At 40.1% G+C, this 108359-nt stretch overlaps 3 protein-coding genes and 1 long non-coding RNA gene across 6 annotated transcripts; 2 read left to right on the forward strand and 2 right to left on the reverse strand.

The window, feature by feature from the left end:
* Positions 1-11631: 11631 nt before the first annotated feature.
* On the forward strand, positions 11632-41201 carry itpkb (inositol-trisphosphate 3-kinase B). Its single transcript, XM_031755141.2, has 12 exons — positions 11632-12315; positions 16330-16501; positions 16853-17003; positions 17320-17604; positions 18650-19573; positions 32492-32591; positions 33611-33648; positions 33795-33970; positions 34678-34882; positions 37234-37335; positions 37905-37976; positions 38547-41201. Exons 2-12 carry the CDS (start codon positions 16461-16463, stop codon positions 38748-38750), a joined length of 2298 nt encoding a protein of 765 aa, XP_031611001.1. The 5' UTR covers positions 11632-12315; positions 16330-16460; the 3' UTR covers positions 38751-41201.
* A 2381-nt stretch (positions 41202-43582) lies between these two features.
* Positions 43583-65670, forward strand: coq8aa (coenzyme Q8A, genome duplicate a). Of its 2 annotated transcripts, none has more exons than XM_031755084.2 (17): positions 43583-43746; positions 47106-47205; positions 49300-49379; positions 49465-49712; positions 49795-49987; positions 50106-50172; positions 54211-54285; positions 56336-56464; positions 58609-58694; positions 58844-58984; positions 59257-59338; positions 59516-59609; positions 60659-60800; positions 60988-61095; positions 61209-61274; positions 63627-63713; positions 63896-65670. In XM_031755084.2, exons 1-17 carry the CDS (start codon positions 43705-43707, stop codon positions 64190-64192), a joined length of 2037 nt encoding a protein of 678 aa, XP_031610944.1. In that variant the 5' UTR covers positions 43583-43704; the 3' UTR covers positions 64193-65670. The 2 variants fall into 2 exon arrangements, with proteins under 2 accessions (XP_031610944.1, XP_031610945.1); XM_031755085.2 differs by lacking the exon at positions 43583-43746 and adding an exon at positions 43757-44134.
* A 3359-nt stretch (positions 65671-69029) lies between these two features.
* On the reverse strand, positions 69030-89625 carry stum (stum, mechanosensory transduction mediator homolog). 2 transcript variants are annotated; one of them, XM_031755048.2, is made up of 4 exons: positions 88716-89625; positions 77827-78009; positions 74707-74715; positions 69030-73105 (listed from the first exon to the last, which is right to left on the reverse strand). In XM_031755048.2, exons 1-4 carry the CDS (start codon positions 88924-88926, stop codon positions 73071-73073), a joined length of 438 nt encoding a protein of 145 aa, XP_031610908.1. In that variant the 5' UTR covers positions 88927-89625; the 3' UTR covers positions 69030-73070. The 2 variants fall into 2 exon arrangements, with proteins under 2 accessions (XP_031610908.1, XP_039455453.1); XM_039599519.1 differs by lacking the exon at positions 74707-74715.
* A 6145-nt stretch (positions 89626-95770) lies between these two features.
* On the reverse strand, positions 95771-96856 carry LOC116332284. The gene is made up of 3 exons (XR_005608519.1): positions 96690-96856; positions 96188-96297; positions 95771-96075 (listed from the first exon to the last, which is right to left on the reverse strand). It is a non-coding gene; the product is annotated as an uncharacterized LOC116332284 (long non-coding RNA).
* Between the last annotated feature and the right edge of the window lie 11503 nt (positions 96857-108359).

Here is a 108359-nt window from a genome sequence, read left to right on the forward strand (position 1 = left end):
CATTGAAGAATTTTAGCTCAATATGTGAAAATAAATCAGTTTTAAACACTGAATAAAATTTAAATAAATATTTGGTCAGCCAATAATTTTTAACTGTTTTTGTTATTGTGGTTTAATTTATTCGAGTTGAAAATACAATTTGTTTTTTGCCAAATGGCATAAAGTAACAGGAAAATGACCTTTCCCACGCGTGGGACTAATAAAGGTTATCTTATCTTATCTTAAAGTTGCATATTTTTGACTTAACTACATGTGGAGCACATATGAGTAGTCACACCTCAAGGACACAGGAAAAACCTGCAGATGCAAGTAGTAGTGGTAGTGAAGGCAGATGAGTTTAAAGACCGTCTACCATGCAAAGCAACAAGACAGTGCATGAGAGGGGAGAAAGAGAGTGGAGTGGGTGGAGATCAGTCTCAGGTGTGATTTATGACAAAAGGATAGCAGCAAGAGTAAAAGAGAAAGTTTACAAAGGAATAGTGAGACCTTCTATGATGTATAGTTTGGTGATGGTGGTATATGTTGGACAAAACATATTGAAGATGGAGCTGGAGAAAAAGAAGAAAACCTCAGAGTAGGTTCATAGAAGTAGTGATGGAGGACATGCAGAGGGTTAGTGTGACAGAAGAGGATGCTAGAGAGAGAGTATGATGGAGGGAGACTATCCACTTCGGCAACCCCTGAAGGGAGCAGCCAAAAGAATAAGATGATGCAATACAGGTTCAATATTGTTTCTAAAATCTTGCATGTGAGTTGGTCAAGACATGTTTTTCTGTGGCAAACTATTTATACAGACTATATTTTTAATTTATGCATTTATTATTAACATGCTTAGCCTTGGGGTTTGCTTAATTTTTTTCTAATTGTAGTTCCTCATGATTTCTAACCCATCCTACAGAAGTGACATCAAGCGCATTAGTTTTTAGCTTCCATTTCACTTTCATAAGCAGTTTATTCCCAAATCATGGGGGGGAGGTGTCATTGCATAACATGAAGCACGGCTGCTGCTAAACACACCCGTAAATAAACACCAATGTGCACACCCAGATTAACAAAGCTCAAGTAATTGGCTTATAGAGTAAGGCAGCATGCAGATTTGACATCTACAAAAAGAGGAGTACACAGAAAGGCAGCAGTAATTTATAGCAGATTGTAAACAACTAAAAGATAAAGCTGAATGAGTGAAATATTAGTAACTGGTGAAAATAGCGTGACAAAAACTGTCTCAACAGGAAAAGGTGACTGGATTTCCCAGTTAGGTAACTAAGAGGCGGGTGGAGTGTGTGCTTCAGTGGACTCACCATTAGCAAAGCAGCATTGATCCAGCAGCAAAGCAGTCCAGAGGAGCATGCACGATGAAACACAGAGAAGTTCAGTGCAACAGAAACTGCTTTAAAGCCCATGCATTATTTCACATCATAGCCACATGTTTATTGTATGAGCTACATCCACTACATCTGCACATGGATGCACTTAAAAAAAAAAAGTAAAGGAAATGAGCTCATGCTTTTATATGCATAGGTAAACTAGGTTTTTACACAACCCTGTTTCATTGAGTCTGCTCATCATGAAGGTGACACAGCTGATTCCTTTGCACCTATGAGTCATCCAGACCAGCCACGGGGAAAAAAGACAATACACAGCCCAACCCCTCACAGCATCGACAACGCAACAATTACTCACACTCTGTTAAAGTCACCTTCATTTGTGCCTAAAGTCAGCCTTTTTTATTTCACGACCCTGTAACAGACTACTAAAAGGCTGTTTTTGCCTCTGTGTAGTTTAATGTCAAAGTTTTTCTTGCTTCTAAGACATTTAAATTTGTGTGGCTCACCATTAAGACTAAGATCACAATAAGAAAAACTACAGTAAACAGCCTAAAGCCATATTAAAAGCTTGAAAAGTGTACCTGATTGTCAAAGGTCCCATGTTGCAGAAATAGATCCAGTATTGAGATTAAGACAATCTTATGACTTGAATCTGCACCTAATCAGCCTGACTCAATCTATGGTGCCTGTATCTCTCTCTCTCTCTCCTAGCACTCTCTCTTCTGTTGATTATCTTATCCCTTCCTGTTCTGTCCTACAGAAACCTCTCAGTGTATGGTGAGCACCCAACAAAGCTGTGGACTCTTTGCTTTCTGCTCATGAGAAAGGCTCACAGTGTGGATAGCTGTGTCCTCCCAGTAAACCTATAACTTGTCCTATAATTTCCACAATACAACAGTCTACAATGAGAACTTAAGCATTTTCACAGCCAGGGAGCTACAATAGGCTAGCTGTTTGGTTTCACATGCAAACACGAGATCAAGCCAGTGCAGATTCTCTGGAGGATTAGTGGCGAGCCCTTCTAAGGAGAATTACTCTGACACAGCCATCTGGATAGTAAAACATTGCCCACTAGATCAACTATTGCCCTGCCGGTCTGTACCCTCATCTGAGGACGAGTCAGCTATGAGCCTGTCATCCTCAAATCCTAAACTGAGAAACATTTATCTCTGTAACCTTTAGAAACAAATCAGCCCCCTATCTTTATTGGGGGGGAAGCTTGCTAAGTATTATTTAATGATTGGTGCATCCTTTCAGACTAATGATGTCCATGTAATTATCATCAGCAACAACTGTAAAGACAAAAAAGCTTGATTTTTCTTTTAATCCACCCCCGCCCCCATGAAATTCAGTCCAAGATTTTTTTAATACAAGACGTTAAATTATGATCTAATATGAGGTTACACTAGCTAAAACATCCTGAGCCACATCTCATTTCTTTATTTTTTGCTCGAAATTTTGCTACAATTTATGGAAAAGTGCAAAAATAAATGGAAATACAGTATACAAATCAAAAACAGCTTATACAATCCTGAAATGTCCAAAGTCCATATTTTGTATCACCAGCTTTATTCTTCATAACAGCCTGAAGTCTTAGACAAGCTTTTTTCTCATCTCTTTAAGTAGTTTTATGGAATAGTTTTCAACAGGAAATTCAAAGCTCTTCTTTGGATGTTGACTGCTGTTTGTTCTGTTCACCATCAAGATGATTTCAGACTGCTTCAATAACGCTGATGTCCGGGTGCTGGGTAGGCCAATCCATAACTGATAGTGCTGCAATGTTTGTTTTTCTATCCAGGTATGCTTTTACTGCATTAGCAGTGTGTTTGAGACCCAGCTGTCCTGCTGAAAAATGAAGCTGTGGACAGACGTTGTACAGATGGGTTTGTATGGCACATCAAAATCTAAAAGTACCTCTCTGTGTTTATAGTTCCATCAATTTTGACAAGATCCCCAACACTACTGACTAAAATGCACTCCAAACTACAATATAGACTCCACCAGATTCTACAGTTGGCTAGGGACACTCATTGCTATACCTCTCTCCTAACCTCCTCTACATATGAAAAACAGTTTGAACTAAAAATGTGAAATTTAGATTCATCACTCTATCAGAACTTTCAGACCAGTTCTTGTTTAATTTGGCATACCAGCTTTTTCTCTCTGTTGCCTTCCGTAGGAATGGGTTCTTGAAAGCCACCCTTCCACTGGGACCATTTCAGGTTTCAGTGAACAGTCGATGGATCATTTAAGGGGCCAGCTGCATCACTCAGGTTCTGTGTCAGGGCTTTGCTCTATTTCTTTCCTATTTCCTAAGGAAAGGACTTTCAGATAGTTTTTAGGCCTGCCAATTTCCTCTGATTTTTTAAGGACACAATGCACACCATGCATAGATATACCAAGATTTGAGTAATGGCTCTTTGGAAACCACATTGTTGATACAAAAATACTATTCTAAGCCTGTAACACTGAGTTATATTTGACATTTGTTTTTGTGGCAGGCTGCAAGTAACAAAGCGCCTAAAGTTACAATTTATAAATGGTTCATTAGTGACTTGTTTGTTATGTTGCAACACTGTTTGATCCCCTAAGTTAGTTTTTTTTTTTTTATGCTTGAATGATTCACAGGCCAGAGTTAAGTGGCTTAACAAACAAAATAACAAAGAAAAAAATTAATCCTCTGATAATGGTAAGGTACAAGGACCGGACAGAAAATTTAAAAAAGTTTTAGTAAAGCAACTAAAGAAAACCTTTGAAAGACCATCAGAAAGCCTGGAGAACTATTACCGGCTCCTTGGAAGCAAAATATAAAGAAACGAGGGGTGGCTCAAGACTATTGCATGATACTGTTGCTGAATGTGATGGCATATATTTTAACCATTACAAAAATCCTTCTCAATCATCAGTTGAAGAGTAGGAACAACACTTAGTTTATGATACTATGATATGTAAATATTATAAAAGGTGTCGAATGTGTCTTTTGTTCTATGAAAACTTCTCAGGCGTGATTTTTAGAATTTTAAAAGGTTTCATCCATGGCAACACAAATGACAAATAAAACATGCACAAGGGGAATATAATACCTGTATTAGTCCTGAAGATTACCAAGCATAGGAGGGGAAACACAATCGCATTTAACAGAAATACACTAAAACACCCCCCTACAATACCCCTGATTTAGTGCAAACCATTTCTCGTTTTTACAGTCAGTGAACCTTCTCTAAGCTAAATGGCATGCTGTCTGTGGACCTCTGTTGCCTGCAGTCTACAAGCTGAAGAGATGTACAGCTTCTATGCTAAACACATGCTAAGACAGCACAGTACACCCACATTAGGCAAAAACACTGAGGTGGATTTTACCTGACAAGCAGCTGATAGGCGAGGATTGAGTGGACTGCAGACTTCCCTGAATAGGTCTACTTCTCTTGCTCTATCTTCAGCAAATACCTTAACACTGAACAAATACTTCTTTATCCATTCACACCTATTTGCTGTTATGTGAAGTCAGCCTTTAACTCCCTCACTCCCTCACCCTGCCTCTTATTGTGTTTGTGTGTGGTAACTCTAAACTCCAGGATCAGGTGTCAGTCGAGGAAAGAGGAGAGAGAAAAAAAACCTTCAAAAAGACAAACAACTTCATCTACAGATCAATAAAGAGCGGGAAGCCATAAACAGAAAGTTATGTTAAAATATATATGTATATTGATGGGAAGTAGTATGCATGAAACATATGGAGAGAGCTTTCTCTGCAGAGTCGCCCATCATTAGCTTATCAGCAGCAATAAAACACTTGTTTATTTAGGAACTTGTTCTTCAAGTGTCACCAAGCTACAGTCTGTATTTTCAGCTCTGTGTTTGCACTTTAATCACATAGAGGTAACATACCTCACATCTGGGCACAGGTGTGCCACAGCACAGCAGCGAATTATATATGTTTTCACTTTGTACTCTGCTTTATTTATCTTAAAGCTGTAGCAACTAATCATTTTGCATAAGTTCAATTCAATTCAATTCAATTTTATTTATATAGCGCCAAATCACAACAAAAGTCGCCTCAAGGTAAAGTAAAATCAAAGTAAATGGTAATATAAAATATGGATCTATCAGTAAATTATGATTTAGTATTATATATAAAGCTACCCAGAAGAATATCAGCTACTTAAAATTATCTACAAATGATCGTTAAAGTGATATTTTGCTTTTTCGGGTGAGGGCTAACCAGCTTGTTATCAATGGACGTGCTGAATTTTTAAAAAAGCCTGCTGCTATTTTGGTATTTATTTTTAACCCCACTCTCAAGTGACTCTCAAGTCACTGTTGTAAATAATGAAGTGTTCTTAATGACTTAAAGATACAGTCATTTTTTGAGTTTATTTAATAGAAAATGGTAAATGGCCTGTATAGGACCCCAAAACACTTTACACTACATTCAGTCATCCACCCATTGGTGATGGCAAGCTACATTGTAGCCACAGCCGCCCTGGGGCGCACTGACAGAGGCGAGGCTGACAGACACTGGCGCCACCGGGCCCTCTGACCACCACCAGTAGGCAACGGGTGAAGTGTCTTGCCCAAGGACACAACTACCGAGACTGTCGGAGCCAGGGCTCGAACCGGCAACCTTCCGATTACAAGACAAACTCCCAACTCTTGAGCCACGATCACCTAGAATATTGTACTCATAAATTTGTTTGTTTGTACTCATAAATATACAAACAAACAAATATACAGCTTGTATTTATGTCTCCCAACAAACTCATGCGTTCTTCCTCCTCACCTCAAGCCTAATTTCCTGAAGTGAAGTCAAGGCTCTAAAACATGAAAACATGATAACTATTTCCCCTATTGTCATCTTTACTTACTGTCAGCAGATCAGACATGCGACCTAAACAACAATACTTGGCTATAAGCTAACATCTTGTCAGCTAATGTTAGGCTCAAGTGTCCTAAAACTCAAACTTTCCCTCACATCGTATAAGAGGTAATACACCAAGTCCAACAATGTTAGGAAAGTTTAGCTAACGCCAGCTAATGGCAGCTAGCAACAGCGCTTAACGAAAGAAAAGTTCAAGATATCCTTAATTACTCTCCTCAGTATCGCTCTCATTAGACAGAAGTGAGCTTCACTGACTTCATTTGCCTTGTCCATTTTATTGTACAGTAATTTGGTCAACACCTGTTGTTGAGTGCTATATAAATAACTTTGAACTTGAACTTGACTCATCAACTCGTGCTGGACTCATTTCACAAAGTTTTAAAGCCTCCTAAACAGAAAGATATGGACACTCGCTGAGGTAAACAGAAGACGGACAGCCTACACTCACTACAGATGGACAGCGGTGAAGTTTTTTGTCCTACAGCAGTGAGAGGTTAAAAAAAAATAAATGAAAGAGTTTACTGCAAGGCAAGATTTTACACAATTTACATTTAATAAAGTTTACATTTACAATTTACATTTAAAGCCATCTTGTGATACAAAGTGGTATTACACAAAAGTACAGCCTAGTCCTAGTTATGCTTCAGCTGTTATCTCTTCAACAAAATATAGACATTTTGAACATAAAGTCATAATGGTTGTTTCACATTTTGCTGACAGCTTTACTTGATTTTTGAAATGTCCTAAACTTTTTCAAAGAAAGAAATTTACAAGACTGAACAATTATACAAAGCAATTGTCAGACTCTTGTGAAGTGCCATGTTCCTCGTGGGTCTATTTTCCATGTCATATCACCTGCATTATCACAATTTTAAAGTTGTTACAACCCCAATCATTAAAAAGCTGTGGCACTGTGTAAAATGTAAATAAATACAGAATGCATTGATTTGTAAATCTCATAAACCCATATTTTATCCACGAGAGAACACAGAAAACACAATATCTGGACTCATCCTGGCCCTGTTCAGCTCTCCTAGAGTAACTGCCTGTCTCCTAGAACCTCCTCCATGCTCTTAAGAATATCTTGGGGGACACAGCAAACCTTCTGGAAATGGCACGTATTGACGTATTGATTTGGCATCCTGGAGGAGTTAGACTAACTGTGGAAGCTCTATAGGGTTCAGGTATCAACTTATGCTACCAGTAGTGACACTGGTCACCAGCAGTGACACTAGCCAAATGCAAAACTAGTGATTAAAAAAAACAGTCAGGGAAAAAATGTCAGTGGGTTGTCTCATTGTTGCCACTCTAGTGCACCTGTTGTAAATTTCATTTTTACCAAAGCATCTGGAACTGATTAACAATCCCTTTGTTACTTAACTGACCAGATCAATATCTCAGAGGTTTAACTGACCTGATGCTATACTCTGATTAAAAAGTGTTCCTTTCATTTTTTATTTGTTATTTTTTGAGCAGTGTATGTACTCTTTACACCTCAAGTCTGCTCCCATTTTGCAGATTACTTACACACCACAAGAGGGCAGCACCTACTCTTTTATGACTAGTGTCACCTCTGACTTCATGTGGGACAAGAGAAGCTCTTTTACTATTGCTAGCCAAGTGTGAAAACAAAGCAGACCTAAAAGCTTGAAAAACATAGCCATGTTTTGGAAAGATGACTATTGTCCTTAAATAAATGCATTTATCTAAGATGACACATTGTTTCCTCAAATGGAAACACGTTGGACTTGTTTGGGTTTTTCATTCTTCTGCACTCTACACAAAGTCCCACTTAAGCCTTCCTGGAAAAAATGTGAAATATTTCAAGCATTTCATACCAGGACAAGACTAGGACTAGGACAAGAAACCTGCCTAACCACAGTTTGATACTGTAACCAATTATCTCCATATGACAACCTGACCGGCATTGATGTTTTCATACTACGCCTGAAGAAGCTTCTCGGATGAGAGGTGAAAACGTCTTCAAGCAACTTAAAGAAGTCCAGACGCTTTTCTTTGCAAACTCCTTTGACCCCTGTGATAAGAAAAAATGTTTAAAATTCTTGTACCTGACATCTGATTGTACTGATTGAAATCTATGTGTTGATGAACATCTTAGGAAGTTAATATGGAGCTTTGTTTTCACTTGGTTCAAGCTCAAGGCCAAATTATTGCAAAGAAGATAAAAACACAGAACAGCATTTTTCCACCTCACCCTGCATATTCCAACTAAGGCAACGTTAAACTGTAACTGGAAAAACTGGCAACAAACTAATGAGCTATTGAAATACTACAGCTACTGAGCCTTTATACTGATAGCTATCTACAGTACATAGTTTTGAAGAGGTGTGTCAGTACTGATGAAATTCACAATCAGAGCAGGACTCCCGATTAAACTGCCAAACTGCTTGTTATCAGGATCTCAACGCAGCCCTGATTAAAAACAACAACAATAAAACAATCTGGACAAAGCAACATCTACTGCTGAAGGCCCATCCACATGTGACTTGTTGTTTAAAGTACAGATACTGCTGATCCTCCTTCTACGGCATGGCAACATTAACTTTGGTATCAACAGTGTTGGGAAGGTTACTTTTAAAATGTATTCCACTACAGAATACTGAATACATGCCCCAAAATGTATTCTGTAACGTATTCCGTTACGTTACTCAATGAGAGTAACGTATTCTGAATACTTTGGAATACTTAATATATTATCATGCTGTTTACAACTACATGAATGTCCTATTGCTGTGATTTATTACTGTTACTGAAGGTCCGCGGCTCCGAAACGTAGTAAAGGGACCTCTGGCTAATACGTCGGGTTCGTGTTGGGCTGGTAGCCGAAAACTAGCTTTACTTTGTTGTCTGGGTCAACTTTGCTTGCGGGAGACAGAGAGAGGCGTTGAAAGACTGCTCCAACGGAACTTATTTTTTCCGGAGGAAAACACGAACACAGTGTACAGTTGAGTCTTAATAGCTTACTTACAAATGGGCTCCTCAGGCACTCTTCTTGGCTGCTGTGGTTATTATTATATTTACATGCTTCCAGCTCTCGTTTTTGCTCCGTGACAGCTCGGACTTTTCCTTTCTCTCCCTCCCTCGCTCACAGACACATAACGGGTATGGTAGTCCATTCTCCCTGCAGCACGGACTACACTGCCCATCAGGCTACATGCTTTAGAGCTATGCCTGTAGCATTCTGCCTTTAGCTTAGCACAACAACAACAACAACAAAAAGCGCTCTCTCACCCAGGAAACACGCAGAGAGAGCGTCACCCTGTAACCATGGCAACCGTAACGCTGCCGCCTGGAACAACAGAACGTAGCTGTCAAACAAACCCAAACAATCCTGACCCGCGACAATATGAAACAGGGAAGTACCGCTGTGTATTCCATTTATTTCAACAAAGTAACTGTATTCTGAATACCACCTTTTTAAACGGTAACTGTAACGGAATACAGTTACTCATATTTTGTATTCTGAATACGTAACGGCGGTACATGTATTCCGTTACTCCCCAACACTGGGTATCAAACATAATGAGATATTTCCTAATTAACTGATTTTTTAATGTCTTGGTGAACTAAACTCTCGTGCTACTTCGGTCACTCACGGCGCTGCTGTATTGTCCTCTGTGGTTGGAGAATTCATTTTACTGCTCTTGCATCACCGGCCACATTCAAATCAACAATTTCCAGCACGACTCTTTATCCTGGCATCCAAACAGAGAGTAAACAGATTCACAACAGGCAAAGAAACAACCCCGTACATCCAAACAACTTCATCATCCCGTTTTTAACTTTTGCTACATTTCTAATAATGTAGCATGTGAGCACAACGAGTACAATGTTCATTAGATGAGACGGACTGATGAAGGGTCAGCTTGAGCTGCATAGGTGTTTCTCACTTACGTTGCGTGATTACACCTCTTCTCATGGTGTATTCCCGCTTGTGCTCAATTGACAGTTTCCTGCTTCTCCTGCTGGCTATTTTTCACCTGTTTGGGTGGGACAATTTACATAACTATAGCTATATATCATCACATAACTAGGCTTTTTAAGTTCCAGGCAGTTCCAGGTAACTAATGATTCAATTATTACTGAACATTACACATGTGGATGTGCAGGGCCTTTTGTTTTTAAATTTGTATTAATACATTTCAAAGAGGCTGCAAAAATGTTAGCACGCCCTACACAGTTTTCATTTACACCCATTCTGTGTGCCGGCTTTGATCGTGCTTGTAATTCAATTACGTACTTTGGCAGTTTCATTTGTATTGTGTACAGCCTGTGGGGAAGGCGCAAATAATTACTCTTGATTACCTGGGAGTTATTTTGAAACAAGTCTGATTCATCAGAGTATAATGTTCAGTTTAGTTTATACTCCACTGCTATACAAGTGCGCATCTAACAGACAAGATTAACATTGCCCTTCCTGATCACATACATATACATTCACTGACTACTTATTAGGTACACCTGTTAAACTGTTTGGTAATGCAAATATTTAGTCAGCCAATCCCACAGCAGCGACTCAATGCATTTAGGCACGTTGACACGGGGCAGACGAGCTGCTGAAGTTCAAACTGAACATCACAGTGGGGATAACAGATGATTTAAATGGCTTTGATTGTGTCGGATGAGTTAGTATGAGTATTTCATGATGAAAATGCCTCACTGATACCAGAGAGATCAAAAGGGAAAGGTCAGGCTGCTTCAAATAACCAGTGGTTACAATCAAGGTATGCAGAAGAGCATCTCTGAACACACAACATTTTGAACCTTGAAACAGATGGACAACAGCAGCAGAAGACCACACCGGGTGCCTCTCCTGTTCGATGAGTCTTGAAATCTGCAGCAACAATCAGATAGTTGGGTCAGAATTTGGCATAAACAACATTAAAGCATGGATCCATCCTGGCTTGTATCACCGCTTCAGTGTGCTGCTGGTGGTGTAACAGTGTGGGAGATATTTTCTTGACACACTTAGTACCAACTGAGCATCATTTAAACACCACAGCCTGCCTGAACACTGTTGCATCTTTGCTATGAAGAAATGAGGCAGTTCTGAAGGCAGTTCTAAGCATTACAACCCGGTGTACCTAATAAAGTGCCCAGCTTTAAAAGTATCATTACCATAGTTTCGTAGAAAACGGGTAGTAACATTAAAGGCCATATTAAAATAATAGTACACTCAGGGTAATTCTGTCTGTGAATTGCAGCTAATATTAGCTAGCCTACTCATTTCACTAACAATACTGCCTGCTTTAATAACCATAAAACACTGGATTCCTAAATACTGCAGGCTACCTGCTTTGCTTGCGCAGTCATGCATGTCCTTAATCACTGTCAAGCCAAATAAAGCTAATTTGAATTAGATGGAAGAACGTACAAGATAACGACGACAGCCGCGGTGTCAGCAGTATCTCACTTTTAACTCGAACCCACCGCTACTGCTACTTTTAATTAACTTTCAGCACGCGCGCGTGTGCGTGTTTATAGGAGGGTTTCCCCTCAGTAGTGCACGTGCGTCCACAAAGCGAGAGAACACGGCTCGCGCTCGGCTTCTCAGTTTTTAGCCCTGCAGTGAACCGAGAGAGAGAGAGAAAGACAGAGAGAGAAGGGAGAGAGAGATACTCCGTGGTTGCTTCCGGCTTCAAGCACTCAGACAAACAGCGCTTTACTACGAGCAGCGAGGTGTCGAGCAACACATGACAACAGAAACCTCACCAGAAAGTGCTTATCCTGAGAGCAAAGCCGTGACGGGAATTCAACTGGACCGACTCTGAAATGCTTTAAAGTCTTCTTCACCAACAACCAGATGCTCACAGAAGAAAGGGACATTTAAAGTTTTTTTCTCCTGTTGAAGAGGGTTTTTTAATTGGTTTTTTGGTGAAAAGGCGTTTGCGTCGAAGTTGGTTCATGGAAAAAAGTCAAACCGCACGAGACAGGAGTAGAGACTAGTGTTGCCTTTGTGCGTTTGCTGTTGCGAGTGTCACACTCAGAGACAGCGAAGACTCATCATCGAGATATTGCTGCTGGTGATGACCGTAATATCACAGACTGATTAAAGTGTCCCGCAGCAGCTTTGGAGAGGACGGGGCTGAGGTAAGATAACACCGGCATGACCTCCATCACAACAGCACTGTGACTGGATGTTGCTTTATTACAGTTTAATACCAGCACCTCGGTATGGAGAGGTAGCATCCTCTTTGGTGGGCTGAGAGGCCAAGCCAACGTGGGGAAGCTTTCTTCTTTCTTTGCCCTTATTTTGAGTTTTATGCAGCGTCGTGCAGGCTAAAGTTGAGTTTTCAAACCTGGAGTTTTAGAACATTTTGTAGGAGCTGAGTCCAAAAATGAACCCACTTTTCAAAGCTGAATTATTGCAAATACCTTATCTAATCGCTTTGGACTAGCCTCCAATGACTGCAAGAGGTAACCATTCATGGAAAACTGAAACACAGCCACTGACTTTAAAAGTGGTTAAAGTCATTTTTTTTTTAATAGATAAATTTCTACAGTTTTTATAAACACATTTCTGTGCCTTACATAGGCCAACCTTTAAATTTCATTAAGTTTTGCTTCTAAAATAAATCTAGAGCAGATTTTTTTTTTTACAAAGTATTTCCCTGATATAAATAATTTTATCAACTTGTACGCTGATCGATTATTTGAGCGGCAATATAACCCAATAGCTTGTATAATAGTAGATATTACGAGATAAATAATAGCATTAGATTAAACAGTTTATTTCATTACTGATTAATCTGTCTGCCTTCCCTTGAATATTTGCTTGGTGTAAATAATGTCAGATTGTTTTGTCCCACCCAAGAGTCCAAAATCCCACATATTCACTTATCTTTGATGTGTAACAGTCAAATAGCAAATCAGCATACTGGAGAAGCTGGCAGCAAAATTTAAATTTTAAGAAATACATCATTTTTAGAATAATTGCTGATCACTGGAGCTCTGTTTATTTATAATTTTTCCGACCCAAGCTCTTTGAAAATGAGAATCTGAGCTCTGCGTGTTCCATCTGCTAGGAGTGTGTGGTATGGACACGCTCATCTATCGTTATATGTGCAGTTTTATTTAGAAAGCCCATCTATCTGCTGATGTATTGTAAAGAGAAGCTGCTTATGTACTACTTAATCCTTTTAAACTAGTCACATAAACATTCAGAGTCACTATAAACTGTAGAACTGTAACATTGCCCAGAATATCCTAATACACAAAGAGAGGTTTTAAAAGGGTAAACACTGCAAAGCTCACAAAGAAACAGATGTCACTGTAATATATCATCTTTTTACCTTTGTTAACCCCGTCCTTATAATATCTGCTTGTAAATTCCAAGGAGCGTTCATCGTCATCATCATCATCATGTTCCACACTTTTTTTCCCCATCATCTGCCTTTTTATTAGTGTACTGCATGTAGGTTTATTGCCCACTTGTGTAGGCAAGCGGACAGTTTGAATGCTCGCACAGTCCCACTCAGTGTGTGTGTGAGACATTAGGCTGTGCTAAAGCACTGACAACACTCTGAAGTGTTTTAAGTGCAGTAATGCGAGTGTATTGACAACAGAGTTTGTTTAAAGAAATAAAGTATGTTGTAGTATAGCTGTCAAATTCATTTCTCTTCTGTTGAATGTTGTCTTTCAGGAAATGCCCTGCCCCTTTATTTAGGCCATCGTGGCACAATAGATGAATTTTGCTTTATATGTGATCCGACTGATCTCATTTGAAGCACCTTGATCCACTTTATGAAGCGGTCAGTCAGTTGTTTAAGACTTTTTAAGCTCTCTCTTAGTAACAGTCTAAATTTAGATGGTCCAAGCGGGGCAACAAACCCCACGAAGCTAAATATTCAAATCATTTTGAGCTGTCCTGAGATGGAGATAGGTTTTTGGATTTCAGCTACACATCTGCAAGTGTGAAAATGGTTTCTGGTGCCCAGTGCCTTTTCATTACTCACTCCGAGCTGTTTCACGGAAAGTAAATCCACTACTTCTGCATGAGAGGTTCAGAAAAGGCAACCAAAATAGCCCGTGAGCACCTCTCCTTTCCCCCCTTTCTCTTCCTTCTTTTATCCATGCCTGCACTGTCTCCGTGTCTCCCTCTCAGACTTCCCTCATCCCCTGTGGGCCTTTGTGTTGCGTCCACTAAGACTAGAGCAAAGACAAGTGATTAAACAGTGTGAAAAAGTAGGAGTGGTGGTTTTGTGAAGTACTCGAGAGGCGAGACATTCAGATTGTTTTCTGCCTCTATCTAACTGCGTCACAACCCAACGAGGAAATCCCATCTTTACCCCCTGGGTCATAAACTGCTGTCTAACTTATCAGGAATCAAAACTCATGCCAAGGGAGTTTTTGGCAAGGTGGCAAGAACAGGAATCCTGTTATGCTTGGGAGAAGCCAACTTGACTGAAAAGATTTGAAAAGCTCTAGATTGTTAGAGATACAGGCTTCAGCTGGGTGTTCTTACCTGCAAACTAGTTGTTTGGTGTGAAAAATATACAGTGTGTTTCTGTCTCTTTTAAGCTATAAGATAAGATAAGATGACCTTTATTAGTCCCACAGGTGGGAAATTTGTTTTGTTACAGCAAAAGTGCAAAGTTATGTAGCAAGTGCAAAGTTATGTAGCAGTGCAAAGCTATGTTATCTGGGCTGCACACATTCCATTTCACTGTTGCTAAAATATCTTGCTCAGCTGCAGAAGGAAAAACACTTAATATCTACACTCATTCATCAGTCTCGCTTGAAGCTGAGCATTTGAAATTTAAAGTATAATGTTGAATCGAATTGAAACAAAGTAGGAGCCACTGAGAAATTAGACGTTTTTGAAAGCGCTGCGCAGTTGACCACTCCAAATCAAACACTTCTGTTGCACAGTATTTGCATGGCTTTTTTCACTGCGGGACATGGAACTACGAGCTGTTATGCAGCTTAACTGCATGCATTGTATGTGAATGAAACAATAGATTATATAATAGAAAGCTTATTCTGTTCTTGAGTTCAAGTGAGTTAATATATACCAAGTCAGTATACTTAGTTGGCTTTGTCAGATGATTTTTATTAGAAATAAAATAAAGAATTTGTATACAAATCTTCCATTTATTTTTTCTGCAAAAAATAAATCAAAATAAAGAAGAACATACACAGTTTCTGCAATATTATGATGTTTTTATTATTTTTCGAATTTGGCCAATCAGAGTGCAGGACCAAAAACACATGTCAGTGGGTGTGTTGTCTGCAAAAAGAGAAGTACTAATGGGTGACTGCACATTTCTGTGTGTCACATCATGATAATGGGATTCCAGAGATTTAAATAGACTGAGCAGAATCAGCAGTAGAATATTGTGTTATTTAGACGAGCATGTTTCTAACAGTTAGTTTAAAATGATATTATTCTTTATAAATCATTTTAAAAAGAAGAGGAACTGAACTCTGTGGAACACCTTTAATTAATTACTGTCAGGTAATAAGGGGACTATGCACAAGTGTTTTGGATTGTAACACTGACACCATCATTTTAACTGTAATTTCTCACTCTCTCACTTTGGCTCGTTTATATATCTCCTCAGTTCAGCATTTTTTCCTGCAGGCCTCTCCCCTGAAGGAATGTCATGTCATGTTTAGACTGCAGCTAATTTCTCAAATAAGCAGTGTAGTGCCGCAGCACCGAGAAGAGCAAAACAATAGTGAGAGATTGATTGGGAGGAATTTTGGCAGGTGTGGCGCCGGTGCTTTTATAACAAAGTTGTATACGGTAGCATACAAACCTGGTGTAAAAAAGATCAGTTCCCTGAAAGATGAGCTGTGGGCTCTGGAATAAATTGCAAATTTTATCCAGTGACTGAAATGTTTTACGTTGCAGCATTTATCCTTCATTTATCTGCTTCACTTTCTCTCTGTTTTTATTTTCCAGTGATGTTTTAAGTTTTGGTTTAACAATATTAGTCCTTTTTGTCCATCACACAGTTACTGATGGAAAATCGGAGGCCCAGTGTTTGTCCTTTTTGGAAAGGGACTTTTATGTACAAAAGATTATGTTAAAGACTGTTTGTTATTTAGATTTTTAGTCATAACAGGGCTTTGACATAACTTCCCTTGACTTTTTTTTAGCGCTGGGTACAGATTTTCTGTGACTATATGCAGAGGAACCGCTGAAAGCTGATCTCCAGACCTCCCTGCAGCTTCAGGGGAGCTTGTCAGATGTGTACCCAGCACTCAAAGCCCCTGGCTTGGCCGCGGGGATGGCAGCCTCTGCCCTGAACCTAAACGGAGTCATGAACAGGTATGGGATTTCTCAAAAGTCTCATTTGCCTTTAACTGTTGAGAGAATACACAGATTTCCTGGAAAGTTTTCGCATGGGAATTGTATACTTTAAACATATTTGGCTGCTGATGTAGCCGTTAGACCAGACAAACAGGATTTCTTTTTTTGTTTGTACTACATTAGAGAGCAATTAAAAACTTTAAGGGACACATACTTTATGGGCATGCTGTCAATGAATGTGCTCTTTATTTCAAGTCTAGGTTTCGCTGATGCTTCCTATTTAGTTACTAATATAATTACAACCTATTGAAGCACGTTAACCTAAAAATAAACCCTCTCCTATTGTCTCTCCACATCACATCTCCACAGTGGTAATCAGTTTCACACCCAGCCAGGCTCCTCTAGTGCCAGCTCTCGAGCCCGAATCACACCAGCTGCCCGACCTGTGCTGCCAGTTCCAGATCGGAGCACCTACTGCCAGTTACTGGGAGGAGGTCTCTACAGCCCAACAAGTCCACAGGTAGCCTGTTCATCATATCCTCCAAAATCTGAAGAGACTGTTCATGTATTTTCCAACTTTTTCTTGTAGATTATTGTCTACACAAAAGCACTAGAGCAATAGTAAAACACCTTGAAAGCTAATGCCTGGATGCTACAATTTCCACTTGTTGTAGTTCAGTATGGGGGTATATTAAAAGAAATGTGAAAAAAAATGGCAAAGCGAAACACGTTAACTGCTTAGATTATTTAATTTGTATATATTGTACAGCTCATATTGTTTTACATCTCCTGTTAGTAAATCCCATTATGTTTTATTTTGTATTTTTTCCTTTTAGACAAGCCCTCGTGGCTTGGGTCAAACCTTTATCTTCCCTTCTTCACCCTTGCGCTCACCTAGCCCCACACCTCGCGCTCGCTCCCCCTCGCCGCGAAGCCCGGAGCTCCTAGGAGTCAATGTGGGCCAGCGAGTCCGACGCCTGAGCTCGCCTGGCGGTGAAGATAGAGGGGACGAAGACGGCCACGAGGAGAGGGGAGGAGAGACAGGAGGAGGAGAGAAGCGAGAGGAGAGGAGACGCCAAGCGCAGCTGCTGCAGATCCACAGAGAGCTGCAGAACGTTGAGGTGATCAGACATGTGCTTTTCAAAAGTGTCCATCCTCATTCTCAGCATGTTTTATCAGCTTTTTTTATACTTGCTACATCTACCACCATTTCTGTCTGCATCCAAAAAAGGCAGTTATGCGACAAAGCAATGAAATAAAAAATAGAAGGATTTCCTGGTTTAATTTGATTTGTTGGGGCAGTCATGTCCATGCTACCATAGCTACTCTTACACAGCTGTAGGTGATGACGGTGAAAAGTAAAAGGAAAACCACATGCATTTTCAGCTGTTTCTTTCTTGTGTTTGTATGTATATAGAAAAGCTGTCTGCATGTCATTCAGTAAAACAGTTACAGGATTTTCATCAGGTCTTCCTGAAAACAGAAGTTGCAAAACTTAGTGGGATTTACTAAAACAAATACAGCTTTTAATGTACTATAATCCACTTCCATTTAAGACTTTTATTGGATTTCATCATGCATAAACTATTAAAGAAAATAGGCACTCTATAATATGATGAAGCTTGTGAGTTAACTCAACTTGGCTTCTTTAGAGGTTGCTGTGCACTGAATAAACAAAAGAGGGACCAGAATTAGATTTCTTTCAGTTCGATTTCAATACAGATTTAACAAAAGTACTTTTGTTAGTTTAAATTCATCTTGACATTTATGCTCCCTTACCCTCATTCTCCTTATTCTTACTGAGGGGAATGCCAACATACTTCAGAACTGACAGTGAAACTGCAGACAGTCACACACTGAAGTTGTAGCGTGCCAGCGGCCCATTTTTCAAGTACTCTGTTTAATGCCAGGCAATGGAAAATTTTAGCGCCGTGGGTCATTCCTGCTGTGTTTTCTTAATATTGGTGGTTTTTGTTATGGTATTTTTTTCAATTACTTCTTCTCTGTTTATTTTTCTGACATTGTCTAAAGCTTTGCTACACCTGTGAAAATCCTAAACTATTTAAACCAAATATTGAAAACACAAATATGCATCAAAGCATACGTCTCTGCAGTAAGACCAAGAAAATCAAACCGTAGTTTCAATGTTCCCTCTGTGTCTTGCAGGTGAGGGGAAAAGTTGGCATTTTCGAGGCCCACATTTCCGGGATCCGTGCCCAGGTACTTAATAGTGAGCTCCAGCGCAGCCCTCGGTCTCCCAGACGAGTGACTCAACAAACTCCTTCTGATCCTGGTAAAGGAAACACAGCTCTGGATCACCTAATGACCCACCCACAAGAAATTAAAGCCCCCTCTGTTGTCCAAAATGGGAGAGAAAGGGATGAAGAAACAAAGGAAGGAGAAAGAAGAGAAGGAGGAAAGAGTGATGGTGAGAGGGACAGCAGCGGCACTAAATCAAATACAGACAACAAGACACTGATTAAACAAAATGACTGCCTTTCAGAAACAACAAAGCAAACTCCCTCTTTAGACGGACTGTTTGATAAAGGTTTTCTTGAGACATTTGATAAAGATCGAATGACAGACACAGAGAAAAAAGAGGGAGAAGTACTGAGGGACATGGAAGCAGAGAGCAAGCAAATGTTGGGAGATGGAAGAGATCTGATGGATCAGAAAGAGGACCTGTTGTGTACTAAAATGCTGCTCCAGCCAGAAGGACACACGTTGGAGGTTAACCCTGAAATGTCCCAGGCACAAAGCAGCGAGAGCACCCCTTGTTTGCTCGACATGATCGAGCACACCTCAAACCACTCTTCCATCCCTGCCGTCATAGTAACTGACCATGGTTTGGAAAACCAGCCTCAAACTTCTGAAGGCTCCTGCTCAGACCAGGGGCGAAGCTGCTCGCCTAGCCCCAGTTCTAGCCCCGTGCCAAACTCCACTCGTTCTCTCAGGAAGCTGTCATCGTCCTCTGCCTCCTCAGCCGGTTTCTCCTCTTCGTGGGAGGAGTCGGAGGAGGATATTTCCAGTGATACAGAGAAAGGAGAACAGCTTCTCAACCCTGCATTCCTCAGTTCTCAACAGAAAGCAGTAAGTTGATTCAAAATCTGAGATTTGAGCTTGTTTGTCACTTTATCTACAACCTGCTGGCTATTCAGTGGATTTAATTGGAAACTTCCAATAAGATTGTCGCATGAAATGCACACAGGAAATGTCAGGGATGAGTTCTCCTTGAAAGCTAGGGGACAGATAATAATGTTCTTCCTCTTAAGAACCAACTTACTTACAGCCATATCACACTTAATACAAGCAATCATTTTAATGACTTTCCAACCATTCAGAGGCTCGCTGGTTTTGGTTATTTGAAGCATGCTTCAAAGAGCTTGAGTTTCCTAGCTAATGCATCATAATGGAACAAACATCTTGAGTGCTAAAATTGAAGTGTGATCTGTGAACTGAAGGTCTGACCACAGAGATTGTCCATTCATGTAGTGCTGCATACAGAAGCTGTGTTATTATAAAGCGCAAAAGGAAACCAAAAGACTTGCCTGGCATGTTGTAAGATGGTGTTGTAAGTTTATGGAAGTTATGTTGTTGACCTCACAGTGGAGTATGTTCTTAACTAGCTCATAACCACAGCATTCTTTCATGTCAGGGTCTCACAACCATTCCCGTTGGATGAGCTAAGCTGGAAAGTCTGCACTTTTCTCAAGCAGCTATATATAGCTATATCAGTAAGTGATGATGACAAAAAATGAAAAACTGACTGATGAGGAGGAAAGGATACTGTAGGGTGTAGGATTATGAACTGTGGACTGACAAACAGCAGCTGGCGGTGTAGTTGTAGCATGCCAAACTTTGTTGCGAAAATGTAGGAAAAATGTAGTATCCCCCCGCCCTCAGTTTCTCACTTTTGTTGAGAGTAAATGGTTTGCAATGGCGCTAACTCTGCACTCCTTTCTTTTAAAAGAAATGTGGTCTCATAGCGCAGATTGTCTTTGAACTTTGTTTCTGAAATGAAGTTGCTGTTAAAGCGTCATGTGTGGTCAGCTTCACTCCCATCAGACTTACAGACATTTGGGGTTGGCGCCGCTTTGGCTTTGGGCTAATTAGAACTTGTTCAGCAACAATTATTGTGGTCAGAGTCGACAATTTCTGATTAGCTCCATTGTTGCTTTCTTCTCTTCACCCTGTGTCTGCTTGCCCCCTCACACACACATGACACACACACACTGTAATAGATGAGAAACTATGAAAGAAACTGGCACAGACATTAAGGATTGCAGAATGAGAACAAAGACTCGTACTTTGCTGACAAGTTCAAACAAATTAGGTAAATAACTATAAATAAAAGAAATAACTATTTTGTCCCTTTTTGGCTTCTTGCAGGGGAGCAGAGGTTTTTTTTTAATCAGGTTAAGCACTGAATTTTAAGTTGTGTGAATAACATGAACATTTCATTAAAAAAATTAGACAATATTGGAAAAGCTAAAGTTTTTGTAACATTTTTGATAAATGACTGGCACTAATAAAATAATGAGACTGTATCAACAAAGAAAATCTCAAAATATTTTTAAGCCATGCCAGGAGTAGCATTGTGGTAATGCTGGGTGTATCTATTGGTCTGCTTTTTTTGTTTTTGTTTTTTTCAAGCATCAAGCTGGTTATTGTGAATTTTTTTGCTTAGTAAAATAAATACAGTCCTTTGTATGAATGGGATGCTTATGTGTCAAAGTAAACACTGTAAGCATACTACTTTTTAATATTAGCTTAGTATTAGTTTCCTTTTCCTTTTTTTCACTGGAAGTCCAACAGGTTACGAAACACTAAACCTGCTGATGTGATGTTGTAACTTATCTTTTCCTGGAAGGAGTTTGTCTGTGCGAGACTCTGCTACCATCTGTCCTGAAAAATGATGCTTATCAGTGTGCTTTTTCCCCAAATCTTTTTACAAGCCTGTAGTAAACAATCACTGCGTACACCGATCACCATTGGCTCCCACCGAATGATGCAATCACTACATTCACAATACAGTAACAGAAAAAAAGGCACATTGGATCAGTGTTAGTCATCAAAAGAAGGAAACATCATCACTGCTGACTGTGCATTTGGCTTCACACAAAGGCAACTTTATAACTCGGGTGTTGCAGTGCAATTAAAATATGCCTATATGAAAGCAAAGGGGCCCACGTGTGCGACCTTAAACCAGAAGCCTCTTATTGTATAGCTCATTTTGTGCACCTCAATGTGCCTGTGCATGTTGCTCTGTGCTCCTGTATCAATTGGCCTGTGCTCGCTGCCTGAGTAATTTTTTGACATTCATGGTAACAAAGCTACTTCTGTGCCCCAACCTGTGTGTGTGTGGGGGGGGGGGGGGGGGGGATGAGTGTGTTTGTGTGAGACAGTGTGATAGATAGAACGAGGGAAAGCAGGAGAAGTTGCTAGTCACACACACTTAGGCTTTTCCTGCTCTTGGATGCAGTTCAGAGAGGAGGCTGAGGCCTGTTTGGGTATGTAGTGTGTGTGTAGGTGGGTGGGCGGATGTGTTTTTATTTGTAGCCAGCAAAGGTTCACAAGGCCATCTCACTTCTGCTTTGAAACACAACTTAACGAAGGATTGTATAACTGATTTTAATGTTTCTTACGCAGTGCCAGTCCCAGAGCTGGCTCTTGTTTAGCACTTAATAAGTGCTAAAAAATCAGTTTCTGGCTTTCAAAAAGAAGTGCTTATAATAAGAAAGAAACAGCAACAGAAAAACTACTGAAATATTCAGTGTATAGCCATATAACCGCATGAAATCGATGAGATGGTAGATTGACCAAAGATTTTTCACTTGCAAATGCCTTCATTTTTCTTGCATATTTAACGAATGACCCCACCCGAAACCAATATCCTAGCTCTCACCAGCCTACTCGCATTACAAACGATTTGTTTAAGTGATCTTGGCTTATGGATTTGAATATTGTTTGTATTGCTCTTTGCATATTTCCGGTCATTGTTTTTGGTTTTATCCAGACAGAGAAAGAGACAGGAGCTCTTCATGGCGCAGATATGTCAAACGTGTGGGTTATTCATGTTTTTGTCACAGTTCCTGATCCGTACAGTTTTAAGGAAACCTGGTGAGTGTGTGCAGGAGGCAAACGTGCAGAAACACATAAAGCATGCTCGCTTGTGTGGGAGGTATGTAGGAGAGAGGAGAGGGAGAGAGAGAAGAGGAGTGATACTGTGAGAATAAGAAAGAGCGAAAAACAAAGTGAGCTCGACAGTAAAACTGGCAGAGAGACAGAGCAGAAAAAAAGGGCACGAGAGGAAAAGTTGTACAAAGTGTACCGCATATTAGCCATGTTGTTTTCAGCTGGCTTTACAGGGAAATTAGTTTTTAGCCTTCTTCTTCTAATGGCAGCTTGGCGCAGGGATACACATTGTGTGGCATTTTCCAAAGGAAACGACACTGCACGGATATTGTTTGGGGATATTATTAATAAAGGATTTGAAACCCTAATAGGAAATTCATAGATTCAGAGTTAAATGTAGCACCAGCACTGCTATATCTACACAAAGAGATTTTTTTAAATGATAAAATTTCATGCGAGCTTTTTAAAAATGAAAGTTTGTGTGAGACACAAATGTGCTCCCCTTTAATAGATTTACCCCAGATAAAGTTTATGCTCTATATTCAAATGTAGCATTTATTGTTTCACCACTGAATTCACCTTTGTTTTCACTAATACGTGCTTCTGCTGTTAGCTTTAGGATTATATGAAGTCAGTTCACGCTTAACTGGTAGGGGTTGGAATCTGAACAGAGCCATATATAGACACTGTTTGGCTGATCTTTTCACTGGTGGGCATCTCTCCAAGGTTAGAAGACACACACTGCAGGCGCTGCCAGCGTTGCCATAGCTTTACTTAACTTCTAACAAAAGGACACCTGCCATAGATTGGCATCAGCACCTTTTTTCTTTCTGTAAGATTTCAGTTGAGCTCTGTGGAATAAAAAATTAAGCCAGCAGTGACTTCAGGTGACAGTCAGTTGTTTGCTTCCCTTTAAACATCCACATTAGAGTAGTTTAAACCTAAACAGATCTTGATAGACTTGCATGTAAGTGAAAACTAACTACTTTGGTTAAATAGTGTTAAACTGAAATTGTGTGCATCAGTAAGAATCATGGCATCGATTTAGACACCGTTTCAAATGATCCTAATGATCGATTTAATGAAAATATGAACTTGATATTACAACAGCTATAGAAAAGTAAAACCCTGCTATTTTGGTCAGGGTAAAAGTTAAATATTTACATTGTTTATTAATCATTAAACATTTGGAATGTTCCTGCTTCTAAAAGTTAACATTTTCAGCCATCCTTGATATCGAAACAAAATAAAAAAAAATACTGTTTGGTTGCTTGGAGTGTAATTTCACTCTTTTGTTTTTCTTTTCTTAAATGGAAAGCAGCTTCATTGTTAGTGGCAGGCCTAAAAACATTTACCAGTCCACAACTTTAAATTGCCGGTTATTCTGAGAGTAAGATGGCAGATAAACTATGGAGCATGTTGCCGTGTTTACTGTTACTGTGAAGTTTCAAAGTTTGGCCTTTTTTTGTTTTTCACAGCTGTATTTAAATGTGCAAAATTACCTTTGACACACACAAATGTTTTCATTTTTTTCCCCATTTTTTAATAAAATATGAGCTTCAGTTTTGTTAAAGCTGTAGAGAACACTCCAGCCTCAGCTTCTGTAAAGCCTGATGTAAGACACTAAAGTTAAGTGGAGCAGAAGCTACAGTGGAACGGAAGTGGGGCAGGACTTATGAAAGTCACACTTTAAATGATGCAGACACTGTGTTGTCACTCATGGTGCGTATTTACTCTCTGTAAAGCTCTGACTGCATCATATTTTTTTACCACGGTTCTCAATTGCTGAAAGGGAGTAGCAATTAAATAAACAGATCAATTATGTAAATAAACATGTCTTTTTGAATGAAGACTACGCCCATGCTGTTGTATCTGTAAACTGTTAAACACACACACAGATACAGCTACACACACACACACATGTACATGCACTGATGCTATAATCGACACACCCTCTGTACACACTGCTCTGCTAATTCTTCTGGCTCATACTAGCTGTACATACTTTTCATGCAACACTGTGCACTCTTTTTTTTTCTTCACAAGCCTACCTTAAATTAACTTTAACTTGATGCTTTAAAGTGCTGTCACACTCTGACCCAAACATAAATTTTTCCCATGCCTGGTTAATCCAACCTTGAATCTAAACTCACTCCCAATACCAAAAAACAAAAACCCTAAACTTTTGTTTTTATGTGTTGGACTGCACTGAAAGAAAATTCATTTCTGTGTCCACAACTGTAACTCAATTTGATTGGCACGCACACATACTAAGCCACACACACACACACACACACACAGTGTTTGTACTGCAGTGGAAAATCTTCACTACCACGGCGGCAAGTTTCCTAGCAACCCTGTGACGTCAAACCGAGTTTCCCTCTCACAGCTGTACAGTGTGTGTGTGTGTGTGTGTGTGTGTGTGTGTGTGTGTGTGTTTGGCAGAGACTGTAAGTTTGGTGTGTGCTGCAGAATGCCTGCTTGGTTAAGTCTGAGAGGGGAAACACCGGTCAATTCTTTATTTGGAGCTTTTTGTGCGAGTGAAAGAGCATGCATGTGCAGAGTTGATTTGCTTCAGGCGTAGGGGAGAGGTCAGACTCCTCTTACCGATGCTGACATTTGGGCTCAGAGCGTGATCATCAGCTTTGGATACCAGCACACTGGGGAACCCCTGCTGGTTGTGACACATGATTAGAAAAGGGATGTAGAGCACACCTCATAAAGGAGTACTTGTAGACTGGATACTTGCATACAAACCATGTTTTCATAAGCAAACTGAGAACCCCCCCTCCCAAAAGAAAAAAAAACATTTTGAGGTGTATCGCAGTGAAGCCTAGATCTAGAGTCAGATATGCTTTTTAATGTTCCATACTGACCTCAATTTGGAAATAAGTCTCCTTATCTGACTGCAGCATTCAGTTACAACACAGCTGAACACCATCAAGCCTTTCTTTTTTCTTTTAGGTGTCCCTTTTTCTCGCCTTTGTCTCACTGTCAGTTTTGCAAAGCTGTTGTTCCACTGGCCAGCCTCAGTTGCTAAGATATTTATCATGCTCTCTCCAAGCATGTTGTTTTGCCTGCATCACACTCTGTGCAGTTTAATTTTGTGAGTGTGATTGTGGTGTGTGTGTGTGTCTTTGTGTGCCTCTAAAGTTTGCAGACTCAGACAGCTAGAGTGTTTGTATCTGCAGGGGACCTTGTGGTGAGCGATATCAGGCTTGTTATTTCCTCAGTGCCTCTCCGTTGAAAACATCAGCATGCATCAGTGTTTCCCCTGCTTCTTCACGTTACACATTTGTAACCCAGAGTCACCCTTTGCCCCCAAGGCTTTTTTTAAAATCATTCTCCACCCTTCTTTCTGTAGTCCCTTCATGCAAATGAGTGATATCTGGTTGCCTTATATAACCTTGGGCCTCCTGATCGAGACAAAAATATCAAATTTCCACGTCATCTATGCGTATGGTTTGCGACTACAATCGTTTTAATACTGTGTGTAATAATTTTCCAGCTGTAGAATCTACAGGAGTCACTCGCCTAATGCAAATTTTGCACAAGAGCATATCTGCACGCATGTGCTGAGGAACGTGATGCACATTTTGTAGGCATGATAATCAAGAGGCCAATAAAACGTCCGTGCTCTTTCTGGTGTTTACAGAGGGCAAGGCCATTTTTTTCTGTCTCTTTTTGTTTGTAGTCAGCGGCGGATGTGGAAAATACTGTCGCTGAGGCAAGCGGCAACCCCCCCACTTCCTGTCTGCAAGAAGTTCCTTCGCTTACCATTTCCCCTCTCTCTCTCTCTCTCTCTCTCTCTCTCTCTCTCTCTCTCTCTCTCTTTCTGTCTCTCTCAATGGAAACTTCACTAGTTCTCCCTCTCTCCCCTTGTCATCCAGCTGGTCTGGTGACAGGAGATAGGAGAGTGAGCGAGAGTGTTGACTCTCAGGGAGGTTTTTGAGCAGAGAGGGCAGCATTTGGCAAGCAGCACGCATCTTCATTTTCCTTATTTTTTTTAAAATGCAAACTTAAACAAATTAAGTGCAAACATAAGTACTTTTTCAAACAGCCAGAGGCAGGCATGGGAACACTTGGGAACTTGTAGCAAACCCATAGGTTCTGTTTAATAACACGGGTGTGACAATGGTTTATTGCACCTCATGCTTTGGTGTAATACATAGCCAAATTTAGCATCTATAGCTAAATTCATTATTTAACATCAACAAACAGCTTATAAAACATGAGTGGAGATTTGGGTGGAATGTAGTAGGAGATGTTTTCTTTGTACCGGTAATCTTTAATCATTTTAAGAACGCAATTAAGCTGTTGTGATGACTCAAGAGATCAGCTCAAGTTTCCCCTTACAGCTCCTGGTTTTATTTAAATTTGGGCAGGAGCTTTGCCTTTATGGTCGTGTATGTCCACAGAATCCATCATTTCCAGCCTTCCCATCGACAGTTACTTTGCCGAGCCAGCCGTGCAATGCATCCTGGTTAAGCGGCAAAGCGTTCAATCGCTGTAGTCCCCATTCCCACAAAGTTAAGATCTCTGGAAACTGCCGAGCAGCATTTGAACTGGCTGACGTTCATTTAAAGCAAAGAGCTGCAGCTGTTTAAAACTCATTTTGCTGAAGTATTTTCATAAAATAGGAGAGCAGTCGGCTCATGCAAGGCATTCATCCAATCAGGTTGAAGAAGACAGAGAGTACTTGATAATTATCTTGCCCAACAAGCATCCAGTTCTCAGTAGCATAGCATAGCATAGCATCTTTATTTATAACGCACTTTACATCCAACAATGTTGACCAAAGTGCTACAAATATAAAACAGAGAGAAAACAATTTAAATTACATATAAAATATCTTAAAATTAAAAATAATATAATTAATAAGAAAACAACAGTAATGGGTGATCGTCCCCATGAAAACACATGCCTGTGAATGCTTATGTTTAGACAGCGAATTTGAAATGTAGGAAGGGAGAGCAAAGGGGAGCAACATGCAGTAACATGTTGCACGGGGATGGTCATCAACATCTACTGACTGCAGTCATGGTGCCAGAACTTTCAAGACAGTTCAGGATGGAGGTTGGTGGTTTGATCTTTGGCTGTTCCAATCTGCATGCTAAAGTGTCGTTGGGCCGAGTTGCTCCGCTTTGCATTCATCGACGTGTGAATGTTACATAGAAAGCACTTAGACGTAGATAAAAGCGTGAGTGTGAGTGAGACATGCTGTATAAGTGCTTTGATTGTTTGAGTAGAAAAGAGCTATATAAGTGCCAGTGCATACTTAAGTAAAGCCATTTTATTAACCAATAGTGATAATTAAACCATACTAAATATATTATGTCAAATGCAGGTTGCAGTTAGTGCCTTTCCTGGAGGATTATGCATTTCTTCCAGTAGATATCTGGTGACTGGCAATTTGCATATAAGCATGAAACAATGTGTGGAAAACCACACACATACAAAACAGAACAAAAAAACAGAGACACCGACACTACCAGATGAATGCTTCATGTATTAATAGATCACATACAGTCATCAGAGGAGTTTCAAAGTCTGTCAAAAGTGGTCGTCATAGTGTTTAAACAATGAAGCTGTTAAGTAGGTAGGACAGTTTGCAGGCTAAGCCGGGTTTGCTATAAAGGGACGACAGTGTAAATAAGTGCTGTAGCAATTAGGAAGATACAAATTAATCAACTATGTAAGTTAGGGATGTCAAACTCATTTACGGGCCACATACAGCTCACTTTCATCTTAAGTGGGCCGAACTAGTGAAACTTCCCTTCTTATCAGAAGTTTAACTGCACATTTAATTAAATTTAAATTTAATTCACTCATTAATTTAATTAAACTGCATGGTTTTACAACATGATAGAGAATTGATTCTTTTGGATAAAAGTGTAAACTTACAGAAAAGGTTCAAGTAGCTCATTGCCCAGACTGTCCTGTAATTATAAAGCAGAAAGTTCTAGTTCATTCACAAAAATTGTTCTATTTTTGTTTATTTATTTATTTTACAGTGGACACATTTTAAAAAACAGACATTTCTGTAGTAGATAGTGGATAACGGGAACTTTTTTGCCATTTAATTGTTAATTTATTACTTTGGTGTGATATAAATGGCTGTGGGGGAGGTCTTTATTAGCAGGAAAGCTGTAAAATTCATGAAAATACGGTTGACAGTCTATACCATTCTGGCTTCTGTGCCTTATGTTTGACACCCCTGGTGTAAATGATCTGCCCTGAAAAAATGATAAAGAAAAAGACAAACATTTGGGAGGTTAATCTGTATCCGTTGTGTTTTAATTGGTTGTAATTTTTATTGTTTTACTGTCAGTGAGACAGTTTGACTATTTCAGGAAACAGTTAACTTATTAATTAAAAATATAATAGTTTTGTAAAGTAACTCTTTTTTTTATAGCTTATAAAAAGTGATATTCATCTGCCAGCTGGTAAATTATTGTTTCAGAAGATAATCACAGACAGCGAACGTCCTGATTTATTTACATGCTTGTGTCTTCTTTTTACTAGCCATGTAAAATTCAAATGTGATACTCTGCTGCACCCAATAGTGCTGAGTTACAGGATGAAGGTGCATTGCAGTAGCTTCAGCAGCTCGGCGCACAGTGTGTGGGAGCTGCTGTTTAGGATGTTTCCTTTAGTTTATTTTAGCCCTTGTTGCACCTTCTGTCACAATCTTTCTTTGTGTCATCCTCAAGACAAGCGTAGAGGTTTACGCAATGACGCGTTCAGACACATGTAACAACTAAAAGCAGAGAAACACCAACGCGCAGGTTTATTTTGTATTTCCACGAAACCTCTCCGCATTTCCAGGACTTTGCCCTCGGACTCTCTTCCAATCACGCACACTCTGTCTGTGCCTTTGCAACCTTTGTGGGTATTTGCATGTCCAGATTATGTTTGTCCTCTGTTTTGCCAAACAAATGATCTACAAGTGTTTATCCCCACACACACACACAGACTCAGACATATATGTGTACATCTTGTGGGGGCACGAGTAGAACGAGGAGTATGCAAGCCTGAGGTGCTCGGTTTTTCGGCACAGAGAGCTCAGGTTTGGGCGTGTTGCGGGAGAGCCGGACGGATAATCGTTCTCGAGGGTTTTTCCAGCTGAGTGGCACATGATTGGTCATGATGTGGTCTACATGGCTGTATTCGGTATGGAGTGTTATTGTGTCAGTTGGAGCCATCTGTGTTATTGCCATCATCCACCGCCGCCACAAACGGCAGCAGGTACTCTCACCTATACAGCCTCTTTTTGAGTCAAGGCTTTCTGCAGAATGCTCTCATAGCTGGACTTAGTCCATGTTTTGTGATGCTTGACAGCTCTACTCCACTTTTAAACTTTATTGTGCAATAATATACCTGCACTATCACTGTGATAGCTGCAGGCTGAAGTTCGTTTTTAGTCTTACAGACCTCCCTTCTCCCTCTCCTCTCCTCTGATGAAATTTAAATGTCTGTAGCTCGTAAATCTGCACACGGTAACCATGTCTGTTATTACTCACAGTTGAGTTGCTCCAGACTTTCTCCTTCTCGCTCGCTCTCTCTTGCCCTCTACAGCACAAAGCTGTCAGTGGGCAACGTGTTGGAAAGATGTCACGGAGAAAAATGCAGATCTTTGCTACTTACTGAGCTGGAGCCCAACACCGCAGCTCCCTCGCTAACTGGCTAAAAGTGGTGTGGGAAAAAAGGAGATGGGGACTATCATTCTGTTTGGCGTTTGCTGGTGGTCTACAAAGTGCAGGCCACCAAGTTTGTTCCTGATTATTAATGTTCTTTTACCCATTTTTCTGAAGTTGACAGTCTAGTCATACTTACATATCCTGACACATGGAGAGTTCTGTTCGATGTCACCTTTAGTCTGCTTTGAATCATACTGAGGCTTTTCCATTTTTCTTTAAATTGCACAGAAAACTGAGTCACAACACACTCGTTTTTTTTTTTTCGACCAGTAAACCGGTTCGGTTTGCTTCTAAAATGGCTAAACCTCGCTACTAAACTTTCTGCTGCAAAAAGTCTCATCGTGCCGATGATGACTCAAGCCTTGCGGCTCTCTTCAGAGTCATTTCGGCTGACCTACACACATGTGAATGTGTGAGAGTTGTACTTTTAGTGGGAGTGAAGTTATTTCTTTTTCTTGATCCTCCACTGGTGCAGAGCAAAAACCCCTCATGTGACTCGTCGCTACCTCGGACAGTAAGGCCGAGAGAGAGGGAGAAAGTGTGTGCGCCTGAAGTTGTGTGTGTCCGTGCATCTAACCATAGATAGTCATGCTATCAGCTGATGAATTTTCATCGGGTCGAGATTATGTGACATGGGGTTATATATCTCCTTCTATGGTCTTCTTCTCTCTTATCTTACCCTTCTCCCTACTTCTCTCGCCTTTCTCTTCTTCTCCTCTCCAGTTATTTGTTGACACAAGATTATTTCCCCCCCTTCCCAGACCAGTGTGAACTCTCTTGTGTGAGAGAGGACACATCTTTAACAGTGGAACGTTTTCAATTTTTTTTGTGTTATTGCTTAAAACTAAGCATCTTATCGGAGAAGGTTATTTATTTGAGAATAGGCTGTTTCTACTGCGTTTGAAAAGATGCCATAAAAACCTTTGGATTTTTTTTGCCGCGTCTCTCTGTTACCCTCTCAGTGTGGTACAGCCAAGCATTGTTCAAACCCACAGAACAAGACGTGGAATTTTTCCATCTGATGTAATGCTGCAAGCATAAAAGACTGTACTCAGCCAGAGTTTGTCATTTCAGTGAGGTGCAACAGGCTGCAAGTTTAGCACATCTACTTGAGTATAAGAGGACAAGAAATGAAGAGTATTTTAGTCGAATCCATGCTCAAATGGGTTTGAGAGGTTTAGTTAAGAGTGCCGTTTAAAGTGACAATAACCTGTGGTTCATTTACTCTTAAAGTATTTTTTGTAATTTCCCTTGTTTGGCCTAAACGCTGCTCTTTGACATGTTTCTACATGGCTACTTCTGTTGAAATATGAATATAGCTGTTGAAAGGAAGGCATTTTTTAATCACAAAGGTCAAGAGCTAGAGAAAGGAACGATGGATATGAATCAGATCAGAGAAAACATATTTATGTTGAGAAAGCTTTGTGTGTGGGTGTGCATGTGTGTGTGTGTCAGAGACAGAAGGCCTCATTTTGTGAATGAGTGTGTGTGTGTGTGTGTTTCTATGTATGGCAGGAGTCCCGCAGTTCAATGTGTCCTTGCCAAGGACAGGGAGAGCCTTTGGAGAAGCACTGTGTGTGTGTGTGTGTGCGCGTGTGTGTGTGTGTGTGTGTGTTACTAGGGGAAACCCCGGCCCGATCCTCCAGAGTTTAGATAAAATGTTCTAAAACACTGCAGTAAAAAAAAAAAAAAAAAAAATGACAGCGAGTGTGGGAGAACCAAGCAGCTCCCCCAGGGTCGGGGATACCCGCCTGTGTGTGTGTGTGTGCGCGTGTGGTATGTGTGCACATATGTGTGATTTAAAGTCTTGTTTTTCTCACGGTCATTAAACACTGGATCACCCGAAAGGTTCAGATGAGAACTTGCAGTACAGTCCCTCCGAGACTGAAGTAGACTGAAGTTGATGTTTTACAAAAGTTGCATAAGCAGAAGAGTAAATATTAATATTGCACTCACTCATTTTACAAACAGTGGAGTTCGGTTTAAACGGGTTGAGGTCGGAGAGCCTTGAGCTAGTGATCATGAGTAGCTTAATTAAAATAAAGAACTTAGGCAGGCAGCTTTATGGTACACGAGTCATTTGTGGCAGAGCTTATGGCTGAATTCCTCCTGAATGTGACAGCAACACATCCAAGTGAGTAATAACCAACAATGTACATGTTTGTGTTTGCAGCACAAGTCTTGGAAGAAGATTAAAAACATGGTCCACTGGTCGCCGTTTGTCATGTCCTTCAAGAAGAAATATCCGTGGATTCAACTGGCAGGGCACGCAGGTAGGACACACACACACACAGAGGTTTCTCTGAATAAATACAGAGCTAAAACAGCAAACTCATCAGGGGCTTGTCCATTTAAGCGTATGAAATCAGCACTTCTAGAATACAACTTTCATCAGGCATACTATTTGTTTCTATTCGGAGATTGCAGTGTAGCAACCGCAATCGGAGTACTGTAGAAATTTTTTTATAAAATTTGGCTTCATATTGTTTTAATTTTGGGGATTTTCTTTCACACGCTGTCATACGTACAGGGTTGTTGGTGGTCAGCTGGCCAGAGGATTTTTTGTCTCTGTGGTGGGCTCAGACGCAGTTTTTCTTAGAAAATATGTAGACAGGCAGGTCTGTCTTTGTTGGAGCCAGCTCTTTGTGGTCAGGGCCCTCAGGGGACAAGTCTGTGGGAATACTTGGGAATAGAGATCGTGCACAACGTGCCATTCCTAAAACTAGGCTAGCGGAGGGGAAAACGTGGGCACGCAGTAAACATCTGAAGGCTAAAATGGTAACAAAATACATGTAGCTGGCTATATTTTTGCTGATTGAGTTACAAAAATATGCCAGCCTAAAACTGACATTTGGCAAAATCATTACCACAACAGTAGGAAACAGCATTCTCATTCTCAGGCTTTCTCATCTCAGTTTTTTCTCATTAAAGGTTAAAGATTTTGATTTGGTAATTTATAAAAATTTGGTCTGGGTTGTCTGGGTTTCCTATTGCTCTTGCATCCCTGTAAACTGCAGCTTTTAGGGATTGTTCCTTTTTTTTTTTTCTTTGCTATTTGACAGAAGAGGCAACTTCACAAAGCCAATAATTGTTTTCTCCTCCAGTGTGAGTGGGACTTAATTGCACTCTGTTTCTACTGGAAACATCTGTAAACATCTTTTTTGAACTGCTGTCTTGCCCATTCACTTGTAAAAAGAGTCACAGCTTCTACTCTTACTTACTCCCGATGACCTACAGCAAGTTACTCGGGACCTTTTCTGCACATTTACAGTGAATTTCTGTCTTTTCACAGGGAGTTTCAAGGCGGGAGCAAATGGACGCATATTAAAAGTAAGCAACCATTTAGCGGCCCCTTAAGCAGCTCTGTGTCACTGCGCAGAAATCTGCTTAAAATCCACTCTGACTTTAAAAATCTTCATACTGAATGATCTGCAGTTGAGAGCATAAAACGCTGATTTCTTAATGGTATCTTTTAGAAACACTGTGAATGTGAGCAGCGCTGCTTGTCCCTCCTGATGAAGGACGTGCTTCGCCCCTACGTCCCTGGTTACCATGGAGACGTAGAGAAAGACGGCCAGAAATACAACCAGATGGAGGATCTGCTGGCGGAGTTTGACTACCCATGTGTGATGGACTGTAAGATGGGAGTAAGGTGAGAGAACACATTAATGCATGGTGACACAGTCATCCTTACACAACACGGCGACTGAGAGGATAAAGCGATGAATTATATTTCATGTACATAAGTAACTGTGATGGCTTTAACTCTGTGGCCAGTTTGTGGGGGTTGTTTGAACCTTATATATGTATCCATCCGAAACAGTTTAGAGATACAGTTATAAATGGTTAATGTTGTAGCAGGTTATTATAACCTTTATGCTTACAAAATAACAACTGTATTAGGTTGTAAAACCATCAGAAATATCTGTAATGCTCCCTTTTTGCACACAAAGCCTGATCAGTTGTTTTAATTTGACTATTTCTCTTCCTTTTTTATTCCCAATAGATTTGGCTAACCATGGTTGTTTTTTTATATAAATGAGATCAATTAAAGAGCTCCTGCGTCTTTACAAAAAGGGCTAACGTGTCAATGATTCTTGCACATTTCAAGTGTTTATAACTCTTGGAAAGTGAAATTAGAGATAAGGCTGATGAAAATAAGACATCAGCTGTAAATTTTGCAGCAAATATCTCTGAGGAAAACTCCTTCCAAACAGCTGTGTCATGCTATTTGGAAAGAGACCATCATCCTCCTCTCTTTTTTTTGCCGCCTACCTCTCATATCTCTCACCTACCTATCTCCTCCTCTTCGTTTCACCACTCATCACCTGTGTGGTGTTTTTTTTTTTTGTGCTTCAGGACCTACCTTGAGGAAGAGCTGACCAAAGCTCGCAAGAAACCCTCTCCAAGACCTGACATGTATCAGAAAATGATTGAAGTCGATCCTGCTGCGCCTACAATTGAGGAAAATGACAAGAAGGCAGTGACCAAACCCAGATACATGCAGTGGAGAGAGACTATTAGCTCAACAGCAACCCTGGGATTTAGGATAGAAGGGGTCAAGGTAATACTGTGTGTGCATATGTGTGTGTGTGTGTGTGTGTGTGTGTGTGTGTGTGTGTGTGTGTGTGTGTGTGTGAGATTGGATGGGGGGCTTCCTTCCCTCTTTTCTTCCAGTTCTCTGTGTGTTTCTATTTTAGGATCTTGTGTGCGTCTATCTCCCAGGGTCATGATCTAACTTCCTGTTTGACCAGAAACTTCCTCTCAAGTATATGTTTGTGCATGAATGCCTTTGTTGCACATACGGCCTGTCTGTGACAGCTGTATAGGCCTCGGCATCTGGAAGTGACATTGTATGAGCTCAGACACACACACCCGCGCACACAAACACACACACACACACACCCGACACAAATCTTTGTCTCCTTGAGGGATGTGGCTATATAAGGACATTCACAGCCTCCCGGTGGTCTGTTACCATGAGACTAAGGGTTATCCCCCAGAAACAGAAATGTGTGCGTGTGTGTGTGTGTGTGTGTGTGTGTGTGTGTGTGTGTGTGTGTGTGTGTGTGTGTGTGTGTGTGCTAGAAGTACTGCATGTGACTGCACTTCACAGTCTCTCTTTGCAAATGGAAATGTGTCCGTGTCAACTTGTCTCTATTAAATATGTGAAAATGGGATAATTAGGTATAATGTATGTGTGCGTGTGTGTGTGTGTGTGTGTGTGTGTGTGTGTGTGTGTGTGTGTGTGTGTGTGTGTGTGTGTGTGTGTGTGTGTGTGGGTTCTGTGCTCAGACTTGAACAGTAAAGGGAAAAGTAGTTTTGTCTCTAAATAGTATCTTGTTGCCTGGCAGCAAGCAAAATAAGAAAAAGCTAATTTATTCCTAACTTAACAAACTGGTTGATCTACTTCTACAGACTTTACTACTCTTGCTGCAGTAGCTGTACTGCTGCTACTACACCTACAACGCAATTATATCTACTATCACTGCCAAATATGGCACGATTTTACTTGTGCTGTTACACCTACGACTGCATCCACATTGCTGTTATTAGAGTAAATTCAGGATGCTTTGCTTTCCTACTTTGAATATTTTCCCCTTGTGCATTGAGCCTACATACTTGTTCTGAGCTGAAACTATAACACTGCTGTATCCTAGCCTTAAAGGGCCCTTATTACATATTAGTGTACATTTAAATCATACACAGTTCTTATCATGCTGTGATACAGCAGTGCAGAATGAGACCTAGTCTATAAACAAATGCAAAAAGGGCAAATATCAGTATAAACCATCATCTTTGGAACAAAATCTGAACAAAAATGTTTGATGTGTGCGTTTCTCCTTTGCGGCTCTTGGTTCATGTGCAGAATTCTTAAACTGGCAGTCAGAACTGCGGCTTGTATGTGACTACATAAAGCTAAAGGGTGTAACAGCTGACACAATTATTTAATCGGTCGACCAACAGAAAATTAGTCCGTGGCAGTTTTTTAGATGTCATTTTTTTTAGCTTGCAACAAACCACATCGCCACCTACCACTCCCCCCAGCGCTGCTGCCCCCAAAAAAGACTATTTTTAAATAGAAGCTTGTGTTTTAGCCTATGACTTTCAAAACTTTCAAAAACCCGCAACTGGCAGTTAAAAAGCGACTTAAATGGAAAGAGCACAAATTATCTAAGTAGTTGGTTTACCCATCAGGTTTCATATGCAGTGACATAAAAGTACATACTGAAAGTGAAGCTTACCCTCAAAAAATATTCACACACAAAATGTTGACTTTAAGTAACTAGATTACATGTAAATTTTCCATGTAACTTTGTTACATCGGTACAGTGTAAAATCAAATCAATTAAAATCAAATTAATTTTACTTAATTGGTATACATTGAATTTACACTTTGATTTTATATATTTTTGTGACTTTTATTCAAAATTGTTGCTTTTAGTTTCATGAGAGCAAACTGGATGACTGTTACAGGTCATTTTTCGCATGTTCATGAGAGTGTGTGGATTTAGAAGAATTGTTAAATTAACTGAAACATTATTTGTTGCTGTATTGTTTGTCAAACAGCTCCAGAAATGACGCTAAGAGGGTTTTTGCTACTTTAAGACATTTTGCTACTTTAAGGTTAAGCCTCTATAAATATCCCACTGCTTCCTTTCCTCCACAGATTGTTTGCTCTGCTTTTCTTGTCCATCCTTTCCTCTGTCCCCCCCTTCATCCCTTTCTTTCATCTCCTGTGCGCCTTTCTTCCCTTCAGTACGTGTAGAAGTTCAGTATTGGATAGAAAAGTCAGCTTAAACAGTTTATGCTGTATTTTCCCAAAAAGTTATTGTCATATGCTATTAATGCTAATAAAACTGATGTCGAACTTTCTCATTAAGCCAGCTTTCATGCTAACTCTCTCCTCTGCAGAAGGAGGACGGGACGGTGAACAGAGATTTTAAGAAGACAAAGACGAGAGAACAAGTTACCGCGGCCTTCCACGACTTTGTAAAAGGAAACAAGGATATACTGGTGAGTGTGTCTGGTTTACTGAATGTGCGTCAGTGGCCTTGAATTACTGTTTAATTACCCATGGGTAATACTCACACACTCACGCATCACTGCAGAGGGCATAACATTGACTTACATTCATTTCCTGGAATCTTACCATAACCATAACCACAATGTAAACCTAACCTTAAACCAAGCAGTAAAACACATAACCAGCCCGAGCATTTTTTAATTCAAGACTAGAGGTTACATAGAAATTTGCGCACAATACACACAACAGCTTACTAAACAAGGAAAAGCAGGTATTAGACTGTACATCGCTCCATATTCTGCACTTCTTCCCACTTTGTTTCGATATGTAACTGAATCGGAATAGCTGAAGCGATATTGAAGTGTATTTTGCTTTATTTTGTATTGCACTTCTTTTTTCTTTTCTTTCCTAAATGTACTTATGTATATTGTTTGTATATTGTTTACATCATTGAAATAAACTGAACACATACAAACACAGCTCAGATCTGCCAGATAAAAAACGGTTTGTTGGAACGTGCCATAAAAGCTTGTTTTTTTTTCTTTGTTCTGTTTTTCAGAATATTTATCTGTCCCGGCTGCAGGAAATAAGAGCCACTCTGGAGATCTCCCCATTCTTCAAAACTCATGAGGTAAGGGCACACTGGTTAGTTTATTTTTACACACTTTTTCACATAAAAATATGTGAGTTCTGAGTGCATATACATTTATTTCTGGTGTTTTCTATTGCCTGCACCGTGTATTTGTTAATTCTGTAAGGAATTTTATGATCAAAAAGCAAGAAATTCAGAACAAAATGTACTAACATGTACTAACTAACTAACATAATAAAGCTGTAAGCAGGTCGGGTGTGTCACACTCAATTTGTGTAAATGTCCAAGTTCAGACATGTTCAGATGTCACGTAGCTCATACTTTCAGATTGGCTACTCCAGTCCTGTATTTGATTTCACGTTCAATCTTAGCTTGAATTGAATTATTAAGGAAACATGACTGCTCACTCTCTCACACACATACACACCCAAATTCAAATATAAATACTAGCTGACATGAAGGACGCTGATGTCACAAAACAGGAAGTGAGATTTCTAAAAGACGTAAACAAACACGTAGGGTGTTAAGAAAAGAAGAAACTTGTTTACATTTATTTATTTCCTGTATTCTCATCTCATTCATCTCTGTGCCTCTCTGTGTGTTTGCCAGGTGATCGGCAGTTCCTTGTTATTCGTTCATGACCGTAACGGACGGGCCAAAGTCTGGATGATTGACTTTGGGAAAACCACACCTCTCCCCGAGGGGAAGGAACTGACCCACCGAGCTTCCTGGGTGGAGGGGAACAGAGAAGACGGCTACCTTTTTGGACTCGATAGTTTGCTGGATATCATTTCATCCATGGTGAACTCATAAAGCTTGGGAGATTTCCTTTAGTCAAGATCGGACACACAACCGCTTCAACTCATTCGTCAGTCCTCTGGGGAACACTTCTGGGGACCTCCTCAAGAACTCTTTCACAGACACTTGTTCTCATGTTGGAAACACAATTATTAAAAAACCAAAACATGGCCGGATCCATACATAACCTTCGGAACGTCGAAAGTTTAGTCCTCTATTTTGTTGTCCTCACCTTCTTAAGAGGTCTTAATAGTGCATTTGACAGAAAAAGCACAAGTGGAACTCATGACATTAAAAACGTCTCAGTTCCTCATAAACCAGAAAACACAGTATCATTAACGTTCTCTGTTACACCTGAGGTTTTCTGCTAAACGTTACCATGTAAAAGATCGAATTTTATAGCTACAAAGGCCCCTAAAACATTTTTAACTAAATGAATTCTCAGTTTTTAAAGAATTAAGGATCTATCTATCAATTTAATTTTTTTAAAGGTGATTTTCCATATCTCTGTGCTCTGAATGAATTCCCCTTAAAGGCCGGCATTAGTTACATGCTACTTTCTCTTTCAGTACTTCCAGACTGGACAAGAGCACAGAGAAAATTCTTATGCCCTAAATCTTTCTGGCTTTGTTCCTTTAAATTGTGGTTATTGCTACAAGAATTTACATAAATATATGATAAAGAGGGTTTTCCTTTTGTGTGAGGAATGTGAGGAATTTAAAAATGTCTGACGTTGGCGCCCCCTGGTGAAGGTTTTAATTTTTTTTCCCAGTTGTTTGAAAGATGCTGTAATCACATAATAACTGTAGTGGCTTTAAAAATGCCCACATTTCACCTTTAAAGCATGATTTGGCTGTAGTTTAAGATAAATTGCTTTTCTTCTTAACACAGTTAAGGTCAGTTTCAAAGGATTTTCTTTTTACACGTTTGACCACAACTTCATCACATTGCCATTCCTTTCAAAATATTTCCTTGATTACACTTTCAAGTAGTAGGAATTACACAGTTAAGAGTGTTTTTACTCATCAGATCACAGTTTTAAGATGTGTGGAAAGAATAAAAGTAGTAGTTTTAGCTGCTTCACTCTTCAGAATGATCCATCACACACAAAGCCTTAGAGAGGATTTGGATCATGCTCACATTAGTTTCAGTGGCAGCCTTGCCAGTTATTGCTGGATTATCCACAATAATCCGGCAATAACTGGCAATCAGGTCGAGCTAAACAATTCATCTCACAGCAGAGACAGTAATGTGACAGAGGACATTGTTTCATATGTAACATAACTTTAGTTCATTTTACTTCAGTGGCCAAACACTTAGCACCCTTCTCACTCTGTACAGTAAGATTTATTTTGTTTGATGTAGTTTTAACTTTTTTCAATTTTTTTTTATTGTAACATTATTTTAGTTGACTCCTGTTGAACACTTAACAGCCATGAACAATCTTATTTAAGCTAAACAGTGCCTTAACATTACAAATCCAAGTCAGACGAGTGAAAATCTGTTCTTTCTTTTTAAGCGTCGGTTTGCTCTTAGTCTTAAATGTGGGCTTCTGTGCTTTAGTCTCTCACGGGTGCATGTTTATTATCCCCTTGAAAGGTTTGTTCTTAAGTTGTAGCTTGTTCTGTTTCTATTTAAATCTTTGTTTTAAATCACTGGATACTATGACATTTTGAATTTTATGACTGTTTTGGGGTTTTGTCCTCAAGCTTGTGTTACATTATGAGTGAAAATCAAACTAGGCAGACTGCTGACATTGTGGACAACCTGAGGATATTTTAGAGAAAAGGTTTATAGTATTTGACTAAGTGAACCATGTACTCCTGAGGGGGAATACCATCATACCAGATAAGGACAAAAGAGAAAAAATGTCTCATAATGTAACACATTCATGATGAAAAGTAAAACTTAAACAGTTTGTGGGTTTTTACTGTACCATGAATTTAAAATGCCATGGTTTTCGGTTCAAGTTTGCAGTGAACGTAGATGAGGAAAGAGACTACAATCCTAATGCAGTGCCTTCTTAAAGAAATAGTTGGGCATGTGGGGAAATGCTGTTATGTAGTTGAGGAAGAGATGGACACCACTCTCTGTCTGTGTGCTAAATGTGAAAATATCTACCAGCAGTTGGCTAGTGTAGCTTAGCAAAAAAACTGGAAATAGGGGAAAATGTTCATTGGTTAAACAAACAAGATTAAGATATAACTTGTGTGTTTGTAAGCTTTAGATGTTGCCGTTTTTGCACAGGGATGAGACGAGCTGTTCTTTTTCCTTTTGCTAAGCTAAGCTAACTAGCTGCCAAAAGGGCCAGCAACTATTCCTTTAAGACCATCTAAACTATTGCTTTTGCTCCCCTATGTGCACCTAAAGTCATTTGTAAGTAGGCATCCTATTGTTCTGGCTTTGCCGGCTTCTGTATTTATTTGGGTTGTTCCTTTAAAAAATGAATTTTTGGTGAAAGAAAAATGTGTCTATGTGTGATTTCTATGAATCTTTGTAAGTCTATCTGCCTACTTATCTATCTATCTATCTATCTATCTATCTATCTATCTATCTATCTGCTGCGACTGATTGGGGGTGAGGGGAGGGAGACAGGTCAAAAGACACTCTATCTATCTGTCTATCTATGGCAAGTATGCTATGGGTTGGTATGTAAGCTGACAGCACAAGGATACAAGGATAGTTTTTCCTGTGGCCCAGACCTGAGGAAGCCAACAGCGACCTCAAGCTGCTGCTTCTCTTTGACCACATTAATTGTTGTGTTTGCATGAGGGTAATTTGCCATTCAAATCACACCTGTCCACAACAGCAGCCACGTCCGGAGCTGGTGGGAAAGAAAGGCAATGATTCATGGGACCTTCTGAATAGAGAGAGGTTGATGTGGGGGTGTCCCCTCTCCCACTTTTATTAAGGTTAGGGGTGAAAGGGTAAGCCTCTGTGAGTCTTCTTTTTTCAATTCTTTCAAAACTTCTGGGACATCAAATTCTTTCCTTGCATTTCTTGTGTATCTGTGTCATAAAATCTGGCTTGAGTTTCACAGCAAGCTTATTTCCCATATTCCGCACTGGAATGCAAGCTGGAAAATTTAATTTGTCTACATCTTGGTCTCATATATCATATGTTCACTATAGGGATGCACCGATCCCGATACTGGTATCGGGTATCGGGGCCGATACTGTAAAATGTGTGCGTACTCGTACTCGTAAAAGTTAACCGATACCATGAACCGATCCTTATGTAGCCCGGATGGGAATTTGGGAGTAGATAATCATAATTCCCATGGACTTGAACGCCACATAAGGTGTTCACAGTTCACAGAAGAGAACGGCATGGAGAGATGCACGAGGTTAGCTGAACCAAAGTGAGAGACTCGGCTAGTTTTACTGAGGTTAACTTGCACAAAAGAGTGTGTGACTAGAAAGCTAACCGTGTGAGAGGTTCGCAACAGAGTGTGGGTGAAGTGACTTTTTGTTTCAACGGTCGCACCACCATCCGTGGAAAACTGTGTTTCCAGCCATGACCGCCGAGGCTAAAGGCTAGCCCGGACTGCTTGGCTGCGCCACGGAGGCAGCTGCTATGGACTGTCGGAGAGCTGGACAGTGACTGGCTAATGCGCTGTAGCAGAGACAGCATCGGGTCCGCAGGGAGTGGATTTAGTGTGGGACTGGTGAACGGCGACCTACCGAGCAACGGAACTGTAAGTCAGACTTTTGTGCTCTTACTGGGGAGAAGAGGATTTTTCTCCATCGTCCGGCGTGAGCAGCAAACAGGCCTGCAACAAGTGTGAATGTGAGTGTGTGTGGGGCCCATGTGTGAATATTGTATGTTTAGTGGATTTATATAACGTGTTTTGGAGTGTATATTAGTGAGTCACTTACCAAAAGGTGATAACATAAGTTGGGTTGTTTAATATAATTTGAAAGGGAATTATGTCATTTATACAGTGTATTTCATTTGGTTAAGGAATTGGAATATCATTTGAGTTTAAAAAAGGGATGTGTTGTACAGTATTTGTCTCTGCCCTTACGTTCAGTAAACGTTTCGTTTGTGTTAAAGAGTTGTGTGGGGTCGTTTCTTTACTACCGGTTAAGTTTAACTTGTGTGTGGTAGAAGTATCGGTTTTTGTACTCGGTATCGGCAAGTACTCAGATCCAAGTATCGGTATCGGATCGGTTTGAAAAAATTGGTATCGTTGCATCCCTAGTTCACTATAGAGGACAAGTGAATTTATTGAGTCTAGGAAAGCGGTTAAAACTTATAAAACCTTTACACAATGTCACACGAGCTGTGTAGCTCTGCGGTGCCCTCTGCTGTCCCAATATCGAAAATGCAGGAGAAACAATAACATCCCTGTAATTGAAAAAGAAACATGCGTGTACATGTTTTTGTTTGGGTTTTTGTTGTTTTGAGTAAAGACGGCTTCGAAGTTATTTTCTTCTGCTAGACATTTCAATGTAATGGTCCAATCAAAACATTTTTAATTTAATTAAACATGGCCGCTCCAGTAAGGTACCGTCCTCTTACAAACAGTAGAGGGAAGCATAGCCCCATTTCACCATCGAGGGCTGTATTTTTGTTTATATAGCTGACACCTTTGTGGAATTAGTCTTTTATCCACACCGTTTACGATTTTATTGTGTCAATTATCGCCACCCTGCCTTGTAAAAGTTAAACTTGTTATCAGTAAACTCAGCTACAAATCAGGCCGTGGTCACATCTAACCGTCACTTTGTTTTTCTCCGTGACAAACCAATCAGCACTCGCGTTTAAACTCCGCCTCCCTTCAAGCAAACCGTTGCTTGTGTTGTCAACAGACGACGGAGGACCAATAGGAGCAGAGAGCGGGACGGAGGGAGGGAGGAGAAATACCAGAGTCTTGTAAAGCTAAAGTTATGTCAATTTAGCTTTAGTACATAGCTGTTGATAATAAAGCAGGAGGACCCCCGAAAAACAAACATGGTGGTTGTACATGCCCCGCCCCTCCAGGCCCCCAAAGTCTAGAAGGACTCTGGTACGTCCTTCTTGTATGTGGTAAATTTCGACTTAGTGTTTGCGTTCCTCATTATCGCTGCACGACACACGAGCAGGTTACGTCAACGCGCCGTTCTTGCTGTTGAGAAGTTGGTAAATATGGTTTGACCTCATGGTGGAGAGAGAGCGTGAGTGGAGACAAACTGGATTAAACGCTACCAGCAGTAGCAGCAGGAGGAGGAGGAGGGCGGCTAGTAAATAACCTTTAGCTCCTGCTGTTAGCATACCGTTTTCCCAGATAAAGAGTATCCTCGGGAAAGTGCTGCTGCAGCTCAAATAAACATCGGCTGCTTTGACTCTCCTCAGGCGGGCCACCTTATCTGATAAGACTTGGCGAAACCAGCAGAAAGCCCACACGACAGCTGCTGGTGAGTACCTATCGTGCATTAGCTGCTAATTATTATGTACGCAGTCAAGTATATTTTTGGTTGGCCTCGTCCGCTTCTCGTCGCTTCAGCCTCAAACCAGCTGAACGTGAAAAATCCTGCGCAGCGGCGTGCTGACGTGCCTGACATGACCATGGCTGCCCCGTACTTGTACAAACTTTGTCAAGCTGCAGACCGAGCGTTACTTTATTCGGGACATTTGGAAATCCGCTCAGGCTATTCGCAGCAGCCGTAATGCTAGTTTTAACTCCTTAACGTGGCACGAGTTTGTTGTTATGAAGTCTCGTGCACGGTCACCTACGAGGAAGTGAGTTAGGAGTTTTAAAAGGACAACTGTCGTTTGTTGTGCCCTTGCATTGAAAGAAGAGAGGCCGTAGTGTCTCGTTACGCTGTTAAAACGTGTGTTAAAGCTTAATTCCAAATTTATACGTTTCTGGAAGAGCGTGCACCTTAGTGACTAGCATATGTTTATTTCAGGTACTGCAGGAAAAATAAAATTTCGCTTATTTGGCATAAACGGAAGTCAATTGTTGGCACTCCTGTACGTGTTTTCTTTTCAGTTAACCTTTAACTGAAACTATTGTTAATAGTTTCCTGTAGTAATTGTACCACTTTCATATCTGCACAACATTTTAGAGCAATCATTTCAAGAATCAAACACTCTAAAAACATATAACACATCTATTACTATAGATGATTATAATTTTTGAGAAGTTTCTTTATTTCTTTTTTTAATGTCAGTCCCAGTACCCATCATCACCTCGATGTTATATTATTGTTAAAAGTTTTATCTGTTATATATTATAATGTGTGTCATGGTCTGTTGTGATGTAAGTAATAGCATTAATCTGGCCAAAAATCTAATAAAATAGAGAAGTATGCTTTTCCATTTTACCATGTCAGATTATGTATACATAAAAGTGAGGTAGGTCAGTCTAAGCCTCTATGAAGTGCTAACAGGTAACGGTGTAACAGCTGTCTGTGATTGCATTATTTTTATTACAGGAATTGCCTGTGATTGTGGAGTATATTAAAATGGGAGAGACTCTCCTTTTCCAGGAGTCTTGCAGGGCGACGTGAGTTTATTCACGTTTCGTTCATAAACGGTGGTGACGCCACTGCAAAGTTAACGGGAAACATTTCCCACTCTTGGCTCAGGAACGCTTGTCATGGGCAAGTGATGGTAGACTGTCAGGAAGCCATGAGGTGGACTGAGCAGGATTCAGACGCTGACTAACACTGCTTGGGCTATTTCCATAGCGGTGAGACAACAGCTTGAGCAGCAGACAACAGCTGCGGCTTAGGTGTGCATATTTGCCACACAGTCAGAGCGCTGTTACCAAAATCATACCTTTCGGTTTCCCTCCTCTGGAGAAGAGGGCTTGGGGCCCACACACACAGGCCACACACCGACTCTGGCAAATGGGAAGTTGCTCAGCCGATTAGATTTGGCAATAAAATGAAATCTTAGTCGCAGCCAGAGAAAAATCAATGGCACTGTAATGAATGTGGACCAGGGGACATTCTAACTGAAGTGTTTCTGAATCTTGATTTTATAGCTGTGGAATCTAAGTACAGTAGGAGTTTTGTCTTTTACAGATTTAGGTCTAAATAAACAAGAGATCTTGGAAGAGGCACACTGTGGGAAGTTCAGTATAAGATGGCACAGCTTTGTAATTGGAAAGAGAGTGTTGTATTTTTATGAAATCAAAGACTGAAATGACCTTAAAAACAAGATGAATTAGCTGTACCATTTATAGTTTTTTTTTAACTTTCCATTTATTTGCCTTTAAAAAAAACAAACAAACAAAAAAAACAAAACAAAAAACTTAATCTTAAGCATTGTGAAGGAAAATGTGCATCCATATTTCTCAAGCATGATTATTCCAGTGCAAATTTTAGCAATTCTAAAGAAAAAAGAAAAAAAGATACAAGCTTCCGATCACATCTTTCCACAAACTCTTCATTTTTTCCCCCTTCCTCTTGGTTTATTGTGTCACAAAGTATCCACCATCTGAAAACAGAGCAGCCCTGAAGGAGGATGGATGACCCACTTCTGACTCAGGCGGTGTATGTGCACTGCTTCACATACACGCTTATTCATATATTGCGTAGTTTCCTTCAGCCACAGCCCCAGCAGCTTTCTCCACTGGCCCAAATCCTCACTGAGCTGTTTTGCAGCCTGTTGTCACGCCCACAAAGCAGCACCTGTAATATTGTAACAAAAACAGGCAGCAAACTGTAAGAGGCAGGAATGCAGCTTGCTGTTTAGATAAGCCTGAAACAAACTCAAGTTTTATTTGTGTCTTAACTCAATCTTGAGATTTGCTCTCAAGCGTTGCCATTGCATTTTAATAGCAACAGCTGTAACAGCCTGTAAAAATAACCAGGTTGTTTCCTGAAAGAAGGCGCGACATTTTTAGATTCATAGAAAACCAGCCTCGTCGTCCCGTCATTTGGCATAAAATATGACGGTGAGCCTCCAGCATGAGCTCAACACGTGCTCCCACGCTCACTCGTGCACAGAAATAGCTGAAAGATTTATCCCTTGCTCTCCTCCCGTTTTGTTTCCAGTGACATTTTCAGATGCAGTCCTGGACCACATGCACGCATATTCACAGCTTACAAGCATTCGCTTTCCCTTTCTTGTGCCTCCATGTGCCCAAACAGGGATCGGAGGTCATGGGTATTTTTAGACCCAGTATTAAAGTCCTCTCAAGATGTGACAGCTGTGTATGTTTGTGAGTGTTTCTGTTGGCAGTGACTCGACAACGGGTTTAATTTCTTTCCATTTGCCTTCTTTGTTTCTATGGTCTTTTTATCTTCCCTGAAGAGGTGAACTGACACATTTAAATCTCCGACTGCTTCGTATCGGAGCTTCCAGGGGAATCGAAGGATGACATTCACCCTGCATTTTTCTCTGTTTTGTTGTCTTTCTGTCTTCTGTTTGTAGTCCATCATGGCAGGTGATATGATGTTGCTAATGCGAGGCCTGGCTAAGCTGAGCCAGGCAGTCGTAGAGATTCAGACCAACACCCTCCGCAGTGGGACAGGTATGTTTCTGAACAATATTCTCTGTGCTTTTATCTTTCTGTTTCTCTGATAGTCATGTTCTCACTTTACCGAACCAGACATTTCAGTGTGGGACTTGCAGCGACCCCGAACTGACTTTCATTCAAATGATATGAGGCAGAACCCAGTTAAATCCCCTCCCCTCTGGGAGGAAAACCAATTCATTTGCTTTGTATTGACTCTGTTTTGTGTGAAGGTGACTCCTTCTCAAGTCTGCTGATAGGATAAGGAGCCTAGAGCTCAGCGTTTATCAGGAGCTAAAGGAAGAGAAAAAAATGGCTTTGAGGAGGCAAAAGTAGACACAGATGTTGGACACCAGCAGGGTTCAGAATGAGAACACTGAGATCCTGACAGTCAACATCCCTGCATATGTAGCAAGCGTTTTGTCACTGATAAATGAAATATTCAAATTGTGTTAGTTTTATAGCCAAAACATGTTGACCGGAAGTTCATTTGTACTGTAGTGTAATGCTCACAAAGTTATGAGTAAATGTTTGTAAGTGCTTGAACTGACTTCTATCTACAACTTGATAACAAATAGCAAGTGTTCTTTAACATGGCATGTCTAATTTTCAGCCAGCTGAAGAATTTTTGTTAGTGTTTCAGTACTTGTTTGTTTTGGAGCCCAACTTGTACAGGATTTTTAAGACTGATATCCTTATTTGGTGATATAAAAATCCCAAAGTGATGATGTTAAGACTTTCATTGGGAGTGACCAGGATGGACATGATTAGAAATGAGCACATCAGAGGGACAGCTCAAGATGAGCGGTTTAGACACAAAGTTAAAAAGGCAAGGCTTGGACATGTGCAGATGATGATCAAGGGTGTTTAATATGGAGCTGCCAGGCAGGAGGAAAAGAGGGAGACCTCAGAGGAGATTCATGGATGTAGTGAAGGAGGACACACAGAGGGTTGGTGTGGCAGAGGAGGATGCTAGGGATCGGGTGAGATGGGTGAAGATAATCCTACGGTGGCCCTGAGAGACCAAACGCACCGCAACTTAAGAAAACAAGAAAAAGCATTTTTGGGGAAACAATAACATGACAGAAGAGCTGTGGAAGTGATAAGTGACAAGCTAAGAGCAAACATGTATGTATTATATGAATCATGCCATGAAAACGCACATTACCTGCATCTTTTTCTCGATCACAGCACTCTTCTTTTAAGTGTGTTCATATGTTTTGGTTTCTGTCACTTCCTCAGCTGTTCTGTCACATTATTAGGTCCTCAAACACTTCTGTTTTGTTTTGTGTACTTGTTTTTGTTTTTCTATTTGCTGTTGCTGTTTTTTTGGTTTGTTTGTTTTTTTTAAATTGCAGTGTATTTGACCCTGTCAGGGTCATCGAATGATCCATATGAAGACGGCACATGAAACATTAACAGATTTCCCTAAGCGTGTAGTTATTTACTTACATTTATGCTCCGCCCATCTCTGCTTAGACTAGTTGGTTGTTATTTGGCTGTTGAAGGACATTGCAGAGAGCCCTCTGGTGGGCAAACTGTGTAATGCCAACACTCATTACATGGTTGATGGCTGTTGCTCCATTTCTTCTTTACTTTTATTTCAATTTAGTAATATAAATGCCGCCACTGATAAATCAGCAAATAGCCAGTATCATACAATAAAATCAACCCACCGATAAATCGACTGGGCTGTAGTCTTCCCACCAGTGGATCTCAGATTGTGACACACTGGGGTGTGTCTGCACTAAGCTGTCCACTGAGGGCAAACAGAAATTGTTCACAGCTCGTTTTTAAGATAGAAGACTTTGTTATTTAGAAAATGATTCCAGCACAGTAGCCTTGCGTAAAAGGACATCCTATAGCTGTTTTGTAACTGTTGCTCAAGTTTGAAAGAAATGAAAGTTTTACAGTTAATAAAGAAAAAGGAGGAATTGGTCCAGGAAACTGGATGGCCACAGGAACAAAGGGCCTTTTGCAATATTCAGTTGACTATTTTTAACCAGAACACTAAGATACATTGTTCTTAATGGAGTTTATAAAATATTAACACAATAGTTGCTTTATTAATAGCAGAACACAACTTGACCTTTCCTGTATTTGTATAACCAGCCCCAGGATTAGGCGCTGCTGTCCAAAGTGTCCAATCAGCTGCGGAGCAAGGCATCTCTGCAGCCATGGCAAAAATCCAGGTTTGTGCAGATAATACTGTGCATTTTAATAAATGTCATAAGAGTACTTTGACTTTGTTTTAAATGTATGCATTTGTCTCTAAAGGAAATGTCCGGCCAGCAGCAAAGCTATTCCTCAGAGTCCGACTTTGACTTTCCTCCAGATGAAAGCACATTCAACACTTCAGAGTTCAGGGATGAAGGTGCAGACTTCACAGTGGATCACTCAGGAAGCAGCGATGACGCAGCAACAGGGGCGAAGCATGCCAGTGGGAAACACTCAGTATTTGAAGGATACAAAGACCCCAGCAAACAGTTCAGTGGGCACACCAGATCCTACCACCAAGATGTGAGGTAAGAATGGTTGTGCCATAAACGAGTCGCTGCTGCCAGTTATGGGGGATTAAGGTAATTCTCTTTGCTTTCTCTGTGGCAGACTTCTTAGTGGACGTCAGCTCTACAACCACAGAATGAACAAACATGTGTGGAGGCAGCTTTACTTTCAGCATCCTGTCAGTCAGTTCAGGAGCTACCATCAGGACCCATCCACGGTGGGGGGATTGACAGCTGAAGACATCGAGAAAGCCCGAGAGAGCAAGGGTACTGATGGAAAACCACATAAACAGATGGTAATTCCTCTTTCTCATTTCCTGTTCCTTGAACACAAAGATACTCGTGTAAACGCTTAATTTCTGTTATTGGTTTCAAATTTTAATGGAAAGTCACATTGCGTTGTGTCTTCTTCAGCTGAGTGAGCGAGCCAGAGAGCGGAAAGTGCCCGTGACCCGGATCAGCAGATTGGCCAACTTTGGAGGTATAGCATTACACTGTGTCTGAGTCACGGAGGATTCAGTGGATGTTAATATCTGCCTGTATCTGTAGTCTTACGAGTCTGCATATACATCAGCAGCAAAGTAAAGCTTTGTGTGGACAGACCTCAGCTTTTAATGGTCCAGATGACATTTATTGGATCATACGTTCAAACTAATATTTGAAAACAGAGTGAATTTTTTGGGGGGGTTCTTTCTGATTACACAGAAGTCAAAGTGAGTCTCTATTAATTGAAAGATCTAGCTGTGTTGGTGAAATGTTGTGTAATTGTTGAGCTTTCTTTGTGCTTAATATAAAAACTGAGTTGGTAAAATTCTAGTCACCTAATCTTGTAATCTTTTAACCTCCCACTTACCTTTTTAGATGAGGTCACTGGGTTTAGGACAGCTGGTGTTAAGACAGTACTAATAAATTCACGTGGACTACATAAGGCCATATGTAAATGGCAGCGAATACAAAAACAAAGCCCCTAAAGGAACCGAAGGAAACAAGACATTGAGAAATGTGTGTAACATGCTTGTCAGACCTTGGAGCCGCACTCAAAACAAAAACCTCTAGAAATGAGGTCAAGCTTCCGCAGCCTTTTCTTTAACTAATCTGCTCCTGTTGAGATAAAAACATGCCCTGTTAGGCAGCTACAAGCTGGCACAGCGAGACACCAGCAGCCTGAAAGGGAGTTCTGCAATCGTGCAGCCATAAAAGGAATGAAATGTGTTTGACTTTGTAGTGCACACGGCTGTTGTTAATCTGCTATTTCACCACATTCACAGTTTTCCATTTATTGTCTGTGACACATTTAATGAATACATTAATGCAGTTCAGTTATATACATTAAAGAAAAAAATCTAAAATTGATTTTTAAAATTTAACATTCTCCGTCTGGTTTACAATATAAATAAAATAAATAAATAACATTTTATTTATATAGCACCTTTCTAGACAGAATCACAAAGTGCTGCACATAAGATAACAAATAATAAAAGGGTAAAAACAGACAATATAAAACTGGCAGAAATTTAACCAAAAACTCACTTGCCACTTTTTTAGGCACACCAGTATGAGGTTGGACCTGTTTTTATTTTTTAGAACTGTTTCAATTATTTGCGGCATAGATGCAACAAGGTGATGGAGACATTTATTAGACATTCTGGTTAGAATTAGACGATTGAATTGCACAGTTGCTCCAGGTTTGCACATCCATGATGCGAATGATCCCTTTCCACCCCATTCCAAAAGTGGGTTGTGGTATTTAATGATGCATGGAAGCACAGATCCAAGAATGGATCCGTGTTTTCATGTTGTTTACGCTAAATTCTGACCCTGCCATCAGAGTGCTGCAGCAGAAATCGAGACTCATCAGACCAAACAACGTTTTTCCAGTCTTCTTCTGGTCAATTTTTGGTGAGCCCACGTAAATTGCAACTCAGTTTTCTGTTTGTAGCTGCAAGACTGGCACCTGGTGTGATCTAAGACTGCTGTAGCTTAGCTGCTTTAAGATTCAGTGTGGTTTGCGTTCAGAGATGCTTTTCTGCATACCTTGGTGGCAGCAAGTGCTTATTTGAGTTATTGTTGCCTTCCTGTCAGCTCAAAGCGGCCTGGCTCTTCTCTGACCTCTGACATCAACAAGGCATTTTCAGCCAGAGAACTTCAGCTCTCTGCATACTTTCTTTTTTTTTCTCACCATTCTCTGTAAACTCTAGAGATGTTTGTGTGGGAAAACCCCAGTTTTTCCAGTGTTAACTCACCATTCTTCCCGATTCTGATACTCGGTTTGAGCTTAAGCAGGTCATCTTGATTGCTGTCGTTGACTTTATTGGCTGATTAGACATTTGTGTTAGTAATCAGTTGAACGCGTCTAATAAAGTGGCTGGTGAGTTGACCATTAGCCAAAGGTTCTGTGTGTATCTTCCAGAAAAGCCTTAATAAATGACTGCAGTCATCAGCCTGCTACTTGTTGACGTTGGATGACTTTCTTGCTAACCTAGTTGCTAGCAACATTTGTGTTTTATTTTGTTTCTTTGTTTTTTGTTGTTGTTTTTTATTTCGAGTTTGTGTTGCAGTGTGAGGTTACCCTTTTTGTTGATGTTGGTGATTTCTAATTTCTAAGCTAAAATTAGCTAATGTTGCTAGTGTTGAACATTGAGAGCAGAGGCAAGGACCTGAAAAAGACCTCAGCAGCAAGCATAAACACTTCAGAGGCAACAGAGAGTGCTGTGGGAGATCAGCTTTTATATGTTGGATTACATTCTGTTCACACATTAATAGTAAGAGACATTTAATACATAAAAAAAAATACTTCACATTTTTCAGTCAGTAACTTTAAACATATCAAATGTCTCTTCTAATCCTCCAAATTGTGCCACGACAGGATGTTTTTCCAGTGCTAATCTTACTCAAAGCTCTAATGTTCACACAAGCACAGCGAAGAGCTCGCAGCTAGCCTCAGAAGTAGTTTAAGAGAACTGATCGGCCGCTTTTGTGTTAGGAATTTCTCCTCAGACAGATGATGGATCTGTCAGCAGGAGGCACAGAGTCAAACCGAAGCCAGAAATGTGAACGAGAATATAAAGCGGACAGAAGTGAAACATGAACAGCCTCACATAAGTCAGCGTGGACCGTCGACACTGCAGAATTTAGCCACAGCTCATTCCAAACAAGTTGGAATTGCAGTGAGCCGCGACAGGTAGAGAGCTGAGATGATTCAGCATGTTGACAGCGGTAACATTTAGAAGGTGTTGAAAAGAGGAGGCGATGCATGAGCCTGGCCTCGACCCCGTCCTTCACTCCCCTACAACATTTGGCAACAAAGTCAGACAAGGCAAAAAGCGCCAAACCGTTTCACTGCGTGGCATCGGCCTCCTCTCGCCGTCGCCCTTCAAGTCACCATTTTCAAAGGTTTTGCTGACAGTGCAGTTTGGTTCTGAATACCAAATAAACTGACGAGAATAAGCACCGCAGTCATTTTTGCAAACACGTTGCTTTTCTTAAGATCGAATGATGGACAGACACTTGTGCGTGGTCTGGAAAAGTGTCACTCAGAGATGCTGCTGGAAATGCTGATCTCTCTTTGGCTTGACAGTTGCACATGCTGACATCATACAGTTATATAGGTACAGTCACGTGACCGGCTGCCTCATATTCAGTGTTTAAATCTGTGCATTGCAAATCCTCTCTAAACCAGGAAACAAAACACAGGCAGATGACATTACTGTGAAAGGAAAAGTTACAGGTTAAGTTACACACACACACACACGAAGCAATGAACAGCTTGTTTCCAGCATTGGTGACACTTGTTGCATGTTTTTGAGTGATGAATAAGTGCTCAGTTGACTTGTATACATGACACTGAAGCACACCGCGTCCCCATTTGTCCATCCACCGCTGCATCTCTGCTTCAGAGAGGCCGCTGACTAACTGATTATGTAACGTTGAGTTATGTAAGTTAGAAGCAAGCTCAGAGGAACTTCACAAACAGCCGCCCACTTGCGCAAACTCTTTCTTTTTCTTTTAATCCTCTAACTTTTAACATGATTGAGTTTTCCAAAAGCTTTCAGTTTTTTTTGACATTATTTCCACATGCTGTGTTGGATGCAGCTGTTACCACTGCAGCCATTGCCAAATACTGACACGATCAAAGGCTTTATTTGCTTTCTATTTTTGTCATATTTTCTGTTGCATATGTTTTATTTTGATAGGAGTGATAGCAGTTGCAACAGGTGGCTTCGTTTAGTCAGGTTATTTACACTCATCACAGAGCAGAGGTGAGGGTCCCGTTAAAGCAGCAGCCTGTCCATACCCTCATTTACTAAAAGGATATTTTTTTTTTTATACATATGCTGCATGATTCTATGTTTTACTGTCAGTGTAGATGTGAGCTTTGTTTTGTTCTTTTCATCAATTAAAAAACAGCACAACATCATCAGATAAAGGTTCACATTGCATACAGTCCTTAAAAATGTGTTGTATATTCTGTGTGTGTTAATGATGAAAATGCATTGGTCTTTCTGTGTGTTTGCACCAGGTCTGGCTGTAGGTTTGGGTATTGGAGCTCTGGCAGAATTCGCCAAGAAGAGCATCAGACAAAACGGCGCAGAAGGTAACACTCAGAAATGCGCGCACGCACGCACACGCCTAAGTGGCTCGAGCAGTGAGCGGGATTTACATGTTACAGCTAAGAAATGGATGAAAACCGCATTGTTTGCTTTTAAAACATTGGTATATTTATTCATTTTTTACGTGACGCTTGTTCTTAACAGTAGTATACACAGAAAAAAATCTTAGTAATGTTGTGGTGAGGACTCCTCACAGTGCGTTTGTTTTTGGTTTATAGTAACAACATGCAGAGATTTTGCAGCTGCATTCCTATGAATTGCCCTCAGCACCAATCCCTCTTGCATGTTATTACATGTTGCACACTTCAATTAGGCCATCTCCCTTACAGCCTGCCCCCTTAACAGACGTCCCTGCTCTGCTTCGTCAACCTGCTAATCCTAAAACACAGGCTAAGCTGAAACAGAGCGTACAGGCGTAAATCTGTGGCATTTGTGCATCTGTTTGTTGCTATTTATTTTTGTGTGCGCTTTAATCCCAGGCGCGCGCGCACGCACACACACACACACACACACACACACACACACACACACACACACACACACACACACACACACACACACGTGTAGTGTGTGTGTGTGCTAAATCTTCATTAAAGCCTCTGAAGGCAGCTTCAGATGTACCAGAGCGTACTACCTGATGACCTACTGACACACGTACACAGTCACACCCCTCACACATTGGTACAGTCAGATCCACAGCGCTGCGTCCCATTTACCTCAGAAGTCGGATACCGGCGCTGCGAGTAACGTCACTCCCAAGATATGCGTGTTCTAGCAGTAAAGCTGGAAAAGCAAGATAGGCATTCATGCTAAGGATGACTATCTTGATAAGGATAGTCACATGCATCACTAGCAGGAGGACTCAACCCCTGTTTTTTCTGTTTTTACGCACTGCCAGTGTTCTGCATATAGCTTATATAGCAAGTCACAAATACACAACAGTAGTACTGCACATTGCAAGTGCGGTTTTGCTACTGCTTACCAGCGATCCTGGATAATTAAGTCAGGGTTTGTGAGGATGCTCTGACTTTGCCAATTAGAAGTCCAGCTAGAGGTTGCTTTCCAGTTGAAAATTCCATCTGGGAACTCAGACATTCCAACTTTCGACTTCAAATGGATTACACCACAAGTGTCAAACATGCTGTTTTTGTTTTTTTGTTTTTTGACCTCATGAATGCCATCAACTCAAAGTGTTACTGATTACATTTAAGCCTACGGGGGTAGGCTTTAATGTAAGGACTCTCTAAAAATTGTCCATAATTCCTAAATGTTGCATGAAATATTTCTCTTAAATCATTGAATTAAAATGTTTGTCCTTCAGTCAAATCCTTGTTGCCTTATTTTAAATTAATTGTGTTGCTGCATAGAAGAAAAACAGTAAATGTGACACAAGAACTTGTGAACCTGACTCTGCACACAAGCACAGACCAATCTTGACAAAACTTTGCAGAAACATTGCCTACTCCATATAAATGTGAGTGCCAACATCTGTATGGCGTATACAAATCCCACGATCATATATATTTGTAGAATTGACAGTTTAATTGGGCACGACGACCTTACGACTACTATCACGGTGGCCACGTTTGTTGATGTTTAGTTTCTGCACGGTCTACATTTGTTACACTGTGTATTTAATGGTCAGTGCAAATTTTTTAATCTTTCTGGAGCAGATTATTAATCAAGTTATCAAAATAAGCCTCAATAAAAATGGTCAAAGGCTAGAAAATAGCAGAGCAGAGCAGACAACTATGTGGGGATAAGAAGACAAAGTTTAAATTCACAATATGTGTCACATGACCAAACAAGCACTGCAGGCCTGGCAAAACCTGTCTGTATGGGAAAAAAGCAAATACATACACATACTTAATGAAATCTGTGAAACATTTTATGTAATCACAATTAAGAAAAGTAAGTATGATTTTTCTTGACAGTTATTGTTTATTGACCTGTTTACCTGCTGATTGGATAAAACACTTAACATGAATCACAAAATGCACTAAATGCAAATGTAATACTTTTTTTTGTCTTCAGGTGAAAACAGGAAAGCAGTTCTGGACTCGAGCCCTTTCCTGTCCGAGGCCAATGCAGAACGCATTGTCAGAACTCTGTGCAAAGTCAGAGGAGCTGCATTAAAATTGGGACAGATGCTCAGCATTCAAGGTGAGGGACGGACATAGTCAGACGCATTGAAATTTAGATTTTTTTAAAAAGTTTTCTGCTTGTGAATAAAAAGCATTCCTTACCCTGCCTTCTGTGAAGGGAAACGCTCTATATAAAATCACAGTTTTCAGACTGATTATTGTGGTGCAGGTTAGCTTGAGTGTGTGCTGTAGTAGCTGAGAACTTGTGAACTGACTAAGAGTTGGTACAGAGGACTTTTTGGTGAGCTTATTTGTTTTTGTTTAGTTTTTTTGCCGTCTTCATACTGTGGCTCTGTGTTGGCTCTAACCTGCCTTTAGGTCAGTGTGTGTACACAAACAGATAATACGAGAGCGAGGCCAGCGGCAGTAAACAAAACAACCAGTGAGTTAATGAAGCCGTGTCGGGTAACAGCAGTAAACCCATCATCACAGCTTTGTTTAGCTCTGTTGCTACCTCTGCCCAACCTTGATTTGGTGACCTTTTCCTTTGGTATTCGTGCCATCTTTGCCTGAACAGTGCAGTGCAGTAAATATAATAAGCCATGAAGACAGTAGCAGTAGAGAGGAAGGCAGCGGTTTCAAAAAAGACCAGGTCAGTCCACTGTGCTGAGACCCGTTGAGCTGTGTTACTGTCTCTCTCAAGTGGTGACAAACTGCAATTTCGAAGTGTGGCTGGGTCAGGGGTTAATGTAATATTCTGTGGGTGGACACACACAATCTCTGCTCTTTTCACAGAAAATGTAAAAAGCTGAAATGGATATAATAATAATAATAGTCTGCGGTTGACTATATGCAGAGGATAGAAATCCCTGCAGTCTTTGTCCTCTGCTGACATTTATCTGCCATGGCAGGAATGCAATGATGGGCAGATGATTGTCTGTTCAGCCATTGTGCTCTTTTAGCACAACACTCAAAACGGTGTTAACCTTGAGAGGTCTGAAACTGTTAATAAAGTCTTTAATCCTGGTTACATATATCTTCTACAGCGCCGGCCAAAGCCAACGTCAGACACTGGCAATTTATCAGTTTACACAGTCGAGTCTGATTTAACTAGCTGATTATGATTATGATGTGGTTTATTGTACTCAAGCAGTAAAATCAAGCAATTATTATGAGTATTAAAGCTTGATTGCTGTATGTGCTCTTTATGTAGTATCTACAATTTTCAGTCCCATTAAACAAAGTACACATTTTAGTAGGAAACCACACAGCCATTTAATCTACACATTATATCGATGTGTATGGCTTAATTGTTTATGATAAATTGCTGAGTAATTGTACTATTACATTTGTACTGTTACTCTATATTCTCCTCTCACACTCAAACTGTGATTTTTCTGTTGGACAGCTCAGCTTGTGTTTATAAGCGGACCCACAGCTTCACAATCAGCTAGCTAACCGTTGCCTTTTATCATTAACTCATGTCTGTACAGTTAAGTTGACTCAGTTTTTCGTCTCTAAGCTGCAAGTATTAATAAAGCATGTCTGATAAGAACAGGTGACCCACAAGACGGTCAGCCGAAAACTGCATTTCTCAGTCTGTATTTGATGCACGTTTCTCTCAGATTTCTCACAACCGGCTGCACTTAAATCAACGAGAGTCCTCTGACTGTAGCGAGGCATATCCACGCGTTCAGTTCTGCACTACGGTCACTAAGAGCAGGATCTGTGTTTGTGCACTGGCCTGTGAGAGAGACAGAGGGAGAGCTGCCTCTCACACACTGGCTCAGAGAGAGAGAATTTTTTTGCATCAGTTTTGCATCACGCAGTGTCTAAATGTTACTTTGATCTTTGACGATTAGGCCCTGGTGCCTGTTTCGTACGTGTTTCAGCATCCACTCCTGTGTGTCGTTCATGTTTTTTTTGGGTGTTTCTAAAGTAATGGTGCCACTCAGGTTGTGTTATGCAACACAATATGGCAGTGAAAAAATAAGCAAATGGGTTTGCTGATGTTATCACGCTGACCTTATTTAACAAGAGTTTAACTTGGATCATTCTTTATGCTCAATGATTGCTCAAAGTTGTGGGTAGGAGCATGTTTGGATTTTTTTTCCTCCTTTCGTTGGTTTATTTTTAGCTTTTGAGGGGAATGGCAGGTAAAATGTTTGAGAACCACTTAACTTAATCTTTAATTAAAGATCTCAAGATGTTTTTATGTTTCAGATGACGCTTTCATCAATCCTCATCTTGCCAAGATTTTTGAGCGTGTGAGACAGAGTGCTGACTTCATGCCAATCAAACAAATGACAGTAAGACTGATAGTTATGCCATTTCCTCAGCAACTTATATTTTATTTAATGATTTAAGGAGTACTGCATTGTGATTCCTGCCTCTTGCTGTTTTGGAAGACTTTTTTTCCAGTGATGCTAAAATCCTACTTGCTCGTGTCTGTCTGCAGAAAGCACTGAATAACGATTTGGGCCCAAACTGGAGGGACAAGCTGGAAATGTTTGAGGAACGCCCTTTTGCGGCAGCGTCCATCGGGCAGGTTCATCTTGCACGGATGAAGGATGGCAGGGAGGTGGCCATGAAAATACAGGTTAGGATAAAAACATGTGACACTGCGTCCTCGTGTTGTTAACATAACACTGTCAACACTCGCTTAAACTTGCATGCATACAGGAAACGCATAATCTGATTATCAGATGGATGCGTTTCCTTTCCTTACAGAGGAACATGTGAGCTAGTTATCTCATGCTTTTACTGAATAACATAGTTTTATTGCTGTGCTAACTGTTTATAGTAAATATAATTGTGTTATCAAATTAAACCAAGTGTTTGAATGTTTTTCTCTCTGTCTGTTGTCTTCAGTATCCTGGTGTGGCTCAGAGTATCAACAGTGATGTCAACAATTTGATGGCGGTGCTGAATATGAGCAATGCCCTGCCTGAAGGTACAAACACACACACACACACACACACACACACACACACACACACACACACACACACACACACACACACACAGCATCCTCTTCATCTCCCCGTGTCTGCTTCTCTCTACCTGTTTCTGAGTTACTGTTTCCACGACTAGTCCCAATGTTTTTGTCCTGTTTTGTTTGTGTCTGTAGGTCTGTTTCCAGAGCACCTGATAGATGTCATGAGAAAAGAGCTAGCCCTGGAGTGTGACTATATTAGAGAAGCCCAGTGTGCAAGGAAGTTCAGGTATTATGCAGCAAATGTTGTCGTAATCTGAAAGCCAAGCTTGAGAAATGTTTTTATTTTTTCCTTAAAATTTTCTTAATTCTTGTTCACCAGCCTGCAGTTGCAGTTCCTCAGAATGTAATAACTGCAGTTCAATAGTGTATTTCCAAATTAAATTAAATGAAGAAAATTAAATAATGAAGAAAATAATTTTTAACTCATATGGCCAAAGGCCTCGTGAGCTCATACAATGGCAATTTACAAGAATTGCTTTTCCTGGGGTGTTGCTCAGATTTTAGTGATCGTCTAATAGGTCTTCACCCAGATTGTGGTCAAATTTGAGGTTCTGAGTGGATTTTAATTTCTACTAATTTAGCAGCACACCCAACCAATGACAAACTTATCACTTTGCTTCCATATTTCATAAACTTAAATCCTGGATGATTCAAGCAGGATAAATGGCAGTAAAGCTGCAGAAGTTGTATTTGTGACTGTCTAATTCAGCGAGGCACACAGAACCAACCAGGCTGCGTTCATAACCATGCTGCAGCATTGCATTGTGCTCCAGGTATTGTTAGTGATGGCGCCACCTGGCTTCAGAGCAAAACAGAGCCTGTATTCGTACTCTCTGGAACACAGTCACCTCGTGTGTGACATTCATTCCCAGCTCCAAGATCTGACTTCCAAGTTAGAAGGAAGGCTGCATTAATCTATATGCTGGGATAAAGTGGACTGTAGACCTAACTGTCATGTCAGTGACAGCACACTATTGTACTCGACTGAATCCCCGATGCACTGATCGAGTATTTGAGCTCATATCATGGCTCGATTCTCCTTTCTGTCTTTCTCCGCACTGTGCAGTCTGCTCTCCGTCACCCCTGAAACGCTCGGGTTACACAGATATAGTTAGCTTATTCCATCCCCCTTTTTAAATGTTCGTTGCTTGAGTTCAAGGTCAGGCTGACTGTGATTGCTAGCCAATTTTATATATAGACTTAACACTCTATGTGGAGTGTTGTGTTCTTAAGTTGTATTTCATGTGTTTTTGTATCTGCCCATGTCTGGCTCAGGGAGCTCTTAAAGGACCATCCGTTCTTCTACGTACCAGAGGTGATAGATGAGCTGAGCAGCCGCCATGTTCTCACTACTGAACTCGTTCCTGGATTTCCCCTGGACAAAGCCGAGAGCCTCTCTCAGGAGCTGAAGAACGAGGTACAGATGGTTATGATTACACAAGTTAGTTTGTTCAAAGGGGCTTTCTCAACTGCAGACATTCCTTTCTTAGCTGATCCCAGTTCAGTCAACACACTAAACACCACAAACAAGCAAAAGCGAGTTCAATCTGGCATGTGTTTCTTTTCAGCAGAATGAATGTATACCTTTGTTTTTTTTCTTTCAGATCTGCCTCAACATCTTGACTCTGTGTGTCAGAGAGCTGTTCGAGTTCAGGTACATGCAGACCGACCCAAACTGGTCCAACTTCTTCTATGATCCGCAGACGCACAGGGTGAGTCTCAGTACAACCCGTAGAGTGCTGTCATGAAGTTTGTTCAGCTATAAATATAAGTAATATGAAGTTGGCAGCTAATGGGAACGGGTAACTGCTGTGTGTTCCTCTAGGTGGCGCTGTTGGACTTTGGAGCCACAAGAGGATTTGATCAATGTTTCACTGATGTCTACATAGAGGTGAGACCAGTCAGCCTCATGTCAGCTGCTATATAATCATCATGAATGGTGATGATGTATGCTCTTTATATGGCTTCACTAACTTTTCCTGTGTTGAGCTTCTGACTTTGGGACATTAATCTCAGATAATCAAGCCTTAAATGACTTTAGTAACTCTTAATGCTTCTGCATACCAAGACACTTTGGACAATTTCTTTGTTTCTCTCAACTTTGGGGGCTCAGTTTGGGTTTGGCTCCTTCTGTTTCAACATGACTGCTCACCAGTGCCCAAAGAAAGGTGCATACAGACATGGATGATCGAGTTTGGTGTGGAAGAACTTGACTGGCCTGCACGGAGTCCTGACCTCAAGCTGATAAACAACCTTTGGGATAAATTAGAGTGGAGACTGTGAGCCAGGCCTTTTCATTCAACATCAGTGTCTGACCTCACAAATCTTAAAAAAAAAAAAAAAAAAAACATGGTCAGAAATTCCCATAAACACTCTTAAAGCTTTCCCAGAAGCGTTTCTATTTCTATTTATTTATTTATATAGCACTTTTAATTACAACAGTGGTGTTGACCAGAGTGCTGTAGAAAAATACAAATTACACAATAAAATAACACACAATAAAATAGCAATATCAATTAACATCAATGCCAAATAGCTAATTATAAATAAATAAGTAAATAACTTTCATGCAGTATTAAACGGCAGTGAGTAGAAATGTGTTTTAAGATAGGATTTAAAAAGGTTGAGGATAGGAGCCTGTCTAATGTGGAGAGGCAAATCATTCCACAATTTAGGCGCCACAACCGCAAATGCACGATCACCTCTAAGAACCAGCCTCGACCTTGGTGTGGCCAAGAGCAAAAGATCACCCGATCTAAGAGCTCAAGGGGGCATATAAGGCTGCAGTAGATCTGACAGATACCCTGGGGCCTGTCCATTCAGTGCTTGATAAGTCACCAATAAGATTTTATAATTGATTCTAAAACGTACAGGGAGCCAGTGAAGCGAGGCAAACACCGGGGAGATATGTTCATTTCTCTTCGTTCGTGTCAAAAGACGAGCAGTGGCATTCTGAACCAGCTGGAGCCTTGCAAGACAAGTCTGACTAATGCCTGCATATAAAGAATTACAATAGTCCAGTTGGGATAGGATGAAAGCATGAATTGCCCGTTCTAGGTTTTTAAAAGACAAAAAAGATCTCACCTTGGATAAAAGCCTCAGTTTAAAGGAAGACCGCTGTACAACTAAACTAATCTGTTTCTCAAAGGTGAACTTATTGTCAAATGTAACCCCCAAATTTTTATCATGCGATTTGATAAAAGGTTCTAAACTGCGCAAATTAAAATGTGAGGTGCTAGAATTGCATCTTGGTCCAAAAACGATCACTTCGGTTTTATTTTTGTTGAAATTGAGGAAATTAGAGGCCATCCAGGCCTTAACTTCGCCTAGACACTGAAATAAAGGTTCTAGCGAGGCAGAACTGTTTCTCTTTAGCTGAAGATAGATCTGAGTATCGTCAGCATGTTAGTGAAAACTAATATTATATTTCCTGAAAATAAGACCTAGAGGCAACATATAGAGACCTAGAGGCAACACAATTCTATTCTATATATAGAATAGAATTGGCCCCAGTACAGAACCCTGGGGAACACCACAAATAAAGGGGGCTGTGGAAGAAGTAAAGTCTCCAATCTTTACTGAGAAAGTCCTATCAGAGAGGTATGACCTGAACCACTCTAATGGAGTGCCTTTGATGCCGCAGTGCTCCAACCAAGAGATCAAGATCCTGTGGTCAACAGTATCAAATGCAGCAGTCAAATCCAAAAGCGAAAGCGCAGCTGAGTCGCCTGAGTCAGTGGCTAGTAAAAGATCGTTAAGAACTTTTAAAAGTGCAGTTTCAGTGCTATGAAAAGCTTTAAAACCAGACTGAAACCTGAGTTGAAGCTGTTATAGCTGCAAAGGAGCCAACATCATATTAAAACCTATGGATTAGGAATGGGATGTCACTCAAGTTCATATGCATGTGGAGACAGATGAACGAATACTTTTGGCAGTACAGTGCAGGTGCAGCTGTAATATTTCTAGCAGTAATCCAGAGACGTGACGACACAAAGCTCCAGAAATTGTACATCTCCCCTCAGGGTTTACATCTTAGTTTTTTTTTTGCTGATGTTGACATTTTGTAACTCACGCTTCTACTCATTTGCCTCTGATGATTGGTGAACTCGATCTTAATGCCAAATCAGAAGGTGTTAAAGGACCCTAATTATTCATGGCAGCCTAAATTCTCGTAAGAGATTCAAATCTAATCTTGAATGAAGAAAAAGAGAGTGACATGTGCGACCTGTGTCTGTGTGTACAGATAATCCGTTCAGCTGCCCAAGGCAACAGGGAGGGAGTACTAAAGAAATCTATCGAGATGAAGTTCCTGACCGGTTACGAGTCCAAGGTAATGATCTCTTTGAGCTTTTTCTGCCTGCTCTGCTTTACAAATGATGGCTCTGTCAATGTGGAGTAGCCATAAACAAGTAAATAAGAGTTGTAAAAGTGCGCAAACATAATGTGTTAAGCATGTGTTTTGGTTTATTTTATTTTTTTGTTCTTTTGGTTTTTTTAACTTGTGTTGTCCAGGCAATGGTGAATGCCCACGTGGATGCAGTGATGATCCTCGGCGAGGCTTTTGCCTCCTCGGAGCCCTTCGACTTCGGTTCCCAGTCCACCACTGAGAGGATCCACAACCTCATCCCCGTGATGCTCAAACACCGGCTCACTCCACCCCCCGAGGAGACGTACTCGCTCCACCGTAAGATGGGCGGCTCGTTCCTCATCTGCTCCCGGTTGAATGCTCAGCTGCAATGCAGGGAGATGTTCGAAATGATGTATAAGAAGTACTGGGAAGGCCGCACGCCACCATCTGACTTGGCATAAAACCAATCAGTGTTAGGAATTATGATGGACTGGATGTTGGGAGGGGGGCCAACAGGAAAGTGCCCATAGATACCAAAACGGAGGAAGGAAACGGTCGTCGAGCGCCAGCCTGTTGGGCATCCATTGAAAAGACCCGCATACATATCACCGCCCATCATTTTTGGTTTGAAAGAGGGAGCAGCAACACGGCGTGCGTGTTGCGTTTAAGGCCAGAAGAAAAAAAGCTGTAAGAGACAAGAGTGAAGGAGAGAAGCAGCCTTGTTTTAAGTGTAAACTGAGTGTAAAAAGGTTGAATTTGCATCTCTTGATGATTTCACGATGATTCTTGCATCTGATGTTGCTGTGTTTTGTTGAGCTTTGGGATAAACTGTAAAGTTTGCTCTTTACCGTAAATGTCACAACATTGCATTGCGTTAACTAAGCTCTAATTTTAGGCCAGAATAACAATGCAGGTATTTCTGCTTCTATTTTTTTTTTAAAACACATTTATTAATTAGATATTATGGATATAAATACTAGGTATTGGTCTAAAAGCAAACTGCAGATAATTAGTCTTTTTGATAAAATAAAAATAGAGATGATGAGAATTATTCAAACTTTTTGTTTGTTTGTTTGTTTTTTAAAGGGGGTGACAAAGTGATATTTCTCAGCACTTACACACAAGAATGTGTGACTTTAGCATATGTATATGTAGTATACAGGATCTTGTGTATTAATGCAGCCAGACAGTACTAAATGATGTTGTTTATAGCTTGTAGCTTCTAAGGGAAATTGTTTTGGGCATGAGATTAAGTCAAGCTAAATTCACAGGAGGATGAAAGTCTCTAAATTTGAATAGGTTCTGTCCTCTTACTGGGTTTTAAACAGTGTTCATATGGACTAACTAGCCAAGTTAGCAGCATTGTTGCTCAAAATTTAAATTCTGTCAGACATAATTCAGATTTCCTGAATCTGAATTGTTATTTTCCTTATTTTCAGTCAGAAACTAACAAACCACATGGATCCATGTTGCTCTCTGTTTAGAAATGAATGTTTCCCAGAAGAAACAGGTCATAGCTCACACATCAAACACTGGACCTGAATGTTCACAAACTACCTGGATGGGAAGCGCTCGTCCTGATAACGCACAAGATCAGCTTGTGGGCTCTGCTCGCTCCCGCAAGTCGGTAATCTCTCCACGCCTCCTCGGGTGAAAAATCCTCCTGACTGGTGTGTGACTGTGAAAGTTCTCTGTGATCTGCTGTGTGAATACTGTTATAATGATCTCTGGTGTGAAAATGGGGGGGAGAAAAAAAGAAACAAAAAACAAAGTGCCTGATGTTTCTAGCAGATGGTTTGTAGCTAGAAATCTCTACTTTATATTTCATATTAAGCATCACTGAGCAGAGGGTTTCAATTTTGTAATCAAAATGCATTCTTAACTGAACGTTGTAATAAAATATCGTATGACAAGAGTAAATGTTTGAGCTACTCTGGTCGGGGTGTCTCTGTGTGGGTTTATGCATGTGTGTGGTCCCTGTAAACCCATTTAAAATGACTGTACAGCTTTATGTTATCACTGTTACCCAAGCATATGTGTGTATAACCCAGATTTTGAAGTGTGCTGGCCCCTTGGTTAGGTTGTAATCTGTTTTTAAAAGAGAAAACGAGTGAAAACACAGTAGAGGGAGAGAGGTCATCTTCCTTATTTAGCTACGTCTTGGCCAGCAGTGGAGGAACTGGCACAGAGCCTGGGAAATGAGAAGGCACGCTGAAATATTCAGACGATGTGAACCCGCACACTTAAAATATCCGAGCAAATAAATCATGCTCTTACCCGCACACAGGGAGGTGAGTTGCTTTGGGGCAAGTGGGCGTAGGCAGACACACTCTTCCTCTATGAATTTGCCCTCTTTGTGATACTTTTTGTCTTTGTTTGGAGAAACCCAAACCTGTTACACGTAATTTCAGTTAACCGGTGCTTTCATCTTTCAGTGTGAAGTGCATGAAGAACCTGATGTAATTCACTAAATATCCAGCACGTGGCGCTGCCGTGTTCTCCCATAGCGACTTGACAGGTCAGCCGCAGGAGTAGAGACAACATCCTGATGAGAGAACAAAACATAAGCAGCCTGAAGCCAGACGGATAATTATATGGAACTCAGCTGGCTGCAGGTACAATATTGCTTTATTAAAAATATCCGGTTTGCAGAGGCGGGAGAGATTACACACAGCAGCAGTGATTAAATCAGGTGCATGTACTTATGACACTGAATGCTGTGTGTGTGTATGCATGAGAGATTCATATAAATGCACACATGAAAGGTCATAAATTATACCTCTGACCCTGAAGCATGTGTTTATTGTGTGTTCGAAACTAGCCAAACTAATTATACAACAATTAAGTATTGGTATGGAAACCTTGATCAGGATTTTATTTTATTAAATCTAGTCAAATACTGTCTGCTTGTATAAACAGTACTGTGCAAAAGTCTTGAGCCACCCTTTGTTTCTGCACGTTTTGCTAAGAAGAAGGAAAGTGGGTACAGTGATATAATGAAAACTAAGACCTGTTGCCACTGACTTTCAGTACAGTTCTTGTGTAATCTGGAATACCTCAGCCTTTCTCCCTGTTTCCCTTCCTTGACGGTGGCTTTCTGATGGCCACCTTTCCACTGAGGCCATTTTGGCTTCAGTGAACAGTAGATGGATCAACTGATGGTCCAGTTCATCGCTCGGGCCCTGTACCAGATACCAGCTTCCTCAAGGGCACACTGCACGGCATGCTGTGATATATAAGTTTTTAGCTAATAGCTCTCTGGGAACTGCCTTGTTAGTGCAGTTCGGACTGCCTCAAGGCTTTCACACAATAATGTATAATAATGTTAGAAAATCTATCTAAACATCCTGTCTATCAAATTAGGACTCAAACTACTTTTTAGAACTACTTTATAAACCCTGTCTGTGTGGCAGTTGGTTAAGACGGGCATCCAGCATCCATGTTTGGATTAAGACATTTTTCTAGCCCACGTAGGTGCTGTGCTTCATCCCAGTGCCCTGGATGTCTGTACTGACACTCCAACTTGCTGAGCTGAAAAAGAGTTGTCTCAACTGTGGCTGTGTTTACATGACACAGAGGATGGTGGGCGTGTTAGTAGGATGCCGTGGAAGAGACATCTGGTCAGAAAAAGGAAGGGGTAAGAAATCCTTATTTGGTGACAGAAATCAAGTCTGGGTACAGTCAAAAAGCCAAACTGCTCTTACTGTACCCAGACTTGATCAGGTTTCTTCAGCGTGTTTTTGCACCAGGTTTGTCCTCGTAAGTGTGGAGAAGGTTAATGAAACATTTATTTCTTTTTTCTTTTCTTTTTTTAGCATCATGGGAGCTAATTTTTATGAAGTAATCAAGACCTGCACATCTCAGCCTGTAAATCAGATAAACTCTAAATTACCTCATATTTGGTAAACACATTTTAACTCCTGGCCCACATACAGCAAATGTGATCTCAAGTGGGCTGGACCAGGAAAAATAACTATAATAACCTGAACAGATGATGACCAACCAAAGATACCTTTAAAAAGCGCAATTTCAATAATAATTAATTATTTAATTTTTAGTAACATTGCTAGAGCGCACCCCCTTTGTTCTCTGGGAGGCCTATCCACGACCGATAGTCATGTGTCATGATGTGTGTGTTTGGGATCATTGGCATGCTAAAAATAAAGGTTTCCACATGGTATTGCAGTGGTTCATGTTGCTCCAAGGTCTCCAACACCACTGGATGAAATACAGGCCCTAACCATGACACCCTGTTTTACAGACGGCTGTAGGCACTCACTGTTGTACTTCTCTCCTGACCTCAGTTTGATGATGATTTGAACCAAAATTCTCAAATGTGGACTTAACACTCCATCCGACCTGTTGCCACTAATTTTCAATCCAGTTCTTGTGTAATTAGGTGTACTTCAACCTTTTTCTTCCTCTTTCCCTTCCTTAAGAAGGCTCACCTTTGCACTGAGACCATTTCTTATTAGGCTTCGGTGAACAGCAAATTGAATGCACCTCTCAGCTCCCGTGTCACATATTTACTGTATTTTTTCCCCTGTGTTTTTTAAGCACACAACTTCCAGACACTATGCTGTACATAGCTTTTGTTTTTCAGGCGTTGCACTTCTTTTTTCCTCTAATTGTCCAGTTTTCTGGGTTTTTTTTTTTTGAAGGACACACTACACAGCATGGGGAGTTACATCCAGTTTTCAGCTGCTCTTTGGGAATCACAACAAAAATACAATTTTATGTCAGACTGTTTTATCTTTGGCATTTTTTGTAGATTCAACAAAAAAATGGGGTCTAACTGTTTTTGCAACAGACTTTTACTAATAAAGTGCCTAAAGGTACAACTTAAAATGAGATCTTTGCAAAACTGTCTGTTGTAAGTAGACACAGCATTGGTTCTTCCCTTGGGTTTGGTGCCTGTTTTATGCCTGAATGATTCATAGTTCAATGGTAAATGGTTTAACAATCAAACATAAAGATGAAAATGGTAAGGTACAAGGCTGGAGTGAGAATAAGCGGGAAAGCAACTAATGTCTAAAGAAAAACTTTGAAAGATCTCCAGAAAGTCTGGAGAACTATTGCTCAATACCCGCAGTTCTTGAGCAACTGGTCTTAAAAATGACAAGATAGTCTGAGGGCAAAATACAAAGTAATACAGGGTTGCTCAAGACTTTTGCACATTACTGCAGTTTCTGGATGAAACAGACTTTCAACAATCAAGTTTATACTGGAGCAAAATGTCAAACAGGTCACGGTCTGCAACCAGCAGACACGTTCAAAAATACGAGTCAAATGAAAGTCCATCCACAAATGATTTATTTACATAAAAATGTAAAGCATAAATGCTGCTTTATGGTTTCCAGATGAAAAACAGAGACTGCAGCTATTAACCCAGCTTGAATGCAGGTGAGACTCCTTGAGCAATATGCTAAATATGAAACACCTTTAAGTTAGAGGGTGAATAACCAAGAAGTCTTTATGTTAGGTTAGTAGGAAGCAGTTAATAAATGTGCAAGAAATCATTGTAGTTAATGACTGAGGCATATATTGATTCAACAAAGCACGCACCATACAGTTACAAGTTTCCCATATTTGGACTAAAATGACTTTTAATTGCAAGACTTTTGTATCATTTGCCTCAAACTGCTTAATACCGATGCAGCAAAGCCACAAAAATAAGCCACAATCATAAATTATGCAAGTGGTCATTTGACACCAAAGATTCATGCAGAAAAAAAATACTGTTCTACAATTTAAAAAAAAAAAAAAGCATTACAACTATTTAATGTTCCCCCTTAAACACACTAAAGAAACAAAAAAAAAGGATTGTGACAAAATCGTTTCCGATTTAGATCTATGAAAAGAAACTCCAGCACCACACATACAAAAACACATGTGGGAGAACATCAGTCCATTGTAAGGCATAAGATATCATCACCATTACAGACATCATTATCATCATCATCATTATCATTACCTCTATGTTCACACACTAACACTGTACAACATGTGCACATTTAAAACATAAAAATATTGGTGTTCTCAACTAAAATACAGAAATCTTCCTAAAAGGCATTTGTCTAAAATAACTAATATCATTAAAAAAACTCAAAGTGATATATCAGCATTACAAAGTATGGGGTAAAAATCACATGAATGAATGAATTTGTATTATTACGAGTCCACTTTTCAGCTTCATATGTCATAAGAAATGATTTGCGTGCCTGTATTTAAAACACTTTTACTGTTTTTTCAGCAGCAAACAAATTCCACTGTTAAAATATGATAAAGTGCTGTTGGTGAGATTTGCTATTGTTTAAACTATAATCAGTAGTCACAACCACTTCATTAGGTACACTTTGCTAGTAATGGGTTGGATCCACTTTTGCCTTCAGAACTGCCTTAATTGTTCGTGGCACAAATGCAACAAGTTGCTGGAAACATTTCTCAGAGATTTTGGTCCATGTTGACATGATAGCATCACACGGTTGCTGCGGATTTGTTGGCTGAATCTCCTGTTCCATCACATCCCAAAGGCATTCTATCGGATTGAGATCCGATGACTGTGGAGGTCATTTGAACTCACTGTCATGTTCAAAAATCGATGACCTCGGCTTTGTGAGTTATCCTGATGGAAGTAGCCATCAGAAGATGGGTACACTGTGGCCACTGTGGAGGCTGTGGTGTTTAAACAATGCTCAGTTGGTACTCAGGGGCTCAGCAGCCTAAATCTTTGAAAAAAGGCAGGATGGATTCATGCTTTCATGTTGTTTATGCTAAATTCTGACCCTACCATCTGCATTTTGCAGCTGAAATTGAGACTCATCAGACAAGGCAACATCTTTCCAATCTCCTAATGTCCAATTTTGATGAGCCAGTGTGAACTCTAGTTTCCGTTTCTTGTTTATAGCAGACAGGAGTGGCACTCAGTGGTCTTCTGCTGCTGTGGCCCATGTGCTTTAAGGTGTAGTGCATTCAGAGATGGTTATTTGAGTTACTGTTGCCTTCCTATCACTTTGGCCATTGAAATCTGGTCATTCTCCTCTGACCTCTGGCATGAACAAGGCATTTGCTTCCAGATAAACTGCTGCTCACTAGATATTTTCTCTTTTTCAGACCATTAATAACCACATCACATTCAAAGTGACTTAAATCACCTTTCTTCCCCATTATGATGTTTGGTTTGATCTTCAGTGGGTCATCTTGATCACGTCTGCATGCCTAAATGGACAGACTTGCTGCCATGTGAGGTATACCTAATGAAATGGCCAGTGAGTGATTAAGCTTTACGGTGTAACACTGCGGCTGTTTATTTGCTATTGTAAGGTCGTTTTATCATTTCTATCGTAATCTCTATAAGCAGTCTATTATTGTAAAACACATCCTGAAGCAACACTGACCTTGCACCACTCAGTTAAGTGATTGTTGTTGCAGTCAATACTTTTAACAGCTACACTGGAGACAAATGTCGGGCTGATTCATCGCTTTAAGAGTCTTTATTGTGGTGGCCCGCTCCCAGCTAAACCCTACCACTGCTCTCAGTCACACATCCATGAGAAACCAAACTTCACATCCACAAGAATCAGGTCTAAGCATAAAATAGCTGATGGTGATTTAAACGTAAGCATTTGCAGTCCCTTAAGTCCTGGCTCTTGCCAAAGAAAAAACAGCACTCTATTATAACTTAAAAAATGTACAATAGCCGGTCATTAATGTTCTTCCCCGAAGGTATCTGCATTTAAAGTCTTAGTAGTCAGGGAAAAAAATAGTGTATAAATGAACCTGATTTTATTTACTGATTGACTGATTTATTACAATGCAGCTGAGCTAAGCACTTATTTCCTGCCAACGCACTTAATAATTTTGATCTATTACACTGTTTTTCATTGCCATTTACTTTATTTTTATAGCCTTTTTGACTTGTTATACTCTTGGGTATTTTTTAAGGGAAATAGGGCAATGATGTGGTGCATGAGAAAGCTGATGGGGTATCATGGGAAAGGCTTTGTTTGGCTCAACAATTCCACTGCAACTTACAGAGTGATGCACATTTCTCCCCACTTACACAGCTGAACCACATTCTTCAGTCTCCCTCTTGAATATTGCACACTATCCATCACACAAACGCGCCACTTACGTTTGGCTGCATGTGACACGAAACAGTGAATTAATCAGCTTTAAATGTTTCTGATCTGATTAATGTTTCAAAAAGGGAGCTCAGAGTTTCTAATGGGAGGAGCTGGCGCTTCCACCAACTCTCATCAACAAACAAACAATAGCTGTTCGAACATGGGCCTGTAACTTTATCTTCATCATAATGTGACAGACAGAGTGTCTTCCAGAGTGATTAATAGTGGGAGCTGATATTTTGAGACTGTTAATTAGATACAGTGCAGGAATAATGTGCTATATCCCTTTGGCACTGATTTACACATTTAAGAGGTATGAAAACTCAAATCAAATATTCATCAGGAAGAATGAGTCATTTTTAACTCATTTTTTCTCAGGTTATTTTAGGCTCACGCGCATCATGTGACCAGCAAAAAAACATATTAGCTTTATTAGCAAGGATAAGATAATCGCCTGGTTGCAGATTTTCTATCCATTGTCATGAGTTTTTACTCAGAGTTGAGTGAATATTGCGTAGCATGGTGTTGTATTTAAACCATGACATGCTCCACAGGAAGACATGTGCGTTTCACAGCCCGGGCTCATGTGCTGTGACTATCAGATGTTGAGTTTTGGGATTGTTTTGTATGAAGCTCGATGGACATACAGTGCTGTGGCTGTTACTGTATATCCTGACATTACATGGAGAAGACTGGCGATTTAATATTATAACAAAACTGTAAGGGAAAGGCCACAATACACTAGAAGCTAAGGCTAAAGGTAGTCTCTGAAACAACATTTAAAACGTGATAAAAAGTCCTGTGGCAGCTCAATCAAGCAGCTCACAAATTGTCCTTTATCCATATTTGGCAATTAAATCAAAGAAAAATGAAAAAAAAAAATCCAACACCACTTTTATAATTACTCAACAAAGTCAACACATATAGTTTTTATTTATTATTATTATCATTATTATCCCTTATATTTCTTGTGGCTGTAAATGCTAAGTATAATTTTTGGGAAACGTAAATGTGACCAATCAGCAGCCAGCGATTAAAGATTTCCATGAAGAGCAGCCTCTCGCTTCACTGTTCATTAATGAATCCATTCACCACGTCTCCGCCTCTACGCGGTGTCAGCTCAAGGTCATTACTAATGAAAAAGTCACCTTTGGGGAGGTCAAGAGGTCAAGCTGTCCGTGCGACCCATCAGCTAGCATGAGAGCGGCTTCCCTCACACATCCTGAGGAACGCCCTGGTCTCTGCAGCCTGAGGAGGAGGGAACACAAGGCTCTCCATCATTTGGTGTCCCTGCTATCATTTTTTTTTTTTTAAATTTAAATGCCTGCATGCAATTACAAATCATTCATTTTGAACTGTTGACAGTAATCATGATTTTACTCTTCATTTCATTCAATTTGGCAAAACTGAAAGCGAAACTTGGCAGGAGCCTGGTGGGGACTACCACGAGGCATGAGGGGCAAAACTAGGCTGCTTTGAATCCTGTTGTTGTTGTTTGAGATACTTTTGCACAGCTGTTTCTGCATCTTTTTGCCATCACAGGTGGAGGTGAGCTGAACATGCTGGGCTTGGAGATAATAAAGCGCAAATAAGAGTCACTAGAAACGAGAACAGAGCTTTGGCAACAAGATGATGGCATGTGCCTATACGGCACAAGCAGGTTTAATAGAGTTAAAGCAAATATACTGTGTTTATGCAGCACATTACTTCCAAACAGACTTATCACAGAGGTTGGCAAGGTGCATAGTGTAGTTTGCAGTGTTTTAGGTATGCTGCACATTTAACCCAGAACTATAAACCAAGCATTATCTCTGCAGGGAGGGAGGAAAGTAATGCTAATTTCCCCCATAGGAAAAAGCTCCAAATCTCCCCCAAAACCTACAGGAGGATGCCATGGGGGAAGATGTTGAAATACTGTCAGCAGCAGCAGCAGTGATGGCAGCAGCTTAACTCCTGGAAGAGTCTATGTATGTCCATACCCCCTGCATTAGAATAAGCACTGGCAGATTAGGTGCAGTAGTGTGATTACGTGGTGTGTTGGATATATGTTAAAGTGGGAGGAGGGAGTCATGTGAGTGGAGCAGCAGACTTGGGTTTGTCTGACAGAACAAGCATGCAGACTTTGTTTAATGTTGTTATCCATGACAAATAACTCAGAATCCACCAGCCGGCTGGAGTGTGCTTGTTCTCCATGTGTCTAACATAACTTCATGCCACAGTCCAAAGACATGCATGTAAGCTTAAATGGTGTTTCTAAATGGGTAGGCATGGTTATCCAGGGATTTTCCTGGTCCTTTCAGCCCTCCTCACCCTGAAGATGGACAAGCAGTTAAGAAAATGGATGGTTAACTCTGGGAATGAGAACTGAGCATTCTTGTGGAGCTCTTATTTAACCACACACACCAAGGGTAAGCTCAGCTCAGTTAGTAAAGCTGTCACTAACCTTTTAGTCATATTACATGGTGCAATACCATAGTTTTGAATCATGTATGTTGGATTAAACATGACTTTTCTGTTAAGAGGGGGAGATGGATGGATGTGTATGAACATTTACTGAGCTTAGCAGACCAGGCTCCATGACAGCTCAGTCCACTGATGAGCAGGACGGTGTCACACAAATAGAAAACAGCGAGCTGCCAAACTCTTGCTGCCAAGATCGTGAGAACGTTCCGATTTGTGTTGAAGTCCTTTAAGGGTAACTGTTTGTTTCTGGCTTACAATAACTGTGTTAAATTTAGAAAAAAAAGCTCGCTGTTTGCTATTTCTTTGACTTGCTTCTACATCCTCCGCAGTTTTATTAACTCAGTGGGGGACTGTTGGTTGTAAAAGAAGGGAAAAAAGAGACCTACCATCGGAAACTTTCGTGAAGGAGCAGCGTAGAGGGGGAGAAAAGAGACAAGAGACGGTTAGTGAGAACACGTTTCACTGTTTTTCACTGTGTGAAGCTGACAGCACTGATGTAGTTCAAAGAAAAACAGTTCAGTATGAACTATGAAACCCTTTTGAGCTACAAATAAACGCAGCAGTTTTGGGGGTAACATAAACATCCTCACTGTTGAAACAAAATGAGTTTTTATCTTAGTTTAAAAGTTATTGTTTAACAGAATAATCAGTTATTTATCATCTCATATTTATTAAATATTATAATCAGTATTTTTTTGTACATTGTCAGCAACCATCACTCCTGTGTTCCAGAGGGTCGTGCTGGTGGGGACTTTATAGTCCTTTATAACTCCTTATTATAACCAAATGTGCAGAAATGTGCAGCAGAAGACCACATCGGCTGTCACTTCTGTCAGGTAAGAACAGAAAACTGAGATTATGGTTCACACTGGTTCGCCAAAATTGGACAATGGAAGATTTGAAAAACGTTGCCCGGTGTGATGAGTTTCAGTTTCAGATGGTTGGGTCAGAATTGTGCATGAAATTTCTCAGATCTCAATACCATAAATCTGCATCAACTGTGTGATGCTATCATTTCAACATGGACCAAACTCTCCGAGTTATGTTTCCAGCCTGTTGTTGAATCTGCCACGAAGAATTAAAACATTTCTGAAGGCAGAGCGAGATGTAGCTGGTCAGCGTTTGTTAGCAGTCGTTATCTGGAGCAGCTTTCATCTGTTGGGACGAGCAACAGTTTTCTGCTGTGCTAGTATCTTACAAGAAAACAAAAAAACTGCTTTTCAGTTTTAACCTTGGTCTTTAACACGAAAAAGTTGTTTTCGAGAGCACTCTGAGCCCGTGAAACACTGGAGCAGTGGTGGCTGACAATGATCATCTGTATGCTTAAGTTGATATTCCAGTAATAACCATAAAATCATTTGTCACTTGCAACATTTCAAATTAATTTAAAGACAATTTAAAGTTTGTCTGTTTTTTTTAAACTTATTTTTCTTTAAAAGCAAGGACATTTGGAATTGACCTCAAACGTCTGAGTGGCAGGGTACATTACATGATCAAATGAACACATTTACAGTAACACAACCCTCATCCACTGGATCGATGGGATGAGAGATGGAGACCGGAACCAGTGAAAACCAAAAACTGAAGAAGAAACTGAGGCGGCGAGGAAGACTGGGGAGCGGGCAGCGAGTGGGAGGAATTATGTGAGAGTGAGCAGGAAGGAGAGGAAGCAAGGATATGAGAAGATCAAACAGGAACAATCACTGGATGGAGAAAAAAGGCAGATGGAAGGCTATCAGTGGGAGGGAGATAACACCACGATCATTAGATAGATGGGAAAAAAAGAAGAGGGCGGCAGCCATGTTTGTGGAGCTGGAGTTATGAAGAGAGAGAAAACACTGATCATATACAGCACAGGCTCATTAGAGGGAGAGAGGGAGGAAGCTCACACACAGACCACATTTTCAGAGGCATAGAGGAAGAAAGCTGAATTAGCCCATATGAGCATAAACTCTCAAACCTGCTGCGTATTGTGGTAATGAATAACTGAATAACAACTGATCTTCTAAATAAACAGCCGGCATTATTTCAGTCCGACTGGGAAACAGTCATCTTATGCAAACCCGAATATTCAACATGCTACCAGAGAATGATTTTTACAGCAACAGTTGCAGAAGATGTGTGCCCAGAGGCCTGAAAAACAGCGGGGAGCAGTGAACAAAAACACACCGGGGGGGCCGCTCACTCCCACACACACACAATTACTGTACCTCGCGCACAGCAAACACGCACATTCTCGCAGGCGTGTGCGAATCAAGACACTCTGGTGGCGCAGGCAGGCAGCAATTAGGTTACCTCACATAAGGACACTTACAGGGCTGTGGATAATTCAAAGGCTGCACTGAGACAATGGTGACTCTAGTGCGTGTGTGTGTGTGTGTGTGTGTGTGTGTGTGTGTGTGTGTGTGTGTGTGTGTGTGTGTGTGTGTGTGTGCACTTGTTCATGCATCAGTGCCTAAGGAGAGGCTGAGTTCCTGACAGAGAGGGTGGTGAAATTACCCAACCTTTTCATGTCTGTTCTCTGCATCTTTCTTTCTTTCATGTTTCTGCACGATTAATGTAAAATCCTTTGAACAACTTTGTAATCCAGAGCCACTGATTGCATCCCTTTGCAACACAGGCCTTGAAGGATAATGCTGCTATTATCCTGCTTTATTTTTTGTTTTGTTTGTTTTTTTCACCAATAAAACCACCGAAAAGACCCAAACCAGCAACAAATCTCCAACACCGAGCGCCCTGGTTTCCAGCTGATCATACAATTCTTTAAAAATGGGTTGTAATTATGTTGTTTCATTTTTCGGCTCTGCCACGTCTGGAGGATGCAATATTTAGCTTTGATATTTTCTAAGTGAAATAAAATAAGCTCTGTTTTAACAGCAGCAGGTCAGGGAGCGCAGATTTGTGTAACTGAAGATAATTTACTGGAGGGCATTTAGTGCAAACAGAGTCATTTTTGGAGAACATGGGAGGGCTTTGGTTGCCGTCAGTGATGGCTGGTTTGGGCCAGACCGGTGAAACTCCCCTTTCTGTCAGTGTAAATAAGTTTAACTACACATTTAACCCATGAAATAACTTGATATAAGGAAAAGAAGTGCAATTTCAACATTATGTTTGGGTTTTTTCGACATGATAAAGAAATGTTTCTGTATTAAATGAAAGAAATCTGTGCTTAAATGGTAAGAAAAAATATGTAAGATTACAGAAAAAAGTTCCAGTAGCTCATTGCCCAGATTGTCCTGTAATTTTGAACAGTTTCTGTTAATCCACAGATTATCCACAGAAAAAACACTTATGAAGATACAGTTAAACAGCTCAAAATTTATGCTGTCTTTCATATTTTTATTTGAACCATTCAGCGGGCCAGATTGGACTCTTTACTGGGCCAATTCTGGTCCCCGAACCTTATGTTTTGCTTGCTGAAACTAACTTTAAAAGTGCATGTGACACAGGTGGACAAAAGAAAGCAAAGGGGAAGATAAACACAGACACTAGTAGCTGCTACTGACTTGCCAGGATGACCATGTCCATTCCCCAGAAGATGCTCATGATCCATCCGACCATGATAACAGCTGTGAGGATCTGGATCAGGGCTGCTGCTACGTTGAGCCAGAATACACAGCAAACACCTCGCTCTGAGATCAGCTCACTGCGAGCGCCGCACAGCACTGTGAACGCTGAGATGAAGGTGCCTGTGGGAAAAACACCACAAGTCATACTGTTACCAAAAACAATCCAAGGAGTTATTGTTTTAACAGTTCTGATGTACTTTGCTATCAAATATCTCTGTGATGTTTATAGTCCAGCATGATGAAAACCTTTGAGGAGTTTTCCATTCTGGTTAATCTCCGGATGAAATGAACCAGAAAGGTTTTTTTTATTGTTTCAAATAGAAACATCACACAGGTAATTTGCACTTACACAACTTAGTGCTTTGAGACAAATGCTAATATATTGAATACAATAAGCCTTCAACAAAATCGTGGAGTAATTTGTAGACAGCTATTCAGGGCATGAGTACACTTCAGGGACCTTAAATGTACATGAATGTGCAAAAGTCTTGAGTCACCCCTCATTTTTTAACCTTTTGGTTCCAAAGAGCCAGAATTTTTTGTTACTTTTTAAGCGGTCTCGAGCAATAGTTCTCCAGACTTTCTGAAGGTCTTTCAAAGATTTTCTTTGGACATTGGCTGCTTTTCCGCTCATTTTCAGGAAAGTCCTGAACAATCTATTCTAGAATGCCAAAACATGACACAATTGGACAGATATAAAATAGTTAATTCTGTACCAACAAGCTGTTTCCCAAAGAATCAGAAATTTTCTCAGTGGAAGGGTAGCTCTCAAGAAGCTAACCTAAAGAAGGAAAACTGGAAGTATCAGTCATGGACCAGAATCTGGACCTCAACATTAGTGAAGCAGTGTGTGATCATCCAGGAAAAGAGCTTTGAATTTCCTTCAAGAAGCCTGGAGAACTATTCCTGAAGACTTCTTAAAGAAATTACAAGAAAGCTTGTCTAAGAGACTTCAGGTTGTGTTAAAGCTCATTAGATCTATACAAACGAGGGGTGATACAAGACTTTTGCGCGGTACTGTATTTACAAAATGTTATGGTAATCCATCAAAGAATTACAGTCTGCTACAGTAGTGAACCAGAACAACTCTCTTTATCAGTCTGAAACACACAGTCATGGTCATGGACAGTAAATGCTGCATTTCCTCTCAGCACTGCGTCTGTACTTAATCCCTGAAGAGAGATAAGAAAGATTTTCTGTGACTGCAGCTGTCAGTCATGACATTACACCCCATTGTACTGCATCAGGTCCAATACGAACAAAAGAAGAAACTTATAAGCCTTGAACTTAAATCAGTGTCATAAGAAACATTTAAAATGTGAGAAATTATCTTTTTTTTTAGTTTTAGGACCCATGTCCCATCCCCATTAAGAAAGTAAAATCACCCTATACAATGATTTTGTGAAGCCAGTTTGTACAACAATAGGCGTTGTTTTAATATTTATTCAAACTTTCAGAAATGAAAATTGCTAGATTACTGTTAAAAATAACAAAAGAAATTAGACTCACTGCTACTGTGTGCAGAAGGATTGAGCTTAAATGTGCAGTCACCCCCTCAGAGGCCCATTCTGAGCTAAGAAAAACCAGCACTTCATTTTATGCATTCAGTTTCGTTTTTTTATTATTATTATTGGAGCAGTTGAGAGCTGCCCAATTTCTAAATTGTCAGAAGCAGTAATAGTCTTAATAGAATGGGGTAAAAGCAGTAAAACACTTCTCAATACAGCTTTATTCACTTGTTTACTCTCAGTACTTCATCAGATCTCTGTATACAGTAAAGATGTGCATGGAAATTACAGCAGCTGGATAAAGTGATACAACCAGTCACACCTGGAGAGCAAAATATTTCTCTCTGCCACAGAGAAATAACTGAAGCTAGACTGCAGAAGCTGTTCTACATGTTTTGTTTTGGGTTTTTTTTTCTGTGTCTAAGAGTGAGTCAGTACTTAAGGTTTTCCTGGTGGCAAGTACCTGGCCATGGCAGCAATATGTCTATGCCCTGGAGAAAAAGCATATACACTGACTGTTTGTAATAGAGCTGAAACAGGATTATCTCAATGTTCAACTCTTATCTGTCTGAATTAAGTCCAGCTGCACTCCTTATCCTGCTATCTGAAAGCCTGGAGACCATCCCCTGTACAGTAAATGCTCTGTGTGAAACTGTATGCACGAGTTTGAGCATCCACGTATACAACTCTGGAAACCTTCTGGGTCCAGTTTTCAATGAGTGCAAAAAAACTAAAATCAAAAAACAAACCTAACAGAAGACAAATTCCATTCTTGTGACATTTACAGAATAAAAATGATCAGATTCAATCTTTATGCAGACTTAATGGATTCGAGAGCCACAGTGTTCAAAGGCGTGATTGCCCTCAGTGTACCGTCATCTTTTAAACCATGAGCCTAAACCTAAAATCCTTTGACCGTACTTAAAGATGCTGCAGATGTCATATTTGAATTAGGTCATATTTATTCACAAATTCTTGTTGAGCTTAAAATAGCTTTTATGTGTCTGAATGTGTGATAGTGTAGTATTTTCTCAAAGTCACAACATCAAAGAACCTTTTTAAAACCTACAAAAGCCTAAATTGTTCAGACAATCAGCTGACGCTCGGGCTTGCTCTCCGCAGGCTTTTTGTAAATACTAAATACTGTGAATATTGAATGCGACATAAGAAATGCCTGGTGGGCGTTGTGTGCATCATGGGCTTGGCCCTTCCTTTCTGCCAGCTCCATTTCTTGTCACATTGGTGAAATTCAAATAACACAGCAAGCAGAACAGGTGGGGGGAGGGAGGAGCAGGCTCTGCCAGGCTGCCGGCTGTGTGTGTTTTTTTTCTAAGTAGAAAGGAAAGGCCAGCTCATGTATAAGTTAGTTTCTCGCTTTTTTCTCTGTTTCATTTTCTTTTTTCTCTCTCTCTCTCTCTGCTTCAAAATTTCCATCCAGTATCAGTCTCTTTCATTAACTATGCGTTTGGAGACAGTTGTGCCGTAGTGAATCTTTCAACAGAAGCACTGCGATATTATGAGTCCAGATTGTCCCAGGACATCTGATGAATCTGAGTGACATAAAATGTAATATTTACTCTCACAAGGCTTATACTCGACTGTCATTGAAAAGTAAGATAAGTAAGTATATACATTGGTGGAAAGGAAGAGATGAACCCCCATCTTTTCTTTGCTCATTCCAAAGCCTCGAGCAGAAAGAGCAACAGCGGGCTAAAATGAGAGTCCACCCAGGACCGACGTGGTCTGATCAGGCGCAGACATTTTCAGGTCACAGAGGCCACACCCACCAGCAGATGCTCTGGCTGCCTTAGGAGCTGCCCACCTCCAGACATGAGCTGTGATTGACAGCCAGCTGGTAGCTGAATGGTTACGCATCACTTCCATCAGAGTTTTGGCATGCACAGAAGGATTTCTATGGTCTGTTTACTTTTACTTTTTCTGTATGACTTCCAACTTCAGCAGTCTCTGTCAGGTACTGTTCACATGTGGCGTTTTCACTGAAGTGCTGGAATAAACTGGATGCATTATTAGGTCGATCTTACTAGTACATATATGTATGTATGTGCGTGTATGTTTGCAGGTGTATGTATAACTTGTACATATCTTTCTAACTTTTACATATCTTTCTTGTGTAAATGTAAATTTGTCTGTTATTGTGTAAATACTTACGCTATTGTGTGCTTCACACACATGGAGAGATGCCAAACTGCCTTTCACTGTTCTTGTAACAGTGACAATAAAAAGCTATTCTATTCTATTCTATTCTATTCTACTAGTTTGGAGCCTCTTTTACCTTCAGAACCCCCCAATTCTTCAATTCTTAGGTAGGCTGTGGCGTTTTGACAGGCTGTCAGTCTGTCACAGGGCTAACCTACCATCACAGCACAAATCAAGGCTCATCAGACCAAGCAGCCTTCTATTGTTCAATTGTAGCCTCAGTTTCCTGTTCTTTTCTGACAGGAGTAGTGTGGTCTTCTGCTGCAGTAGCCATCCGTTTCCTGGTTAGACATGTTGTGCATTCAGATGTGCTCTTCTGCATACCTTGGTTGTAACAAGAGTTACTGAGTTACTGTTTACTTCCTAGCTTGAAGCAGCCTCCTCCTCTGACCTCTGGCATCAATAAGGCATTTTTGAGTCATTGCTCACCTCCCAACAGAGTAGTACTGCTCACTGGATAATTTTTCTTTTTCAGACCATTTTCTGTAAACTCTAGAGAACTCTAGCAGTTTCTTAAATACTCAGCCGATCTAGCACCAACAAACATGCTCACTTTGAACTTTAGCAGGTTGTCTTGGTCATGTGATTGGCTGATTAAATATTTGTCTTAACAAGCAGTTGAACAGGTGTTCCCAATGAAGTTTTTTGTTGTCTGTTCTAATATAATTCATCAAATAGCAATGCAACTAAATATTAGATCCGTTTTTGAAAAAAACAAAACAATTTGGAGTATTTGTTTGGCTCAACACACCAAAACCTACAAGTTCCTTCTTGGAAATGAAGAAATATTTGAATCTGAGAAAGCAGAGGTGATGAAGGATAACTGAATGTAAAACCAAAACAGTCAACTGAAAGATAGTAAAATGATATGAGAGCGGCAGAGTTGGGCGCTTCGAATTTCGAATCGTGTGTCACTTTGTCAAATAAAACAACATTGATTAACAAAGTTCAAGTCAAATTATTCAGCCAAATTATTATTTTGGCATTAATGATCACTTGCCAAGTGAATATTACCATGAATCTGTCTAATAAGATGATTTTGCAGAGGGAAAAAATGATATAACTTTAAATATATTTCCAAAAGTATTATATGTTGGATTAATTCTTAGATCATATTAAAACCATCAAAACAGTAAATTGATCAGTGGAGAGCATTTTAGTCAGCATGTAATCAAAGAGCACAAAGCTAACTATAACGAAAATACTTCACTAAATAATTCCAGCTGGGTAAAACCTGAACAAATATATGTGCTTAACAATATACTTTGCTTAACAATATACGTTGAGCTGATGCAATAATAAAGTCAGAATAAATCTTTCAGTTCTCTGCTAGAGAAATCTAACAATCCTCTAGGTGTGAAAAGCTCTTGGCTTCTTTGTATGTCGCATGTGGGGTATTGTGAGTACGTACATGCGTGTTTGTGTCTATGTGTGTGAGTAGATATTACCCAGACTAATTACTATAATTACACAGAGAACTCTACAAAGCACCCACTGGTAGTGTGGGAGGTTAATGATGGAGTGTAAGAGTGTCAAGACAGCAAGAGAAGCAGACATAAAGGGAGAGAGAAAACAGGAAGGAAGAGAAAGGACCAGAAAACAAAGGAGGATGTGAACTGTAAAGCTGTATTGGTTAGATGAAATGGTATTTGCATACCAACTCAAAGTAACCAGTAATCAGGTGCATCACCTAAGTATCGAGGTGCTCCACCTTTAAGGCCAGTCCACCTTAAGGCTGACAGGTGGAAAGGGAAAAGCTCCCCCTTTATATAGATGTGAAACTCCTCCTTCCATTGACCTGTAGTTTGGAAGTCTTAGATAAAGTAATCGGGGGTTGCCACTGTTTATCTGTGAGTATAAGCTATGAGTTTACTGTTTACCTCAGCTGGTGTCCGTATTTCTTTACTCTGAAGGAGGTTGTAAAACTTTGTTAAAGGAGTTTGATACAAGTCAATGACTCACATCACAGTGATATTGAGGTGACCTGCTGAGGATATACTGAACCTCTCTGTCAGTAAGTGTTACAAGTTTTGCCACTGTTAGCTACTGTTAGCCTCTGTTTGCTGCTCGTATCCTCTTTTACCTGCTGTTAGCCTCTGTTAGGTGCTCTTAGGCTCTTTTATCTCTTGTTAGCCTCCATTAGCTGCTCATAGCCTGTTTTACCTGTTGTTAGGCCCTGTTAGGTGCTCATTGCCTCTGTTTGCTGCTCTTATACTCTTTTACCTGTTGTTAGCCTCTGTTAATTGTTATTAGCTTATGTTAGCTGCTCTTAGTCTCTTTTTTCTGTTGTTAGCCTCCGTTAGCTGCTCTTATCTTCTTTTACCTGCAGTTCTCTAAAGTAGATAAAACATTGCTAGACCTGAAGAGGTAGAAAACTATCATTCAGTGTAATTAAACTGTTTATCAGAGAGCAAGTGTGCTTTTTATGACACTCAAGCTTAACATTAGCTCTTGTAATGTTAGTTTATGGGTGGATAGAAAGAAAACATATAAAAAAAAACATGTTTTTTTTTTCTTTCTTCACACTTGCGATGCAGCTTTTTCAATTCATGTGCGGGAGGAGAAAAATAGTAGACCAGTCTACAACTGTTCAGGAGTAGCAATAAGATCTAAAAACTAAAAGAAAGATTGTATGTGTATCCTCATTAGGATCAGGTGTAGCCCATTGTTGTCTGTTAATTATGGGGCAGGTACTCTTCAGATCTTTTACAAAGTAACGAGGAAGTAATGTAACGCAGGTAACAAGCAGTGGGTTTAATTGATTAATTCTAAGTTTGTGAGAATGTGTCAGTTTGTTGGAAGATGTAATTAGACACGAATCAATGTATATTTCTGAGTACAATATTCTTTTTTTCTGTCAAATAACCTCAAACATTGGTGAACTAGGCTGACTTAATCCCTAACTAAAACTACCATTTATTTATTTATTTTGTAAATAAGAGCAGTTGTGCACTGAACACACTGTTATGTCACCCACGTGTTAGACCAGTGACAGCTGATTCAGTTTGTGCACTGACTTTTAGATACCACACGATTTTTAAAATAGTTGCTGCTGATTGGGTAACACTTCTGACAAAACCACCAAAGGAAAAACAAACATACCTCATGGACAGTTGCACAGTGTTTCAGTGAAATGTTTTTCAGCCTGTAGCCATTTGCAAAGCATTTTTAGGCTGAACTTGCCCCTGACTTTTAAGGAGTATCACCTCACTGGACATATTGCTTTTGTTACTCAGCGCACCTTTGCCAGTGTTGCTTTTAAACTCAAAAGTCACATAGTTATAACAAAACTATGGATAACACTCCCTCCCTGGGAGAGTAGCTAGCCACCTACTACTAAAGAACTTCAAGCAGCTTTACATATTGTTGTGTTTGCAGCCAGTAAAGCGTTAGCAAAACAGCATGTCTTTGGCTGAATTGGCTTGCCCTGTGAAGACATATTTAACATGAAACTAAGTTAAATATCCAGGTCAGCCTGTGCTTTGTCGCCCTGCTCTCTTCCTTGTCATACATCGTCTGAATTTGTTGGAGGATGACACATTCTGTCTTAGCAAATATAAAGTCCTCAGTTTAGAGAAAGCTAATGACAACAAGCAGCGTTCTCGGCTCTGGTGAGGAGAGAGCGTGTAGCTCTCAGTTAGTCCCTCTCCAATTGAATGACCCAAGCTGGCAAGCTAACAACATCTAGTATCCAAATTAGACCAAGAATGAACGCCAACCTGAGTGAAACAGCGATTATTAACATGTACCAGTTTTTTAAAAAAAACATTCATCACAAACTCCATTTCTTTTGTCTTCATCATTTCCTGCAAATATGATGCAATATTCTGTTTCTGTTGGTTTTACATGTCAGATTCAATGTATTTCGCCCGTACGTAACCTGACAGAATTTAGTTTGAGTGACCACTGAATACAGAATAAAGAATGAGGAAAAGCTGCCAGATGCCTGCCAAAAAATGCTAATCGAGGGTTGTTGTTTTTTTCTAGTATCAGAAAATGTAATGCAGTTGCAGAATTGGGACCCATACACTACTGGATTATGTTTTAAATTAGTATTTTTAATGAAAATGTGTGCACTATGAGCATTAATCATGCAAATTGCTTTTGCCCAGTGCTGTAGACAAGTGAGACTGAGTGGAGTAAGAGAGGAACACTGCTAATTTTAGTGCAAGTAAACACATAAAAATTCAGACACGAGATATCAACAGAACTCAGTAACGACACACTGCAGTGTCTCTAATATTACATGCAGTCAATCTCACAGGAACACACACACAGAGGACTAAGTCATATATTCACTTAAGTGTTTTAAAGCTTCACACTTTCCTCTCCTCTTATGGCAAATATCGTAATGCAACCAGTGAGCCGCAGTTTCTTCCACAGTAAGTGTGCGTAATTATTTACAGCTCTTGTATCAGTTTACACTGAAGCTGCTAACAGCTTGTGTGGTACTCGCCTGTAGTTTTAACTCAGTCTTTGTTACATTGCTGGGATAATAGAAGATTCTTGTTCTTAACATGTCAGCAGGCAGAGGCGGGGTTAATGCAAAGTTTAATTACGTAGGCTTATGAGACAGAGGCTGTTTAAATCCTGAAAGTCGGCACAGAGGTGTAGTCGTTGATGTTAGAGGCTGAGGAAACACGTCTGGATAGATTTGAGCCTACTAGTCAATATCCACATGATATATGAACTACCTACTATACATGAAATGGTTTGACTTTGACACCACCGTCACACAGCTCCAAGTTTTTACACTTAATCTATTTGTAACATGTTAAATAATCAGCTTAAGAAGTACTATTAGACATATTTTGTCACATTTGAAAAACTGAAGGCAGGCCGGCTGCTTTATCTCAATGCTTTAGACTCAAGTGTGCCCCAACAATCAGACACAAAGGAGAATCTTTTGTCTTTGAACAAACCTGGAGCCGATCTTTAGGTTTTTGTAGTATTTTTTTCCCCTGCTTTCACTTTAATAGTGCCAGAGATGTCATACCAATAATAGTTACTACTGTGCCAGGTGCTGTTTCACCTGTTATCTTGACCTCTTGTACCTTTGCATGAATGTCCGGGGGGGGGGGGCTCAGCTTTGGCTCTTGTCCAAATTCAATTACACGTTTCTAAATTTTATTTTATCGGCAGGTTGAATAGATCGAGACGCTCTTTTCAGTCCCAGTCAGTTAGAGCCAAACTACACGCACACACACACTGCCATGCATGCATTGTGTTCATTTTAGTCAGGGTTGTCATGGCAACTAGCCGCAGCTATTCAATGAAATGTCAACGCATTCAGGCAAACTGACACACATGCACGCACACACACACTGTAAACACACGCTCTTCGATGAAGTGCTGCTTTCCGCACATATTAGGGATCAATTTTGTGCTCCTGTCAAGAAAAGGGAAAACAGGTCAGCGGGGGTTTGCTGACCCTGTTGTAATGTTTGTGGCAGTCTCGAGGAGTCAACAATTCAACACTTAGAGAAAGGTGGCAGCAAACAGACTCCTGAATGTGAGTCGAAAGGGAGGAAAATAGGAATAAATGTGAGAAAATAGTTGGGATTTGAAGACTATTTTTAGATGGAAGTATAACAAATAAACATGGCGAGAGTAGGGAGGAGTATGAATCCCATGAGATATGCCCACTAGATCAGAGGGGGAGGAAATGTGGGGAGGGGGAAGCCTCTCCCTTGGTTATTTGGTGAATTGAGCTCAGGTATGTTCCTTATAACTGGTGTTTTCTGCATGTCACCAAATCTTTTCCTCATAGTGACTTTCACTTTATTGCTTTCTACATATTCTACTTTTCCTTGAAATCAGCTCCATGGTGTCATTCTTTATGCTCTGCTGCGTTTGAATCAAACCACTGAACTGATGAGTAAACAGCTGTGTGTGAATGCCGGGGTGCGGATGCGTGTGACTAAATCTGTGTCTTTCAAAGCATAATGTAGCAGTATTAATTTGTTGACAGCAGATAAAGTAAGCCGCTCATTATATCTGTGTTTGTGTGTGCGCGTGTATCAGTCTGGCGGTGGTGGTGGGCTTTGTTATGTAGTGGCGATGAGCGTATCTGTGTGTCATTAGCTACCAGATGTTACATAATGTGACAAAGTGGAGGAATTAGATGGAGAAGGCAGAACAGAAGGCAGAAACACCCTTCCATTAGCTAATGAGCTGCAAACCGGGTCGATGTCTGCTTAGAAATACACACACAGCGAGACCACCGGCTTCATCACACACCTGAGAATGTGTGGGTGAATTGTGCACACTTTAAAGTGAGTCAGACTTAGCTCTGCTGCTTTGTTGTCATTTAAATTCACATTTTAGGGGTGTTTTGTTTTGTTTTTTTTGCTGCAGATTCAACTAAATGTGAAATGCCTATAAATGTATAAAATACACTTTTTAAAGTTTCAATTTGGATAAATCTACAAGCATTTGGCTGCCTATATTGCCAGCTCCAGGAGCTTAATTCAGCTCTTGCATACACTTTTTTAGTAAAGAAAAAAAATACATTTCTAAATAAAATGATAAAAGAAAATTGAGAAAAATGCAATGTGTGTGCATTTTACAAATATGATGATTAGATGTGGATTTGTGCATCATCTGATTCCCAGTCACATGAGCTTTGTATGAAAATGACACATGTTGAGTGTGTCCTCAGTGATGATGTGTCTACCTGCTGTGATGATGTAGCTGCATGTACAGAAATGATGGCATTTTCTTTGTACCCAGAATGACCTGCAGTGACACCACACAGACTTTGTGCATTAACACCTGGCAGACTGAGCCCGTGTGCTTCTTACTGTAACACAATGTGTGAGTGGGGTCTCATTCTTAACACTTTTCTCACACATTTATAAAAGAACCCAGGAAAATACAAGGAGGGAGACAATTTTTTTTCACTCCTCTGAGTTTTCTGATCTAATTCATATAGTATTTCTTCTTCTCTTTTTTTTCTTTTTTTTTTGCCTTTACATTTGTACACCTCGTCTTGTGAGTTTGCTGACTGTTTGCACCTGAGCCCCAAACCAAACCAAAAACCAGGTGAAATTAGAGGGAATTAGAAAAGAAAAGAAGAAGAAAGTGTGATTTTTATCTTACCAAGTCCAGGTATGAAGGTATTCAGAAAGAGACAGATGACCGCCAAAGGGAAAGGCATTGTGGGAATTGCAGCTCTCAGGGGGCCTTTCTTCTCCCTGACCTCCACCACCACTCCTCCACCTGCTGTAGGGCCCCCGGACATGGCTTTAGCCCCCAGATTATCATCTGTTTTGACACGCCCCTGCTCCGTTCCGCCGTCTTTCTGTGCCATCTCTCTTTTCTCTTTAGATTAAAAGCAGCTTCAGGTGAGCAGGTGAGATTTGTTTCCCCTGGATTATGATTTAGATGAGGGCAAAAATAAATGTGAAAAATAGTTGTATCCACAGAGGATTAGCTAAATATTCATCAGTTCATGTCATCAGCTGGCTCTCCACTCACAGTTATGACACATTCACTGGCAAATAAACAGGAGCATCAACAAGCTAGAAATGTGAATTTGTGGCAAAAACGGTTAAACTGTTTATAGAAAAGCAATGCATATTTAATTTTATTTGAGATGAGATATATTTTTAAAGTCAGCTTAACAAATGTTCACACATATCCACGTCTCAGGAGAGCAATTGTCTTTAGGAACATATGTGGGAGATGCACAGATTCGTCTGAAAAAGTCACTTTAAATCAGGGAAAAAAGTCTCAAACAAAGCAGAAGTTTCAAAATCCTGTAACTGTGAGTCCTTAAAAAGCACTGTGTCCACCATCAGCAGTCAGTGACATCGTCTGTTTGTTTCCATACATGTCCAGCATGTCCTTAAGGAAGCCTCCTTAAAATACTTTTAACATCTTCAGTAAAATCCTCAAACTATGTGCTGCAATTTCTTATTCTTTTTCTTTCTTTCTTTTTCTTTCTTTCTTCAGTAAAATCCAGCTAATCCTACACACCTCTCCGAGACAGAGAGCAGACAGCGCACACACCGACCCCCGTTTTTCTACTACGTCTCTCTCTCCCTCTCCCTGTTTTCTCTCCCTCTGCCCCCCTCCATTTAAAGGAACAGTGCCATCATTTGCTGCCTCTGAATGAAGCCGATCCATAAAGCTAATGCAAAAATTACTCACTGTTGCTTAAATTAGCATGCATGATGACCCTAAAGAAGACCTTTGCACGATTTTCCTGCAGCGTAATTCCAATCCAACTGATTACAGCCCAGTGCTTTTTGTTTACATTTATTTAATGTGTTCACACATCTCCACGAGCGCTTTTTCTGAGCGTGAGATAATGGTTGAGAGAAGAGACACATTTACAAATGTCCCCAGTCTGTAATATAGATAATTACAACTGATGGATTGTGTAATGATTGTGTAATTGCAGCGCTCATTTTCAAAGCTATCTGCTGTTCTTTCCTGTGAATACACAGCTAGGTTTACAGCAGGTTTACAAAACTGAGGAAGAAAGGAGAAGGACGGGAAGCTGAGACAAAGCAGATGAGGGATGAAAAAAGAAGAAAACTCAAGGGCAGGGAGGTTGAGGTGAGAGGAAACAGTGGAGAGCGAGATCAGACGAAGAGACAATCACTGTCAGTATTTCAGCCATTATTCATGTAATAGCTGAAATACTGACATACCACCCCCCCACTCCTCCCCTGACTTCCACTTAATCCCCCATATCGCACTTTTCAACTTCTCTTCCTCATCTTCTTCACCACTTCTCCAGTCTGCTCACGCCAGCTTTATTTAAACACAGTTGCAAATCTGTGAAAACCTGAAATTAATCTCGGTCTCAGTGTTCATCTCTCTCTCTCCCTCTATGTCTCTCTCTCTCTCTCATTTCTGTTTGGTTTCCTAGCAACCCAGGAAGCTGAAGGTAATTATACAAAAGATATTGATCTCTACTTTGTGGTCCCTCTCTACCCCCCTCCTATTTTTCCCATCTCTCCCATTAATTTCAGTTCAATCCCTACTTTTAATTTCCTCTGAATCACGGGCGGTGCTGTAACTGCCGACTCGGTTGTATTCTTCTCTTTTGTTTTGGTTATGCAAAGTGGCATTATTATGTGTCTGACAGTCCAGGACTCTCAGAAATCTGGACCGATGAACTCAGTCATCGTTGGATTGTTGAGCCAAAGGCATGTGGTGTATGCTTATTACCATGACAACATGACAGGAAAAGTAATACAGTGTTTTAAAAAAACAAAACACATTTCACAATCTATTTACAGTGAGCCAATTGTAATCTAAAACAGTTTCCCACTGTAAAAAAAAAAAAGTACATTTGAGCTACAACAGTTTAATTCTACTGTTTGGATTCAGGTTATAATGTTATTCAGGCAGTTATATTCCAGTCTCCATAAATAGTTTGATGCAGATTTGTTTGCACATCCATGATATGAATTTCTGGTTCCACCACATCCCAAAGGTGCTCTATTGGATTGAGATCCAATTACCAGGGAGGCCATTTGAGTGCAGTAAACTCATTCTCATGTTAAAGAAACCATTGTTGGATAATTTCAGATTTGCGACATGATGTGTTATCCTGCTGGAGGCAGCCATCAGAAGATGTGTCCGCTGTGGTCATAAAAGGATGGACGTGGTCAGCAATACTAACCAAGTAGGCTTAGGGCAGTGCAGTAGGGCCCAAAGGGTGCCAAGAAAATATCCTCAACCACCACCAGCCTGAACTTCGTGCTTTTATGTTGTTTAAACCAAATTCTGACACTTACCACCCAAATGTCACTGAAAGAATAATGACTCATCAAACCAGACAATGTTTTTCCAGTTTTCTATTGTGATTCTTCTGACATCTGACATAAACAAGTCATTTTCACCCAGAGAGCTGCTGCTCATTGGATATTGTCTCTTTGTGAGGCCATCCTCTGTAAACCCTCCAGACGGTTGTGTTGGAAATCCCAGCAAATACTCACCAGTCCATCTGGCACCAACAATGCCACATCAAATAAATCACCGTTCTTCCCCATTCTTATGTTCAGTTTAAATTCTAGCAGGTCACCATGACCATGTCTGCGTGCGTAAATGCATTGAATTGCTGGTATGTGATTGGCTGATTAGATATTGACATTAACAAGCAGTTGTGGTATCTAATAAAGCAGTCAGTGACTTACACACACACTACTGATGTAGTTTGGTTTGTTATCTTTCTTTAATTATAACGATAAATTAGCCTTCTTACAGTTGTCTTGTTTTTTACATCACACAGCTGCATGACTCCTGTCATAGTTGAGATTGGGGAAAAACAAAACAAAACAGGGAGATGGTGAAAGCCGGTCACGGGTCATTAATCGCTACAGGACTCGTGGTCATGTTGGCCTGTCGCTAGCTAAATCATAACACTGCATCAGCCACACAAAAACTGTTTTTGAACATTTACATTCCCATTAGTATATTGCATTCAAAATGTAAAGTAGTTTGCAGTAAATAGCATTTTCCTCGCAACCAAAAGGACATTATTTTACAAGTGCTCTTTATTTTTATAGCTAAAGTAGGTGTTCAGTAGCCATCTTAAAATGCCATTGTGCTTTTAAAAGTTACACCAAGAGCTCAGAAAGAAATGTAGCTGTTTGAGAAGTGATAAATGACCAACCTCAGACGGGTGATTTACAGTCTAATTTCCCTGCTGAGCACGTTAATAACCTTCTAATTGAGGGTGTCTGCAAGTAATACTTAACAGTGTGTGTATTAAATCTGCTCTGGAGGATGTCAGTTGTTTCTTTGTTTGCTATCACTGGTCTCTTTTTTTTTTTCATTTTCATGTACCTGCAGCACACCCTGGTGGGTGTGTGTGTGTGTGGGGGGGGGTGCATAGGCTTGCCACATGCAGTCACACCTTTGTCATGAACAAATACTGCTTGCACATTCAGCTGTGTGGACCTTGACTTCTTTGTATATCCTGTCTGTTTTTGCTGCGCACACACACACACACACACACACACACACACACACACACACACACACACACACACACACACACACACACACACACACACACACACACACACACACACACACACACACACAGAGTTTTGTTCTCTCAGGGCTTAATTTATGTTGATCCCATCTGTCAGGAAAAGCTGACATGACACACCAGCTATTTATACACGCCTCTGTCTTCATGTGTGTTCCATGCATGTGTGTGTGCTGCTGCCGCTGATGGTATCCCATTGTGTTCCTCACCTCGGACCGGATCACCACGGTGACTGTACCATTCACACACTCTTTTCTCCCACCTTTCATCTCCATCCTTCGGCTGACTCGCTGGCTTTTATTTCTCCATGTTTTCCTTCTGTTTGCGCCTCTTAGTCGCCCATAACGCCGCACAAATTCCCCATTCAAGTGTATCACAGTGGATTGAGTTTTCACTCAGCTTTTAATGAACAAACATTCTTTCATTGTTTGGATAAAACAGCAGGAACGTGCTGCAAAGATAGGCACACTGTGTTCAGCCCAAGGTTACCATTTTATGACTCTCATACCTCAGTGCGAGTTAGACTGCACTATTTTGTGCAAAGAAGGTCGGGAAACATTCTGATGAAGTCTTGGAGACAAAATAGCAAGTGACCTTTGACCTCAAACAACATGTCATTCAACAAAAAACACATAGATTACATATAAAATGTGGACATCAGTGACATCACCCATTGGTGACTGGGCGGGGGTGAGGGGAGGGGCAGCACAGGGACACTGGGCACTCAGGTAGACCTGCAGTAAAACATATCCTTCTTGATTCATGGTTTATTTCAAACTAAATGGAGCCATAATTTACAAAACGAACATGTGTTTTATTTAGGAACTTGAAACTAGCAGCTATGACCGTAAACACATCTGGAAAGCATTTACTGGGGTAACAAATCAAGTGAACAGCAGGCTCATTTTACCATGAACACTGAGGAGTCGCCTCCTGCTGGCCTTCAGAAATAATGCAGGTTTAAGACACTTCACAAGTGTCTCACTCAGCGCAAACTCAAACCTTCTTGAAGTTATACCTTTAAATACTTTATTTTAGTGTTCACAGATACACTGTTGTAATGATTGATTGGTTGTTTGAGTTATTGCTGCTTTCCTATCAGCTGGAGTCTGGCAACTTTCCTCTGCTGCTCACTGGTTAGTTTTTGGATTATTATCCATAAATCATAGAAATGGTTGTGTGGGAAATCCCAGTAGATCAGAAGCTTCTGAAATACTCACACCAGCTGAGCAACAGCAATGTTGCATTCAAAGTTTACTTAAATCACCTTTCTTCCCTATTCTGAATTTCAGCAAGTTGCCTTGATCATGTCTACATGCCTAAATGCATTGACATTCTGCCATGTGACTGGCTGATTGCAAAACCAATTGGAACAGTTGGGACACTGAAATGCAAGTGAAAACAGAATATAATATTAGTTATATTAAGTCATATTAAAAACAAACAGTGGGAGGAGCATTATTTAACTACGTAGGGCAACTGGAAACAGGTCAGTAACAGACTGGGTATAAAAAGAGCATCTTAGAGAGGCAGAGTTTCTGAGAAGTAAAGATGGGATGAAATTCACCAATCTTCAAAAAACTGTCTAAACTTTTTAAATTTTTCTCAAAATAAAATTGCAAAGAATAAATATCTTCAAAGATTTGGAGGATCTGGTGAAATCTCCGTGTGCAAAGGACAAGGGTTTTGATTTAAACTTTAGAGAGCCTCCAAAGTTTTTTGCAATTGGAGGCTATATATTTGCAGTTTGGGCTAACGAGCAGGTATATAATTCAAGTGCGCCATACAGATAAATATCAGACATTTTTCTTTGCTGTAACTTTGCATTTTCCTAATGTCTGGTACTTTAACTCTAATTTCACTTATGTAAAATTCGCCACTAGTGATTGCAGAACTTGAGGCTGTCTGCTTCTTGCCCTACTTTCTACAGGTAGGTCAAGCTGACAGACCTGCTTCATGCAAATTTGATAGAGCATCTCCATAACTCCCTCCTTGGCCCCTTGAATGAAGATTTTATTACCATGACAAAAGCCATGTGAGGCGTGGTTTAAATATAGCACTGATTAACAAAGCTGTTCAGCCATTTATCCCCTAATACGCTGAGCTCTTGTGCTGCCGAATCATTAGTTTGGTGTTTTGAAAACCATCAACGCAATTGCAAAGAAGGGGCACTCGAGCTGGCCCGCGTCCCTTCTGTTTTTCTCTTATTAATATGTAAAATTATTCAGCAGGGTCCTTCAAAATCTAATCACGCCATCTCTCCTGACGGGTCACCTGTGGCGTCAATAAGGCACGCGTCGTGAGCTTTTATGGAGCAATCAGATTGTACGCTCAGAAGACTGCGCGCACTCATGTGAAGAAACATTAGGGCATGAAAATAAAAATCTGGGTCTGAAACTATTTAAGGAAAATCTGGCCGGTGATGTCACTGCGCTGATGTCATCTGAGGCGTCATTCTGGGGCAAAAGGAGAATTTCAGGTCATCTTGTTTTGAAAAATTACAGAGATTTGACAGAAAAGTAAGACCGTTTTGCTTTAGTTTGTTAGTTAGCTGCCCAGTGTTGTTGTTGTTGTTGTTTTTTAAATATCTACTTATTGAATCGTCTTTCATTTCAGTGTTGATTAACGATAAGAACCTCTGCAGAAGCTTTTAGCTGACGCAGTACTCATAACCCAGAAGAGATTAAACAACTCTTTGTTTGCCACAGTTCATTTAGAGCAGGAGAAATTCAGTAGCGGAGGGAGTTATGAAAGGTTTTTAGCCTTGCCAGAGAAATAAAATAGTGAATAGAGCGACATCTGCTGGCCACAGAGATACATCACAGCCAGAAATAATATCTTATTTACACAGGGTTAAAAGAAAGTTTCTAAAACATAACAATGACAATAATAATCCTGAAGTAATCTAATCTGACTGTTTTTTGCTGTGTGCATTTAGTTTTACTCTTTGTGGTTCTTTTTTCTTTTCTTTTCCTTTTTAAAATTTCCTGTGGCTTCATCAACCAGAAACCACATCACACTTTGATGCTTCGCTTTTACTGGAGGCAATGCAGTGTGTATTAACCCAGTGAATGCAGGATTTCATTCTTTTAGATCAAACTTTGGATTGCACAGTAAAAGCAAACAAAAACAAGCTGAAAAATAACTTTCATTTTATTTTTTTATTTTTTTATTTTGCATTTTCAGTATATGTTTTGCTCTACAATAGCTTATACACAGACAAAGAAAAGAAAATCAATCTGAAGATTTGATGGTTTGAAAATAGATTCATACACCAAGAGATCTGCTTGGTTATACTGTTATTAAAATGTTCATTGCACACTCGGTTATTCTGATCCTTCGTGCCCAGGGGTGGTGGCATTCTTCAGTTGGATGGATTCAATGATCTTCTTTACCCACTGCGTGGTTGGATCAGCACAGACTTGTCTACCAACCACCGTCTTTAAGCTAAAACAGAGACAAAAATTAATTATACTGACAACTTGTATATTTTTAAATATATCTGTAAGCATACTAGATATATACTAGTCTTCTTATTTTGAACGCTGGAGTCACTTACAGCACGCCTTCCATTGCACACCGCTTGTCTGTGTATTCAATGCTCGCCACTTTTTTGGCCGGCAGACGTTTTCAGGAACTGAAAGCAGCATTTGTCTGGACCGAAGGTGTCTGAAAACATTATAGAGATATAAAGAACTATTAAAAGAAATCCAAGTGGAAAATTACGTCACTATATCACCGTAAAATTGTCTTTTACAGTTGGCTGTTTTGTGTCTGTGAACTTTTCAAAATAAATTACAGGACTTTGACTGTTGCAGTAATGTTGTGTTAAAAGGCCTCAGTTCATTTTGTCCATATTTTGATGAATAATGATGTCTTTCATTTTAGCTTTTGCTCATCTAAGACTTCTTTTTTAAATCATCCTCCTTTTTTGGCCTTTCAGCAAACACGATCACGCTTAATTAAAAAGTTCAAATGACCAAATTTTGACTTTTGAAAGACAGAAAAAGAGGAGCAATTTGCCCTTTCCGAGAAAAATAAGTAGCATGCAGTCAGCTTACTGTCAGACGTAACGAGAGACGACAAAAGAACGATGCAGGCCATCAGAATGACGGGGTTCTTCATCATCATCTTCTTCGTTGTTGTTGTCCTGCTTGTTTCTGTTTGTCTCTTCGGCCTGCTTGCTCGCCTGCACAGCTGGGTGTCTGTCTTCTTTCACACAGCTCCTCTCCCTTTTATTAAGCTGATATCATATGCATGTGTGCGCGTGTGCACATACGTGCATGCGTCTCTGTGCAGAACATGTACAAGGTAGCAGAACAAGTTCCATTACAAAAATATATGAGCTGCAACTCCCCAACATGCAAACAAAGTGTGGTTCTGTGGTCAGCAGGGGAAAGAAGAATCGGGGGCGGAGGGCAAATGATGCTGCGGTTGAAACCCGTTTCTCTGAAATTGAAAACACATCTTCTCTACCTGAGTCACCTAATGTTGCTGTATGTGTGAGCGTATCTGTACTTGAGCATATGCATAATTGTGCATTCTGCAGATGCATTGTGGTTTTAAGCTTGTCTCATTGTTACAAGATAAGATAATATGTGATAAGATAAGATGAGTTAAGATAAAATAAGATAAAATTACACATATTTGGGTATAAATGTGTCAGAAAAAATGTCTTAAATAAGCTGTTTCCCAGCCTGATCAAATTTATAGTGTATTTTTTAAGAGTGGCTCTCTTTCAAACTAAAAAAAAATCAGGTTTTGCAACCACAACCTGTCTGCCGGCGGCTTTGTAGCTTTTCTGACCGTAGTTACATCTATTAGAAAGCCATTTTCTGGCTTATTCACAGCATTTATGACTAAACTGATGCTAATGCAAACTTTTGCTTTGAAATCCAAACACCGGCAGCACTTTATAATAATGCCACACTATTGAGCATCACTACAGTATTAGTAAGTGGTTAATTCATCATTTATAAAGCATTACTCCACTTTAGCATGCGATTTATAAATATAGATATATTATTATGACTATGATTATGACTAAGATTGTGATTATTACTAACAGTGATGTAGTAATAGTGATAGCTGTACATGGTGTAACCCTTACAAATGGATAAACATATCTGTATTCATAACTGGCGCACTAAGGAGAAGTAATTAAGCACTTACTAACACATTACTAATATCTTACTAATACTTAATAGCCTGACATTATTATAAAGCGCCACCAGATATAAACACTGTTAGGGTGGAGATGAGTGCTGTGGGATTGAAAGGAACGCACAAGAATGGGTTTGTGATTCTAAAAGGTTTTGTACTCGTATCCTGTTCTTAGAAGCTGTTGATGTGTTTTAAAGGTTTTTCAGAGATAACAGGAAACAATGGGATACATATGTTGTAGTTCCTGGTCCCCATTATACTAACCTGTAAACCACAGGAAGTCCACTGCTCTCTACTTAGATAGCAGCACAGTTTAGGCAATAAATAGCCACCGAAACTCCAAAGTAGGTCAATATCAAACAGCTGCTATGACACATGAGACAAGATCATAATGGAGGTGGTTTTAATGTGTGAAGGAAATTTTAATATCAGTCCAGCATCAGCAAATCAAATCTCTGCCAAGTCATATTACTAATTGTTTGATTTTTATCTCTGATTTTATCTCAGTATTTGGTGATCACATGCTGATGTTATCGGTGTGTCTGAGCTGTTTGCACAATAAAAATGTGGTTTGGGGTTAGTACTTGTACAATATGTTTAGATACTGTGTTTCTTTCAGTATGTATAGGTAAAGATAAAATATTGAGAGGGAAAATCTGAATATATTTAGTTTAATTTTAATGAGTTGGGTATGGAAACAAATTTTAAAAAAAGAAAAAAGAAAAAGAAAAACCCCCATGAGGCTGACTTCAGCAGAATTGCACCCTACGCTAGCTCGAACTGAAACCTGTGGTTTGAAACAGGCAGGAGTGCATTTTAATATAAATGCATACATGTGCATGTGTCAAAACCAGTAGAGTAACACATCTGCTTCGACAGTAGAATTTCACTTATTTGTAACCAACACGGGGGAAATTTTACTGACATAAATCTATAGTCACTGGATCAAAGTCAGAAGGCCTCAAGCGGGTTTATTGTAGATGTACATATAAAGCTTGTGACCAGTAAAAACACAAGACTTAAATATAAAACGGCTTTAGATGATGTCATGCTGTTGTAGACGAAGTACAGTCAAAAACATCTCAGACTTTTAATTTCAGTCTTTGGCGACTCAGGAACGGTTCAAAGTCTAGTTTCTACTTTTTGGTGACGGTGCAGAAAGGCTTTTGTGCCTCAGGAAAGAACCGAAAACATGCACGAGATATGACATGACATGACATTCGAGACCAGCGAGGTTTTAACGGAAAGTCTGAAGCGGAAAGCCCGCTTGCAGATTGGACTGAAGAGGCGGGACTTGCCAGCACCACAGGTAAGAAAATGAACACCACAGGTTGTACCTTAACCTCGGAGTTTTCCCCTATGATTTGGTGACAGGAAAAGTCTTCCTGTTCAAAGTTCACCTGAGAACAGATTTAAGTGATGGAGCCAATTCAAAGTTAAAGTGTCTGACATGATGTAACGTAGCGTCATTAACTTATTACCTCGTTAGGCATCTTTTAAGTTCTGTATGACAAATTTAAGGAAAACTCAGGTTGTGTCTTATTCTGACATTTGTAAAAGTCACCTTTTTTCTGTATCTAGCATTGAAATTTCAGCAAAATTACCTAAAAACTACCATATTTCATGAAACGTGATGGATGGTACAGTATAAAAAATAGATTTTATGAATTTTGATAGAGTGCTAGATTGCTTTTATTTTAAAACTGAAAAATAAGGTGTCAGTCTTGCAAGATGAATCCACTCTCTAGGGGATAAACAAAGAAAAGAAGAGGTTTAATGGAAGCGTCACAAAAAATAATGCATGGACACTTATAGGAAAAGAAGAGGAATGACTGATTACAACCCAGACATGAAAAAAGATGCTAAATGGGTAAAAGCAGAGTGAAGCAAAGCCAGTGGTTTTCTGCTGAGAAAGAAGAATATAGTAAAGGACAAACACAGGGACAGATGCAGGAAATCACAACATGAGTAAGGTGCTGAGTCGCCATATTTCAGCATTTTGACAGCGCTGTCTAACATCCTGCTCTGAATATCTGTGGGTTCTCATTTGGCCTGAGATACAAATTATTTTCAGAGAAGCAAACCACCAACCGACACACACCAAATCCAGTCTTTACCACTACATTGCTGTATTATACACCAACACAGTCAAACACCAGCGACACACCAGGACTTAAAAACAATCCAGGACTCCTTTGGCTTCATTCAAACTGGAACAAGAATTTATTTATTTTTATCCAAACGAAAGCGATTCCTTAAAAAAATGATCTGTATTAAAAAACAGTAACAAAAAAACCCAAAACAGATGTATGTATAGTTTCATTGTTGGGGTTTTCCCTTTATTACTGTAGGGTTTTTACCTTACAATAACTTGGCTTCTGCTGTTGTGATTTAACGTTATATAAATAAAACTGGATTGAATTAAATATATAAACGCCTATCTTAAAAATAAGATGTAATGCTGACCATTAGGTGGCAGTGGGGATATGTAGAGAGGTGTTTTTTCTTTGCTCTTTTACATTTTTACGCAGTTTACAGTGCTGTCCAAAAGTCCAGAGCGACCCCTCACTTCTTTATACTTTCCTTCCAAGAAGCCAAACTTTCTATTGCTCAAGTGCTCTTGGCCAACAGTTCGTCAGGTTTTCTGAAGGCCTGTCAAAGTTTGTCTTTGGACATTGGCTAATTTTTCACTCATTTCCAGTCCAGTCCTTCCACCTGAAGATTTTTTTTCTTTCTTTGTTTGTTAATCCACTAAAGACTGATCTGTAAATCATTCAAACATCAAAACGGCAACAAACTGAAGGGATCAACCGATGTTGTGTCTGCACATAACAGATAACTTATCAAAGAACCAATTTTACATTGTATCTGTTAGTAATAGCAAAATATAAAGAAACAAGTCTTGATAAATAATTATCAGGCAGGTAAGGAAATCCCAGGAATTTGATTTTGTTCATCTGGATGTCGTGTTTTCAGTGGGAGAAACATTTTGGCACTCACGCGACTTCTTCACTGTTAGCTGACTCCAGGTTTCCCCAACCTTATAAAAGGCACAATGACTGAAACTAGCACTACTGACTAACAATGGTATTTATCTTAAAAATAAATACAAGACCGTATTTACTTTTAAGGGTATTTTGTATAATTTCATTTCTTTTCTTTTTTAAAAGGTATTTTAAGAAATGTTTAGTGCAGTAAAAAAAAAGTTCTGTTATTTACATTATTGAAACTCATGTTAATATACTTGTCATAACTTGACATAATGTTATTATTTTTAGTATAATATATTTTTTCTATGTGGATCTAGTACATTTGTAGAATTCATTAGGTGTTTAGTAAAACAAACTATGACAATTAAAAATAAAAAAGTGTTTTTTTAAACAGAAAATAAATGTATTCAGAAAAGTTGTACATTTATTCAAATTGTTATGTCTATAAACAGTTATAACCTGTTACTGTAATGCAATACAATAATGTAATACAAATAAAAGTTTGAAAAATAAAATAATGTAAATTTAATGATAATTAGAACTTATTTGACCCTGAAGAAGAGGTCAGAGGTGCAAAGTAATATATCAAGGATATTTTAAATCTTTATGCCGTAGTTTCTATATAAGTTATATGGATTTTTGTTGATTTTCAACCAATAAGTCAATAGGCTGGCTTTAATGACCTCAGTGGATCCATATTTTAATGGATGTTAACATGACCTCCTTCTACACCTCTACAAAAGTTTTATAAGAATTAATTCAAGCTTTTTTGTGAGCTATCATGTTTACAAACAGAAAGAATGACACACATGAGCCCAATCAAGAAGATAAAATCTTAGATGGATTTCATGAGGGCTGGCTCAAGACGTGTGCACAGTACTGCGATACTTTGCATTTTTATTGTATTTAGAAGAAGCAGATCTAACAGGTACGATGGAGCTTCTGTCAGTACTTAAAGTTCAGCCATTCAAAATAAATGCTGTAATTTTATTACAAACTACTGTATGATTGCCCAGCGCACATCCTGTCTCTCTGTTAAGGAAGAAAACATTTAACAATCAGCATACACCCTCTCCTCTCTGCACATCCTCTCCTCTCGTCACAGTGATCTTTGGCCGCTTCAGATAACGGATGCTCATTCATCAAAGGATACGGCGTTCCCTCAGCGTAGTGGTGCTCCACGACAACGAGTCTGCCCACAGGAAGAAAATGAAATCCCACACTGCTTTACACTCAGACATCAAACCCACCATGAGACAATTAAAGGATAAATCAGAAGTACAGTGGAGCGGCGGGGACGGCTGGTGGGAAGTGACTCTGAGGTAAATTTAGGCCTAAGCAGTGCCAGGAGACACCTCCGTGGGTCTAAAGACAGCAAGAATTGTATTTTTATCGCATCACTTAACATGTAAAAAAAGTCGGCCAATACGACTTCTCACACAGTAAATTATGATTAGAATAACTGCCTGTAAAAGTAACTGAATCAGAAACATCTGTAGGGAGCTGTGTATATCTGCCTTTAGATGGTATGTTTGTGGGAATACTGAAACATTATTGTGGCACAATGCATTAAATCTTGTCTGAACGTGAGAAGTGACTGCAATACTGGTGATTAACTGCTGTCCACGCCTGAATAAATAAGACCTGCTGTCAGCAGTTGAGTCAGTCTGGTGCCTGCTGTCTCTAAAAAACATAACGTTCCCTGATATCATATCAGAGGATTTCTCATTCTGACATCTGTTATGTAACTCTGACCAAACCTTTGTTTCCACAGACAGTTTGTGTGTACGCCTCACACGTGGACACACATCTGAAACAAGATCTCCATACAGAGAGACAGATTTAGCCACATCAGTGAATTTATTACATACTTGCCATCATATTTATCTCATATTTGATTGCCACAGGCATTATGATTTTTAATGTCAAAGCTAAAAATGGTTTGTTCTGCTTCGCGTCAGATCAAGAAGACTCTAGTCCCACCTTGGCATTTCTATCTAAGATTCTCACAGAGAAACTTCCTGGAAGTGATTTGTTCGGAGCTGGAAATCCTGGGAAAGTTAAAAGAATGTGAAACTGATAATTAACTGATACCTGTCCCCAAGGACACTTCAACACGCAGACCAGAGGAGCCGGGCATTGAGCCGCTGTTTGTCCACCGGAACACAAGGGCCAAAAGATTCTGAGGTCAAAGGTCAGACTTGTTCGTGAAGAGATTTTTTTTTAAAAAAAGGGATGCGTGTAGTTGTTTTTACAGGATGTCCACCCCGTCCTTGGCTTCAGTTTTAAGCCAGGGGGGAGTTCAAGGAATGGTCACCAGGATTTGGGATTATACTCTACACATGCTCACACACATACGGTCATATATGCATACATGCATGCATACACACACTAAGGCTAGGTCTACACTACCCCAGATAAATTTGAAAACTGCGTTTTCGTCTGAAAACGCTTCGCGTCCACACTAGCGTTCTCAGTCGTTTTCACAGAGTTGCGCGTCCACATTGAAATGGCCGAAAACGCTTACGTTCCAGTCCTGCGCATGTGTGAAACGTAAGACAATTCAACCTGCCTCATTTCTGTCTGTCGTTTATTTACTTTCAGGCTCTTTGAAACATCGCGGCAAAATGTTGAGGAAAAGCATCGAGGTTTTTAAATGGAATAACCACGAGGTGGAGTTGTTGCTGTGAGTAACACAAAAGTACAAAGTTGCAAAAGCGAGTGAGAATTAAAGAACTTGAAGAAAAGCTATCTGAAGCATGTACAAACTGATATTAATCTTTAATAGGGCTGTCAAAACTGAGAGCAAACAAAACAACTGCTGTGTAATGCCTTCAGCTATCTTAGTTTAACTGGTCACATGACTGCATCACATGACTAAAATGTGTCATCGTTTTCGAAAAGGCTCCGGGTTCACTGTCCACACTGCGACGCGAAAACTGCGTTTTTAAATGTATCCGCTTTGGAGAGCGTTTTCAAAACGCTGCGTTTTCCTTGACCCAAAACTGCCGTCAAAACAGAGGGAAAAAGATGCGTTTTCAAACCAAAATGTATTAGTGTGGACATGGCCTAACACTCACACACCAACTGTCATGTGATGGACAAACATGACATCAAATCATTTAAAGTGTTGAGCATTGTCTGTATTTTTGATACTTCACTTAAAGCCATTCAGAGAATTTGGTGCATCCTTATCTTTATGTTAGAGATAGGCACTGAATGCAGGCAGTACACATGTCTAACTCTGTGATCACTACTTTAGATTCACTAAGATTGACTGAATTTGGCTGGGACCTGACAGACACACAGTTTAAAGACAATATTTCCTGTACTAATTAAATTAATTTAAATAAAATACTCTCAGCAATAACAAAAACGAAGTTGAACGGTTGTGTTCTGTTTTGCTGTCGTCCTTTGCTTCTCACACTTTGTGTCCATGGACACTGAAGGCAATTAGCAGCCGAGTGTCACCACTCGGCCAACCCGGTGACTGCTACACCCTTGCCACACTCACACTGCATGACTCACAAGTAGATGTGCCAACTAAAACGGGTTGGAGAGGTACAGTGGGACATCCCTGGTGGGGTCCTTTTTATAGAAAGGTGACCTATCAAAGAATTGAAGGAAAAACCCGAAGCCCTGAACCCTACAGTGAAGGGATCTGGTGATTTGTTGGTTTGGTTCACTTACAGGGAAAGGTGATAAAAGATTTCTGTTTTGGTAAAAGTCTCTTCCAAGGCCTCCATCTGACCATATGGGAAACAATGACCGATGTGTTAGAGACCGCTTCCCTCCAACAGAGTCTCAGAGACTCATTGTTAAGCAGCACCGACGCTTCCTGAGACACTTTAGTTTGTAAATTAGCATTGTTTGCCAGTGGAAACAGTGACACATCATGTCCCTGTCACAGCACTATAGTGACTCCTATTGGCTGGTCAAAGAGATGATGGATATAGCAGTGTGAACTTTCCACAAGTTGCGTCCTCATGGTGAATCTCACGCTTGGCAGATGAAAAGAAGCAGCTACCATGAGTATGTGTCATACAGACAGGACATGGCTGTTTCCAGGCCAGCTCAGATCAGGAGTGAGAGGATATACGAACCTTCAGAAACGATGAGCGCTTGGCCTCTGACCTCAAGAGTCGTAGGTAGCGTTTTAAAATAAGATCATTCAGAGATGAACATGGAGAACACAGGAAACATGCAAGTAACTAACACTCACTGGCCATTTTATTAGGTACACCTTACCAGCACTAGGTTGGACCTCCTTTTGCATTCAGAGCTGTCTTAATTATTCACATACTGACTTGATAGCATCACACAATTGCTAAAGATTTGTCAGCTGCACATCCATGATGTAAATCTCCCGTTCCACTTCATCCCAAAGGTGTCATGTTCAAGAAACCAGTTTGAGATGATGTGATCTTTGTGACATGGTGCGCTATCCTGCTGGAAGCAGCCATCAGAAGACGGGTACCCTGTAGTGCAGTTAGGCTGTGGTGTTAACAACGCTCAGTCGTTACTAAGGAGCCCAAATTGAGCCATGAAAATATCATTATGTAACACCATTACACCACTACCAATGGCCTGAACCATTGATACACAGCAGTGTATATTTTCCTGACTTACGTTGTCCCTGTTTTGGTGAGCCTATGCACACTGTAGCATCAGTTTCCTGTTCTTAGCTGACAGGAGTGGCACCTGGTGTAGTCTTCTGCTGCTGAAGCAGATGAGACGCTCTTCTGCATACTTGGTGGTAACACATGTTGCCTTTCTATCAGCTTGGAGCAGTCTGTCTATACTAAGTACTAAGTTGTAACAACATGAGTGTGTGAGTGAGTATGCCAGGATGTTACCCATTTTACCAACATTCACTTGGTATTTTGCAAATAAATATAATTTATCTAATTATACATGACTGTCAGCATAATTCACCAAAAAGCTTATAAAGGGCAAATATGGTTGCTTGATAACTGTGTTTATAATATATTTTTCTTTTGCTTTATTTAATATTGTATCATTTTTATATTTATTTGATATGCTTTGGTTGTATTCAGACTGTATGTGCATACTGTACATGATGCATTTAGTCCTCAGTATTGATGAATAACTTTTTATTCTTGTCTTCATGAGTCAAATTCTTTTAAAGACCATTAGATGTTGGTTAGTACAGATTACATTAAAGCTGCAATTCTCACGTCACCACCCTCTGTAACATATGAGATAAAGAGCATCACCCCCACCCAGCGCTCTTCCAGTTCCCTCGAGTGGATGAAATGAATCCTGATGTACGGCTTCCTTGTGCGTGCTTCTCCACCAGACAAAAATACGCATCAATCACGCGCATCCACTGTACTCAAACACAGGCACATGTTCATACATCACCGCTGACAGATGCACCATGTTTAGTAGAACAGGGAAACCAGCTGAGAATACACTGTTCTTTCCTGCTGAAAAGACAAACACATTTCAGCATGTTTTTGCCATTCTTGGAATACTGGATTACTTCTTCCTGCCTGTTTATGTCTATTTCTGGTTTACATCCATCAGCCAGTCGTAGTAGTCCACAATTTGCAGGAAAGAGAAAAATAGAGGACTTGAAATAGTCTACACAGAGTTATTTATGTTTCTGATCTCAAATCTTTGCCTATCATATGTTACGTGTTTTTCATGATCTAGGGGTGCTTCTCACACACTAAAAATATTCACTAAAAAGAGCACATGCTGTTTGATTTGCATTATTAAACACGTAACATCCCTCTGGGTTCTTAAAGGCGATAAAATGTATAAGGTTAACGCTTAGAAGACTAAGCTACACACATAATGTTAATATGAAAACATATTACGGTGAAGGAACCACGTGTGTGTGTGTGTGTGTGTGAGCACATGAGAAAGAGAGGGAGAGAGTGATGGAGGTCAAGGTGCAACAGACAGGAAATGGGGGATAAAAACAGAACTTCCTGTGTGCAAGAAAAGAGAGCTGCATCTTCACTTTATGCGGTATATGTATATGTGCATGCGTGTGTGCGCGCGCGTGCATGTGTGTGTGTGTGTGTGTGTGTGTGTGTGGTATCTTTTAGGAGAAATTTAAGTCATAATACAGAGGGATGTTTTGGCTTCCTGTCAAACATAAAACCGCATACATACATACATATGGAAGTCTCTAGATAATAGAGTAATGTCTGTGGTCCCATGCTTGGTTTCCTGTCACCTGGAGCTCGTCTCACGCTGTGGTCCACGTCAGATACACTCGCGAAGCAATCTGGAAATGAGCCCTCATATGCCGCACAAAAATGTTTTAAGAATTTAGTGTTACATAGAAGGGAAAACCTCCCTGAACTGAATCCGAGATAAGAACAAGCCCCTGGAGAAAAGAAAGACAGTTTCCATACTGTACAGTTTCTTCCACCCTATTTTTCATTGGCTTGGGGCTTAAAAAACACGCTTTTTGTACATTCATAGAATTCCTTGAATGCATTTCATAGATCAGCCTTTCAAGTTTCTAGAAAAATGTATGTGAAAAAGAAAGCAAACCCTCTTAAAGGTTTTATTTATCAGACCATATTATTTATTCAACAAATACTGACCCCCTTAATGCTTTAGAAAAGGATAAGAGCACCCAGGTGCTGCTCAAAAATGGATCATCAGCAAGTGTGAGCACGTCGATTAAAGCAGAAGTTTTGACAGTTTGCTGAACTGAAGCATTCAGGCGTGTGTTAAGTCAATGCCAAGGATGATAGACATCAGCAAGGATCTTACAAGAGCAAGTGTTCATCAATCTGGGAAGGGTTATAAGGTCATTTCCAAAGAATTTCAAACTTATCATTCAGCAGTGAGGAAGATTATTTACATGTCGAGAACATTCAAGACAGATGCTAATAGTCCTAGGAGTGGAGGTCCCACCCAATTCACCCCAAGGAGTGATTGTGAAACACTCAAATAAACTGCAAAAAACCCAAGAGCTTCTTCTCAGACTCTACAGGCCTCGGTTAGCATGTTACATGTTAAAGTTCATGACAGTACAATTAGAAACACACCGAATACGAAGGACTTATTTGGAAGAGTTAGCAGGAGAAGGCTTCTTCTTTCTAAAAACATCGTGGCAGCACGGTGTAGCTTTGCTAAGCTACGTCTGAACAAACCACACCAGTGACGTTGTTTTGCTATAATGAACAGCGCCACGTTTGGAGATAACCAAACACAGCATGTCAGCGCAAACACCTCACACCACCTGTCAACCACGGTGGTGGAAGTGTGATGATTTGGGGCCTTTTTTGCAGCAACAGGATCTGGGTGCCTTGCAGTTACCGAGTCAGCCATGAACTCCTCTGTAGACCAAAGTATGCTAAAGTCACATGTCACCTGTTGGCCAGTTAACAGATCACATGTTACTGGTCCAAACTGGATCATACAACAGAACAGTTATTCCAAGCACGGCATCAAATCTACATTAGAAGGACCGAAGAAGAAATTAATCAAGGCGTTGCAATTATGATCCAGTCATCAACTATAAGAAAGCTCTGCATAAATAAATGCCTGCAAACTGTAACAACCTGAGGCAATGTAAAAAAGGAAAAA

This window comes from Oreochromis aureus, linkage group 15 (assembly GCF_013358895.1).
Source record: "Oreochromis aureus strain Israel breed Guangdong linkage group 15, ZZ_aureus, whole genome shotgun sequence".
Classification (NCBI taxonomy): domain Eukaryota; kingdom Metazoa; phylum Chordata; class Actinopteri; order Cichliformes; family Cichlidae; genus Oreochromis; species Oreochromis aureus.

Bases quoted from the DNA above. Each gene is read 5' to 3' on its own strand.
- stum (XM_031755048.2), bottom strand. From the start codon at position 88,926: ATGGCACAGAAAGACGGCGGAACGGAGCAGGGGCGTGTCAAAACAGAT. The intron at 78,010-88,715 runs GTAAGATAAAAA...TTTTTCCCACAG, and splicing joins TACCTTCATACCTGGACTTG to GCACCTTCATCTCAGCGTTC.
- coq8aa (XM_031755084.2), top strand. From the start codon at position 43,705: ATGCCCCGCCCCTCCAGGCCCCCAAAGTCTAGAAGGACTCTG. The intron at 56,465-58,608 runs GTGAGGGACGGA...TTTATGTTTCAG, and splicing joins ACAGATGCTCAGCATTCAAG to ATGACGCTTTCATCAATCCT. The intron at 58,985-59,256 runs GTTAGGATAAAA...TGTTGTCTTCAG, and splicing joins AGGTGGCCATGAAAATACAG to TATCCTGGTGTGGCTCAGAG.
- itpkb (XM_031755141.2), top strand. From the start codon at position 16,461: ATGGCAGCCTCTGCCCTGAACCTAAACGGAGTCATGAACAG. The intron at 16,502-16,852 runs GTATGGGATTTC...ACATCTCCACAG, and splicing joins CTAAACGGAGTCATGAACAG to TGGTAATCAGTTTCACACCC. The intron at 37,977-38,546 runs GTAAGGGCACAC...TGTGTTTGCCAG, and splicing joins CATTCTTCAAAACTCATGAG to GTGATCGGCAGTTCCTTGTT.